The sequence below is a fragment of the Sturnira hondurensis genome, unplaced genomic scaffold (assembly GCF_014824575.4).
Source record: "Sturnira hondurensis isolate 20B ecotype Veracruz unplaced genomic scaffold, ASM1482457v3 Scaffold0010173, whole genome shotgun sequence".
In the NCBI taxonomy this organism is placed as follows: domain Eukaryota; kingdom Metazoa; phylum Chordata; class Mammalia; order Chiroptera; family Phyllostomidae; genus Sturnira; species Sturnira hondurensis.
Genome location: NW_028082804.1, coordinates 310,874 through 455,052, shown reverse-complemented (window position 1 = coordinate 455,052; position 144,179 = coordinate 310,874). Strand labels below are relative to the sequence as shown.

Below are 144,179 nucleotides of genomic sequence, written 5' to 3'. Positions count from 1 at the left end.
TCCCCTTTGTCACTATTCCGTTGGACGTCTTCCACTTCTGTCCCCTGGGATACCTTTCCAAAATAAACTGCCCGGGCCTCAGCCCTGGTCTGTCGTTCAGTTGATTCCAGCTAGGACAAGGCATAAGACAAACTCTCCACCCCGACAGGTGGGAGGGGCATATAAGCACTACAGTGGCCCAGCTCCTCCCGTACCTAATGCCTCATATGAGGCTCCACACACAATCAATGTTTTAAAACTACCAGTTAAATGGGTAAAAGGAAATAAAATAATGACAAATCATGGAAGACAGACTATAACTAACTGCTATGGTGTATGATGAAGCCCCTAAGGAACAGTGGGAGCCTCAGAGGAAAGGATGAAGTCTGAAGCAGAAAGGGAAAGATGAGGTAGAACCCCAAGAGATGGTCAAGAAAAGGAAGATGGTCCAGGAAAAGGAAAGGACTCGCTCACACTGAACACCCACAGACCAGGCTGCCTGGAGCTGGCAACCTGGAAACTGAAGGGAGGTGAAACTAAGTACAGTGTGATGAATGAGGGCTGGACAATACTAGGGGATGGGAGCAGACTTTGCATAGTGGTCGTTGAAGACTTGTGAGCAGAAGTGCAAACCAATTTCTCCACTAACCACACCAAACTTCACACATAAGCCCTGACAACCAAACACTGAGGCTTACAACCATGATTGACTCCATTCCTTTCTTTTCTGGCTACATGAGTATCAACTGGCCAGGCACACTTAGCACGTTGATTTATTCAATCCACAATACAACTCCATGAGGAAGCTTCTATTATTAGCCCCATTTTACAGATGGAGAAACTGAGGCACACGGCAGTTACACAGTTGGGTGACAGAGCAAAGTTATTCTGCCTATCTGGCTCTCTTCCATATCTGTCCCCCACAATGAATGAAGTCACCATTCTACATAATCCCACATGGTTCCTTTCCCAGAGTTTCCCGTATGTTGTGTCCTTACCAATTTCCCAACCTGAAACCTCATGTAATTCATACATTTCCTAGACATTCATTGAGTTCCTGTCATATGTACCAGATGCTGGGGAGACTGCTGAGGACACAACGATGCACAGTCTCCACTCTCCGGGAAGGTCACGTTCCAGACCTTGCAAGATGAACCAAGTCACGGAGAGGAGAACCTACAGGTGAAGGTGGCAAACTGGGCCTGGGGTGAAAGCAGATTGGCAGGTGAAACAACAAATCCTCACTTATCCCAGAAGAAATGTTACTAAGTCCCTGCCAAGCACTAAGCCCTAGAAAGTAAGGAGGAGGGAAGGACAGGAACACTGAAATGAGCACGCTGCCACCCCACTCACTACTCACACCCACAAAGGTGCTCACAACATGTCTATGAGAGCCACATGGTAAGAACTGATCAGTTCGGTCTTGCTCTAACACCACTTCAAATCACATGACTTACAGTAGCTTTCTAGGACTGCCCACAAACGTATAAAATCCAGATCCTGTTCCAGGTATTCGGGGACCCCACCTTGTACTCCCTACCTGGCTCTGACTCCTTTCTTGTTAAAGCAATCTTTTCTTTCCAAATACAACCCATGCAAGTTAAGAAAATAACATTCACACTTTATGTGTTCACACATGTGACTAACCTTGCTTAGAAAGTCAGTCTCCTTTATTTCTATCTTCATCTATGACCTTTTTCAAAAGTATCCAAAGCAAGGATGACTATTTTTGTCACTCAAACAGTTTTGGCCTTTTCTCTACAATAGTCCTATGGCCATAATGGATTAAAGTTTCCAGTATGTTTGGAACCGATGAATTTTGTTCTGTAAGGTTCTTTCAGCCATGCCTATGTGAGCTGGCACACGGTAGGTGCAAAAGAAATCTTGTTGGATTCATGATGAAGTGTTAAGTACCATACAGAAAGATCTCACATTATCACGCACTGTGCTTTAATAAAATTTGTTACAAAACCTTCCTTCTCTTCTTCCCCGGAACACATAATGAAATATACTGATTCACCAGCCTTGTAAATAAGCCCAGTCTTCCCCCAAGGAACTACTATGACATGAATGAGATCATCACTTTGCACTGGACAAGATGCTGCTAGAATACTGTTTGGCACACAGGAGGCTCCCAATGACTATTTGCAGAAGTGAATTAAAATCATCAACTTTTCCACACCTGCTACACAGTACATAACGAGGTAAAGATTTCTAATAAAAATTTTAAAAAATATATTTGAAGGGCAACCCAGACCTAACACAGAATAAGTGGCTTTACCCACTTGACATACTGTGCTCTCCACTGGACTTGGCCCCTTTTTCCTTCCTGGCATTCACAATCTGTTCCTTGTTTAAGTGAGGCCAGGACAATCATCCCTCACCCTAAGGAGCTATTAGCAGGAACCTGGCGACACTGGACCCAAAAATCAGAAAATGGCATTTGGAAATACTTTCTAGATAACAGAATTTGATGCCGCCATTGCTGATAGTCATTGTAAATAGTGTGTTCACAGTATGCTAAGTAAATACAACCATTTCATTCCACTCAACATAAACCTTTTCAAAAGAACAAATATGTAATGAACAAATAAGTGAGATTTTTATCCCCCAAATGATCTGGAATTAGCATAAAACAAACACTAAATGTAACAGGGAGGGCACTAATTCTGGCGCTCCCGTGTATGCCAAATAATGCGCTTTGAAGTAGCTAAATAACCCACAAGACAAAGACAGATCACTCTGGAAAATTTACTACTCATTGGGTTGGGTTTTTCCCTCCAACAGTACTCGGCATGATACGAATAAAATATATCAGACTACTGTGAACCCTGCCTCAGCCCCTGCAATCCGTGCACCTCCCGGTTGTACTGAGATCTGCGGGTGACACATGAGACGTAAAGTGGGTGGATAAAAATAACCTGGTCCTCAGAAAGACATGATAAATGCCAGACAGCTGAGTCACTTTGAAGCCCATTTTGACTCCTGAAAGGGACATTCATCCTCCTTTTCCTTCTCATACATACACACACAACCTGGTGAAAACCACCTTCAGCGTCCTGGGTGGAAGGCAGGGATCCGTCTTAACTTCGCCCTCCGGTCTCTGAGGTCACTACTCGAAATTGAACTTTCAATATTTATTTCAGTCCAAGTGCATTTCAGTCCAAGTGACTCACTTAAATGGGGTAAGGAGAGAGGTTTAAGGAAACCATAATAATCCAGGAGACCCCCATTTCTGTTGTCCGAGTAGATGTGCCAAAGGTTTCTTCTGACATTCTTACGGAGGGAGAGAAAAGAAGTGGGGAGAAATGGAAAGTGAAGGAAGCAAAGCTCAAAGAGGAAATTAAGGTTGTCCTGGAGTGGGAATCCCTAAGCAAAGCAAATGGTCCAAGAGAAGGGCCGTGGGCGTCGGCAGGGATCAATCCCACGCCCCTCCGCTCTCGCCCCAGGGAGGAGGCAAACCCCCTGCAACACGCAGTTCCGATCAGGGGACTCTTCCGCTCGGTCTTCCAAACGGCCGCGGAGCTGTGGGCAGGCGGGAGGTAACGGAGGCCCCGTCAGCCTAGGAAGCTGGCGGAACAAACCCCCCTGGCGACCCAGCCTCTGGCTGCAGGCAGCGCCGAGCGTCCGCCGAGCTGCGCTACCCCTGAGCCAACTCCGCCGCCCGGCGGAGGAGGTCCCGGCTGCCGCGGCGCATCTCTCCTCCCGCTTCACGTGCCGCCGAGTTCCCGGCTCGCAGCCGCCCCAGGCCGCCGCGCCGGGACCCTCCCCCGAGGCGCCGGGAGCGCCGCCGAGCCCCACTTACCGGCGAGTCGTAGGAGAAGGCGCACTCGTTCTTGTAGACCCTGTCCCCGGACCTGGGCACGCGGATGGTGGGCATGTGGGGCACCAGCAGCTCGCCGAGGTCTCCTGCAGCCATCTTCCTGCTGCCGCTGCCGCCCGGCACGCCGAGCAGGGCGCCCCGGCGCTGCATGGCCGCGCCGAGCGGAGCGGAGCCGAGCTGGGGTGCCGGGTCTGCCCGCGGCGGCGGCGGGCTGCGCGGGCGACCGGAGCGGAGCCGGGGCGGGCAGGGAGAGAGGGCCGCGGGGCGGGGGCGGGCGCGGGCTCCGGGGGCCTGGGGCCGGCGGGCGGGGCGGGGGGTGGGGGACGCTGCTATTTTTAATCCAATGGCGAATCGCGGGCCCAGCTGCAGCGTCAGGCGGGGCTCTGGGGAGGGCCAGCCGCAGCGCGCCGGGGAGGGGGCGCTGGAGAGGGGCCCTGGGCCGAGCTGGGCCGCGGCGGCCGCGCGGGGGGTGGAAAGCGAGCCCGGGGGCGTCGGCTTGGGAACCCGGTGTGGGCGAGGGACGCTTCTTGTTCACGCGGGCGGCCAGCGGTGGGGCACCGCCACGGAGTTTTTTTACCCTAAATCGTTAGGTTGCGAGGGAGTGACTCCGAGGCACCAGCACAAAGAGCGGAATGGGGCTTTAAAAACCGCTTGCTTTTAAAATAACTGAAGATAGAACGGGGACTTTCCCTGATTGGGTAGGGGTGGAACTCCGCGAGCAAATCTGGACCCTAACGTCGGGCCCAAATCTAAATTTGCTCTGTGCACTTTGGTGTTAACCTCACTCACGCTTGTTTCTCACTTAACATCTAAAGCTCATCAAAAGAGAATAGGATCCAGTGAAGATAAACTGTATTTGTGCAATAATACAGATTTTTCTTACATATGGGGGAGCCAAGAATTTACTGGGCCGGGGGGGGGGGGGGACGGGCACTATATTTTTCAATGTATTTATTCCGTCTCCTGCTTAATACAGGTCTCCCTGTCCAACATTCAATTGCCTGATTTGGGGGTCTTACGCGCAAGCATATATATTCCTGTCATGCACGTCCAGTCCCCCCAAATAAATAATGAATAGGGTGGGGGGGCTTGCGAATAGAGCATGCCTCACAGCATACATACTCCATTTTCTCAACAACAACAACAAAAAAAACCCTAAAACACGGGGTCCGTTCCATTGATGTTCCCTTACTACACTGAATGTAATGCCCTGTGATTCCTGCCAGATCGCGAAACGCAGGAATAGCAAGAAATAGTGAATCAAAACGCCTCTCCCACATCAAATTGTCCTTAAGTTCTTTTTTTCCCTCCATTATTTCTTTATTACTCTCCCTGATTCTGCAGATATGCTACCTCTGCTAGGGAGAAAGGAGGGGTACCTGGAATTTGAGAAGTGGACAGACAAGCCCTCTCTCGTCTTGCTTTTTCTAAATTTCCAGCAAGGCTCAAGCACACTGACACATTCGGGTAACTCACAGCTTCCTACTAATGGAAAGGGAAAAGGGGAAAAGACAGAAAGAAATTACACACTGTTCCCATCTCCATCATTGGCCAGGAGTTTTTGCTTTTTATTTATTCTCACCAGCTCACTACACCCTCTAGTAGTAGCTGTGTCTGTTTCACATCCATGGATGAAGCTTGCTTGTCCAATTACAGAGAAAGACTTGATTCAAAAGCATCCAAACTTAAAATGTTAAATATATTTAGATCCAATGCAAATTAAATTGAGACACCATTTTTTTACCCATCAAACTGATACATTGAGTTGGCCTGGGTTTGGAAAATAGACCATCACAAACATTGCTGGAGGGAATAAAAATGGTAAACCACTTTGGAAGGAAATTAACAACATCGATCATACTTTATATGCATATTCTGTACTGTTTTTCCCAGCAATTCCTCGTCTAGACATTTATGCTATGGATACATCCACACTGTGAGGATCATTGTTGGATCATTGTTTATAGTACAGAAGATCAAGAACAGCTGAAAGACCCATCCATAGGAATTGGATAAAATACAGTACCATTGAAAAGAAAGAAGAGCACTGTGGGTGCTGATGTGGAACAATCTCTAAATAATATTATAGGACGAAAAATGCCAAGTGCAAATCACTGTATGAAAGCAGGGAATTGCAGTAGGCACTCGGGCACATCCTGTGTGCCACAGCCCTTTCTTCCAGCTGATTGTAATTGTGGGAAACATTTTAATGCTGCACATATATACATACACACACAGCCTCCCGAGGACCCAAGAGATCTTATCACACCTGAGTTATCATCTCTGCACACCAGAATGCCAATGACACTCCACGGTGAGAGGTCTAATCAAAATGGGGAAAATGGAAACAATCTAAACATGCAGAAATGATTAAATTGTGTCTATGTATTCAAAGATGTTTCAACAAATCTTTGAAACGATTGCTTTAATACACCGTAGTATCATAGCTTAACAGATTTACAATGCTCATACAACATTCTTGTAACTGGGTAAAAATAAATGCATTTGACCAGACTAGAAAGATGTAAAAGTTAAACAGTTATATTTCTATTTGATTATAGGAGCTTTTCTGCTTTCAAAAATCTCTTCAACAATGTTGTATTTGTTTCATAATATAAAAATGTATTGAGACAAAAAGGTTAATAAGAGAAACTTCACTGAACTCAGACAATGTCTTAATCATGCTTTTTCAGGAAAGAAAATTCTAGTTCAATCACTAGAACTATTTAAGTTAATTTTACAAATTCCACACATGAATTTATAACTGGACTTGTACTATAGGGCTGGTTTCTACATGTGGATCTTCCTCAAAGAGCGAGAATAAAGTGATGCTGCTCAAACAATTTAACTTCCAACATAAATTAAAAGTCTTACGGAAGAAATTTCAGAGGACATAAGAGTAAGAACTGACTTTTGTCACAGCAAGGTGTTCAGGCCACTGTCACGTTACTTCTAAAAAGCCCCCTCCTGTGATGTCGGGGAGCTGTGGGTGGAGTCCGAACTCCCTAGCCTAACATTCAAGGACCTCTCCCTGTAGCAATCCTTTCAGACTTGACTTCCTCTCCTACACTTCCGGGGAGCTCCCTTTACTGTTCCCCAAGGCTAAACATACATCTCCTAGCCTTAGCTGAAAGCTCTCCCCTCTAACTTCCATGCTCTGAAGGGTTAGTGTTTTGTCCAGGGAGCCTTTTCTGAGTGTTCCAACCCAGAGGGGCTGATGGTTTTTAAATGACAGCCCCTATTGCCTTTACCCATCATTCAACACTGCCTTATGACATCTTTTGTACTGTTATTTAATTACTCTTGATTCCATATCTTATCCCTCTATATAGAAAGCAAATCATTTGAAAAAAGTTATATTTTTCTACCGTCCTTGCTGATTGTGGAAGCTCCACGTCTACGGAATATTGTTTGCCCAGAAAGGTCCTGCTCTGTTTGTTTCAGGTACTCAGTAAGTACCTTCCAAATGAATGACTCACATTTGTGACATTGTAATATGTTTTGTAGTCGGCTTTGTGCCTTTTAAATAAAAATTACTGCTGCGCAAATGGTGTTCCCAGAACTGACAGGGGTTACATTAAAACATGACATGCATTTTAGTTACTATGACAAATGTCATAAAAAAGAGATTTGGGAAAATCTACCAAGAACAGAGATACCTTCATTATTTCAGTTAATGGAATAGCTCTTGACCTCAGATGTACTCCAAAAATGCACAGTGATCTGGTAAAGCCATATATGGTGACAGGTTGTTGTGGAGACATAGTCATAAAAATCATAAAATTTTCTATACTGGCAGATAGCCTCTGCAAGAGACATGGATTCTTAAATGTAAAACAGCAGTCACTAGCTAAGATAGTTAAGGCATTTTCTATGTTTAAGGAGATTGTATGTAATCATTCAAAGTCATGTTCTATAAGAATATTTACTGATGTGGAAAAATGATCACCATACTGCAAACTTCAAGCCCAGGTTATAAGTGAGCATATGTACCATTATTCTGTTAAATACACACACACACACACACACACACACACACAGAGTCATAGCATAGAAAAAAGATTAGAATGCAACAGGCCATATGTTATGGTGGTCATCTCTTGGTGGAAAAAAATTGTGTTTTTTTCTTTGTGCTTTTCTGTGTTATCTAAATCTTTGCATTGAGTATCCATTTCTTTTTGTAAGGAGAAATGTTAACTTTTACACTCCCACTGATCATATCAGTTTTTCTTTTACCTACTCTCTTTCTTCCTCGCTTGTCCCATTCACCACGCCTTTAAAAGGAAGCAGGTTTCTGCCCTGGCCAGTGTGGCTCTGCAGGTCGGAGCCTTGCCCTGTAAACCAAAAGGTGCGNTTGTGCTTTTCTGTGTTATCTAAATCTTTGCATTGAGTATCCATTTCTTTTTGTAAGGAGAAATGTTAACTTTTACACTCCCACTGATCATATCAGTTTTTCTTTTACCTACTCTCTTTCTTCCTCGCTTGTCCCATTCACCACGCCTTTAAAAGGAAGCAGGTTTCCGCCCTGGCCAATGTGGCTCTGCAGGTCGGAGCCTTGCCCTGTAAACCAAAAGGTGCGGGATTCTGTTCCCTGTCAGGATGCACATGGGAGGCAACCAGTCGATGTTTCTCTCACTGATGTTTCTCTCTTTCTCTCTCTCTAAAATCAATAAACATATTTTTAAAAATTAGAAGTGAGCAGGTTTCTGCTGCTAGGTTTATAGATGACCTGCTAAACTAGAAGGTAGGTTCACATTGGAATGAGCAAACTCCTTGAACAGCTCTGAACGTCAGGATGAGGTAAGCTGTTACTCAGCTTAAGAGGAAATCTGAGATCTCTGCTTACCCTTCTGAGTTTCATGATGTGTAACACTCAGCACAGTCCTTGCAGGAGCCTGACTCACAAGTTACGCACAGAGGTAGGGAGGGAGGCAGTCTGACAGTCCCCACTCAGGCCCACCAACATTTCCATGCACATGCAGGAAGCCATGTCCTCTGCTCACATGCAGAAAAGCCTGGTGTCAACACAGGTTTATTTTAAAAACTAACCATGGGGCCATGAGCTGCTTCTCAGCTTTCCTAGTAAATGGGCAAAGCAAGGTAGCTAAGTACGATACATATTGGCTCCACAATCCAAAGAGTTGTGCCTCATTCTTAAGGATAGGGAAGTCAAGATGAAGAATTTGACGTTCGCTTTTCTCCATTACTGAGCTCTGCCCTGGATTTTCGCTGGAGTGGCAAGCCCCCGTGCTTCCTCAGACTCCATCTCCCGCCTTCTGTCACAGGGCACCTGCCAATTCCTGCTTCCCAGGTCCAGTCTGCACATTGTCACCACCATAAGGCCTAGCACGTCTTACAGGTATTGATGGTCAAGATCAGGAGTTGGAAAACTGCGGCCCACAGACCAGATCCAGCCCTCAGCCTGCTTTGGTAAACACAGTGGGGTTGGAACCCAGCCACGCTCATCCATTTGCATACTGTCTGTGGCTGCTTTCGCACTAAACAGCAAAGTGAAGTAGTCGCAACAGACACCATATGGGCTAGAGCCCAAGATGCTTACTGTCTCGCCTTTTACAGAAAATGTTTGCCAACTGCTAGTCAAGATCCCTACAGTCTGTGTGCTCTGATCCAGAATCAGAGAACTGACATGACCTTAGACTTGGGCCACTTTTCCTCCAGTTGATGGCAAACCTGTTGATCTGAATGAAGAAAATGCTTTCACCGCATCAGTGGCTGCAAACCCAATGCTGGGAGATGTACTAATTTGCTTTAGTAAGGAGATCATCTCTGGAACATCAACCAAATTGAGATCACCACCTTGTTAACTTTATCACAGTCCACCACCATGCTCCATTCCAATGGGAGGGATGATGGGAAAAGAATGAAAGTATGGTAGGAACCACCAAGCCCATGTCCTCCTGGTCTGCGATGCGGGCACAGATGGTGGCAGTCCCAGTCCCAGTGCAGCCCGATTTCATACGTTCGCTTTCATTAATGAGAGGGACACCAGTGACATCCTCTTGGTCCTTTCTACCACACACCAAGGAGCCAATGTGGCAATTCTAAAGTTTGCTAAGGTTATGTATTCCAATAACACTTTCAGGAACTGGAGTACTATCTACAGGATGAGCTTGCGGTCTCCCTGGGCCCACCGTGAGGTGAATAAGGGTCAGGAGCCCATATGTCATCTGCTCCCAATAAGCCTCCACTGCAGCGGACAGGAGTGGCATTCCAACATGCTGTAGGTTTGATGAGAGCCAGCTTCTATAGTGTCTAAAAAGTTGCACCATTTCCCATTCTCCAGGGCACAGGTACTTAGGCAGTGGCTGCAGGGAAGGCCAGGAGGAAGGTTCACAGAGTCCATACCTAATAATACTGTAACATCTTTCCTAATCAAGACTCGACTCTAATCAAAGAGCTCTAGGACTACCAAGTAACTCCCATCTCTAACTGTGACTGTCTAGTGGGGTAGCTTGATTCACTCCCCTGCCCACTGAACTTGGAGCTGGGGAGGGCAGGGTAGGGGATCTTAGTGGAATGTGCATTGCTTACACTCCTGAGAACTCGGTGGTAAACTGCAGCCGGAGGTATCTGTCAATCGCGTTGGCCCTGCGGCCTCACATCATATCCCTGCTAGCTTTGCTTCGGCAGTGAACTGCTACCACCCAAGGTGTCCACCCGGGACTCCTCCCGGCCCACAGAGATCAGAAAGCCCACTTCATGGGCAACTCATGTCAGCAGCATTCAGGGCTGGTTGGAATGATTAGTAAACCGCCTTTGAAAAATTCTGGGCCCCCTCGGAGACATATTTGATAAGTCAAATTCAGCATTTCTGTCTCTCAAGTTCCTTCCTCTCTGCCATACCCAGGGATTTCTAGCCCTTTGTCATCATTTAGTGGGAGCCAACCTCTCGTCCAGGTTTGTGCTGGACAACCCAAGTTTGTGTTAGGGTCCCACCCATGCTGATAAAGGATGTCTAGTGAGTAAATTTCTATGGAACAATTTGACCTGATCCAAATTCATGTGTTGTCATCCTGGGTCAATCCTCAAACATCCCAATCCCATAGATATTGCCCCAGTTTTTAGAATTTGCTAAGTTCTGTGACAATGCTGAGTGGAATTGCCAGATTCCACTGATTCTGCAGTTTACTCTTAGAGTCCACACAGAATTATCCATGAAAATGATTATCAGCAGAAAACCCTGAAGGGTGAGAGAGTGGGTGAAATGCTCATTCCCTTCTGAAAGGGACTGTGGCTTCCATAGAGGGTGAAAGAGCGAGAGGAAATTCAGAGCGGTTTCAAAGTCTGGGGTTCTCCAGGTGCCCTCGGTGCACCTAGACTTCTCCAGTTCGATTATGCAGATCCTACTCTTTTCCCATTGATGCCAGAGTTGAACGTAAAACTAAGTGAGGTGGCATTTACATGGATGGAACTGGAGAGCACTGTGCTCAGTGAAATTAGCCAGGTGGTGAAAGGCAAACATCATATCATCTCACCTGTAAGTGGAACCTAATCAACAAAACAAACAAGCGAGCAAAATATAATCAGAGACTTTGGAATTAAGTAAAATCTGACAGTGACCAGAGGGGAGGTAGGAGGGGAGAATGGGGGGTTGGGGGGAAGGGTTTTCCGGAACAACTATAAAGGACACATGGACAAAACCAAGGCGGGGTGGGATCAGGGAAGGGAGGTGGGGATGGCTGGGGTCAGGGAAGAATGGTGGGGGGGAAAGGCAGACAACTGTACTTGAACAACAACAAAATTAATTTTTTTAAAAAGAAGTCACACAAAAAATAGAATTTGCTTTTCAATAATCTCATTCTATGGCCCTGGCTGAAGTGGCTCAGTGGGTTGAGCATCGCTCCACAGGCTGAAAGCGTGTCGGTTCAGTTCCCTGTCAGGGCGCATGCCTGGGCAGTGAGCCAGGTCCTCGCTTGGTGGCTGCAAGAGGCAACCCACTGACATTTTTCTCACACATCGATGTTTCTCTCCCTATCTTTCTTCCCTCTTCCCCTCTCACTGAAAGTACACAAATAAAATCTTTCTAAAAATCTATTCTACAGCTGCAAGCAGTAAGCAATTATATTATCTTGGTCACAAAAATACTTTGAGATTCATTCTGTTCCTATTCCTTTAAGGCTTTAAAGATTTGAGCATGTCTATCCCTTGCATCAACTCATCCAATGTCTTTTCAAACACAGTCCTGACGTGTCCCACTCCCTGGGGTCTAGGGCAGCCACCTTTCCCCAATTTTATGGCTCTGGAAACACAATCTCAAACAACACAAGTGCTACCGTGATTGATCTATTTCACCACTGAGTACCAGAGTCCGCTGTTTCCTGTCTTGGAATCTGAACAGAGGTCTAACTGTCCAATTTTAACTGAAAAGTGGTTCCCAATTACCCACCCTCCCATATCCCTGAGGGTCTTCTGCCTGCAGCATGTTCTCTGACACTGGAAGGTTGGAGTTTTTCTGTTGTCAGCAATGGAAACTACCTCTGACCAACATTAGCAGTAAGAAGGTGTGACTTGGAAGAGCAGCAGGTGACTCCGAGCACTAAAGAACAGGCTGAACTCCCATAAACGGAAGCTCCAAGGATCGCGACCGCCCATAGACCTTCCCTCCAGATGCTGCCACCAATTGTGCCACAATTTCGTCCCAACCATGTGCGTCTCTGCTCGGGATCGAGATAGCTGGGGGTTTGGATGAGTCTCTGAACGTGTCCTCATCCGTGATTGGGAAGGGACCCCTCTGCAGAGAAGGAATGATGACTACACCAAAACTAACTAACTAAATACTATACTCGCCTAGCAGAATTGTTCAAAGGGTATGAAATGTTTGTATAGCACTTCATATGAAGTTACAGAGTTCCTGGGCATACACTGACATCCTTAATATTTCTGTCATTACTTACAAATCTGATCCCTTCCTTACTCTCTAGGGGAGTGACCGGAGGTTCCTGTAGAGAATTGCTTTCCTCCTCCATGCATGACTCTAACCAAACCGGTCTACTCGATATTCACCGGTCAGACACTTCATGAGAATTCAGGCTCTTACACTTGCCCTCATAACAAACTCCAGGGGAATAGTCTCCCTTATTCACTCAGCTGTTCTCAATCCTACTCACCCCACATCTTTCAGAAGGTGTACCACATGCACTTACTACCTAGAGCCCTCACTGGATACTAACGGGTATTTTTAAAATCCCTTTCTATACATTCTCTTCCTAATCAGATTGCAAGTCACTTAAGTGTAGAGACCATCATAATACATCTTTGTATTCCCAGACTTAAGCTGTGCTTTAACATACAAAAGCTGCTCTCCAAAATGGTTTTAAGAGTGTTACTGTGAAGAGAATGCTGATGGAGTTTCCATAGCCAGCTCCCTTTCTCTCTTAGAAAAAGAACTGGGTAATGTGCTCAGGTGGAAACCCGAACTCTGCACCTCTGAATCGATATGCAACTACTACATCCTAGACCTCGAGATGGGAGGAGAAGGTGCTGTGCCTGGCATGTGTAATGCCTGGAGCTGCAGCAGCCTCCGGGTCACCACGAAGTGACCCTGAGGATGGAATGCAGGAATGGCAGAGCAAAAGATGGAAAGATACCGGTATCTGATGATTCCTTAAAGCTGTATACTAGTCAGCCCTGGTCTGCCTGCTTCTGGATGGTCTTCCTAAAAGAAAAATAAAGTTCTATTGTTTAGGTCACCTTCTGAAAAGTGGTGGTCAGTGGGGGAATGTTCTGTTACAAATAGGTCAACACAATTCTAAATAACACAACTGTTATAAAATACAGACAAAAATTTTTAGTACTAAGTAATTAAGTACTCTATTTTTAATATTCTTATGTAAAACTTTCTTTAAAGTATTTATGATCCCATGATTTGTATAGTAGGCTGAATAATACCCTCCAAAGATATTCATATCTTAATCCCTGGAATCTATGAATATTATATGATGAAAAATAAAAAGGACATATGTGATTAAATTAAGGGTCTTGAGATGGGAACACAGTCCTGGGAAACCCGTGATACTGACTTTGTCCTTGGGACCCAAAGTTTTAAAAGAATAAATTCCTGTTATTGTAAGCCACCAAGTTTGTGAAAATTTGTTATAACAGCCACAGGAAACTGAGGAATACAACTCGAATTACCTTTCTACTTCTTTTCCGTTGAAGAACTGTACTTTCTTCTACAAATCAAAATTTTCTTAATTCCTATCTCCCAACACCTCATGCCTGACACATCATAGATGCCCAAATCCATACATTTTCCCTTTGCCTATGTAAGGTGTGATATTCCACAAACAATATACACAGGATCCATGATCAACTCCATGGTACAGATAATGGCTAGCCTACTGGGAGAATGCACAAAACAAATGTAAAGGCCAGACTGGTTTGGCAAGAACCAGGAATCCAGAAAGTTCATCACTGAAAAGAATGTGATGACGAGCAGGAAAGCGATGTACAGGAGAGCAACCTTTGAGGAAGACGAGGCCGGCAGCAACATGTGTCATAGGTCACAGGGGGGTGGCTGCTGGCCGAGAGCGCCTGCAGGGAGAAATTGCAAGAATGCATGCAGCAAGAAATGACCAAACCGTTTCCGGGCAGAAGCCACTGGAAATCATGTTTTGTGAGGATGCTTGCAAAATACAAATGGGCAGGACGCTGATTTAGGAGATAGAAGGCCAGTGTTCTATTCCCAGCTATAGCTATCCAGCCCCACTTCCTAATTTTATCACCTGAACAGTTGCACCAACTGCTTTACACTCTGATCTCTTTATTTGTAAAATGCACTTTTCCTCCCTTTCTTCTCATTCTCTCCTTTATTTTTTTAAAACTCAGATATCTCCTAAACCTTCCTAAAAGGATGACATCACAAGAGACCACCCTAAGGAGAAAGCTTTAAAGTATATAAGGAAGCTGAGATGTGCTAATGAAACTTCTGACAGAGATGCACGGTGTCAATCATTAAAAACCGTGCTATTTCCAGTGACACTGATAACCCATTGAGTACTTTGCAAGAACACTTAGGATACGCATATACTTGTCCAGAAAAATTTGTCCTATGAAACAATTATAATAAGAGAAAAAGAATGTATAGGACAATAAAAGGAAGACGAGGAGGAGGGAAAAGAGAAGGCAGGAAAATAGGACAAGAGTGAAAACTTAGCTTCTACTGTCCCAGGAGCGACATAGGTATTATCTCATTTACTCCTCACATCAAACCTAAACGTAGGCCTATTATCCCCATTTAACAGATGAGGAACTTGAGATCACACAAAGCCAAAGCACATGCTCAAGGTAACCCGCTAGAAGACAAAAGAACTTGGAATCCAAAGCCCTAATATCTGCCTTCAAGAAGCTTGTAGTTTGATAAAAGGGCAAAATGTAACTCTGAGGACACAAGACAAGACAATATGGGATCAAGCTTTCTTCCTGCCCTGCCCCTTCCATGCTTAGCTGTGGGCAGAGTGTTGTCATCAAAAGCTGTTCCTTGCTCAGTTCTTGGAAGGAGAAGACACCTGATACCAGCAGAGCCCAGCAGAGCCCAGCAGACCCAGAGCTGACCTTTAGTCCTTAAAACGGAGAAACAGTTGTTCATTATTATAAGACTCAGCAATGTTGTGGCTGTCTGCTACTCTAGCAGAGTGACCAGAGTACAGACTGAAATATGTAATCATGCTACAGGCATCTGGACTTCTGCTAAACTCTGCTCCTTTTCCTGTTACTGCCCAGATGATAAGCGATATCCCCTTCCTCCAGTTTTTGAAGAATATAGACAAAAATGGTTCTGTGAACTGAACATTAGTTCCCTCAAATAGAAATGAGTCTGAAATTTGTCCACCATAGTAATCCTAACAAACAATATAAGAACTTTGAAACAAATCACAAGGAAATCATCCAAAATTCTTTGCCTCAAAATTACCATTATTTTATTTATTTCTTTGTCAAGTATGCTGTTACAGATGTCCCACTCTTCCCCCTTTTTCTCCTCTGTCAAGGATCCCCAAGCCCTCCAGCAACCCCTCCTGCTTCGTTCACGTCCATGGGTCATGCACATAAGTTCTTTGGCAACTCCACTTCCTCCCTACACTTGCTCTTAACATCCTTCTGCCTATTCTGCATCTACAAATTTATACTTCTTAACCTCTTCATCTTTTCTTCCATGCCCTCAGACACCCCTACCCACTGGTCACCAACCCAATGTTCTCCATATCTATGGTTCTGGTTCTGTTCTGCTTGCTCGCTTGTTTGTTAATAGTTATGTAGTTCCTATATTTGATCTTCTTTTTCTTAAATAAGTCCCTTTCACATTTTGTATGATAACGGTTTGCTGGTGATGAACTCCCTTAGCTTTACCATGTGTGGGTAGCACTTTATCTGCCTTTCCATTCTAAATGAAAGCTTTGCTGAATAGAGTAATCTTAGTTGTAGGTCCTTGCTTTTCACTACTTTGAATACTTCTTGCCAGTCCCTTCTTGCCTGCAAAGTTTCTTTTGAGAAATAAGCTGACTGTCTTCTAGGAACTTATTTGGTAATTATCTAGGTAATTATTTGCTTTTTTCTTGNTTAACATTTCGTATAATAATGGTCTGGTGATGATGAACTCCCCTAGCTTTACCATGTCTGCATAGCACTTTATCTGCCCTTCCATTCTAAATGAAAGCTTTGCTGGAGAGAGTAATCTTGATTGTAGGTCCTTGCTTTTCATCACTTTGAATACTTCTTGCCTGCAAAGTTTCTTTTCAGAAATCAGCTAACAGTCTTCTGGGAACTTCTTTGTAGATAATTATTTGCTTTTTTTTCTTGCTGCTTTTGAGATTCTCCCTTTATCTTTAATCTTTGGCATTTCAGTTATGATGTGCCTTGGCGTGGTCCTCCTTGTGTCCATCTTGTTTGGGACTCTGTGCTTCCTGGACTTCCTGGAAGTCTATTTCCTTCGCCAAATTAGGGAAGTTTTCTTTTGTCATTTTCTCAAATAGGTTTCCTCCTTCTTGCTCTTTCTCTTCTCCTTCTGCCACACCTATCATGAGGATGTTGGAATGTTTGAAAATGTCCTAGAGGCCCCTTTGCCTATCCTCGATTTTTTTGATTCTTTTTATTTCTTGCTGTACTGATTGGATATGTTCTGCTTCCTTATGTTCCAGCTCATTGGTTTGGATCTCAGCTTCATTGACTCCACTGTCGATTCCCTGTAAATTGCTCTTTATTTCAAGCAGTGTTTACTTCATTCTGATTGGGTGTTTTTATGCTGTTGAAGTACCCACTGAGCTTCTTGAGCATCCTTATAACCAGAGTTTTGAACTCTGCAGCTGATAGATTGCTTATCTCCATTTTGTTTAGTTCTTTGTCTGGAGCCTTGTTCTGTTCTCTCATTTGGGCCATGTTTTCTTGTCTCCTCATTTTGACAACCTCCTTGTTTGTTCCTATGCATTAGGTAGAGCTGCTTTGTCTTCCTGTCTTGGTAGTGTGGCCTAATGCAGGAGGTGTCCTATAGGGTCCTGTGGCATAGCTTCCCCTATCCTCCAATCTGTGTACTTGAGGTGTTCCCTCTGTGTGGGCTGAGTACTCCCTCCTCTTGTAGCTGAGTCTCCATTGCTGTCAGCAGGTCGATGGGAGGGATTTACCCACTCCAGGCAGCTGGTGGGACTGGCTGTGACCCCTGGCCAGCAACCACCTCCCTCTGTGGCTTGTCAAGGTGGTTGGTTGGTGGTGCTGCAACATGGTCTATAACTGCATGCTGGGTGCACGGGCCCTGGTGTTTCCTGGGTTGTGCAGGCCAAGGTCAGCCTCCACCTGTGTTCTGTCTGGGGCCCCTTGGTATAAGCTGTCAAGTGATCAGCAGATGGATGCCACTATGCTGGGCATGGGGCCACTCACCAAGAGGTGTGTGGGCTGGGCTCAGCTATTGGTTATTGGAGCAGACTTAGGAAGGTCTGAAGCCTATGCCTAGCCCAGCCATTCATATGGAAAAGCCACTGTTATCAATTTGAGTGGGCCCCTAATTTGAATGAAGCAGAGCCTTAGGTAATCACTGGGGCTAACTATGTGAACCAGGTTGATGGGGTCTCCCATACGGTGCTTCTACACCATGGCTCTGTGTCTGGGAGGGCCCAGAAAAGGTACAATGGCTACTCTCTGCAGTTCTCTCCAGGAGGAAGTTGTCCCCCAGCTCTCACCCTGATGGCAGACACTTCGGTTTCTCCCTGTATTCCACTGGTGCCCTTCAAGCTGCTGCTCTAGTGCTGGAGCCCAAAGGAAGTGAGTCTGACTAAGTCTGTGTGCAATGCAAGGCCCTTTAAGAGAAGAAACCTGAGAATCTTCCACCAACCCAACCCCACTGGTTTGTACAGCCAGCAGTTATGGGGACTTATATTTCTCACTCTGGACTCCTGGGCTGGGTGGCTTGTTGGGGGGGGAGGTGGGATCCCTCACTCTGGAGATATCCCTCCGCATTATATACACTACACATCAATTTGGGACCAGACAGTTCCACACCTCTGCGTCTCCACCCCTGCGTCCCCCCCTACTCCTCTGGATGAGTGTGGTTTTGTCAATTCCTTGGTTGTCAGACTTTCCATACAGCTTGGTTTTCTGAAGGTTCTGAGTGATGGTTTTTTCTATATTTTAGTTGTACTTTTGCTGTGGTTGTGAGAGGAGGCAAGCCACATTTACCTACTCCTCCATCTTAACTGGAAGTCTCAAAATTATCATTATTAATAATAAGTGAACTTCATTCCAGACATACATAATCTATATATATCTATAGATTAAAAGATGGATGGATAGATGGCTAGTCACAAACAATTTTCCAAGAGGGGGAACTGTGATACCTGAACCAAGCTTTATTTTTCTACCTTATACATAATCTGCTTTTTCTATGTGGAAATTTCCTCTACCCTTATTTTAATTTTTATTTATTTTTTTAATACAGTACTGTGTTATCAACTACAGTCAGCACATTTTACATTAGATGTTATTAGAGTCATTTCAAAGCTGAAAGTTTGTACCATATTACCGATCTCTTCCTATTTCCTCCATTTTAAAGATCTAAAATGCAATTGCTTAACCAGGATAAGTCTTAGTGTCTATTGTTTCATTATTTCCTTGTACATAACATGAACTTTTAATCTTCAGATTCAGTTCTTCCTTTATTTCTGGGACATTTCCCTTTGTACCTCTCAGCCTCAGGGATATCGATGTTTGCTCCTTCTTCACATTGGACAAATGCCACTCTGGGCCAAAGGTGGGCTTCCCAAGAGGCTCTGTGCCCTCCCCAGGGCAGTGGGCTACTGTGCAGTGCCCTTCAGTTCTTCAGTGCCTGTCTGTGCATTTTACTACTGCATGCTCCCCCTCCCCCAAACATACTTCTCCTTAGTCTCTCTTTCTTTCCCTTCATCCTTTCAAGAATCTGAGGTCTTTCCTTTTCCCACTTGTTTGCTCAGAACTTCCTTTACCTTCAAGGTAGCATTAATTCTCCTCTGTCTCCAGAGTCTTAATGATGATATGGTTCCAGAAGCACAAAATTTATAATGGGGCACTTTGGGGGAAAAATCTAATTCCTTTCCCCAGGCATTCTTGTGAGCATGGCATCATCTTAAGATTTCATATCATCTTTAGGTCAATGCTGGTATGCTAACATTTTATCCAGAGAAAACAGAGAAGCCTGGAATCTACCTTCTCCATAAAAATCACCCAGTTTGGGGAAGATTATCCAAAATACTATACCCTGGGAGCAGAAAATGTGGTCTCCAAGCAATGCAGCAGGCACATTCTTCCCTCTACATCTAGTGGAAGGGCTGGTGCCAATGGGCAAGAACACCGTGGCATGCACAGCCATGGACAGGCACCTGGAAAACAACCCAGCTCTGGACAAGCTGTGGCCTAGTACCCGGTGTAGAGTGGGCTGCATGATTTCCAAGGAGCACCCATTGAGATTAGAGACATGCTGCTCACCAAACAGGTGCCAGCCACTGCTTGCACTGATGCCATAGCTCTGTGTGAAGAAACACAGTTCACCCAGAACACTGATCTGGACATGGGAAGATGTCCTTCTTTCAGCCTTGGACATCATGCTTATTTAGGAGCACCACTGAAAGCCTGAGAGATGTACCCCTGATTAAAACTGAAGACAGAGGACTTCCGGCCAAGATGGAGGCATAGGTAGAAACACTGTACCTCCTCATGCAACCAAATTTCAGGACAACAAAGATTTAGAAACAAAAACACAACCAAAACAGACAGAAAATTGAACTGTACTGAAGTCTGACAACAACAAACATTCATGCAGACCAATAAGAGAGGCAGAGTTGGCAGCCAGCAGAGAGGGGTCATGGCAGGAAAACATGGCTGGACTGACCCAGGTGCGCAGGCAGAGGTTGGCAGATCCCAGGTGTGGGTGGCAACGGGTGGACCCAGTGAGGGCGCAAGGCAGCTGGCTGACCACTGTCCCACACTTGCACGCAGATAAACCAGGTGAAAAAAATTAGCAGTGAGAAAGACCACACAATGCAGGGCCCCAGCGCCAGGAAATAAAGCCTAAAAGCACTGATTGAAAAAATGTTTTGAGGGTTGAGGTGCTGGGAGAGACTCCCAGCCTCACAGGGGAGATCGTTGGAGAGACCCACAGGGTCCTAGAATGTACACAAATCCACCCACCCGGGAACCAGAACCAGAAGGGCCCAATTTGCTTGTGGGAAGTGGCAGAAGGGACAGAAATCCAAGAGAGAGTGAAACAAATGCCATAGCTCCTTCTGTGACCCTGCCCCCAGTCACAACCCAGCAACTGGATTGACCCATCCCGGTGAACACCTAAGCTTTCGCCCCTCACACATAACAGGCGTGAACAGACCAAAATATTATGGCTCAAACAGAAGAACAGCTCAAAGCCCCAGAGCCAATACTTCTAAGTGACAAAGAGATAGCCAACCTATCACATGCACAGTTCAAAACACTGGTGATCAGGATGTTTACAGAACTGGTTGATCTTAGCCGCAAATTAGATGAAAAAATGAAGGCTACACTAAGTTAAACAAAGCAAAATGCACAGTGAACCAATAGTGATAGAAAGGAAACTGGGACTCAAATCAATGGAGTGGACCAGAAGGAAGAAAGAAACAGCCAAACAGAAAAAAAGGAAGAAACAAGAATTCAAAAAAATAAGGAAAGGCTTAGGAAACTCCAGGACATCTTTAAATGTTCCAACATCTGAATTATAGGGGTACAGAAGGGGCAGAGGAAGAGCAACAAGTGGAAAACTTATTTGAACAAATAATATAGGAGAACTTCCCCAGTCTGGCAAAGGAAATAGACTTCCAGGAAGTCCAGAAAGCTCAGAGAGTCCCAAAGAAGGTGGACTGAGGGAGGAACACACCAAGGCACATCATAATTACATTAGCCAAGATTAAAATGAAGGAGAAAATTCTAGAAGCAGCAAGAGGTAAGGGAACAGTCACCTACAAAGGAGTTCCCATCAGACTGTCAGCTTATTTTTCAAAAGAGACCTTACAGGCAAGAAGGGGCTGGAAAGAAGTATTCCAAGTGATGAAAGGCAAGGACCTACATCCAAGATTGCTCTATCCAGCAAAGCTTTCATTTAGAATAGGACAGATAAAGCACTTCTCAGATAAGGTCAAGTTCAAGGAGTTCATCATCACCAAGTCTTTACTATATGAAATGTTAAAAAGACTTATCTAAGAAAAAGAAGATAAAAATATGCACTGTGAAATGACAGCAAACTCACAGTTATTAACAACTACATCTAAAACAAAAGCAAACTAAGAGGACACCTAAAACAGGAGCGGAGCCACAGAAATGGAGATCACATGGAGGGTCAGCAACAGGGGAGTGGGAGGAGGAGAGGAGGGAAGAAGGTACAGAGAATAAGTAGCATAGACAGTGGGGAAAATATAGGAGGAGGGCAAGAATAGTATGGGAAATGTAGAAGCGAAAGAACTTAGGACATGTGAACATGAACTAAAGAGGGGGAATGTGGGTGAGAGGGGGTGTGCAGGGTGGAGGGGAATGAAAGGGGGAAATGGGACAACTGTAACGCCATAATCAATAAAACACATTTTTTTAAAAACTGGAGAGAGAGTGGAGTACAGCAAAGGCATATTGCTGAACGCATTGAGTATCTCCACTTTTGTCACATGCCCAGCAGGTGTGTGACAAAGGCAGCATCTACAACCCCCAAATGCTTGACATTCTTGCTTGCTATAGGAAATCCAAGGTGCTGTCAGTGTTTGCCTGTGGATTGGTCAGCCCAAATGTTGCCTCAGTACCCTGCCCTATCATCAGTGCGTACAAGTGGGATCTGACTGTGCTGTGGAGATCAATTTCATCTTTAAAATGCTTTTGAACTGGCAGCACTTTTAAGAAACAAACGCAAGGGAAATCAAAAGCTCACAGTAGAAAAATAATTAAGCATATAAGAAAGCAAGACACAATGAGTGAGAACAGCTGAAGCAACCAACACACAAAAAACGTATCTGCAAGATTTTGGGAATTTGAATTCTCAGACACAGAATACAAAACTACTATGATTATCATGTTCAAAGAAATGAAAGACTAATTTAAAAACGCCTGCAAGGAACAGAAGACTACTTTCTGAAGAAATTTGTTTTGTTGGCATTAATCATCTTTTATTGCAATTCAATTTAGTATACACAGTCAAATTGCCAAGATATGGAATGCTTTAGCACAGGTATAAGGTCTGTGCCAACTGTGAAATAATATGTTGAAAATCATACTTTCACAAGCCCTTGGGGCTGTTGAAAGAAACTGTCACAAAAGGGCTGACAAGAGACTTAAAGACTTTGAAACTGAAGGGTTGGAGGAAATTGTTACCCTCTTATGCTGTGTGTAGGAGTGTGAATCAGTACAGCATATCAGGAGGGCAACTTTGAAACACGTATCAGAGGCTGAAAGCACATTCTTTGGCCAGAATCTCCCCGGCAGGAGTTTACCTTAAAGAACACATGAAGAATACATGGAAAGATTTGGATCAGAATCAATACGAATGTCCCCAAATAGGGGATTGTTAGACAAATTATGCATATCCACGGGAAAGAGATGAGTCAAATAAAGTCACTTCTTAGTGACTTGGGGCCAAGACCTGTCACTTCCTCCCTAAGACCGGTGTACTTTTATTTGTTTGTTTTAAATTCCTTTTGAAAGTTTGGCATAACTTTTATTAGCTGTAACCTTTGGCTCCCTACTTTATTTACTCTTTCTGATCTTCCATTTTGTATTTAAGTAAAGATAGTAAAATCTACCCTGGAACATTATTGTAAGAAATAAATAGAATAACATACAAAGTGTTTAATTAGTGTTTGCTACATATTGGACTCAATAAATAATAGTTACTTCTAATTTATTAAAGAATTCATGTAAAACACAAGAAAATAACACCACAGAAAGTTGGATATTTGAGGAGGGGGATAATTCCTCCACCTTAAGTCAATAATTTTATCTTTTTTGTTTCACTTTTAGATTTTGTTTATGTTTGCAATTATGGTTTACATGCACTTACTTTATATTTATAAATTTATAAATTTTAAATATACTTTATATTATAAATTTTAAACTTGAAAGTAATTCTAAGTTGCAAAATAAAAATAACACAACACCCACCTACCCTTTATCAGATTATCTATAAACCATTTATTTCATTTGCTTGTATGTGTATGTGTTTACTTTACATACATAGATGTATATATACTGTAATAGTCTAGTAGGGCTCCCATAACAAATTACAGAGACTGGTGACCTCAACAAGAGAAATGTATTTTCTCACAATTCTGGAGGCTAGAGACCCAAGATTGAGGTGTCAGTGGGGTAGTTACTTCAGAGGTCTCTTTTCTTAGCTTGTGGGTAGCCATCTTCTCCCTGTATCTTCACAAGGTTTTTCCCCTGTACTTGTCTGTGTGCTGATCTCCTCTTCTTAAAAGATCACTCATATCGAATGAGAACCCTCCCCTAGGCCACTTCAATTACTTTAAGGGCTTTCTCTCCACATACGATCATATTCTAAGGTACCTGGGTTAGGACCTGAACATAAAAATTTTGGAATTATACAATTCAGCCAATAACACAGATATAGACATACATATAGGCATATATATGTACCTGTATATATGTACACATACACATATATGTACATATATATACATATATATGTATTGGGTTGGCCAAAATTACATTTAGTTTTTTCCATAAAATAAAAGACACATTTTTCACTTTTACCAATAACTTTATTGATTTGGATATTTTGAGTATGTCAGCTATCTCCCACTATTGGCTTCCAGTGGGTAGAGGCCTGGGGTGCTGCTAGACATCTTCTGATGCATAAGGCAGCCCTATAGCAAAGAATTGTTTGGCCTAAGTGTCAGCAGTACCAAGAAACTTTGCAAACCACGTTTGACACATTTGATCTGTCACAATAGCACCTTCTCCACATACTGCCCAAATCTTTTTTTTTCGCATTTCAGTTGTGTTTTTACCTTTCTTGAAATAATAAAACATAATATGCTAAAATGTTGCATATATTCTTCCAACTTCCATATTAAAATGGCTGCACAAAAATTCACCAATTTTGATAACTTTTTTTAAATGCATGCTGATATGAGAGCTGTCACAAAACAATGTAACCATATTGTTTCGAATGAAGTTAAAGACAACTAAGTGCCACTAGAGCCACCGTATGGAAAAAACTAAATGAACTTTTTGGTCAACCCAATATATATAAAGATATGTGTGTATAAGTATACACACATATATACATATAAGTATTTTTTCTGAACCATTTGTAGGTAAGTCACATACAGCACATTACACCACCTTTACCCCTAAATGTCTATCTCCTACCCTTAAATACGTCTGTTCCCTAAGAACAGGGATATTCCCTTACACAACCACAGGGGGTTACTGACTTCGTCCCTGCCTTCTGATAGAATACTTCATGATGTCCTTTGACACCCCCCACACGCACACACACACAGTACAATGTACTGTCAGGTATTGCATTTAGTTGCAGGTCTCTTCATCCTCTTTTTATTTGGAAGATTTCCACAACCTTTCTTGTCTTTTATGATATTCACATTTTAAATAAATAGAGTCCAGCTGTTTTTTTAGTGGAACTTTTACTATTATTTGCCTGATGTTTCCTTGTCATTGGATTAAATTAGACTCAGATTATACGTTTTTAGCTGGCATACTGCATAGGTTGTATTTTACCCAGGATATATCCATAAATCTCTCATGTGTAAGGTTAATTCTTCTTTGCATGGTGTTAATTTTGATCACCAGGTCAAGGTGTTGCCTGACTCCTCCACTGTACAATTACTGTTTAGTGTACAGTTACGTTTGTATCCTGATACTTGCACTGAACAGTGTAAAAGAATAGCAGAGACAGATAGTTTTCCCTCGGTATCTGTTCTCCAAAAGTTTCAGCTGGACACTTCTTGAAGCTGGGTATGGTCACGTGACTAAGTCCTGCCTGGTGATATGGAAGAAGTGACACTGACGTCGGGGAAAGAGCATGTCTCCTTTTTCTATTCTCCGCTTTTCATTGCCTGGGATTTGTTGGGGTAGCCAATCTAGATGAGGCATCTTGGAGCAACGGAAGCTGCATGCAGAGAATGGCAGGACAGGACAGAAGGAGCCGAGGATCCTGAGAATTTCACAGAGAGCCACCGTACTAGCTGAGAGATTTACAAAGTTAGAAAAGTACATTTCCATCTCATTTGTGATATATTCTGGATTTCTGTAATAGCTTCTTACCTTTACCTTAACATAGGTGTTTCCCCTCAATAATTATTTTGATAATTACTATATAATAGTGCATCAGGTGATATAGTATTAATAATGAACATTCTCCTATTGTTAAGTACATATAGCTTATGTTTTTTCATTACTATATTGATGCTATGCTTAGGAGTTTAATGTATATTGCTTTTTTTATTTTTGTGAGTTTTTTCTTAAGATAAATCCCTGGATATTTGGTTATTAGATTAGAAATAGAAACAAAATCATGACTCTAGTCACCCCCTGCTTAAATGTTTTCCATAAAGAAACACTGTGGCTGAATTCTGATGGGAAATGCTTAATAACTTACGTTCCATGTTAAATGATATGATTTAGCAATTAACATATAATTTAGGAAACAAAAATGTAAATTATGTAGGTAAAAACTATAATTGATACTTTAAAGGATATTTATTTTATTTCCATATTTTCTCATGTTAAAGGTATTGTCACCTTAATGAAATATACAAAAATTTCCCATAATGTGAAGAACAGGTGTCTGGAGTATATAATTCATCAAGAATGGCCAAGTTATTGTCTCTTCAATTCTCCATTTGAGTACATGAAGAAAAGTATCCATTCGGTACTCATCCGTTTCAACACCACTAACTCCTATTAAAATTCTGCCTTTTTAACGAGAGAGATCCGGCATTAGGCTCAGAGCTTTAGGAAGTCAACAGAATCTAGGCAGAACATAATACCTAGTTATATTTGTGATTGCCTTTTAATTATGACGAGGGTCAGATTTTCTACTTTTTAAAAATTTTTATTGATTATGCTATTGCAGTTGTCTCTATTTTTCTCCCTTTGCCACCCTCCACCGAGCACACCCCCACTCACTCCAGCAACCTGCCTTCTTTGTTCATGGCCTTGGGTCATGCATATAAGTTCTTTGGCAACTCCATTTCCTATACGTGTTCTTAACATCCTCTTGTCTATTCTATAACCATCAATTTGTACTTAATCTCTTTACTTTATCCCCCATTCCCCAGGCTCCAATCCCAAATGGCAAACATCCCAATGTTCTCCATATCCGTGATTCTGTTTCTGTTCTTCTTCTTTGCTTAGTTAGTTGATCTTTAGATTCAACTGTTGATAATTTATATATTTATTGCCATTTTAATGTTCATAGACTTGATCTTCTTCTTTTTCTTAAACAAATCCCTTTAACATTTCATATAATAATGGTCTGGTGATGATGAACTCCCCTAGCTTTACCATGTCTGCATAGCACTTTATCTGCCCTTCCATTCTAAATGAAAGCTTTGCTGGAGAGAGTAATCTTGATTGTAGGTCCTTGCTTTTCATCACTTTGAATACTTCTTGCCTGCAAAGTTTATTTTCAGAAATCAGCTAACAGTCTTCTGGGAACTTCTTTGTAGATAATTATTTGCTTTTTTTCTTGCTGCTTTTGAGATTCTCCCTTTATCTTTAATCTTTGGCATTTCAGTTATGATGTGCCTTGGTGTGGTCCTCCTTGTGTCCATCTTGTTTGGGACTCTCTGTGCTTCCTGGACTTCCTGGAAGTCTATTTCCTTTGCCAAATTAGGGAAGTTTTCTTTTGTCATTTTCTCAAATAGGTTTCCTCCTTCTTGCTCTTTCTCTTCTCCTTCTGCCACACCTATCATGAGGATGTTGGAATGTTTGAAAATGTCCTAGAGGCCCCTTTGCCTATCCTCGATTTTTTTGATTCTTTTTATTTCTTGCTGTACTGATTGGATATGTTCTGCTTCCTTATGTTCCAGCTCATTGGTTTGGATCTCAGCTTCATTGACTCCACTGTCGATTCCCTGTAAATTGCTCTTTATTTCAAGCAGTGTTTACTTCATTCTGATTGGGTGTTTTTATGCTGTTGAAGTACCCACTGAGCTTCTTGAGCATCCTTATAACCAGAGTTTTGAACTCTGCAGCTGATAGATTGCTTATCTCCATTTTGTTTAGTTCTTTGTCTGGAGCCTTGTTCTGTTCTCTCATTTGGGCCATGTTTTCTTGTCTCCTCATTTTGACAACCTCCTTGTTTGTTCCTATGCATTAGGTAGAGCTGCTTTGTCTTCCTGTCTTGGTAGTGTGGCCTAATGCAGGAGGTGTCCTATAGGGTCCCGTGGCATAGCTTCCCCTATCCTCCAATCTGTGTACTTGAGGTGTTCCCTCTGTGTGGGCTGAGTACTCTCTCCTCTTGTAGCTGAGTCTCCATTGCTGTCAGCAGGTCGATGGGAGGGATTTACCCAGTCCAGGCAGCTGGTGGGCACTGGCTGTGACCCCTGGCCAGCAACCACCTCCCTCTGTGGCTTGTCAAGGTGGTTGGTTGGTGGTGCTGCAACATGGTCTATAACTGCATGCTGGGTGCACGGGCCCTGGTGTTTCCTGGGTTGTGCAGGCCAAGGTCAGCCTCCACCTGTGTTCTGTCTGGGGCCCCTTGGTATAAGCTGTCAAGTGATCAGCAGATGGATGCCACTATGCTGGGCATGGGGCCACTCACCAAGAGGTGTGTGGGCTGGGCTCAGCTATTGGTTGTTGGAGCAGACTTAGGAAGGTCTGAAGCCTATGTCTAGTCTAGTGACTTACAGGGAAAAGCCACTGTTATCAACTTGAGTGGGCCCGTAATTTGGATGAGGCAGAGCCCTGGGTAATTGTCAGGGGAGAGCTAACTGTATAAGCCATGTTTATGGAGACTCACCTGTGGTGCCGCCACACTGTTGATCTGTGTCAGGGAGGTCTCAGAAAAGGGCCAATGGCTGCTGTCTGCCCTTCTATCCAAGAGGAAGCTGTTCACTAGCTGTCACTCTGATGCTAGCTAGACCCTTACGTTCCTCCTCATATGGCACTGGTGCCCTTTAAGCTGCTGCCCCTGTGCTGGAGTCCAGATGGAGTAACTCTGTGTGTCTGTGTGCAGGGCCTTCCAAGAGGAGAGGCCTGAGAATGTCAGTTTTCTCTGCTGACCCAACCACAGCCCAGTTATGGGGATTTATGTTCCTGCCACTGAAACACTGGGTTTGTTGGGCTGGTGTGGAGCTGGGACCCCTTTTCCTGAGATATCCCTCTGATCTATACCCACCACACATGGGACTGGGACCTGCCCATTCCCCATCTCTGCCCTTCTACCCATCTGGATGAATGTGATCTATTTCCTTAGTTCTCAGACATCCACACAGCCTGATTTTTCTGACAATTCTGAGCAATAGTTGTTCTATAGTTTAGTTGTAATTTTGCTGTGGTCGTGCTAGGAGACGAGCTGTGTTTACCGATGCCTCCATCTTAGATTTTCTACTTATAGTCTTAAAATCACATTTCTTTTTAAAAATCTGCATTCAAAACAATTTAAAGAAAATATTAATTATGTGTCATATATGAAGGCAAAAATAGAGATGGTTGAAACTGGGGGCTGAAGTTTGTACAAGTGATGTAAGGAGAGAGATCAAGCCCACGGAGTTTGCCTCCACTCCAGTGGAGTGTACTTGTTTCCAACGAGAACGGTATGGTTAACTCACGTTGTAGTACAATTTGGTACACTTGATGTTTCCAAGATTTCAGTGCTTTTGAAAACATCACCCATTGGCTATGGTCTACCTGTAACTCCATTACTCTTTGAAGTCAGTAAGCCTGAAGCAGAGATAGTACAAAATAGGTAATTTTCTTGAAAAAGAATTGGACCGTTTCAACTTTAGTTGACAGAAAGCAGTCTCCCTTTACCACCTATTACCAGTGTCGTACACACTTTATACTTTGCTCTGGTGCCCTTCACACAAGTGCCATACGATGAAGGGCACATCCTTTTAGAGACAGGGTTTGAAACAATGAAGGAACTTTGGTGTCTGGCACAAACAGCAGGTACGAAATAGGTGGCAGTCATTATCATTGTCATTAGTAAACTCAGGATTTAGTCTGAAGTCTGCTCAATTCAGACCCATGCTTTTTTAAAAAGAGATTTTATGTATTTTTAGACCAGAAGGGAGTAAGAGAGGGAGAGACACATCAATGTTTGGTTGCCTCTCCCTCGCCTCCCACTGGGACCTGGCCTGCAACCCAGGCATGTGCCCTGACTGGGAATCAAACTGCCAATGCAACCCTTTGGTTTGCAGGCCCGCACTTAGCCCACTGAGCCACACCAGCCAGGGCCACGCCCCTGCTTTTGTATATCACCATGCTAGGCCTTTTACAATTGCAGAAAAAGAAAAGACAACTTAAAAATAACCCAAAACAAAGTTAAATCCGTATGTTATACACTATGTTCGAGATGTTATGAAACAATGTTACTCATTGCACAATGACTGAAGGGTGTGATCTTAGTCATTGCACTTTTAAGCTAATTTGAGACCTAACAGGCTGCTATGCTGCCCTGTTCTTCACCTGTCAAACCCATGCATAGTTTCTGATTCAGTTCTATCATGTGTTAAAAAATAAAACTCTTTAGAGGAAACATGTCTACTGTGATGATGACCACTCTATTCCCAGTGTGTATTATAGTGAGCAATATACAACAAACTTAAATTTTGAATGGAAAAAAGTTTGCATAAGGATCAGTATTTTATATGCACGCTTTATTGTTTTCCTCAAGAAGCACAAATCAAAAAACAAACAAAACTCCATTATACACATATAATCCCAGCTACATTCAAAAAGTAAAAGACTGAAGAAAATTTCTCAAATTTTTTTAAGTGGTGGGACAGTATTTCTTATGCTATTTTTCTTACATCTATGGAGGTAGAAAGAAAATAGGAGTACAACCTACTAATGCCAAAAAACAAAACAAGAAAACCCTAGTCTAAAAGGAATGAAAGTAAACATACAGATGTTTATGATTACCATCTACATGACCTATCTGCTTTCATTCTCCTTACCCCTCTTCTACAAACTTGAAGTTTGTGCAAGTAGACACTTAGGGAAGGTGTGCCCTTTTCCCAAATCTTTTCAGTTATGATGTGGTAGACTGCATGAGGAATCCTCAGAACCAAATATGGAGGTAGCTGGGAGAAGCAGCCCTCTGCTTGAGAAATAAGAAAAAGCAACCACCCCAAAAGGCATGCAGGACAAGAGGGCACTCAAAAGGTATTCACTGAAAATAATTTTTTTAAGCTAAAAGGTCGTTTTGAAGTTGGAAGTGTAAATGTTTATTTTGGTCTTGAGTATTTGTTTATCTCATCTGTAAAACACAGAAAGGTCACAAAATGACTTCATAAGGTCATTTTGAAAACAATGTGAAAAAATGCAGTTATTTAGAACAATGCTCAGCAGACAGTAAATGCTTAAGTAGTGACAGCCATCATTTTAGGTTTTATTCACATTTCATAACCTTTGCAGTAATTATTTTACCTTTTAGAATAACTTCTCCAGTGTTTGCAAAGGACTCTAAAGACCCCCAGAGATTGCATCTAAGAAAAACATGTATTTAAAAAGAATGATAGATGGCTAAAAACCATGAAAACAAACTTCAGATTTGTTCTGAAGTTTGAAAAATGAAAATGTTTATTTCAGGTGTTGATGTTTCATATAGTTCATTCAATATTTGTACAATTTAGAACTCTGAGCTGCCCCTGAATAATCCAGATGTCTGCCACAGAGACATGTGCAGAACTACACTCCTGATACTTAACATGCTCAGATTTCTCTCCCATTTATCAGACAAGCAAAACATTAAACCTTCAAAGTTACATCTTTAAGGAGTCCACAAACTCCTATTTCTCCAAGTTTTCTTAAATTTTTTTATTTTATTTATTTTTAGAGAGAGGAAAGGAGGGAGAAAGAGAGCAAAACATAGATGTGCAAGAGATACATCAATCCATCGCCTTTGCACACCCCCCGACTGGAGACCAGGCCTACTGTCCAAGCACGTGCACTGACTGGGAATCGAACCAGCAACCCTTCAGTTCGCAGGCCAATACTTAACCCACTGAGCCACACGAGCCAGGGCCAAGTTTTTTTTTGTTTTTTGTTTTTTTAATTTTAAACCTTCTTAAAAGAGGTAGCTGAAACTCCCAAGTCAAAAACCTTAATCTGCACTCACAATGTATACATATATGAAATCATCACAATGTTCACATTAGGTATCTTAAAAGTTTTGTCAATTATACCTCACAAAGCTGAAAAAATTAAAATCACACGCACGCGCACACACACACATAAACACACAGAGCCTTAGTCTGAACCAACAGACACATACAGCAATGGAAGAGGATCTTTTATTCATTACGCTGAGCAAAAATACAGACTATATTTATTACTTTATTTTCCCATAAAGAGAATATACCTTTATTTACTAGACATAAAAAATTAGTTGTCAGGATCTGCTTTTGGAGAATAATCAATAAGCTCCTTATCAACGGTTGGATATTGAAACCAGGGACCATCACCTCTCGCACGCATTAATCTTCGTACTTCCAGCTCCTGTAACCTATAACAAATGAAACAGCAATAATGTGATTCTAACATTTCTGATTACAAATTTAAATGAATTACCAAGTGTCTTTTGCTTTATGTAAACTATAATGTCCTTCTGTAGATCCATGTGTGCATAAAAAGGATATATACCTACAAGCAAAATTTAGGACTTTTTAAAAAAGTTTCTTCAAGAGATTTACACTTTAGGTATATGTGTGTAACGTACTCAGAAGAGCAAATTACTTCATTCATACACATGGGACATTGTGGGACTCATTTCATCCTGCTTTTGGCTGCCACATGTTAGAAAACAGAACATGGTTGGAGGGGCAGTTGAGGCAAGGAACACCCAGACAACTTTCCCCGGGGGCAGCTCCATGCTGCCTTTTGGACTGGCCTGGGAGCGTGGCCCTCACTTGCAAAAAGCTGTACGAGAAGAGGAGTATTTCATGGGCAAGGAATTTAGGGCTTATTTTTGACTTACATTATCTTGTTTATTAGTTAGCTAACAAATATTATTTTCTGCTTTTTTTCCATCCTCAAAGACATGCCTATTGATTTTAGAGAAAAGAGAAGGGAGGGAGACAGAGTGGGAGAGAAACATCGATTCAAGAGAGAAACAGACTTGCTGCCTTTTTTATGTGCCCTGATTGGGAACCGATCCAAAACCCAGACATGTGCCCTGACTGGGAATTGAACCCATAACCCTCTGGTTCACAGGACGACACTCCAACCAAGCCAGGCTCAAATATTGTTTTTAGTCACCAAAACATTACTTTGAATTGATAATCATCTGGGCAGATCACTTTCACTTGAATAGTGGTAATGCATTTCCTGTCTTTAATGCCTACTATTATAGACGAATGCTGTGTCGAGTGCTAGGAATTGAAAAATGAAGATGCCTTCTTGGAGGAGCTCATATCTCCTTATTTATACTGGCTGCCCATCATCATCAGGACAAAGGCCTCTCGAGAGCAGGAATGGTACCTTACTCAGCAGCTGCCAACATCACAATGAGCCTGGTCAACACCAGGAGGGTAATCAACATTTGCAAAGAAAAGAAGAATGAAACTTCAGAATTAAGAAAAACATTCTCCAACACTAAGATCTACTTACTTGTCCTCATCCTTCACAAACTGAATAATCTATACATTATAAAGATAATTTCCTCTTTTATGGCCAAGCCTTTGTACGAACTATCACATATTCCTGAAATAGTCCCTCTCCATCAAACGTTTTACATTTTGTAGACTACGTATCAGTTTTTTCATATGGCTAGAAATTGATCACATTTAAATAACTCACTTTAGTCATCTTAACCAGCTCACAAACCCCATCTAGGAAAGATTACATAACTTTGTGACTGTGGATCTAACAGAGCATATTTATCTTTTATTTTTATTTAAATACCATTCTTGGTCAGTCCCCTCGGCCTCCGCCGCCTCTCCTCTCCCAGCGCTCCGGGGCCACCTCGGCCCGCAGTCCTCCGCGGGAGGGAGCGAGGTGGCGGCGGGGCGCTCGCTGACGGGGCGCTCGCTGACGGGGCGCTCGGCGGTCCTGTCCGCTGGGCGGCTTCCGCGGCATCTCCATGGGGTTGGCTTGAGGCTCCTGCGCGCTGTGAGGACAGTGCCGCTGCTGCAGCCAGAGAAGGCCCATCTTCCGAGGGACTTGGAATTCCCGGAGAGCTGCCTTTGTGAAGAGCTGGCAATAATTCCTTTATAAATTCCATCTTAGTTTTCCTTTTTGTGGAGTCTCAGATGAACATCGAGAAACCATGAACAGCTTTACTGATGAAAAGTTTGGCTGCCATTTCCTTGATGAAGGCTTTATTGCCAAGGACATCCTGGACCAAAAAATTAATGAAGTTTCTTCCGATGATAAGGATGCCTTCTATGTTGTGGACCTGGGAGACATCCTGAAGAAACATCTGCGGTGGCTGAAAGCTCTACCTTGGGTCACCCCTTTTTATGCGGTCAAGTGCAATGACAGCAGAACCATAGTGAAGACCCTCGCTGCCATCGGGACGGGGTTTGACTGTGCCAGCAAGATAGAAATACAATTGGTGCAGAGCCTTGGGGTGCCTCCAGAGAGGATCATCTATGCAAATCCTTGTAAACAAGTGTCTCAGATTAAATATGCTGCCAACAATGGAGTCCAGATGATGACCTTCGATAGTGAAGTCGAGTTGATGAAAGTGGCCAGGCACATTCAAAGGCCAAGTTGGTTTTGCGGATCGCCACTGATGATTCCAAAGCAGTGTGTTGTCTCAGTGTTAAGTTTGGTGCCACTCTCAAGACCAGCAGGCTGCTCTTGGAGCGGGCAAAAGAGCTCCGCGTTGACGTCATCGGTGTCAGCTTCCACCTGGGCAGCGGCTGCAACAACCCTGAGACCTTCGTGCAGGCCATCTCCGATGCCCGCTGTGTCTTCGACATGGGGGCTGAGGTCGGTTTCAACATGTATCTGCTGGATATTGGTGGTGGCTTTCCTGGATCTGAGGATGTAATGCTTAAATTCAAAGAGATCACCAGTGTCATCAACCCAGCACTGGACAAGTATTTCCCACCCGACTCAAGAGTGACACTCATAGCGGAGCCCGGCAGATACTATGTTGCATCAGCCTTCACGCTTGCAGTTAATATCATCGCCAAAAAAACTGGTGTTAAAGGAACAAACAGGCTCCGACGATGAAGATGAGTCGAGTGAGAAGACCTTTATGTATTATGTGAATGACGGAGTGTATGGATCGTTTAATTGCATCCTCTATGATCACGCACAGGTGAAGCCCCTTCTGCAAAAGAGGCCCAAACCCGATGAGAAGCATTACTCATCCAGCCTATGGGGGCCAATGTGCAATGGCCTTGACCACATCGTAGAGCGCTGCGCCCTGCCCGAGATGCACGTGGGGGACTGGATGCTCTTTGAAAACATGGGTGCTTACACGGTTGCTGCTGCTTCCACTTTCAATGGGTTCCAGAGGCCGACCGTCTACTACGTGATGCCAGGGCTGGCATGGTTAGTGGCAGCGCGAGTGTACGGGCCTGATAATAGATACCTTCTCAGCGGCCTCCCTGCCTGGAGCACACCCTCGCCATTCCCTGCACTCTCTTCCCCCTTGGGTGTGTCTCTTCCCTCTCAGGCTTGCAACCCAGGGAGTGGTGGGAGGCAGCAGCTCGTCCTCTGCTAACCTCTGAACCTGTCTCTAATGCATCTGTGACTTCTCTGTGAGCCGGAGGGGCTCTCATCCCTGCCACTGTCCTTAGCCTACCCGGTTTCACTGTTCCCAGCTCTCATAAACATACTCTGAAATTTAGTTAAAAAATCGGTGTTTTGGATTTATGCTTGTTCTTATTTTACTCTAAATGAAAGAAATTGTCTGGTTTAGAGTTAAACACAGGGGTTTTTTTGTAAATTATACTCCCCATATTAGGAATATGTGCTCTAGAAAATTTGGAAAATACAAATGAGTGGAAAAATCTCTCCAATAATAGCGATTAGTATTTTGAGATCTTTCAAGGTGGAGGGAGGTGTTCCTGTGCATTGAGACGACGCACGTGCCCCGAGGTTCCCTTACAACCGGAAAGACGGCTCCAAAGCCGCGCTTGCTTGGAAGTACTACTGCGTTGCTTCCTCGGGGCCCAGCAGCCAGGGGACGGGCTCGGGCAGAGGTTCCCGGAGACTGTCCAGTGTGGGTGGCTCACTCGGGGTTCTGCATGTGCCACTTCTCTCTCTCAGGCAACTGATGCAACAAGTCCAGAACCGCGACGTCCTGGCCGCCGTGGAGAAGCAGGATGTGAGCGCCCTGCGGGTGTCCTGCGCCTGGGAGAGTGGGATGGAGCACCACCAGCAGCCTGCGCTTCGGCTCATATTAATGTGTAGATGCCCTACATGTAGCTGTTACTGCGAGGGTAGCTTGAATTACGGGGTTGGAGGGACCACGTAAGTTAATTATTGCTAGTTCTGAAATGTCTTTGTAAGTAGGGTGGCACCGAGATGGAGCATGACGAAAGGCTAGGAGTTGGGGTCACACTTATCTGTGTTCCTATGGAAACTACCTGATTACTTGTTTTATACAGATTTTTACTCAGTTTTCAAACGCTACTAAAGAGTGCCCCTCAGCTGCCAAGCAAGCATTTGTAGCTTGTTCATTGGTGTTAATGGGCCAGAAGCTCAGTGCTGTGACCTGTTTTAAAAATAAAGTACCTTAAAAATTAGGCACTGGGGTATTTTTAGTGTGACCATTCGACGTGGCTCGCCTTGCATGTGTTTTTACAAGTGGGAATTAATATTTTTATTTCCCCAAAGGCTGAGGGAATTGTCCCAGAGGACTGAGGAATCAATGGTGTTTGTTACTTTGAAACTCCGTGGGTGTGCCCTTCTCCCCATCAGCTTTTTTGTTTCCAGTGCGTGACTCCTGTATAGAGTTGGCTGGGGGCTCTCACAAGTAATAGATCTGGGTCTGTGCAGGCAGAAGGAAAAGGATGGATGAGAAGCCCATGTCCCCTGCTGCTGACAGGGGCCAGTGTCTGCCACAGTGGCTCAACTCTACCCCAGTGTCCACAGAGGTGGCTGGGACGTGGCCCAGAGCCCCTGTTAACCCACTGGCCTGCCCCCATCACAGCCAGTGCCCAGGGAAGGCAGGCCAGGCCCTCGGAGGCCTGTCATAGGGACCAGGGCCACTGCCTTCCCGCCCAGACCTCACTCCCAGGATGAGTTGCATAGTTCCAAGTTGGGAATGTAGTACAGCGTTTGGCAGTCACTTTAATACATTCAGTAACAAATAAAAACAAAAATACCATTCTTTTCCTTTTCCTCTTTAGAATATAATTATTCAAAACCCAAGTAATTAAAATGTTCATAAAAGAGAACTGGTTAAATAAATTTTAACCAGTTACCATTTAAACTATATGGCTAACCTAACCCATATGATAGACTACTATGCACCTGAGGGAAATCAATGCATAGTAACATGGAAAGAGATGACAGATATGCTGTGAGGTTAAAAAAGCGAGGCAAGAAACGACTACACAGCATCTTCCCATTTCATTAAAAAAAAAGAATATATGTACACACGCGTAAGGTATTAAAAAATCTGGAGGATCAAATATAATAGTTATCTCTGGGGGAGGTAACCATGGGAGACAGTTCCTTTCTGTTTTATATCTTCCTTTATGCTTTAGTTTTTCAAATACCTAAACATACACTTTTAAAAAACTGCAGGTATTCCATCTTGCAGGCTCACAATAGCACCTTTCCTTTGGGGATACAAGTCAGGGTTTTGTTTTTACTTTGTTTTATTTTGAAACTGTTTAGGATCTCTATACTTCTAAGAAAATCTGGGATTTGGTCTTTTAATTGGAACTCAAAGGTATAACATGTCTGAAGTCAAAACAGTCCAGTGTTACTAAGTATGAGCCACATTGTTGTTCTGTGCTCTTAAATAGTTAATTCCAGTTCTATGGGGCAACTATATATGCATGTGATCGCATGTCTAGAAAATAAGCCAATCATGTTCTTTTAATTATTTAAATATGCTTAAATACTAGCACAATATTTATGACCTACTAAGATTAAAAGAGGATGAACAGAAAGCAGATCAATGGTAGTCTGGGGCCAAGAGCACGGCAGTGGGATTGACTAGAAGGAACAGGGAAGAGGCTCACTTGGTGATCAAAGTGACCTTGACAGTGGCGGTTACACAGCTGTATGCTTCTGTCAAAAATTCAGTGACCTTACCACATAAACAAATGAAAGATAAAAACCACTTGAGCATTATCACTAGATGCAGATAAATCATTTGATAAAACCCAGCATCCACTTATGATAAAACTTCTCAGCAAAGTGAGAATGGAGAGAACATACTTCAATGTAATAAAGGCCACATATAACAAGCCTACAGCCAGCATCACACTCAATGGGCAGAAACTACAATTGTTACCCTTAGACTGGGAACAAGACAGGGATATCCACTTTCACCACTATTATTCAACATAGTACTGGAAGTTCTAGCCACAGCAATCAGACAAGAAGAAATAAAAGGCATCCAAATTGGAAAGGAAGAAATAAAATGGTCATTATTTGTGGATGACATGTTACTGTACAAAAAGAATCCTAGAGATTCCACCAAAAAAAACCCCCCAAACAAACAAAAACTACTAGAACTGATAAATGAATTCAGTAAAGTAGCAGGATACAAAATAAACATCCAGAAATCAGCTGTATTTTTACATGTCAATAATGAACTAACAGAAGGGAAAATTAAGGAAACAGTCCCATTTGCACTTGCTTTAAAAAGAAGAAAATACCTAGGAGTAAATTTAACCAAGAATGTAAAAGACCTGTACTTGGAAAATTCTAAGACACCAAAGAAAGAAACTGAAGAAGATACAAATAAGGTGGAAGATTTTCTGTGTTCATGGATAGCAAGAATTAACATCATTAAAATGTCCATACTACCCAAAGCAATCTACATACTCAATACAATTCCTATCAAGATACCAATGACTTATAGAACTAGAACAAATATTCCAAAAACTTATATGGAACCACAAAAGACCATGAATAGCAACAGTGATCTTGAGAAAGAACAAAGTTGGAGGAATCACATTACCTAGTATCAAACTATACTATAAGGTCATACTAATCAAAAGAGCATGGTTCTGGCATAAAAACAGACACATAGATTAATGAAACAGAATAGAGAGCCCAGAAATAAAACCATGTCTTTATAGTCGATTAATATTTGACAAAGAAGGCAAAAGCATACACTGAGCTAGACAGTTTATTCAATAAATGGTGTTGGGAAAACTAGACAGATATGTGCAAAAAAAATGAAACTACACCACCTTCTTATGCCACATACAAGAATAAATTCAAAATGGATTAAAGACTTAAATGTTAGACTCAAAACCATAAACATCCTAGAAGAAAACATTGTCAATAAAATCTCACATATTTCTCACAGTAATATTTTTTCTGATATATGTCCTTGAGCAAAGGAAACAAACTAAGGACTACATCAAACTAAAAGTTTTTGTACGGCAAAGGAGACCATCAACAAAATGAAAGACAACTTAACTGAATGGAAGAACATATTCTAATAAAGGGTAAATATCCAAAGACACTTTTAAAACTGAATAGCAAAAAAACAAATAATCCAATTAATAAATGGGCAAGGGACCTGAATAGACAATTCTCCAAAAGGAATGTACAGATGGCCAATACACATATGAAAAGATGCTCAATGTCACTAATCACCACAGAAATGCAAATTAAAACCACAATGAAGTATCATTTCACAACTGTCAGAATGGCTATCATCAATAAATCAACAAACGAGTGCTGGTGAGGATGTGGGAAAAGGGAAGCCTCGTGCCCTGCTCCTGGGAACACAAACCGGTGCAGTCACTATGGAAGCAGTATGGAGTTACCTCAGAAAATTAAAAATGGAGATGCCTTATGACCCAGAGATTTCACTTTTGTGAATTTACCTGAAGAAACCCAAAACACTAATTCAAAAGAATATGTGCACCCCTATGTTCATTGTAGCGTTATTTACAATTGCCAAAATTTAGAAGCAGCCCAAGTGTCCATTAGTAGATGGGTGGATAAAATAACTATGGGACATTCACACAATAGAGTACTACTCAGCTGTTAAAAAAAAAAAGAAAATTTTACCCTTTGTGACAGCATGGATGGCCCTGGAGGACATTATGCTAAGTGAAATAAGCCAGGCAGAGAATGACAAGTACCATATGATTTCATTTAGATGTGGAACCTAATGAACGGACTGAACTAACAAACCAAACAGAGACAGACTCATCAATGGAGAGCAGACGACAGCTCTAGAGGAGGTTGGGGGAGCTGAGGGACTTAGCAAAATGGGAAAAAAGAGCTCATGGGGCAAGGACAACAGTGTGGTGACGCAGGAGGCTGCGTGGGGGTACAAGTGGGCATAAGGGAGAAAATTGGTAATGGAAAAAATACAATTAAAAAATAAATATATAAAACTCACTAAACTCAATGTATACATTTGACTGTATGTAAACCTCATTCCAAACACCAAAATAAATCTCAGACAGAATCAAATTTAAAAGCAGCAAAAGGAAACATAGTAACCATTAAAAACATAATTTTGAACTTACTTAGTTAGCAACTATCAGAGACCTATGCCTAACACAAAACCCTAGAAGCTAGAGAAAAAGACTGACAAAACTGATAATAATTAAATGAGTAAATACATATAAAGTAATTCAAGCAATGTTACATAGCAGTGTTCAAAACATATGAGCTGCTACTAACATTTGTTATCTGATACATAAACACTTCTACGTTGCAAAATGTTCTATAAAGACAAGTAACAAGCCACCAATACATATCTCCAAGAAAAATAAAAATTAACTTAATACACAAGTTAACTTGTGTATTAAGTTAATAACTTAATCTACAATGAGTAGGAAAATGGGCATTATATAGGAAAAGAAATACAAACAACCAATAGATATGTGAAAAAATACTTAACTCTACAAACTGAAATGATAATATTTTTCAACTATTTCATCAAAAAAAAAAATGTTTAAGTTTGATAAATTCCATTACTTAGAAATGTATGGGAAACAGAAATTATGATGTCCTGGTGACAAAAAGATAACTGGTACAACTTTTTGAAAGAGTTTAGCAATACACATCTAAAATGTAAAACATGTAATATTTGGCTTATCAATACCAACGCTAGAAATTCATATCCCAGATAAATTGAATACCTATGCAAAAATATACATAGGAGATATTCAACACAGCACTTTCTAGTATATAAAAAAATTCTAAAAAAGCCCTGGCTGGTGTGGCTCAGTGGATGAAGTGGCCGCCTGTGAACCAAAGGGTCTGGGTGGCAGGCCAGGTCAGCAACAGGGGGGCGTGCAAGAGGTAACCACACACTGAGGTTTCTCTCCTACTCTTTCTCTTTCCCTTCCCCTCTCTCTACAAATAAATAAATAAAAATCCTTAAAAAAAATTTGGAAAAGGACCTAAGTACTGACAATAAGAGACTGTTTAAAAGTAAGGGACACCCACCCAGTGAAATAAATGATGCAGCAATTAAAAAGAATGAGGTATATACTGTTACAGAAACAGTACCAAGATAGATGTAAGTGAAATAAGACAAGGTGCAGAACAGTGTTTATAAGAGGATTCTATTATGTTAATTTTTTAATATGTAAAATATATTTTAATGTAGAAAATTTTTTCTAGGAACCCATATAAGAAATTAAACGGTGGTCACCTTGGACAGACTGGGTACAGGAGGAAAAGACTGGGCAGGAGAGGTGGGAGGAGAAGACTGCCTTGCACTTAAGAGAATTAAAAAAATACTTTTAATATGACAAATACGATCTCCTACTTGTTGCCTGGCCTCCAGCTCATAGTCTCCACTCTAAACAGGGTAATTCGCACCCATCGCCATTCCTTTTCATATACATGTAGTGTTGAAACAGTTTTACTGACCACAGTAAAGGGTTTCCTTCCCTCACCCACTGCCCCTCCCCAGCCCCGGCTTCACTTTTACCGTAAGTCAGCCTTCTCAGCTTCAATTTGAAGGATGGCCATTGTTCGTTCATAATTCTTCTCAGGACTATCATAGAATGTTCGGGCAATCCATCTTGATATAGGATGCTACAAGAGAAAATTTGTGTGAAATTAGTTTCTGACAAGTATTTTGTTTTTCCATCTTTTTTAAATCTTATTTTATTTTTTCCCAATTTTTTATTTAATTATTTTTCAAGTACAGTTTTCTGTCTATTACTCCCATCCCATCCCACCCCCAAGCTCCCCCCTCCCTCCCATTTCCACCCTTCTCAGTTGTTGTCCATGTATCCTTTATATATGTTCCTCTAAATCCCTCCCCTATTTCCCCTGAAATTCCCTCCCCTCTGGTCACTGTCAGCCTGTTCTCTATTTCAGTGTCTTTGGTCATATTCTGCTTGCTAGTTTGTTTTGTTGTTTAGCTTCCTGTTAAAGGTGAGATCATATGGTATTTGTCCTTCAACACCTGGCTTATTTCACTCAGCATAATGCTTTCCAGTTTCATCCATGATGTTGCAAATGGGAGGAGCTCCTTCTTCCTTTCTGCAGCATAGAGTTCCATTGTATAAATGTACCATAGTTTTTTGATCCATTCATTTACTGACGGGCACCTAGGTTGCTTCCAACTCTTGGCTATTGTAAATTGTGCTGCTATGAACATTGGGGTGCATAGGTTCTTTGGGATTGGTGTTTTGGGGTTCTTAGGATACAATCCTAGCAGTGGAATTGCTGGGTCAAAAGGCAAGTCCAATTTTAGTTTTCTGAGAAAATTTCATACTGTTTTCCATAATGGTTGTACCAGTCTGCAATCCCACCAACAGTGGACCAGAGTCCCCTTTTCCCCACACCCTCTCCAACATTTGTTGTTTATTGTTTTTCCATCTTATTATTCTTTAAAATGACAAGCTCAGGTAAACCATAACACTTACAATGTGCCAACTATTTTACACCTATTTTAAATAACTTTAACTCATTAGGTAGATACTACTTTTGTCCCTATTTTATAGATGAGCAAATTGCACAAAAGTATAAAGTTACTGATACATCTAGACTCAAACCAGTCTGTCTGACTCCAAAACCTGGAGCTCTTCCTACCATTTAGGAAAAGATAAACCAAATGTATGGCTTATTTTAAGATTTAATAATGAAGTACTTCTTCCCTAAATATAATTCATTCAGGTAATAAAACAGGATATAAGAGGTCTGACCAGAAAGTATCCAGCCATGTGTTATGAAAGAGAGAGACATTTATTGGAGAAGATACAAGTTATAAGAAACATTGTACTTAGTTACCTTCAAAGTAGGCACCTTGGGACCTCACACAGTTCTCCCAATTACCATCAGCTCCCTCATTATCTTTTCCGGAATCTCATCGGTGGTCTGACATCTCTTCCTTTTCAAAGGTGATTTTAGTTTTGGGAAAAGCTAGAAGTCACAGGGTCCAAGATCTGGGCTTTAGTGGGGCTGAGTCACCTGGGTGATTTGATGTTTCACCAAAAACTCAGCATGAGACATGATGCATGAGCAGGTATGTTTTTGTGATGAACCTGCCAATCATCAGTTGCCCATAGCTGCGTCCTTCTGAATCACCCCAATAGTTCGGTGGAGGAATGCTCAAGTTTAATGCAAAATTTGATGTAGATTCAAAGCTCAGTCATACTGAATGCGAGGGCCACACAGTACACATGCTCACTTAACAGTGTCTACTGCCCCCAATGACTAGTACAGTGAAGTCGTCATTGTTCACACATGTACCTTCCAGTCCTCTTTCCTTGGCTACCAAGTTATATCCACGTCACACAAACCATTCTTGTTATATTAACAATGGCTGGGCTTTTTCTGGACAAAACTCACACTCTAATAAGGCCACTCATTATAACACTTGTGAAGACAAGTAATAGAATTAATTTTGGGTTTTAGTAGTAGTGACAGTATGATAAAATAACTAATTAACAGTGTAGGCTCTGGAACCAAGACTACCTGGGTTCAAAAAGTGGTTCTATCTCTCGAACAAGTTACTTACTCTCTTTTAAGCTTCAAGTTTCTTCATCTCTAAAGTGGGAATGATAATAGTACCTTTTACATGGAATGAGATATTTGCAAAACACCATAGCACCTGGTGCTTCACAACAGGTGCTCAATAAATGACAGCTAGTACTAGTATTGCTAAAAATTTTTCCTGTGGCATCAAATTTGGGATAAGATGTGACTGTTATTCTGCTAGTTTGAGACACACTGCAGTTGTCATTTAAAAAAATGATAAAGTGCCCTGGCTAGTGTGGCTCAGTGGGTTGAGCACCAACCTGCCAACTGAAAGGCTGCTAGTTCGATTCTGGGCCAGGTCCCCAGTTTGGGGCATGCGAGAGGCAACAGATTGATGTTTCTCTCCCTTCCTTCCTTCCTTTCTTCCTTCCTCGCTCCCTTTGTTCCTTCCTCTCTCTCTAAAAAATAATTAAAACCTAAAAAAAACCCCATAAAGCTTAAAATAATAAACTGCAGAAAATTACCAAAAGAAGCTACTTATAAAAAATGAGTACAAAGTGTATTCATCTAATTGATATCAAAACTGAAAATAAAATTGTATCTTAATTGCTGAATTAAGACATTAAATGTACAGCGATACGACACCTAACAGAAAGTAACATCTGGTGAGTTATGCCAACCTTGTAATACTCCCAGTGTTCTGGTACATAGCCTTCTGGGATTTCTGCTAACTCAGCTTCACCTGATAAGAGAAAACAGTGATGTTCAACTTCAGCATCAATAGTGTATAATGTTAAATCTTCACTATTTAAGAAAGAAATCAACTTCTTGTGGTTTTAAGGTGACCTTTTATTTGTATTGACAAAGATATCTAATATTTTAAATTCACTTCAATCTGGTTGACAATTTCATTGATTAGATATATTTTAGACATCTTCTACATGTAAGACACTGTTTGTAGAATTATATGAGTTTCTCACTGTTTTTATATAGTATAACAAGATACAATAAAAGATATATTATTCCATCCGGTTCTCTTTATACTAACTAGACAAAACATTTTGGGATTCAAGATGTTAGAAGTATCTTGAAAAAAAACAAATAGCCCTTTAAGTAGAATTTCCCATAAAAATCTAATTACTGTCATTCACAATTCCTTTTCTAAAGATTATAATTTTATGTGTTCTAAGATGGATAAAAACTGATGGATTTTCATCCCTTAGCCTCCCTTCCACTTATCTCTTTCTATTTTCCTCATTGTCTTGTCAAAGCTGGGTGACTTGTCAAAGTCACCCTGTGACTTCTTGCAAAATGAAAACAAAGCTTTTGGAAATCTTTCATGTGACTGCTAGAGAATTGATGACTTAAAGCTTTTGGAAGAAAACCAAAATGCTTAAAAAATATATCATTGTATACTATTATGGGTTAAGATTTGATTATTTTAAAATAAATGCTCATGCTTATGTATATTTTATTATTTAAAAGCTTTTCCTAATCCATAATTTCTTTTTTTATTAATGTAAACAGTTTTTAAAATTTACCTATATGGTCAGGAGGGAGAGACTTACCAATGAATACATTCACCAGAGTTATGCCAATTACCACTGGAACCCCAGTCAACAAAATGTAGAATTTCTGTTAAGGTTAAAAAAAAAGTTTTCACATAACCATTTCCAAACTCTCTTTCCCCACCCTAAAATTATCCTTATTACATGATTTCCTTATAGTTCTTGTAAAATAAACTTGCCAAACTGGACACGCAGCATCAAGTGACTTACTTCTGTGATTTTACTTTGCTCTAGTTTTTAGATGCCTACATTTAACACCAAAATTAAAGAAGGATTAATTGTGTAAGTATAATACAATATAGCTAAGTGATTTTTTCATTTTTTGGTTAAAGCAATGTAATGAAAGTTAGAAAATTTTTTATTAAGAAGAAAAATGTATACAGAATTGTATACCTGAAACCTATATAATTTTATTAACCAATGCCACCCCAACAAAATCAATAAAAAAGAAAGAAGTGTAAAAACATCAGGGTGATTTTAACCACTATATAAAGTCTGCGTAGGTCCTGACAAGAAAAGTGAGAGTTCAACCAAGGGGATGTAAAGGGGACCCCTTGAGCAGGAGAGGGCCTGGGGGCAGCCCATGCTCAATGTTTAGGAACACTGGCAGAGTCCAAGTAATCTTCCATCCTCTAAGCCCCGACTTTTTGTTACAGAACTTTGAATTAATAACGTACAGTCAGTATCCTGCTCCACTCTCTGAATGTTCCTGAACAACATAGAAATAAAAATACCCTCTCTCATAACAGAGCTCCTCATTTAAAGAAATACTTCCATTAGTCCTTGGGTAACTTAAAGAATATTTTAGTAATACAAATAATTATCACCTAGTAAATGTTTCCAAAATTTGGGGAACACAGATTATTTTTCAAAAACCCATAATCTAAGATGAAAGGAATGGCTCAATTTTTACCTCCAATAAGCATAAATCATTTTTTGAAGGAAAAAAAGTTAACTTAAAAAGAAATCCAGTAACAAATCAGACTTTATTGCCCATCTCAACACATTTAATTCACAAGTGTGAATTTACAAAATGAAAGATGTTTTTAAAATAGGCAAGAATGTTCTTCCTATTTATATTAAAAGTTCAGTTCAACAAAAATTTTAACTCACCAATAAATTCAAAAACCGCTTGTCATAGAATCCAGAAGGTTTGATAACAAACAGTCTTTTCCCATGGTCTCCACTGTGTCTCACAGGAGCTGGAAATATACAAGTTTTAAATCGGCATACAAGTTTTATACAAGTTTCATATAGGTATACTGTTATTCTCGGAGATAAAGTCAGATTATAAGAAAACATATATGCATAATGTTTAATATAAATTAAGATAAAAAATGTATGCTTTGTTAAGTATTAAAGGCATGGCAAATAGGGTATCTTTAAACAGAAATTGATGCACTGTTCTAAACTACACCTTTCCTCATGTTCATTCAATGTTAAAGAAATATCTAAATAATTGTTTGAATTTGTTTCAATGACAAGAAGGTCAGAAACTCTTGGTGGCTGCTTTGTTTACCCTCTGCAATAAATATTTGCTAATGCTGCAAAAGAAATACATTTAAATTATGCCATTCGATATGAGGCAATAAACACTAGAACTTGCTACAAAATAGATAGGTGGTATGAGTGTACGGGGCTAGTGGTGGGATTGTGGTGCTGGGGCGGGGTTTGTAAGGAAGGGCATATTATAAGCTGAGACAAGTAGCAAGTTAAGTGAATTCAAAATGGGTAATTGAGTGAGTACACCCAAAGAGTACCTATTACTTAATCAGTAACCTGCAAGAGTCAACTCCATAGCCCTGTGGCATCAAGGGTTCTTGAATGGCCTGCAAGATGGTACTCCTGGCAAGACACGGTTACTGCTACAAGAGAAGCTACTACACTGATGATGAAACGGGGTCCCCCAAAAGTTTTCATACACATTTACAAAAGGCTGAATCTAGAATGGTTAAATATAAGTGGAAAGTTCTGCCTGGATGCCTCACCCCAAAGGTTTAGTGGCTCACAAACTTAAAGAATGAGCCACTGATATACTGTGGTTACCAAAAAAAAAAAAAAAGAAAGAAAGCCAGGTAATTTGATCTTAATCTGATGTATTAGAAGTGTAAGGTCAAAACAGGAGGAGCCCCTCCCCACCCCTGAATCTCCAGAAGTATGTCTGTTCCAGAGTACAAAGTTTTAGAGGGAGAACCTGGGGACTGCCCCTACTTATGCAACCAGGATGGAAAACCACATGGAAACTGACATACTGAAAGGAAAGAACTGAAGCTGACTGGTCTACAAAACAGAAGTCTGGTCAGAGACCAGATGAGAGTCTTTAAGGAGCTGGGGAGCTGTCCCAGGACAAAGGGCATACACTATTCTGTGTTGAGCTGAAGGGAAGAACTGTGTGTGAAAGAGTAATTTATAATTTAGAGCTTAATACAAGGAAGAAGTTTCTAACAATTTCAGTGGCTGAAAATAAAACTGGACCAACCCCCCAAGTCTTCATTACGTAGTATCATAATTGTATTCAAATATCAACAAGGGGATGTTAACAAGCATTAGCATACCACGGGGATTGGCCTAGAGGATTTCTAACATCTTCTTCCTCAAAGAATCTGAATACACGGCCTATCTTGCAATAAGAAGGCACAGCATACCAACTCAGCAATCTCAATGGCTTCCTTCCAATTCCAAGAACTCTTTTTGGACTTATTTTCCCCTCTGCCTGGAAGCTTTTCCCCAGAATCTTTGAATGGCTGCCTCCACGTACCTTTTAAGGCCAAGTTAAATGTCACCCACTCAAAGGGGGCTTCTCTGCCTACATTATCCAAAGCTGGTCTGCCACTTACTCTCCTTAATACCACCTGGTTATAGGCATTCCTCATTTCACTATGCTTTTGCACTCACAGATCCTCCTACGACTTGCTTTATTGAGATACTCACTTCATTGCAGTGGTCTGGAATTGAACCCACAGTGTCTGTGAGGTACACCTGTATTTCTTTTATAACAATGAGCACTAAGCATAATTATTAAAGTCTATCAGGTCAGTACCTGTCATTCAGTGTTGTATCTCTGGTACCCTTTAGTGTCTGCTACATGGTAGGCACTCTGTAAATACTGTTGAATTTACATTTCCTAAGTAAATTAAATGTTGGGAAGGTATCTTCCCCTAGTCCCTGAAAGTAAATCTACTCAGAAGAGAAAGTATACTTCCAAGTTTCCCTTTCAACGGATACCTATGTGCATGTATGCCACACACAGAGAAAGACAAAAATTACACTTGATGTGGATTTAGAATAAACTGATTAGGAATGACACTAAAAATGTACATGGAGAATGAAACAAACTATGGAAGACTAATCTGGCTGCATTCTGGCAATATCAATGCAGTTATTAATGTGAGCTGCTTGCTTTTTTACATATAATTATCCTATTAAACAACAATCATTCATGACATTGAATGTGCCAGAAAACTCATTACCATTTACTCTTCTAAAGTACTTTGCATAGCACTAAACTATTTCTAAATATTCTGAACCTTCGTGATTTTTTTATGTATTGGGGCCATGTGCTTACAATAAAAAAAAAAAATTAGCCCTGGCTGGTGTAGCTCAGTGGATTGAGCATGGGCCTGGGAAGCAAAGGGTTGCTGGTTTGATTCCCAGTCAGGGCACATGTCTGGGTTGCAGGCAGGTCCCCAGTGGGGGGACACATGAGAAGCAACCACTCATTGATGTTTCTCTCCCTCTCTTTCCCCCTTCCCCTCTCTCTAAAAATAAATAAATAAAATCTTACAAAATAAAATTAAGGTGAGCACTGCTTGCACACAGGTGACTGCCAGGACCTGTGCAACCCAGACCCCCTGCCATGAAAACAGGCATCTTCCACCACTTTACAAAGTAGGGAATTTTTCAAATATTCATTAATTATGTGCAACTAGGTTTCAATAACAAATTTTTAAAATGCAAATAACCTTGGGAAAGTACATGTTTTTGACAACTGTGGTCTTTGTGAGGATCAGATAAGACACTGTAGGATTTTTTCATGCTTCTAAGACAATAAACAAAAATAGGTCATTTCCTTTCCCTCATTCTCGTCAGACTATTCCCAGTTAGTGGCACCACCAAGTCAATTAGCCAGATTAAAAATCTCATTCCTCTTCCTTGCAGCTATCTCTCATTCATGAGCTGTCAAGGCCTCTAATTTTAAGACTCTGACTTCCATTTCTGTACGTGCTGTCTTTACTGCAATGGCTTAAGTAAAGAACATCTCGTAGAAGCCATCCACTATTTAGAAGCATCTTCCTAAAATGCACTACTGATGTTGCTCTTTTGCTAAGATACTCTCTGCTGACAAAATAATTTAGGTACTTTTGCTTTATATTCAATTCCCTCCCCTCACCAATTTAGTCCTAACTTCCCTTGTAAAAATTACTTTATTTTTTCAATTATAGTCTATATTCAATACCATTAGTTTCAGAGGTAGAGCACAGTGGCCAGAAAATCGTGTACTTTACAGAGTGGTCCCCCGATGCTTCCAGCACCACCTGGGCTCATACATAGTTAGTATATTACTGACTATATTCCTTATGCTCTAATCCACATCTCTGTGACTATTTTCCAACTTGCTTTTTTTAGCCGGAAATGTAGCCTGAACAACTACATTTCCCAAGAGACCCATATTCAGACATATCAGAAAACACATGTGTTACTTTTCTGTTTGTATCTGTTAAAACTCCCCCAGAATCCAGTTAAAATGCCCTATCTTCCATGTCTGAATTAACTCCACACCACTTGATTACATAATAATTTTAATACTGTTCTGCTTTTCAAAACCAAAATATGCACACTTAAAAGAAAAAAATATGTGCATGTCAGTCTTTAACATTAAAGTTCACTACAGCTAAGGGAAAAATTTAAGCTCATTTCTTGAATCTGTTGCTATTTGACTTTTAATACATAATCTAATTAAATAGAGAAAATTCTTTAATCTGCTTGTTTTCTGAGAAAGGTTTCACTGATACATAAAGATAACAAAATAATTTACAGATAACAAAGATAACAAAATGAGTCTTAAACACAACAGTACTACAGATTTAAGAAAGATGTAGTAACAGGACCATGTAAAAGGCTAACTAGTCACTACAAAACTACCTCGTAAGGTAGGTTAAAATTATCCCCCCTCCTTTTATTTTACAGTTCTTATGAAACACAATCATTTCACAATGAAATTTCTTCTAGAAATACACAAAATTATGCAGAGATATATTTCAGGGTTCTAAATAAGAAAAAGATTTGTTTTATTGTATTTGCCTGTCAATGGACCAAGCACACTTGTAATAAACACCCTTTTTTAAGAGGTGGGAGAAAAAAAACCCAGGTTTCAAGCAACTAAGTGCCTTCCACGATTTGATGACCCAAGGCTATACACAGCTATTAAACTGTGGAGCAGGATTTGAACCTAGACAATCTAACTCCAGAGGACACAAAACAAGATAAGGTTCTCTACTCTGCTGGAACTCACATTCTAGTAGGGGCAGAAATAAACAATAATATTATAGATTAAAACCTTTCATTGGATAAGGGTTCACATGTAAAATACCTCTGAAAGCAGGTACTCGGCTGAAACACAGTAACACCCAGTACACAAAGGTTTTTTTTTTTAAATCAAGGAATGTTAGCAAAGTAGTTTCGTAACAAGTTCAAATTCCAGAAATTTGCTAAATTACTTTCCATCATTTCCAGCAAGTTTCTATAATGAGCCCCTCCGCCTGTCTACAAATTACTGAGCATCAGTGGGCCCCTTAAAAACATAACTTCTCGAGTTGCGGGATTAAAACCTGGTTCAGGGGTAAAGTACAAAAAACCTGGTACCCGGAGACATGGGTCTCAGTTCAGTGCCTTTCCAACCTCAGCTTCATCCGCAAATTAGCACCAATTAGGATGGCAGAATAGTTGAGTGCTTCACAAAAGCCAATAATTTAAACGCAATCGACCTGATTACTCCAGGAAAACCCTCAGTCTCCTCACATTGCACGCCCTTCACTCCTCATCTCAAGCTCAAGCCCAAGATTTCTCCCAGCTCCCTCCGAATCTCACCAAGGTCACCCGGGAAGAGTCCTCTATCTCACCCCGCTTCCCCTGAGAGCGCCTTCTCCCAAAGCTAGCACCCACCAATAGTCTTCGGAAAGCCACGGGTGAGGAAGCCCCCGAACGCAAGTGGAGTGCCAAGGCGGCGGCGAAATAGAGCGGCCACCGCAGTGACCGAAGCCCGCCGCAGCAAGCTCATAGCCGCCATGGCTACTACGGGCAATAGGAAGATGTGGGAGGAGTAACGGGAGCCTAGAAGGCCTATTTATCAGCGAGGGCAAAGGCGTAAGGAGGCCATGTTGAGTAAGGGCAAAGGCAGTTTCGGTTCTCTTTTTCCGGTCGGAGCGAGGCACCGGAAGTGATGCCATTAGTGGCGGAAACATGGTTTGCTTACGCGAAAAAAATGGCTGCAGCCAGTTTAGGTATTCTTTGCAGAAAAGCGTTAGACGTCCTAAAAACTTCCAGGTCGTTAATAAGTTCTCAGGCCCCGGCGGGCACAAGGTAAGTGATGTGAGCAGAAGGTTTGTTCACCTCTCCAACCTTGGATCTTGTTTGGTTGCAGAGATGGTGAGAAGAAATCAAGGATGGAAAGACTCCCGGGTTGGCTTGAGCACGAACCCAACTCTATGAGGAATGAGTGACTTTATATAAAGTCGCCCACCAGCGACATTTCCGTCCCAGCGTCATTTTGTTGCCACCTACTGTGACCAGTCAGTAGTTGAAGTTTGTAGGTGCCCAGAATTTGTTAAATTCCAGCTAGAGTTACGGAAGTATCCCGTTTGGCTGGGTGAGTTGGGAAAAACTTAACTGAAGAGCGTTTGGCTTTGGAGCTGAAGGCTATGACGGGCTTGGATGCATGAAAAAGAGGGGACCTTTCTGGAAGGCCCTTGTGCACAAGGAGATTGTGCGGTAAATGCTGAGTGAATAAATTAAATTAGCCAAATAAATGAAAAGTTGCCCTTGCAGGTGGGGGAAAGGAACATATTACACATGGTGTTCATTATTTCTGGAAAGTCAGCTTATCATTTTTGATTTTAGGTGTGTGGTTTCCTCCCTTTTATTGGCTTTTGTCTATGAAGATGTGAATTGTATAAACATTTGAGTATGTCTGATTTTTTTTTAACCCTTAAAAGGGAGTAATGTTTGTGCTCTTAAATCTAGCACCGTTATTGAGCTTCTATTATGTTACAATATTATTACATACACTAACTTAAGAGGTAAGCAATATTTTTTTTCATTTTGCAGAGGCTTAGAGGTGGTAACTTGATCACAAGGTGGCAGACTTGAATCAGTTGTTACCTAGTTATCCTTTTTCCTTAAAAATTAACTGTGGATTTTATTATTATAATAAAATATGTTTACTTACAGACACTTTGGAAAATAGGGTAAAGTATTTTGAAGAAGAAAGTAAAAATCAGCACCTGGCTGGTGTGACTCAGTGGATTGAGTGCTTGTCTGCAAACTGAAGAGTCGCCCATTCAGTTCCCAGTCAGGGCACTTGCCTGGGTTGGAGGTGGGGGGGGGGGGTGCATGAGAGGCAACCACACATTGATGTTTCTCTCTCCCTCTTTCTCCCTCCTTTCTCCACTCTAAAAATAAATAAATAAAATACTTTTTCAAAAAGTAAAAAATAAATCAACTTAAAAATAAAAATCATTAAAAGACAGAAAACTGTACTTGAACAACAATTAAAATAAACTAAAAAAGGGGGGGAAATGTAAAAATCAACTATAATTCCAATAAGAGATAAACAGATTTCCCTTCCTTTTTAACTTTGCATGTACACGCATCTCTAATTTTATTGATTGATTGGTTTTTAGAGAGAGGAAGGGAGAGAGAGAGGGAGAAACATTGATGTGTTGTTCTGTGAATTTATGCATTCATTGGTTGATTCTTGTATGTGCCCTGACCAAGGCTCAAACCTGCCCAGAACCATGGCAAATCTGGTTGACGTTCTAGACAACTGAGCTACCTGACCAAAGTCCACATAAATGTGACTTTGAAATAAAATCAGGACTGTATTTACATATATGCATTCTCATGCTACCCGTTTCCCCAACTTTTTGTTTTTAAAAATTTCAGACCAACAGAAAAGTTGTAAGAGTAGTACCAAGAATAACCATATACTCTTTATATTAATCAATTCTTAGCATTTTGTTACACTTTTCTTTATCTGCTTATATCCACGTGTTTTGTTTTCTGAACTGTTTTTTAATATCCCCACCTGAGGATATGTATATTGATTTTAGAGAGGAAAGGAGGAGGGGAGAGAGAGAGGGACAGAAACATCAGTATGCAAGAGAAACGTCAGTTGGTTGCTTCCAGGGTGCACCCTGGCTGGGAATCGAACCACAGTCGAGGTGGGTGCCATAACAGAGACTTGAACCCATGACCTTTTAGTGTACCAGACAATGCTCCAACAACTGAGCCACCCAGCCAGGGCTTTTTCTGAACTCTTTGAGGCATGTCAGAATTGCAAACATCATAACACGTCAGCATATATCTGCTAAGAACAAGAACAACATCTTAGCCACAATACCACAGTGATCACACTGGGGAATTTAACACTGATACACTACCAGTATTACCATGCTGTTTTCTAGCATATAGCCCAAATTCAGATGTCCTCAATTGTCCTAGTCATTTTGTTTTCTTTTTATTCAGGGTCCATACAGTGATTTTTTGCATTTGTTGTCTGGTCTGTTTAGTCTTTTAAAATCCAGGATGGTTCCTTTATTTCTTTCATGACCGTGACGTTTGTTATAAGATCAATCTTTGTAGGATATCCCTCCATTCGGATTTGTCTGAGTGTTTCTTCATGATTAGTTTTAGGTTAAATTATTTTGGTAGGAATACATCAACACTTGTGACACACTTCCTTATTGTATTTTAAATTGTTTATCTAGGTCATTAAATATTCTTTAAGAACACGATTGTAAAATTACTTAATAACATATTATCATACAGAGACAATAATTTTTTAAACTATGGTTGCACATTTACATTATCAACTTATATGTGGGCATAATTATAATACTGAATAGATGTTTAAATTTATCAGTTTTCATCTATAACTTACTTGGTTGAAATTTCTATATGTGGACTTATTGGGTAAAGGGAAGAAGCATTGTGGCCTCTCATACATGTTGCAAAATTAACCTTCAGAATATTTTTATTTATTTATTTATCTTTAGAGGGGAAGGAGAGGGAGAGAAACATCAATGTATAGTTGCCTTTCGTGCGTCCCCTGCTGGGAGTTGGCCTGAAGGGAACCGGCCTGCAACCCAGGCATGTGCCCTGACTGGGAATTGAACCGCGATCCTCTGGTTCGCAGACCCACGCTCAATCCACTGAGCTACACCAGCCAGGGACCTTCAGAATATTTGATCTATTCATATACCCACTAGCAGTTTATGAAGGAACTACAAATGTTACCTTAAAATATAATTATATAAATATATTACCTCTGAGATTATAAGGTAGCAATATCTATAATGCAGTATTTTAAATAATTTCTAAAGTATTTTATAAGTTTATTGTTTCTTGTACCAAAACCATGAGTAAGTTTTTTAACATTGTAGGTGAGGAAATGATTCCATTTATTGCTTATAAAATTCAAATGTAAAACTTGAACTTGTTTATGTACTGTTGCAGGTTTTGTCTTAATTTGTTGCTTAAGAATACACCGAATGTCACACATTTACACCATTGTAGAATACTTCATACCACGTTGTCAAGGAAAGGATTAGAAGAATTTTTTGATGACCCAAAGAACTGGGGGGAAGAAAAAGTAAAGTCTGGTGAGATATTGGGTTGATTGGTATTAAATATATTTATTGAACCATCCATTGTCTTGGGATTATTTATCCAATTTAGGAATTACTTGGGTGTTTCCATTTTCAATTTCCTTTGGGAATGTCTATTAGTGAAAATTAAAAGGACAATATAACAGACTTAATTGTTCCTTGGCAGCTTGGCAAAAGGTTTAAAATAGGAGTAGGGCTACTAATTTTTTAGTAAGTTGATGTTTGGGGTTTATTTTAGATTTTATTTTTTTGAGATGGTTGAAAATTAATGTATAATGATTTAAAGTATTTTGACATTAGATTGTGAAAATACATTCTGTAGTTATTCTAACATTTTTTAATGCTGTTGCCAGTCTCATTACTTATATTTTCATGTGTATTATCTAATTTAATCCCAGTTGTATTTTATACTGTAATATAATAAAGCTATTAAATATTTTACAGATAAGAAAACTGGTTTAGAGAGGTAAGTAATTTGGCAAAAGGCACATAGATGGAAAACTATTTCATGCTATGAATTTATCATTTTAATAGGAGCTGCATGGACCTGTCAGCAATTAAGAAACAAAAGTAATGAAGATTTGCATAAACTTTGGTAAGTATACTGAGTACGTGAATATCTAGGTTTTTGGAGCAGTTACAGTATAACAATGAGATATAAACTGTATGTGATGTAAGAAATTGAGTAAAGTGATTTGTCTCATAGTACTGTGGATGTTATATAAAGCCATTACAGATTTTATAAATATGACAGGTTAAATTATATGAAGAAAAATGTACCAGAGTTCTCAAGTATAGTTGGGGGTTTAGAAGTTTTACTATAATTGCTACCAGTCATACTACACCTATGTACTAACAGTTTCAGAAAATTAATGAAATGGAGGAGAGTTGATCATATTTAGGCCTTCTTCCTTTTTATTACATTTTGCATGGTATGAAATCTTTAGCTTATTTGCTTTGGGGAAGTGTGTTGGAGGATGCATTTAATTGGGAGTTTAAGTAGATTATCTGACAGTTTCTCCTGATGAATTAGAGTTGAAAAGATTTGAGACAGGGCTTTATTTTTAATTGACTACATATGTATATTTTTTATTGAGACAGAATTAATGTACTATTATATGAGTTTCAGGTATACAATGTACTGATTCAATATTTGTATAATTGCAAAATGATCATCATAGTATAAGCTCAGATAACATCCACCACCATACATAGTTAGAATTTTTTTTTCCCCCTGTGATGAGAACTTTTGGTATCCGCTCTCCTAGCTACTTTCACATACACAGTACGGGATAATTAACTGTAGTCCCTGTGCTGTACATTACATCCCTGTGACTTGCTGATTTAAAACTGGAAATGTATGCATTTTCACCTCCCTCACACATTTTGCTCCCCACTCCCAACATTAACCGACACTATTTAGCCAAAGGTACATCTTGTTTGGACTCTACTATGGTTTTTAAATTGGGTCTTTCACACAGAAACAAATATCCCTGGCTCCTCTTTAGTAATCAGGCCTCTGATCAGGCAGCACTGGACTCACGTTCCTGTGGCCGGCCGGTCTGGGTAGCCGCTGCCCGATTTGGATGGATCGGTGCACACCACTCCTTGCCCATCCCGTTGTCTTATACCAAGCCCACCTTACTCATACTTGTGATTCTTTAAATTATTTTTACATTAAATAACCACTGATGATACAGGTTTATTGTGTGATACAATAAGAAATACTTGGTTTTTGTCTCCATTCGTGGACACACAGTTCCTAAATCTCGTGGTATTTCCTGAGTGATAGGAGTATCTTTTGTTCAAATTAGGCAACTGTTGGTAGGGGGCACCTCAGAATGGAGCTTGGTCACCAGAAAGACCAAGCTTCATTAGAGGGTGGAACTTTCAGGCTTCACCACCACCCTGCCTCTGGGGAGGGGTGCAGGTGTAGGAGGTTGAGTTCAGGCACCGGTGGTCAGTGATTTGATCAACCGGTCCTACGTAGTGAGACCTCCAAGGCCATGAACACGTGGAGGTGCTGGGAGGGCGGCATACCCGAGGAAGCACGACAGCTCTGCATCCCTTTGTGTATGCTTTGCCCTGTGCATCTTTTCCATTTGACTGTTTCTGAATTGTTTCCTTTGTAATAAACCAGTAATAGTAATGTGCTTCCCTGAGTTCTGTGAGCCACTCTAAGGAGAGGATCATTGGAACTCCCACCTTGTAGCTGGTCAGTCAGATGTGCGGTAGCCCTGGAACTTGCTATCGGTGTCTCAACTGGGGGATAGTGTGGGACTGACCTCACATCTGTGGCATCTGGTGCTCACTCCAGGTGGTGAGTGTCGAGGGGTTGGAGAAGTGGTGTTGGAAGAGACGACACATCTGGTGTCGGGAAGAGGGAGAGCCTCTCATTTGATGTCAGCAGGGTTATGTTTAAAACAGCACAGATTTACTGTAGAAAAATAAGTTGTATTCAAAATAAGATTTGTAAGTTTTGCCCAAAGCACTGTTGCTGTGAGTTGTTAGTAAAGGATAGTTAGCGCTCTTCCAATATTTATCATGTCAAAAACTAAACAATGTATCTCCTGCCACTGCTTCCCCCCATTGCCTCCTTCCATAGCATAAAGTACCTCAGTTCCTTTGTTTCCTGTTTAGCACTCTCCACATTGATTTCCTTTCCTTCCTTTCAGCTCTACTTCTTAGTAGAATCAGTTATTCACGAAATCTACCCTCACTTCAGCTTTGCCACTCAGTACCTTTTGTTTTCATTTGCTTTCCATCCAGTCTAGCCAACCTCATCTCTGTGAAGCTTTTCTTGATCATCTCAGCTAGACGAAACGTCTCCTCTCTCCCACTCAGTTCTTCTGGTACTTGTTGCTGCTGCCACTCAATACACCACATCATGTTGCGGCTTTGGAGGCAGCCGAGGAGAGTAAAAATAGAGTAGGTTTTGTACTCAGAGAGTCCAGGATTTGAATCTTGAGTTAGCTGTGTGCTCCAGAATACCCTACTCCTCTCAGCCTAGTTTCTTTACTTAGAAAGTGGAAATAATGTTAATCTCAAAGGGTTATTATAAATTAAATGAAACTTAGGTAAAGTATTTCGCACATTGCCTGGCATATAACAGGTATCTCTCTCCACTTTGAGAGGGGGACTATATTTTATGCTTTTTTGTAATTGGCACATAATACAACATATGGCACCTGGAAAATTTAACACATGAATAAGAATAGATAATAGCTTTGTTTAAAGAATTATTCTTTGTAATGATACTCTGTATATCAAGATTTCTACAAGGCTTTTGAAAACAGATTAATTTTTATGTCAAAAATCACTTTATTAATGTTATCACACAATAGCATCATAAGCTTTGTGTTCTTTGATGTAGGTATGTTCTGCTGAAAGAAAGAAACATGCTTCTGACTCTGCAGCAGGAAGCCAAACGGCAGATATTACCAATGCCAAGTCCAGAGCGGTTAGAAAAGGTAAGGCCATGGGAAGCTGACTGGTTTGGGGGTACAGTTAATAGGAGTAAGCATGTGGTTCCTGTATTTCCTGTCAAGTACATTTTTTTCTACTTCTGATTTTTAATAAATTTACAGAGTTGTATAGCCATCACTACAACCTCAAAAACAAATTTCATGCCCATCTGCAGTCACTTTCCATTTCTACCTGCAGCCCCCAACGTATGTGTGCACATGTGTTTTTACTGCTCTTGGATAGACATCTATGAGTGAAATTGCCAAACTGTATGGGAAATATGTTTAATATTTTAGGAACTAGCAAAACTGTTTTCTAAAGTAGCTGCACTATTTTACATCTCTGGTTCTAGCTTAGCCACTTCCTTGCCCACTATGTCAAATTTTATTTATGCATTTTTTTATTGTGGTAAAAACATAACATAAAATTTACTATCTTAATCATTTTTAAGTGTATAGTGTAGTAGTTAAGTATATTTACATTGTTGTGAAAAGGTCACCTATTTTTTAAATTGGGGTTTTTTTTATCATTTTAAAAAATCCCTTGGATTCCTTATTTCCTTTCCTAGAGGTAATCAGTCATGTGTGTATATTGTTTACCTACTGGAAGTTTTCTCTTCATGTAGAAAATCTGAGCTAAATGGGTTTTCATTTAAATGAAATGAAACTTTAAAAAAAAATACAGAAAGTGATATTACAGATACTTATATATACCTGTGCCAACAAAGATTTTCGGGAGGTTTTTGACAGAATGATTCTTTGACAAAAATACTCATATAGGTTTTCTGTAGCATAATCTTTATCTGTCCTCTTCCTTTGGAATTCTGTTTTAGGCGATTGTTGAAATTATGTCTTTCTCTTCTCAGGTTGTAGAATCCATGGATGCATTGGATAAAGTTGTTCAAGAACGAGAAGATGCTCTAAGACTTCTTCAGACGGGTCAAGAAAAAGCTAGACCTGGTGCTTGGAGAAAAGACATCTTTGGGAGAATCATCTGGTACGTAGCTTATGTTGTGGCTTTTCTGAGACTAGAGTGGAAGTCCCATGCCTCTTCCCCTGTCCAATGTCTTTTAAGAAAATCCTCATTGTATAAAGTATATCAGATAGACAAAATATATATCTAATATAAACAGAGGTCCCAAAACCTTTTGGAACTCCAGGATGTGAACAAAGGTAGATTTAACTAGCAGTACAGGCATCTCATTCTCATGATTCAGTTATCTGTAGGCACCTTACAACAGTGCTTCTTAACCTACTGTGAATCATACGGTCCTCTGAGGATTTGAGGAAAGTTACAGAGCCTTTCCCCAGAAAAAAATGTATCTGTGTACATGTAATTCAGAGGTTGTAAATAACATGAAGTCAGTTTTAGGACACATACCTGTCCTCTGCCCATTAAGAGCCTGGGACTGTTAAAAAAGGTTTTCAAGGCATAAGGCCACATGAGCCAGGGAAGCCCTAGTTCATGCTGTGAAACAGTTTAATCCTGCCTCTTGAGTCCAGTTCCCAAAGTCCTACCAGACATTTGGAAAAGATCTGTTGATGAACTTTATAATGCAATATAAGTAATTGAGAAGACCCAGTGTGTTCTGTCTCTGCCAGGAGTTTATTTACATTTAGGTTGAGATGCTGGAAGGAAACATCATTAATGGAATTGTAAACATTGGTCAGCAAAATGGAGAAGGCATTTTGGGTGGTTGGAGACCTTCCCTGTACTTTTGAAATCACATATTACGTACTTTTTACATCAATAATAGCACTTATCTGTAGACTTTAATGGAATTTGGGGTAGTAGGGCTGCTTAGAGCCACATTTAGGGGGGTAGCCATGCTGTTATTAACCTTGTAATCCAATACAGAAAAGAGATAAGTTGCTAAAACATCTGACTAAAATCTCTGACTTGTTTTATACTCTACTAATTATTTGTAGTAGTCTAGTTGAGGTCAGTTAGGAAAGGTGATGTTAAGGAGAGAATGTGTCAATTTTAGAATCTCTCTAAGAATACTGTTCTCTTCCAGAGTTTTTTATTTTGCTTTTTATTTGTTGACAGCATATTTAGTCCAAAGGCTAAAACTCTATCTGTTTGAAAATGTATTTAATATTCTCTGAAAGGTGATACCTTTGCTTTCTTGGCAGGCACAAGTTCAAGCAGTGGCCTATACCTTGGCACCTAAATAAGAGATACAACAGGAAACGATTCTTTGCAATGCCTTATGTGGAGCATTTTGACAGGTGAGCACAAGCACCCTTACTAATTAAACAGCTTTACATCAGATGGCATGCATTGAGCTTTTACATGAACAAATATGTGTTCACTGTAGGGAAAAAAAAACAGGTAAAAAAGAAATTAAAGTCTTGAATAACCTCACCATCCAGAAATAGTCTTCTGTTAACTTTCTAGTATATATCCTTTCAGAAGTTTGACTGCCTTTCTATTCATCAATCTGGTCCAGATACTTCAGTGGCATAAAATGTAAGCTAATGTTATTGCAAGGTTGATGACATTAATCCCCAAAACTTTCATTGGAAAGGAAAAGAATTGCAAGTTTGTGGTTTCCAGGGGAAGGGTGTCACTTACCTCCATGGCTGTGACTACCAAAAAGCACCAGGGTGGGGAATCTGCGGGGTTACTAGCTAGAGGTTCTAGAGATCAGAATTCAAGGCAGGAAAACAGCTGGAAATTTAAAGGAGAAATCCTAGCAGCACAAGTACCAGTTTTTAACAACTGCCTTAGATAAAATGTTCCTCTTTTATCAAGAGTTCTTTAAAGATTGACTCTCCCCCCCAAAGGCTTGTTTCCATACCAAAAAATTAAAAGCTTATAAAAATAATTTACAAGAATGAAATATATCTTTAAATTATTTTTAAGGTACTTTAGTATACTATAGAATCACAGTTTAAGTTTTTTATTTACCCCACCAAACTAGCCACTTCTCATTTCTAGTTTTATCTATGGTGGTGTTAATGTGATTTGTAATAGAAAATTTATGTTTACTTTGTACCTGTTTCATTCATAGAGCTCTTAAAACCTTTCTTAAGTGTTGCTACAAAAAAATTTAAAAATGTCTTTTATGTTAATGAATGACTTTTGGAAAGCACCTAGGGTTGGGGGCTGGTTGCCAGGGGAACCAACCTTGATCAGGTGATTGAAATGTTCCTTCCCATCCTGATTTCTGGGGAGGGGAAAGGGGCTGGAGGTTGAATCAGTTGTCAGTGGTCAATAGTTTAACCAGTCGTGCTTATATGGTGGAGCCTCCGTAGAAAGAAAACCCTAAAAGCACAGGGCTCGGAGAGCTGGTTTGGTGAACACTGGAGATTTGGGGAGAGTGGTGTGCCTCAACAGGGCATGGAAACCACCCTTTCCCCAGACCTTGCCCTGTGCTTGTCATTTGTCTGGCTGTTCCTGAGTTACATCCTTTTATAACAACTTGGAAATCTAGTGTGTAGACAGGTTTCCAGAATTACGTTATCTGCTCTACTAAGTAACCGAATCCCAGGAGAAGATTGTGGTAACCTTTGATTTACAGCCAGTCGGTCAGAAGTAGTTAACACCCGGGACTTGCGACTGGTGCTTGACGTCCAAGGAGGGAGTCAGTCAGAAGCTCAGGTGACAGCCTCTGACACTGTCTCTGGGTAGGTAGTGTTAGAATTGAGTTGAATTCTCCACACCCACTGGAACTGGGTCCAGAACCCCTTTATTTGCAGTATATCCATTATTAGATGATATTAAGTATTATTCATTCTCTTCAACACCAGTGCTCTAGATTCAGGCATTCTTTAATTTCATTCTGCCTGCAAAATGTCTCCAGGGTCTGTCTTTCTACTCCACTCACGCTGCCTGGCAACACTCCCTCATCACACTGAATTGTTGAAACATCTTCCTTATGTGAGTCCATTCAGACATTGCTTCCTGGCTGATTTTCCTCAGTCCTTTTTTTAAAAAAGATTTTAGAATTTATTTATTTTTAGAGCGGGAGAAGGCAGGAAGAAAGAGAGAAACATCAGTTGATTGCCCGTGGCCCACCCACAAGTGGGAACCAGGCCACAACCCAGGCATGTGCCCTGACTGGGAGTCAAACCAGGAACCTTTCTTTTGTGCAGGANCTAGATTCAGGCATTCTTTAATTTCATTCTGCCTGCAAAATGTCTCCAGGGTCTGTCTTTCTACTCCACTCACGCTGCCTGGCAACACTCCGTCATCACACTGAATTGTTGAAACATCTTCCTTATGTGAGTCCATTCAGACATTGCTTCCTGGCTGATTTTCCTCAGTCCTTTTTTTAAAAAAAGATTTTAGAATTTATTTATTTTTAGAGCGGGAGAAGGCAGGAAGAAAGAGAGAAACATCAGTTGATTGCCTGTGGCCCACCCACAAGTGGGAACCAGGCCCCAACCCAGGCATGTGCCCTGACTGGGAGTCAAACCAGGAACCTTTCTTTTGTGCAGGACAGTGCCCAACCGATTGAGCCACACCAGCCAGGGCTTCCTTAAATCTTTTTACCACATCAGGGCTGTTCAAAACATTAAAACAATAGCTTCTTGTCTACAAGATAAAATCCAAACCTCTTCCTACCCAGTGTTCCCACAATTCAGTCTTAGCCTCTTATTCATCAATCTCACACCTTTCTCCGTGTTTTCTAAACATAAGTTGTTCATTTTCTCCTCTTTACTGTTCCTACAGCTTTGAAATCTCTCCACCTGTGCCTATTTTAAGACCCAGTTCAGGTGCTAAGTGATTGAAGAAACCTAACTGCACTGGCTCTTTTTTTCTCCAAGCCTAATGTACCATTTGACCCTTCTGCGTTTTAGTCATGTAAGATGAAGCTGGAAAGAGCATGATTTTAAAAACAATTTGAAAAATTATGAATCTGGTGTTACTTTTATAGGCTTTATACATATTCTAGTTACTCTGTTTTTGAAACTACTTTTTAGCTTTACCGTCAGTGCATGCAGCATAATCTTCTGAATAGTCTTAAGAATAGCAAACCTTTATTCTTTCAGGTGTTTATTTCTTATAAATGGCCAAGATATAGTTGGAGTAAAGATTAATGAGTAGAATGGGTTATCTGATACCAGCTTTGATTCTTCTTACATTATACTTAATTTTCAAAGTACTGTAGCTTATATCATGTTTTTTTGTATATACATTGTTTTTACCCAAACATAACCCTTATCTCCAGTTTCTGTGACCACCATAGCACTGGCATATTTCAGTTATTCAGTCCATGTCTTTGGTATTAAATTTTGTATGTTTATGCCTACTGATTAATAAAATATCCTTCAGAATATCAGCTTCAGTACTGTAGAGGCTTGGCATCCATGAATTCATCATTTACAATTTTGCTAATTTCTACATCACCAGAGGTCAACATAATTTAGCTGGGACACAAATGCCTCTTGCCCTGGATTGCCATGTGTACAAGCAAACTCACTTAGGAGTGCTGAGTCAGTCCTGGCCAGTTGGCTCAGTTGGTTGGCGTCTTGTCCCATACACTAAAGGGCAGTGGGTTTGACTCCTAGTCAGGGCACATACCTGGGTTACAGTTTCAATCGTTGGTCCAGGCATATATAGGAGGCAACCAGTCATTGTTTCTCTCATGTTGATGTTTCTCTCTCTTACTAAAATCAATCAAAACGTATCCTTGAGTGAGGATTAAAAAAAAAAAAAAGTGATGAGTCTAACTAGCACCCAAGCATCATCTCTAAACATGGCTTTATTCTCCCTGTAGGGGAAAGGATATGCTGGTCTGAATGCCATTTGAAATTAGGGAATTCCCAAAAGTGTCAGGATATATTTCAGGATGTAAAAAATCTAATGTATTCAATAAAATTAGTGTTTTTAAACAAGGTAGAAAGATAGACTATTCTTTTACAGGCTCAGAAGATCTGTTCATTCATCTCAGACAGGAAATAAGGAGAATTGCTACAGGGTTACAGATGCTCTTGATTTCACATACACCTTTGATTTGCGTAGGTTTACAGTGATTACTCAAGTTTTAATAAAATACGTGACACAACTATTATAGAGACTGGCATGATTCAGGCCTTAAATAAATCACTATAAATTACTGTTATGCTTTTCTTATTCTAGACTGAGACGTGAGAAACAAGCCCGTATCCAAGCAAGGAAGAAACATTTAGAGAAAAAGAAAGCAGAACAACTTCAGGAAAAGTTTCCGCATCTTTCTGAAGCCCGGAAGTCAAGTCTTGTTTAAGATGTCTGAACTCTTAATTTACCATTTTGTTTTTCTTAGATAACAATCTGTATAGAAAAGTAACTATATGTTAAGTGGTTTATAAAGAAATTGTAGTTTTAGTCAAACAGCTCTGTTGAGTGTTAATATGGCATGCTAACTCTGGAAGTAGTCATGCTTTTAAAAATTATGTATAAAATTCAGATTAAGTTTTCATTTTACAAATTATGACATTTGACTGCAATATCACATATCTTTGGGAAAGTAATGTCAATATATACAGCAAAGGCAATTGGTTACATTTTAACTACCATTATTCATAGGATATAAAGTTGTGGATACTGCTGTTAATAAACTGAGTACTTTCACTGAAAATACTGATAAATACAGTTAGTACCTAAAGTAGCAAATCAACACAACAGTCCACAAGTGTACTTCTGGAATGAACTTCTAATGATGTTTATTTAAATTGCAAGCCTAAGGTAAAGAGAGCATAGGCAATAAATTTTATTCATCAATAAAAAGCAGTTCTACCAATCCACTGGTAATTAATATACTAAGCAGTTTGAAAGCCTTTGACTGAAAGCAAAATATTTAGAGAAAATAGACATTTATACAAAATTATAAAATGCTTGTAATAAGAATAAGTACATTTCAAGGACAGCACAACCTAATTTTATACAGCCAGTTAAAGTCTTAAAAAATTTTAAGTGGAAATTGAAAAATGCAAAAATATATAAACATTCTACAAAAGATGGTAATTTCTTTCCTGAGTGTACTAAAGCTATGAAACGTAAGGAGACAGGAAGGTGGAGCAGTGGGAATACTTTTCAAGGGCATTTCCTTTCTACACACTGCTTCCCTCCTTCTTCGTATTCTTGTTTGGAAATCCACATCTGTTGAAAGGTGCCCTGTAAAATGGAAAGAAAAATTGCATATCTTTATTTTTACAATTCCTAATCTTTGAAGAACTCTTAAACCTCCTCCCCATAATCATTTCTCTTCTTATTTCTGCCCTCCTCCAGAACACCCACGACACTATTGAGGGTTACAAGGATCAGGATGTCTTTGGCCAGTGGCATTTGCTTATGTGGATGTGAGAAGCAGTGGCTGGTGGGTCTTGGCAGCGGGTTACTCTTGTGCAGTGTGAACGCACCTGCATTTACCAACCCCGGGGAGATGGCATTTGTTGTGTTCACTGTGTGGCCACTGTGCAGTGCCCTGCTCTGATGTCTTGCAGCGTGATTTAGGGCACGCAGGACATTTCCGTGGGTTCTCAGGTAGGAGCGGAATTGTTTCTTGTGGTGGATGTTCTTGGTGGTGCTGCCTGTGAATCTCTCCAAAGGACCTAAACCAGCCTCATCAGTCACTTAATGTGAATTGTATTAAGTCCATAAATGTTTTAGGGGGCAGTTGACATCTTTATACACTAGTGAGCTTTTCATTCTAAGTGTATCATTTCCTACATTTGGTTCTTTACAGAGTCTTCATGAAGTGTTATTTCAATCATTAAGGTCTTAGGTACGTATTTGTATAGATTTATTTCTAGTAGTTTATTATTGCCTGACATTTTGGATGGTACTTTAAAATTTGCCCTGTTTATAGGATTCAATTGACATACTGTATTATTATAAGTTGATTCTATTATTTTGAGCCTGGGACCTGGCTCAAATTGTTAAAATTCTAGTAACTTTTCTGGACATTGTTTGGGCTTGCTAATTTGAAGATTAATAAAGTTAATGGTTATCATGTTTTAAAAAAGGGCTTATCAGAACTAGGATAAAGTTTTGCAAGTACAGAAGCAATAGTAACAAGTACTTTACCAAATAAATATAGAAAGTGAAAGGAGAAAGTAACCAAAGGAAGAAGGAACCTGTGCTACATTAATAATAAACCCATTCCCTATGATTAACTCTATTCAAGTGATTTCATAACGTGGTATGTAGTTTTATCTATGATTTGGTAAAAGACTGGAAATAGAAATACAAGCAGTTCCAAACATTTAATTGCTTAAAGATGCATAATCTAAGTACTTGGTGACATTTACCTCAGTTTCTCTGAGGAGAAGGGAACATTCTCCAATATAGGGAATGGATTAAGTACAAGGGCTTTTATTCCTGGCTCTGCCATTTCCCCCAAGAACCAATTCCTGACTTCCACCTCACCAACAGGCCAGGGAGCAACCACAACCTGAGAAGGAATGTTTCATTTTAAATATGCTGCTCCTAAGGCCTGACCAGTGCCAATGAGGGTATCATTGGAAGAGGCGTGAATAAGTTAACAGATTCCCACCTGTCTGAGAGTGGAAACTCGAACTTAGGCTGACAAATACCGACTAATAAGGCAACAAAAGCATTTTGTTAGATTAGAACATGTAGAACTGGTTCTATTAGGTTCTCCACTCACTGGACAGTTATAAAATACAAAGGTACATGGTGTACTAGCATCATTTTTAGTCTCTGTACTAAAGTTAGTATTTTCAGTGGTGTATTTAGGGTAAATCGTTCAGTAAGAATTGTTATTTTTTTAAGTACTTTCTCTACTCACCAGAGAAGCTAGAATGGAGCCACCAATCCATGAACTGAACCTCCGTTCCACTGTTGTATTATTTGCAATCAATTTCAACCGCATGCTCTAAAATCGAGAGGGAACAGTAAGTGTTGTTAGTTACAACAGGTAACTAACATTACAACAGGTGATTCACATTAGGAAATTCAGCTCGGAGAACTTCTGAATGACTGGTTGAAACACTGATTATATGTGATTTTTTTGTAAAAGCTAGGCTTATGGCCCTGGCTGGTGTAGCTCAGTGGATTGAGCTCGGGCCTGCGAACCAGCCGATCACGGTTCGATTCCCAGACAGGGCACATGCCTGGGTTGCAGGCCAGTTCCCAGCAGGGGACATATGAGAGGCAACCATACATTGATATTCTCTCCCTCTCTCCTTCCCTTCCCCTCTAAAGATGAATCAATAAAACATTTTTTTAAAGCCAGGCTTATATTGGCATAGATGAAAGTAATGCACAGAAAGATTTTTATAAAGTGCTTTAACTATGACTTTTAATGTATAATATTTAATAAGAAAATAAGTTATATAAACCTTGGACAACTGCATAGTAAAGAGTATGGCATTTACCTTTGATATCCTATAACCAATGGCAAACATAATTAGCACTACTCATAAATCAGGTACAGTGCTAAGTGCATCACATATTACTTCATTTCTTCCACCAATTATTATCCCAGCCTGCAGCCCCCTTCAGTATTCCTCCTCAACTTTCTCTCTACTGCCTTTTTTAGGCTTCATGCTGTCCTATCCCTCCCTTTCATAGTTTACTCCTCCACACCCCACATATTCTACTGTCTCCCACTTAGAAAACAAAGTGCAGACATCAGATCTCAGGTAAGTTTATTCATACTGCTTTTCTTCCTCATTAGAATTCCTGTTTTGTGCTCATACTGTCTCAATTAACATTGTTTTTGGCCTCAGTGCTATCCCTCTCACTTCCTGAACTAAGAGGTTTCTTCCCTTGACCTAGGAATTTGTTTCTGGCGATAGTTCTCAAATTGTTGATACACTACTTTAATTATTCCAAACATGAACACATCCTGTGGGTCATTTTTCACAGAGAAATAAACATGTGGCAGGGTGGACTATGTCCTATGATTGGATTATGGCTTCTGGGAACAGAAGGGATAAACACGGGTTTTCATAGGTGAGGTATTGGTTGATACCTATTTACAATGGGATTTTTCCCAATTATTTAATTTTTAATTGCCTCCTAATAAATAAGGATAATATCTAACTAGTATTGATAACCTATAACTATATTCACTATTCTGCGACTTTCTAAGATCTAATGATTAGTACTATAATTAAAGTATATTCCAGATCACACTGTATCTCCAAGAATGTAAATGTAAGGCAAGAGTCAATCTTGTGCATACATCAATATTTAAATATGACAATTACAAAAATACGGCATATGAAAAATATTCCATTATATGAGAAACCAAAAAACAAATATACAAATACAGTAAGGGTCTATGCAACCACTAGAAAGTTTTGTTTTATTTTTAAAAATATTTATTTTATTTTTAGCAAGGGGAAGGGAGAGAGAATGAGAGGGAGAGAAATATCAATGTGCGGTTGCCTCTCCCACGCCCCACACTGGGGACCTGGCCCACAGCTTAGATATGTGCCCTGACTGGGAATCGAACTAGTGACCCTTTGGTTCACAGGCTGGCACTCAATTCACAACAGCTAAGACGCACTAGCAAGTTTTTTTAAATCACATTAGAGCACCTTGCAAGAAACTACATGATAAACATTTAAAATCTAAAGGTTATGACTGCTACTCTGTTATCAATGTACCATGTAAACTACCCTCTCCCCAAACCAGGTTCTTTTTAAAAGTTTTCCCAATGCTCACATGATCTTTTTACAACAAACCTTGAAGCTCTTTGGTCCTCTGCCAAACTCGATCCCTTAAATTTGCTCTTAATAAGTGGCAGGGCATGGTTACATACTGTGTGAAGGGTACTGTGTCAACCAAAGGGATACACTGGAGTTATAATCCTTGGTACCTGTGAATGTAATCTAATTTAGAAATAGGGTCTATGCAAATGCAATTAAGAAATATTAGAGGAAGTCATACTGGAGGAGAGTGCACCTTTAATCCAATATGACTAGTGTTCTTTTAAGAAAAGGACAGACCCACGAGGGGATACTCCTATATGGCGTCCGAGATGGAGACTGAAGTGTGGCTGCCATCCAAGAAGCAACAAAGATCGGTGGCAAACCCTTGATGCTGGGGAGATGGCAGGGAGGGTTCTCTTCTGTAGGTTTCAGAGAAAGCGTGGCTCTGCTAATACGAAGTACCAGACTTCCAGCTTCCAGAACCGAGAGAGAACACATTACTGTTGTTTCAAGCCACTGACTCTGGTATTTCAATACAGCAGACCTAGGAACTAATATACCGTCCATCTAACGAGTCATATCACTCTCCCCGCTTCTGCATGGATGACAAGCTGACTACTTGAGATGCTGCAATAGATCATCTTCCCTTCTTACTGTGCACATGGGGTTTCCCTCCACCTACAAATTCCTTCATAAATTACCAACCACTTAACTCCTACCCAAACAGCTTCTTCCCCAATGCTTGCTCCTCAGTGTTGCCAAGAGCGCCTGGTTCATGACATACTGAACCACTTAGCACATTACAGCCATTATTTTTACCATGTCTATTCATTCCTGCAGACTGAGCACTTAGTGGGCAGGGATTATGTTTAAATCTCCAGGGCCTAGCACACTATAGGTACTGAAGTACAGAATCAATGAATAAAATGAGTTTCAAATGGTAACAAGAGTGACTAATACACGCCATCTAGGAAAATTTGATTAACGGTGGATATTAACTTTATTGAAATAATACTGTTCCAGGCACATAAAATATCATCAACTCACTGAAAAACAAACCTTATCTATAAAATTACAACAATGGCAAGGATACCTGTGACTGGAGAATACCACCCAAACTTACCGGGGGCGTTTTCTGAGAGAGCTCCCTGTTCAGCCTGTCAGTGAAGCTCTGTATTAGCGTGTTTCCTCCTGCCACTATCACACTGCCATAGAGACCCTAGGACGCAAACAAAAGCAAGGCAGTTCCAAGCGTTTCTAAGTTTTCAAACTCAACTACAAGTAAGGCCATGTCTGCCACTACAACATCCCTTTCTTTTTAAGTTGTTACACTTCTACACAGACCTAGTACTTAATCCGGTGGTCCCCGGTACTGGCTGCACATTCCACCCGCTTAGTCAGGGTTTAAAACACCAGTGACACCAGTTCAGTAAAACCTCCGGGGACGGGGTTTTGAGTTAGTTGTCTACAACTCTCTGGGTGATGGTAATATGCATTAAGGTATAAGGACAACTAACTTAAAGCAATAATTCTAAAATTCATCATACTTTTTGGCAGATAGCTGCCAATTTTTAACTGGAGATACATTTTATAATGCCTTCATCTTAAAATGCTCCCCTGGAAGTTCTGATATTTAAAATTAGACAGTGTGATTCTTTAATGATTGTGATGGGCAACACACACTCTGACAATAATCCCTGAAAATCACTGCCATCGTTCTCTTCTATGGGTGTGCACCAGAACCACATGGCGAACTTCTACAACATCCGCGTGCTGAGGTCTCTCCAAACAAAAATAAATTCCTAGTTACAGGGGTACATTTACCTCTAATCTGCAAGACTGTATCAGAAAGTTAAATGTCAGCCTGCTTTTTTGTGGGTAAACTCATATCCCCAAAATTTATTCCAAATGCCTAAATCATCTCACTTTTGAAAGAAACTGGAAGACAAAAGAGTCTCCTCTGTAATTGACATTAGTTAAAAGAACTTTCAATAAAAGATAAAGCTGAGGACTTCGGGTCAAGATGGAGCTGTAGGTAGACACAGGATGCCTCATCACACAACCAAAATAAGTACAAAAACAAATTTAAAAACAACCACCAAAACTGACAGAAAATCAAACTGTATGAAAGTCCAGCAACCAAGCAGTTAAAGAAGAAACATTCATCCAGGCTGGTAGGAGGTACAGACAGGCAGCCAGACAGAGAGAACTTGCATTGCAGCAAGGTGGTGACTGGTGGGCAAGGTGGCGGCTGGCAGACCCAGTGAGGCAGCAGATTGTGGACAGGGTGGTCCCACATTCATGTGCAGATAAACCACGAAGAACAACTGGGGAGCGAGACAGACCTCGAAACTCGGGGTCCCAGCATGGGGAAAGAAGCCTCAAACCACTGACTGAAAACACCTGTGGGGGTTGAGGCGGCAGCAGGAGAAACTCCCAGCCTCACAGGAGACTTTGTTGAAGAGACCCACAGGGTCCTAGAACAGACACAAACTCACCCACTCAGGAATCAGCACCAGAAGGGTTTGATTTAATTGTGGGTAGTGGGAGAAGTGACTGAAAACCAGAGGAGAGTGGAGTAAGCGACATTGTTCCCTCTAGGATCCCTCCCCTACATACAGCATCACGACGCAGTGATGCGGGTCACCCCACCGTGGTGAACACCTAAGGCTCCACCCCTCACTGCAAAACAGGTGCACCAAGACAAAAAAAGTGGCCCAAATGAAAGAACAGATTACAGCTCCAGGAAAAATACAACTAAGCAGTGAAGAGATAGCCAACCTATCAGATGCAGTTCAAAACACTGGTAATCAGGATGCTCACATAATTGGTTGAATATAGTCGCAAATTAGAGGAAAAAATGAAGGCTATGATAAATGAAATAAAGGAAAATGTACAGGGAACCAACAGTGAAGGGAAGGTAACTGGGACTCTAATCAATGGTGTGGACCAGAAGGAAGAAACAAACATTTAACCAGAACAGAATGAAGAAACAAGAATTCAAAAAAACGAGGAGAGGCTTAGGAATGTCCAGGACATCTTTAAACATTCCAACATTCAAATCATGGGGGTGCCAGAAGAAGAGGAAGAGCAAGAAATTAAAAACTTATCTGAACAAATAATGAAGGAAAACTTCCCCAATGTGGCAAAGAAAATAGACTTCCAGAAAGTCCAGGAAGCTCAGAGTCCCAAAGAAGTTGGACCCAAGGAAGTACACACCAAGACACATCATAATCACATTACCTAAGATGAAAGATAAGGAGAGAATCTTGAAAGCAGAGAGAGGAAAGACAGTTACCTACAAAGGGATGCCCATAAGACTCTGATTCCTCAAAAGAAACCTTGCAGGCAAGAAGGGGCTGGACAGAAGTATTTAAAGTCATGAAAGGCAAGGACCTACATCCAAGATTACTCTATTCAGTGAAGCTATCATTTAGAATACAAGGGCTTCCCAGATAAGGTCAAGTTTAAGGAGTTCATCATCACCAAGCCCTTATTATATGAAATGTTAAAGAAAAAGAAGATATAAAATATGAACAGTAAAATGACAACAAACTCATAGTTACTAACAACCACACCTAAAATGAAAACTAAGCAAGCAACTAGAACAGGAATAGAATCACAGAAATGGAGATGACATGGAGGGTTATCAGTAGGGGAGTGAGAGGGGGAGAGAGGGGGGAAGGTACAGAGAATAAGTATAAATGGTAGGTAGAAAATAGACAGGGGGGAGGTTAAGAATAGCATGGGAAATGTAGAAGCCAAAGAACTTATATGTATGACCCATGAACATGAATTAAAGAGGGGGAATGTGGATGGGAGGGGGAGTACAGGGTGGAGGGGAACAGTAACCGGGGGGCGGGGGGATGGGCAACTGTGATAGCATAATCAATAAAACATATTACCTCAAAAAAGAAAAAAAAGAGAAAGCTATTACTATCTCACAGTAAATGTACTTCAACTGCCTTTCCCCAAAAGTGACCTTGACTTTGCACTACAGATTCCACACTTTTACCCCTANGGAGGTTAAGAATAGCATGGGAAATGTAGAAGCCAAAGAACTTATATGTATGACCCATGAACATGAATTAAAGAGGGGGAATGTGGATGGGAGGGGGAGTACAGGGTGGAGGGGAACAGTAACCGGGGGGCGGGGGGATGGGCAACTGTCATAGCATAATCAATAAAACATATTACCTCAAAAAAGAAAAAAAAGAGAAAGCTATTACTATCTTACAGTAAATGTACTTCAACTGCCTCTCCCCAAAAGTGACCTTGACTTTGCACTACAGATTCCACACTTTTACCCCTATTGTCCTAGAAACAGCACATGCCTGCTAGGTGACTAGCTGAAATAAAGAACGTTTTTTTTTTATGGCACCCAAAGTCTTTTTGAACAACATGGTTTGTAAACCCACCCTTGGCATTTACTGTAAGCAACACAATTAACTCAAAGAAAAGCGAGGCAATATATTGGCTACAAACCAAAACCAGTATTTTAATTTGAAATAATCAATCTAATGATCAGTATGGTGTTATAACATGGAGTTAATGTTTAAAACTTGAAAAAGCAGATAATTATCAAGTTAAGGAAAATTTTTAAAATATGTTCCTTATAAAAGTGACATAATTTAAACCTTATTAAAAAACTAAAGGATAGCTGTACAACAAAGAAGAAGATTCACCAGTAATAGATATTTTGGTGTGTCACATTTTAGGAAATGTCTAGAACAGCACTGTCCAAAAGAGCTGCGTGATGATGGAAATGCTGTATTTCTGCACTGTCCTACAGTGGCTACCAGCTCCACCTATAATGTGGCTAGTACAAATACAGAACTGACCTTGAAATTGTTACTTTTTTTTTCATTTAAATTGCCACACAGGGCTAGTAGACACCACATTGGACACCACAGCTCTAGAGTTTTACATTTTTTCTTTCCTAGCACGTCATACTTTTCTATTTTCTCTTGTAAAACGGACTTCAAAATCCATGGCCAAGATGCCAACTTAAATAATGATCTGGGGTTATTTCAGTGCCCTGAAATATACCTTCACACAATAAACAGGACACTGGACTTACGGGTCTGATATCAATATCACACATTCCAACACTTGTAGTGACAACGTGACTGACTCCCAGCATTGTATTTCCTGACAATCCCTGCAACAAAGCACAGTGAGTGGTGACAAAGAGACCGTCAAACCATAGACCACATCTAAAAAAATTTAGTATTATTTATGTTTTATAATTATATAAGATCTCCAGATATACTGAAAAAGCCAGGCTAATTATGAAATAAACTTTCACACCTTTACATTGGAAGGGTCAAACAATCCTTCTGGAATCTTTAACCGTTCTGCTCCAAAATCACAGTTGTAGCCATTGGGGAATTCATAATGTACAGTTGGCATCTGTGCAGCTACTCTGAAAACATTAAACTTTATTTAAGAAAAAATAAAAACATTAAAGACAAATACCGTTATGATCTCAACTGTAAGTGGAACCTAATCAACAAAACAAACAAAAAAGCAAAATAGAACCACAGATGTGGAAATAAAGAACAAAGTGAATTCTGCCTAGTGTGGCCCAGTACATTTAGCATCAGCCTGCTAACCAAAGGGTTGCCAGTTGGATACCCAGTCAGGAAACATGCCTAGGTTGCAGACCAGGTTCCCAGTAGGGGGCATGCGAGAGGCAACCACACACTGATGTGTCTCTCTCTCCCTCTCTCTCTTCTCCCTCCAACTCTATCTAAAAGTAAAAAAATAAAATCTTTTTTAAAAATTCTAAACAGAAAAAAAACTGACAGTGATGGGAGGGGGAGAGGGATAATGGGGAAAGAAAGAGAAGGGTCAAGTTGAAAAATAAGTATAAAGGACCCATGGACAAAGACAAAAAGGGAGGCGGAGAGGGAGTATTGAATGTGGGAGAGGGGTGGTGGGCAGGGCAGGGGAAAGTAATGAGGGAAAAATGGGGACAACTGTAATTGAAAAACAATAAAACATTTTAAAAAGACAAAAACAATGCTCTTCAAAAATTACAAACTACTAAGGAATCAACTTACATGAAAGCAGAGTGAAAATAACTATATTCTTTTCAAATGTTATTCCATACTGCTTAATATAACTTTTTACCTTTTGACCAGTTAAGCATATTCTAATTCTTTTTTTACCTAAATCAATTCCTTTCCTTATTTAGGAAGTATATGGTTTTCTAAAAGATTAGTAAGAAGGTTTTCATGACCTATTAAATTATGTCTTGTAGACAAAATAAGAAAACATACTGTTCATCATAAGTTGAATCTGATACTTGCAGTACTGAAGCTTGAAAATCCTGGATAACACACTGTGGATAAAAACAAGAAAGCTTAAGAAACAAGGTTATTGAGATTTACGCTTGCAATCTATACCTCTGTACCATTATCTCCAAAATACTTTTCTTGAGTACTCATCCTGGGTGGGTAAGTACTTTCAAGTGCATAAATCTATCCAGCAAGGACTCTTGAGTATCAAAGAAACCCAATTATATGCATCTGAATTAGAAGCTAAAATGCAGAACAGTTAAATCAAAACACTAATGGAATGGTGATGAGATAAAAACTGGGAACCCTTATACCACAGTCCTGCATAACAAAACCAGTTTCAAAACACTGTTTTTACTGTAAAAATATGCTCAGAAGCAAGATTGCTCAGAAGCAAGATTTCATTAGCTAAATACATTAAAAACATGCATATATATTGCATTTGAAGTAATTTTTAATGACTGCATTAGTGTAAAACAATTTAAAAATTTGCTCTGAAATACATTTGACCTCTGGTCTGTTAAGCATAAATTTTGTCTAATATTTAGTGAAACTTGCTAATCAGTTTCACAATTTTTCCTTGTATCAAACACCCACAAAGAACCTTTATCTTTAGGTACAAAATATGTCAGATGGGATATATCCCTGCTACAGTGATGTAGGACTTTCATATCCTTTTATTGTGAGAAATTAGTGTATATCAGTGCTATGACAGACTATTTTACTACTTTTCTTCCTGTTCAGAAATGAATTTTTTAAAAAGAGAATCTCTTGTTGGCTTTCTTCTGTGAACAATACATATTTTTTAACATGGATGACTGATGTTAAGAAAGAGAACATAACTGAACCATATCAGGAGTTTGCTTTGGACAAAAACCATTNTTGCTCTGAAATACATTTGACCTCTGGTCTGTTAAGCATAAATTTTGTCTAATATTTAGTGAAACTTGCTAATCAGTTTCACAATTTTTCCTTGTATCAAACACCCACAAAGAACCTTTATCTTTAGGTACAAAATATGTCAGATGGGATATATCCCTGCTACAGTGATGTAGGACTTTCATATCCTTTTATTGTGAGAAATTAGTGTATATCAGTGCTATGACAGACTATTTTACTAACTTTTCTTCCTGTTCAGAAATGAATTTTTTAAAAAGAGAATCTCCTGTTGGCTTTCTTCTGTGAACAATACATATTTTTTAACATGGATGACTGATGTTAAGAAAGAGAACATAACTGAGCCATATCAGGAGTTTGCTTTGGACAAAAACCATTCTAACAATAAAAAAAAATGTTCATTATAACACAACGCTTGTTTTTATCTGCAAGCAAGTTACTCCCAAGTGTAACCATAGTAATCCAAATGAATATATGATAGTTTGTTGACATATTTGTTTGGCAAGTATATAAAGCAACACCATCCAAAAAAAGCTATTAATTCTGTTAAGAGATTTAAAATGTAAAGATTGAAAATAGTGCTCATATTGTATTAAAAAATACATCTATAACTCTTTCACAAAGTGGATGCTTACGGGTGCCCTGCCCAGGTAGCTCAGCTGGTTAGAGCATCATCCCACACACCAAAAGATTACAGGTGTGTTCACCAGTCAGGGCCTTACCCACGGTAACTGATTGGTGTTTCTCTCTTATATGGATGTTTTTGTTTCTCTCTTTCTCTTCCTCTTTTTCTAAAAACAATAAACATATACTTGGATTTTTTTTAAAAAGGATAATGGTTACTTACATTACACATATAATTGTGCCAAGATCTTGTAACCTGTGGTAACTTCTCTTTTTTTTTCCAGTTTGCTGGAGATCCTTCACGCACAGCTTCCTGAGTACCAAGAGCATGGGCTAGGTTAGCAGAGCTTACAACATGAGGTGAACATAAATTTAAAAAGAAAATTCAGGAAAATAATGCAATAAAATTTTAAAATAATTTTATGTAAGTACAAATAGGAAGTCACAGAATAGCCATGGGAAGTATAAAGTACAGTATAGGAAATGGAGTAGCCAAAGAACTTATACACATGACCCATGGAAATGAACAATGGTGGCAGGATTGCCTGTGGGACTGGGGTGTGGTGGGTGGAGGGGGGCAAAAGGGGATATAGCATGACAACAGTAATAGCATAACTGAAAAAATATAATTTAAAAAAATAACAAAAAAATTCAGTAGCCATCACTTACTTTTGATGCAATCATATATGGAGGAATGAGTTCTATATTCATCTCCTGGAAGAGTTCTCTGCATTGCATAGTAATAAAGTCTCCAGCAAGGGGGGATTTCACAATACCTATGAAAGAGAGTAAGTAAACAAGGCTAAGACAGCATTAAGTTCAAACTCCTTGGGACTTTGTCCCTCTGTGGATTTATGTCAATAATTCTTCTCAAGGAGAATGGACAGAGCTATCCCTCAAAGCATGCATGAAGCTATGCATCAGTTTTAAATCCACATTATACACAACATTTTTAAAAAATCTCTTTAAAAAAGACATTATTTGGAACTTGGTATGTTTTGACAGCCTAGTTTCACTGTCTGTGTCTTCTTGACAGCTAACATGGTCTCAGAGCCTGCTGCTCAATACACGTACCTTGCTGAAGGACGTAGCCGTCATGGACTGGAATTGCAGTGGTATGAGTGGCTCCACTGTCCAAAATAAGCCCAGTAGAGCGCCCATTAGCAAATCTAGTTTAAAGCATTAAGGACAAGTAAGAATCAAGACTCCTAAAAATAATGTTTATTATAAAGGGAAGGTTTTATTAGGGTACTTGTAAACAGAGGCATTATGGCTTGAAATGTGTGAAAGTAAACCTAGGGCTTAAAATTGCAATCAACTAATGACTCTGGACTAAAAACAAATGACAACAGGCAGGACTGACTTCCAGACCGGTGGTGTGAAGAACTTGGGGAACCCTCTTTCCCACAGACAGTCCCGTTAAGTTGGTCAAAATGAACACAACCACACACTGAGAGTCTCTGGAGATATGTCTAAGGGTTTCTAACAAACTGAGAGGCATTTACTTAACGAAATCCACAGAAACCTGGTAAGCACAGAGGGATGCTGTGGACTTTGAGCTAGGAACTAAGGGCATGTCACAAAGAATCAAAGTAGTCAGCAGCATGGCAGCTGAGTGGTAGTCCCCATCCAGGTTGACTCAACACCATGAATGTGGGCAGTTCCCACTTGGCACGGCTTTGCCTGGAACATCTTGAATCACTGTTTAGCAATGGGGCCATTTACCTGGTCACCAGACGTTTACTCTGCATCTACTGTGTGCCTAGTGATGAGTCTCATGGTCAACAGAGGAGGGAAGGAAAGAGGTCAGTCTGGTACCAGCATTTCTTCAGCACAGAAGACACACAAAGGTGGACCTATTGCCTCTGCCCTGAGGTATATCTTGTCCAGTGAAGTAGAGATCAGTAGGTAAAGCTGTAAAAAGAACAGCTCAGGATGATGTCCTAGGGGGTATTAAAGAAAAGACCACCTGACCAACCCCAGAAATCCTAGTGTAAACTAGGGAGGGGACATTGGGAAGAGCAGGAACGTGAGAAAAGGCTGGGAGCCAAGAGAGCAGGTGAGGTCAGGGAAATAAATGTAAGTAGTTCAGTAGTATAGCCTGGAAGAAATGAAGGAAAGAATGAGGAAGATGATTCTGGCTTAAAGCTGACTAGCAATTAACAAAGATTATTAAGAGGAAGGGTTGCAGTAATCCCAGAAACAGCTTGTACCTAATGTAGTGGACAGACAAATAAATGGGATTGAGAGATGGTTGGGGGAAAAATACATAGGTCTTGACGACTACTAACAAAGATTAAAGAGAAAGATTCCTGGTCTGGGCAAGTGGGAATATGATGATACACAGGAGATGAGGAGAGAAGATAAAGTCAATTTTGGACAAAGTGAGTTTAAAGCGCTTATACAGAAAACTAACAGAAAATGTTCTTGTGGGCAGCTGAGCTTGGAGCTCACATGAAAAGTCAGTTACAGATATGAAATGGAATTTTTCACTAACTGGTATCTGAACTCAAGGAAATGGCTAAATTAAGCCAGAAAGGGCACATGGAGAGAGATTAAGGCCTTAAAGGGCAGATAACCAAGGAATGGGAAGGGATAACCAGAGGGAAGAAGTCTGAGAAAAAATGGCCAGAAAGACAGGAGAGGGATTTATGTTTGCCACTATGGGTACCCTGTTGACTTCCGCTCAACTATATACATAAATGCTAATTTTATCGATATTAGGACTGACTGATACAGTAACACCATCTACAAAGTAGAATAAAGGTTTATGGACCCTCCTATAGATGGCAATTATAAAAGCTGGACATATTATTTTATTTATTTCATTTATTATACTGTTAAATTCTCACCCAAGGATATGTTTATTGATTTTAGAAAGGGAGCAAGAAAGAGAAACACTGATGTGAGAGAGAACATTGATCAGTGCCTTCTATATGCACCTCGACAAGGAACAGAACCCACATCCAAGCTATTTGCTGTGACTAGGGATCAAACCCACAACCTTCTGGTGTATAGGGCAACACTCCAACCAACTGAGCCAACCAGTCAGGGCTGGACAAATTAATTAATTAATTAGTTTTAGTGGAAGGGGAACGTGGAGAGAAACAATCATGTGGGAAAGATCGATTGGCTGATTTTAATATGCACCCTGACTGAGTGTGGAACCTGCAACCCAAGCATGTACTCTGACTGGGAATTGAACTTGAGACCCTTAACTTTATGGGATACACCCCAACCAACTAAGCCTCACCAGTCAGGGCTGGACAAATTATTTTAAGATGCTTCAAAAGCAGTCAAATTCCAGCCAATATTTATTTTCATAAAGCTGTAACTCAAAGAATCTCAAGTGTACAACTCCCTTGCCTAAAAGTGCTCCCCAGTTCCATGGCTGTGGCCTAGCAAAAAAGTGGTAGGAAAATAGCTAAACACTTAAGGCAGAATGTTGGAATCTTGAGAACTACAGAAAAAGGAGAAACCCAAAATCTGAGTATAAAATCTACCCAAATATTTCTGGCTATTATTAAACTATGCAACCATAGGACTTAAGGGGAATCAACAAAAATGGGAACAGAGAACAGAGATTAATCCACTTTTGAAAAACAGAGCTGTACCCATGACTTCTGTGATTCTGCTACATTTTAAGCTAAATGCATTCTCCAACAGTATATAGCATGGGAAGCAGAAAATAAGCCTTCCTTACTAGCTTAAGGTGTCAAGAGGACAGAGCCTGTGGCTGGCAAATAAGAAAACCCAGGTATCAATTAAGATGAAACAATGTTACTCTTCTCATTAATACTTTAGTTTTAGAAAATACAATTATTGTCACAGGTGCATGGAGTTGGTTCCTGCGACGCAAAAGCTGACCACTTCTTCGGGCACAGAGGACTGCACCTGGCAGCCGTAATCATGCCACAAAACAAGTATATTGAGTTACACCATAAGCGCTGTGGATATCGTTTGGATTACCATAAGAAAAAGAGAAAAGAGGAAGGTCGAGAGGCTCATGAACATTCAAAGAAGGCAAAAAAAGATGACTGGTCTGAAGGCTAAGCTCTACCATAAACAGCGCCATGCAGAGAAAATACAAATGAAGATGATTATCAAGATGCATGAAAAGAGAAACACCAAACAAAAGAATGATGAAAAGACTTCTCTAGGAGCAGTACCTGCCTATCTACTGGACAGAGAGGGACAGTCCCAAGCTGAAGTACTTTCCAATGTGATTAAACAAAAATGAAAAGAGAAAGCAGGAAAAGGGAAGTCTCTCTGCCCAAAGTTCGTGCCTAGGGAGAAACAAGTATTAAAAGTTATTCAAACAGAAAAGAGAAAGAAAAAAGCATGAAAGAGGATGGTTACTAAAGTCTGCTTTGTCAGAGATGGCTTTACTCGAAAACCACCTAGATATGAGATTCATCAGGCCAATGGGCTTACGTTTCAAGAAGACCCATGTAACACATCCTGAACTGAAAGCCACCTTTTGCCTGCCAATACTTGATGTAAAGAAGAATCCTTCAGCCCTGGCCGGTGTAGCTCAGTGGACTGAGCTCAGGCCTGCAAACCACATGATCACGGTTCGATTCCCAGTCAGGGCACATGCCTGGGTTGCAGGCCAGTTCCCAGCAGGGGACTCACGAGAGGCAACCATACATTGATATTTCTCTCCTTCTCTCCTTCCCTTCCTCTCTAAAGATAATAATTTAAAAAAAAAAAGAAGAATCCTTCATCCCCACTTTATACAACACCCACTTTATACAACATTGGGTGTTATTACCAAAGGTACTGTCATCAAGGTGAACGTAAGTGAGTTGGGCCTTGTGACCCAAAGAGGCAATTTGGGGAGAATATGCCCAGGTTACCAATAATCCTGATGGATGTATAAATGCAGTATTACTGGTGTGACAGCAGTCTCATACAAGAACTCCTGTGATTATTGAAGACTATGCACCAATCAGGAAAACCTGACTGTGATATTTCTACATACTACAATTACTACAAGGGCTTAAAAGTCTGCAGCCATCAAGAAAACTATTTTATTTTATTGTAAAGAACATTAAAATGGCCCAGGTTTACAAAAAAGATGAAAATATAATTATTATTTTCTTTTTTTTTTAAGATTTGATTTACTTTTAGAGAGAGAGATAGGGAGAAAAACAGAAGAGAAACATCAAGGTACATCAGTGTGTGAGAGATACAGTGATAGGTTGCCTCTCACAAACCTGCAACTGGGGACCTGGCCTGCCACCCAGGCATGTGCCCTGACTGGGAATCAAACCAATAACCTTTCAGTTTGCAGGCCAGCACTCAATCTATTGAGCCACACCAACCAGGGCTAGAAAATATAATTATTATTTTCATAAAAATGTTACTTATGTTAACAAGGGGTCTAGTTTGTTATTTTAAAATAAACCAATAAATGTTAAATTCTTAGTTTTGTCAAACAAAATAATATTGATAGATAAAACACATACAAACAAACTAAAGTTCCCACTCAGTAAATTTAAATGTAAAGGAAGCCTGAGGCCATAATATTTGAAATGTCAAAACAGTTTTAGAATAACACTAAGATGTTATGTTATGTTATGTCTTTTTCACTCATTCTCTCATAAGTGTATAGAGGAGTTTTCTAGAGAGTATGTCATGTGTGATACACAACTGACTGAATGCAAAAGTCAGACAGGAGACTCCAACTTCTGCTATTAAGTCCAACATTAAGGAAATTTGAAATGTAAATTTAAAAAAAAATGCAATACTCTACTCATTATTTCTTTTGGTTTAAAAAACAGTACTTTTCATTGAAATATTTTATTTACATTAAAATATAATATTTATATTAATTTACTTAAAATGCAAAACAAATACAATTTTAAAGTTTCTGTTTCAATTTCCAATATGGTAAATACTGCTAGACCATATATGTATATATGTATGTTCTGGGTATAAAAACTTCAAGAATTGCTGGGCTAGGAATGATGCTAGTCAGGAAAATTCACAAATGTGGAAAATTCTGCAGAACAATCTACTTCCCTGAATAAAGAAACTTCAAAAGGAAAAAAAAGAGGATGGGAGGAGCAGAAAGACCTAAACCCTGGCTGGTGTGGCTCTGTTGGTTGGGCATCGTCCCTCAAACAGAAAGGTTGAAGGCTGGATTCCAGCTCAGGACACATGCCCCAGTTGCAAGTTCAGTCCCCAATAAGGGCGCATGCAAGAGGCAACCAATGATATTTCTCTCTCACCTAGTATGTTTTTTTCCCTTTGTCCCTCCTTCTCCCTTTGTCCCTCCCTCCCTTCCTCTGTCTTTGGAGTCAATAAAAGAAAATACGTTTTTTTAATAAAGAAACCTAAGAGACACTGAACAAATACAATGTATGAACCTTGTTGTCTGGGTCCTGATTCAAATACACTAAACTTTTTAAAAATAAGAAAACAGCCCCGACTGGTGTGGCTCAATTGGTTACCTATGGACCCCAAAGCAAAAAAGGTCACCAGTTCCATTCCAGTCAGGCACATGCCTGGGCTGCAGGTCTGGTCCCAGCCGGGGTGCACAAGGGACAACTGATCAGTCTCTCTCTCCCTTATGTCAATGTCTCTCTCCCTCTTTTTCTCCCTGCCATCCCCTCTCTCTCAAAATAAATAAATAAATAGAAAGCTTTTTAAAAATTGTGGTTACATCTTTTTAAAATCATTTTTTAGAGAACACTGTAAAATTCTATACAGATATATACATCCTGAAATTTCTATGGGTAAAAATTTAATAATGTCTGGGATTAACTACAAAATCATGGTGGGAGGGAGAAAGGTAGGGTTATTGCTAGTGTAATTTAGCTATGTGTTGAAAATTATAGAACCTGGGTGATGAACTTACTATGGCGGTTCAACATTCTACTTTCTTCCATTTTTGTTAGAAATTTTCTAAAATAAAAGATTAAAAAATAAGCCCTGGCGGGTGTAGCTCAGTGGATTGAGCGCGGGCCTGTGAACCAGATGATCACGGTTCGATTCCCAGTCAGGGCACATGCCTGGGTTGCAGGATAATTCCCGGCAGGGGCCAGTTCCCAGCAGGGGATGCACAAGAAGCAACCATACATTGATGTCTCTCTTCCTCTCTCCTTCCCTTCCCCTCTAAAAATAAATAAATAAAATATTTTAAAAAAAAAGATTAAAAAATAAAACAATGCCAATTCTGTTGACACTTTCTTTGTAAGTAAGCAGCCAGAGACTTATGTTCAAATTGGGAATAGCCATCTAAATTATGGACTCGAACTAATTTGTTTATGTTGACTTCACTTTCTAATATGGTGACATAAAAATTAAGTGAAATAATGCACACACAGAGCCTGCCAGTACTCTTTCTTGTCCTCTACTCAAAAACCTTCTGGTTCTCTAGACTTCATATTTTTTTATATCTAACATTTTTATACCTACATTCAGACTTAAGCATATTTTACAACTCCTTCAAAGTATAGCATAAATCTTCAACTATAAACTAAGTCACAACATAAATGCTTTACTATTCACTTCAACACTTTTGCTAAAGTCATCTCTAAGACACAGAACTACTGACAAATATTAGATTAGTTACCAGAGTGATTCTCATGTTCACGTAAAATTTACATGTATATTATAGCAACCCAGGAAGACATGCAGGGTGAGTAAAGTTCAGATTTTAAATACCTAATTCAAGACACAAAAATGTAAGCACTGCAACTTGAACTCTAAATAAAGGGCTCTTTCTCCCATATAACTTTTTTTTAAATAAATAAAGGAGGTCAGGCTACTATATTACACTGCAGAACTACCATAATTACTACACAGAAATTTCAAATTAATCATGCATTTCTTTACGACTTTTGCCAATGATTATTTTGAAGTAATATTAAAAGCTATTATTTAGCTTCTAATAAGAATATTACAATATTCTTTGAGGTGAGGGCATACTTATCTGTCCCTTTATATGCTTACAAAAACTATCTGGTGATTTAGTATTAAGGGAAGTTACAGCCAATTTTGCTTTTCTATGGTATTGGAGGAGAGGGAGGAAATGGCAGTCTTTGAACTATATTTTAGCCAACTGGATACAACACTGCCTCCTATGCACATTCTCCTTCAAAAAACAAACTCCTTAGCAACTTTGTTAACAAGCAGGATTTCAGTGCATCTGTCCCCTACCCTCTCACATTTTCTGGTACATCACTTCCAATAAGAAATACTAAGAGATGGGTAGCTAACAAGCAAGACAGAAAGACCCCAAAGTTCTGAACAAGAAGAATTAGCTCCTGTCTTCCTGCTGGGGCATCCCCTTCGGGAACACCACACCTACTTTTACAGAAAAGCTAAGCGTTAGTCTTTCAAGGATACGCAGTCAAAACTGCAGTTTTGCAAAGAAAGAATGCGGGGATGTTGTAGTGCTCAAACATCAACTCTGTCAGCTTCTCTCTCTTGGCTCTAGTGTTCCACTGGACAAGAAGAAAAGAGAAAAGCACGTCATTTGTTGTTTAAAAACTAAAACGTTGATTTATCTCAAGAGTCATCACGGCACTATATTAACAAATACATAAAATGATAAAAATAGAATAAGACACCATGGCAAATAATCTTCATAATAACAACCTTATTATATTTAATACATTTCTATTTATTTATAGATTTAATAAATTAATTAAATACAAATTAAAATTTGGTTATTATTTAGTATGTAAAATTGTTTGCTGCTATGAATTCTAGAAAATTAAGGAAAATTAAGGAAAATTAAGATTCTTATGAAGAATTATTAAATCTTAAGAGCATCATGGAATAAACAGACTGACAGCTGTGAGAGGGGAGGTAGGGACTGATTGAAAGAAGGTGAAAGGATTAGACAAAGAACATACATGAAGGACCCACTGACATAGACAAGGGTGTGGGGACTGACTACGGAAGGGGGGATGGGGGGAGCAGTGCAAAAAGGGAAAAATGTGACAACTATAACAGCGTAAGTAATAAAACATTAAAAAAAGTAGGAGATATGTCAAAAAATGCTAACTACAGCTGAACTTCCCAAGTTCCATGAAAGAACGCCAAATTAAATCCTATAAAAAAATCTTAAAGGCACTGGCTGGTGTAGCTCAGTGGATTGAGCGTGGGCCTGTGAACCAAAGGATCATGTTTCTATTCCCAGTCAGGGCACATGCCTGGGTTGCAGTCCAGTTTCCAGCGAGGGACTCATGAGAGGCAACCATACAATGATATTTCTCTCCTTCTCTCCTTCCCTTCCCCTCTAAAAATAAATAAATAAAATCTTTAAAAAAATCTTAAAAGTGAATCTAGTCAGCATAATCCTAAGTAGGAATTTTATACCACCAATTTCTCCCATTTATACCTGCTACTCATAAAAGAAACCAGAAGTTAACTACACTAACAGCAGATTCATAACTTATTATTTTGCAAGAGGCTCCAGTCTAGCAATTTGCAGCCCTCGTTCCAACATCTCCCCCGGACTTCTCACCTGAGTATAAAAGCAGCTACATACTGCACTTCTGGCACAAGGGACAATTCCCTAACCAAAATGGAAAGCAGCCCAAGGATTCTAGTGTTAAGTAAATCCCTGGAAAAAATAGATGAATAACTACCAGAACTCATTTGGGTGCTTTGATATTATTCTGTGAATATTTTATTTATTGAAATAAAAGTGCTAGTATTATTTAAAAATTAATCCCTCTCCCCCTAATTTTCAAACATCAGAATATAAATTTCTAAGCCTCCTTAAAGAAAAAAACATTTTTCTAATGAATGGGTGGGGGGGGGGGGGAAGAAACATTAGAAAGGCAAGTCTTGTCCTTACCGGTGCTTCTGACATGAGGACAGGATGCAGGCTGGGCTCTGATTTCACGTGCATCTTGTAGGTGTGATCCAAAATAGCCTGGAAACTATCCCAGTCCTCAACTAGAATATAAAATCAATACCTTGAAAACATTGCTTAGTTGGAGATCAATGCAGCATCTTCAGAGAGATTTTTTCTAAGATTTACCATTAAATACTTTAATACACAGAACCTACTTATTCTACAGCTGTACTTCTTAACACAGTACTTTAAATAGATATCATCTTTGCTTCTAGATATAGAACCTTTTCTTGGTTCCTGCATCCCCAATAGAGTCACAACCCCAAGACCTGTGCCAAATGTAAATAATGTGCATAGCAGACTTACAGTACCACATAAACATTACTCAACAAGTACTTATTAGAGGCCCAGGATGCCTTATTGGAATGGTAAAAAGAAAGAACTGTATGATGTAGGCCTGACATTCAAAAACTTAAAATATGAGACTTCCAGTCAAGATGAAGACATGCGTAGAAGACATGCTTTGCCTCCTCCAGCAACCACAGAAAGAATTACAACTAAACCTCAAAAACAAATAACACCCAGAACTGTCAGAAAATTGAACTGTATGGAAGTCCAACAACCAAGGATTTAAGGAAGCCACATTTATCCAGATAGGTAGAAGGGGCAAACATGTGGACACATGCAGAGAGTCAAGGAAACACAGTGTGGCGTGGAGAGGTAGCAACGGCAGCGGAACAGGTGGTCCAATATTCAAGTGTGGTTGATAAAAATCATGAGGGATACCTTGGGAGTAAGCTTTCCCAGCCCCAGTCCAGACCATACAGCCCAGGGTTCCAGTGCCAGGAAGATAAGTCACCATAACTTCTGGCTGTAAAAACCAGGAGGGATTGGAGTGGCAGAAGAAACTACCAAATTTTCAGGAAACCCCACTTAAAGGGCCCACACAGTCTTAAAACATACGCACACCCACCCACTCTAGGATTCAGCACCAGGGCAACAGCTGGAAGGGCATTAGTCATATACAGGGAGTGGGTGAAGTGACTGGAAACAGGGAATGCTGGGCAAACCTCCAGAAGGCAGGCAGCAGCACTGTCCCCTCTCTGAGCCCTCCCCACACAGAACCACAAAGTGGTGAAGTGGATTGCCCACCCCGGTGATCACCTAAGGCTTGGCCCCACATAATTTACAGCCACCTTTTCTACAACAGGCCATTCTACTGAAACAAGAGAATCAAAGCAGTTCTAAGTAATACACAGAAACAAACCCAAGAGGATGCCGAATAGAGGAGACAAAGAAATATGGCCAAAGTGAAAGAACAGAACAAAACCCAGCAAAGAGAACAAAATGAAATATAGATAGCCCACCTACCAGATGCAGAGTTCAAAACACTGGTGATCAAGATACTCAAAGAACTCATTGAGTACAGCAATAATATAAAGGAAGAAATGAAGGTTACAATAAATAAAATAAAGACAAATCTACAGGGAACCAACAGTGAGGGGGAAGAAGCTGGGATTCAAATCAATGATTTACAGCATAAAGAAGAAAAAAAAAACATTCAGCCAGAACACAAAGAAGAAACATATTTTCAGAAAAAATGAGGATACTATAAGAACCATCTGGGACATTTCCAAGCACATCAACACCCAAATCACAGGGATGCCTAAAGGACAAGAGGAAGACCAAGAAATTGAAAACTTATATGGAAAAATAATGATAGAAAACTTCCCTAACTTGGCAAAGGAAATAGACATACAAGTCCAGGAATGTACAGAGAGCCCCAAACAAGATAGACACAAAGAGGACTACACCAAAACACATCATAATTAAAATGTCAAAGTTTAAAGATAAAGAGAGAATCTTAAAAGCAGCAAGAGAAAAAGAGAGAATTACCTACAAAGAAGTTACCATAAGACTATCAACTGATTTCTCAAAAGAAACTTTGGAGGCAAGAAAGGACCAAGCAATATGTATTCAAAGTGATGAAAAGCAAGAACCTACAACCTAGATTACTCTACCCAGCAAAGCTAACACTTAAAATGGAAGGGCATATAAAGTGCTTCCCAGATCAGGAAAAGCTAAAGGAGTTCATCACCACCATACCATTATTACATGAAATGTTAAAGGGACCTATTTAAGAAGAATATCAAAACTACGAACATTAAAAAGGCGACGAATTCTCAACTATCAACAATTGAGTCTAAAAAAACAAACTAACAGAAAGTAACAGAATCATAGATATAGAGATCATTTGGAAGGTTACCAGCTCAGAAGGGGGAGGAGGAGAATGTGGGAAAAGATGCAGGCATTAAGAAGCATAAATGGTAGGTACAAAATAGACAGGACGATGTTAAGAATAGTGTAGAAAATGGAGAAGCTAAAAAACGTACATGCATCACCCACAGACATAAACTAGGGGAATTGCTAGAGGGAGTAGGAGTACTGGGCAAAGGGGGGTGAAGGGGGAAAAAACGGGGACATCTGTAACAGCATAATCAATAAAATATTTTTTTAAAAACCTCAGTCTATTTGAATAAATAAAATTAAGGACATAAAAAATTCAAATAATACAGTATGTCTCCAGTTTTACTTCCACTTAAACATTACATTAAAACTGTTAGCCTAAATTACTTCTGACCTTTTAATATGTAAATCTAGTGAATGCTTCACATTTTCCATTTTGACCTCTCTAAATTGACTACTCAAGAGTTTACAAACTTTTTCTGCCACAGTGCAAAGAAGGAAAGTCATTACTTATACAACATACAGCCACAGGCCTGGCAGGATGTATTTTTCAGTCAATAGATTTTGTTAGTTGTTCTAATTTCTTCCTCCCCTTCGTAGTGTACATCTGAATGTCACGGCTGTGAACAATGAGAATCGCTGGACTTCTAAGTTGTCCAGTTTTCTTGTCCTCCTGAATTTTTCTCCTATATCCCTAAGTTCCCTCACATTCACCTTCATGGGCACCTCTCCTCTACTCATTAAACACAGAACAAGTTTTCACAAGGAATCCCATCTTCAACCTTGTTCTCCTATTTCAAACTCTTCCTGAGTAATATAATGCAGTTTCATGTCTTAAAATCTTCCTCACCTGCTTACAACATACAATAGTACCTTTGCTCAAACACTTTGAACTCCTAACAAATTCATTTACTTGCTGTGCAGAAAGAATTAACACAGCAGTCCTGAGAAAGACCTGCTACAAGGCTGACCCTTGGTAGGCATCTGGGGACTTTGACTGGTGAACAGTTCCCTGCACTGACATAAAACATTCCCTAAATGATGAGAGTAGCTCACTGTGCCTAAATAGTTTGTACAAAGAATGTGGCTTATGATGAGCACCTTCTTTCCTTTTGGGAGTCTTGGATTTTGTAAGGCATGGGTTACCTACATAACCAACCTATAGTAAAAACCTTGGGTACTGAATGTCTAATGAGCTACCCTAGTGAACAACACACATGTGGTTACAACTTGGTGCTGGAGGAATTAAGCACATCTTGTATGACTGCACTGTGTGAAAACTCCTGGAAGTCTGTACTGCTTTCCTCTGGACTACACTCCTTGTCCCCTTTCTCCCCTTACTGATTTTGTTTGCATCATTTCAGTGCAATAATCTTAGCCTTCAGTACAACTATACATTGAGTCCTGTAGTCCTTCTAGTCAATGACTGAATTTCAGAGTAATCTTGGATTTTAGCAATACTTGCCTTTTACACCATAAAACTTATTTTATGTGTTCTATTCCTACCTCAATGCATGGAACCCTTAACTCAGTCACCCCCACCAAAAAACTAGAAAACTTTCTTGATCCAGTCAATCACTTATATACCTATTGTCTCCTGGATTATCTCTAAAGGCATCTCATGATCCTGACATCAGCATTACAATTCAATCCTCTTCATTTCTCCACTGGTCTCTCACCATAACTGACCTTCCAGTCTCTAGTATCTCTTTAGTCCACATATTGCTGGCAAACATGAACACTTCACATCTGTTTAAATTCCTTTCGGTTACCCTTATTACCAGCTTAATACACACCTGGCATGGGTGATGAGTCCTTTTATGATTGTTCTTGGTCTACCTTCCTTGCACCTGGCCACAAGGTACTCAGTGTTACAGCCATATATGTACAACCATTGATGACATTTCTAAACATGTAAGTTCCTTCCACAACTCCATCTCTCACACATGCTGGTTGCTCTGATTTATCTGTTCTTGTCAGTCAGGCTAAATCTTATTCATCCATCAAGGTTCAGAACAAAACTTGCCTCCTTTGTGAAAACCATCACTGACCCCCAATGACAGAATTAATGCCATTCCTCCCTAATCCTACTGATGATCAGACACAGCTACATTATGGCACTTATCCCACATTTTTGTATATATACATCTATGCCTCCTACCTATGAGTTTCTTCAGGAAAAGAAACGTGTTTTATGCATCTTTGTATTCTCAGTATCGGGTGTACCAGTTTGTAGAATGAAAAAAATTACTGATGTTCAACTCATAGGAAGCTGTTACTTTACATCTAACATGCGCACCCAGTACACTCTGTGTTTATAATCAATTATGTAGGAAAACAAAATCATACCCATCCCGTTTTTCAGCGGTGAAATGGCCTCCATATTCTCCCTGGGGACACGCAGGGCATTAGTATCTATGTAATAGGTGGGACCGCCTTGTTTGCCTTTATCACCATCTATTTCCATCAACGTGCTTCCATCATCTCTTTCTAACACCATGCCAATAGCGGTGGGGAAATCCACCTGTAAGAGTCAAAAACATAACACACTAGTTTTACCTGCTTTTATCAGAGACTCATTTTTCTCCCCAAACCAATGCCTTCTATCATATTTGAGCCAGTATTTCTGCATGAATTTAATTCTACATGAACAGCCCTCATACAGCCAATTAACTCTAATGTTACACTTACCTTGGGACAGTCCTCACCAGCATAACCAGCTCTCACAGTATAGGATCCAATGTCAAAAACAAGGGCTCCAACTTCATCTGATGAAATGAGAAAATAATTAACATTAAAAATTTACAAATATCAAGCCCTGGCTGGTGTGGCTCAGTGAATTGAGCGTGGGCCTGCGAACCACACAATCGCGGTTCGATTCCCAGTCAGGGCACATGCCTGGGTTGCAGACCAGTTTCCAGCAGGGGACTCATGAGAGGCAACCATACATTGATATTTCTCTCCTTCTCTCCTTCCCTTCCCCTCTAAGATAAATAAATAAAATCTTTAAAAAAAGAAAAAAAACTTACAAGTATCATATGGCAATTTAAAAAGTACTTAATATGCTCAAAATGAGAATGTATATGAAAGCTCTACAAATATTAAACCAGGCATTACAGTCATACTACCTTGAACCTAGCTTTATTTTTAAATACACCTTCAGCTAAAGATTCATTTAATTAAAATATAATGTCAGCCCTGGCTGGTGTGGTTCAGTGGACTGAGCTCCAGCCTGGGAACCGAAGGATCACTGGTTCTACTCCCAGTCAGGGCACATACTTGGGTTTTGAGCCAGATCCCTGGTTGGGGGAGCATGAGAGGCAACCTCACATTAATGTTTCTCTCCCTCTTCCTCCCTCCCTTCACCTCTCTCTAAAAAACTAAATAAATAAAATATTTAAAAAAAATAAAATATAATGTCATAACACGGCATATCAGAAGTTCAATCAGGAAACAGATGCTAAACTAAAATTGGGTAATTTGAGGAGACTTTACTTAAAGGACTATTTACAAAGATATAGGGCACAATACAGGATAATAAGAAAAACAGTATGGTACCCTCGGCCTTATAATATCAGAGATCTGTCAGTACCTTTTAAACTGAAGAAATGGAGAAAAAACTTATTCCAGAACCTAGAGAGTTGTGAGTCTGGAGGGCTACCTGACAGAAGCTGTGACCTTCACTCAAGGGGTGGCTGGCTCCTAGAGAAAGGAACCAGGCTAATAAATATGCCAACCTCTCTATCTCCCCTCCCCTTGGGCTAGGGTGTTCTTATAATTTCTCGTCCAAACTGGGCTACTTCCAAATCTGAAAGGGGTTCATACTAATAATTGTACCAGGACAAGAGTCACAAATCAGGAATTATGGGTACCCTACCATTAGCCACGCCAGAGGTCACGGGAGCCCACTGATTTAATCTACACAAATCAGTGTTCAAGGGCACAGAGAGGGTAGAAATGTGTGGTGGGTGGATCTAGAGAAGCAAAGGGAAGACATCTAGTATACCTTGGTATGATTTTTTTCATACATTAGGGAAATAATAGTCTATCCAATTAGAGAATAAACTCAGCAAAATCCTAAGCAGGGTACCTGAAGAATAAGAATTTATGGTATAGTAATACAAGCCAAGGAAAAATCATTAAAAAGAAGGTATCAACGTTTACACATTTTAAAAATTTTTTAGGAAAAAAAAGTTTTTTATGAAAGAACATTTAATACTGAGGGAAAAAGCTAGTCAAATTCAAAGAATAGCCTCTAATTATAGTTTAAAAGTACTTCAGCCCAAACATTATGGTCCCTAAAACAAAGCATTTGGATTTTCCAGGCAGATATTTTTAAAGAAGGATTTTTTCAATCATTAAAAATAATAAAGAAATACTATTTACCCCAATAAATCTGCAAAAATTAAGTCTGATAAGACCACGTGTTGTCAAAAATGTAGGGAAAGAAGAACTTTTATACATCTGCTAGTAAAAACTGTAAACTGGAATAACCACTATGGGCAATTTACTCACTACTAAAATTGAAAACATCCATACACAGAAATTACAAATCATCTTCTAGAAAGCAGCTCTAGAAGCAGCATAGATTATAAAAGTATACTGACCATAATGTTACTAGGTATGTGACTGTGGGTGACTTACTAACCTCTCTGCCTCAGGTTCCCACCTCACAGGATGGTACCATGATTAAATGGGTTAAACGTTTTAATGTATGTAAGCACTTAGAACAGTATCTGCACATAACAAGTACTGTCAGTGGTAGCTACTAAGATAATTAGTATTGTCACACTGCTTGCCATGGGAAAAGACAGAAATTATCTAGTGGTCTCTCAGCAGGGAAACAGATAAACTACAGCGTATTCATATATTGACACACTACATACCAGTTAAAGGAGTGATCTAGACCTACATGTGTCAACATGGAAAAATCTCAAAAGAGTAATTTTAAAAAGTTAGTATATATATGTATACACACACACATACACAGTATACTATTTAATTCACTATGGATATGTCCACACTTAGTAAAAGTATAAAAACATGATGCACGGCGTCTGCAAATGTTACCATAGTTCTAGGGGAAAGAGATGAGGATCTATACCAATAACATTTTATTTCTTAAAATATCTGAGGCAAATGTGGCAAAAATTACATCTATTTAATCTAAGTAAAAGTACATAAGTATCACAAACTTACATATATTTTATTTTTTAGTATGTTGAGCTATTTCAATTTTTTTTATTTTTTATTGTCATCCAAGTATCAAAACATTTTAAAATAAAATTTAGAATGAAGAAAATCAATTAGTATACTTCACATTCTCACTGTTTATTTTTTTTAATTTTTTTTTTAGATTTTACTTAGTTTTAGAGAGAGAGGAAGGGAGGGAGAAAAGAAGAGAAACATCAATGTGAGAGAAATACATTGATTGGTTGCCTCTCACAGGCTCCCAGCTGGGGACCTGACCCACAACCCATGCATGTGACCCAACTGGGAATTCAACCCGCAACCTTTTGGTTCCCAGACCAGCATTCAATCCGCTGAACCACACCAGTCAGGGCAAAATAGTCACTGTTCAGGGATGGTACCTTTACAGAATGACGATCTCATTTTCATTTAAAAATACTGAACTACTTTTATTTAATTTGAAAGGAAATTGCTATATTTCCCAATGTAATTAACCTTCTCTATATAATTCTCTGGTCACAACAATTTTTGTCTGAAAGTAGGAGCCTACAAAAGCAGAACACTGCACTTGTTTTCACCATAGCATGGAAAGTCAAGTAAAAATAGTAATTATAGTATACCAACAAACATGTATTAGTAAACTTTAGCACTCTGACTTACCAGAATGCCTGGTAAAGAAATATCCCAAATATACTAATTAATAGCCTGTTTAACCAAAACTTTACACTCCTTTTCTCAAGGATCAATCTTTTGCTCTGCAACAGGTCTCTTTACATTTTGCGTCATGGACCCCTTCGACAATGTTCTAGACTGATTTGTTCCCCCTAAAATTCATATGATGAAGTCTTAACCCCGGTACATCAGAATGTGACTATTATTGGATATGAGGTCTTTAAAGGTGTGATTAAGTTAAAATGAGATCATTAGGGTGGGCTCTAATCCTTATGACTGGTGTCCATCCTTATATGAAGAGGATATTAGGACACAGAAATTACAGAGAAAAGGTCATTTGCCACAGGAAAGAGACAACCATTTAAGTCAAGGAGAAAGACCTCCAAACTGTAATCCTGCAGACAGCTTGATCTTAGATTCCTAGCCTCCAGAACTGTAAGAAAATTACTTCTGTTGTTTAAGTCGTTCAGTCTTTGGCACTTTGTTATGGCATCCCTAGCAAACCAATAAAGACAATTTAGGAAACTTATAAATCCTTCTTAGACTGTTTCAAAATGGATTATAAAATAAACCAATTACAATGAAATTTAATTCTACGCATGGAATCCTAGGGAATGCCAGGGACCTGGGTTAGGAGCCCTTTCCTTAATTTACCCTTTCTTAGGCAATCTGCTCCACTTCTACAGACTCAACTTCTACCTAAACACTAATCATTCCGAGATCAGATCTCTCTTTCAAGCCTTCACCTTCATCTAAATGCATGTCTTGAGCTTCTTACTGTGCATCGACATCAGTTCCACCCGATGTCCCATGGATACCTCAAATTCAACATATCTGAAGCACTGTCTTCTCCATCCTCGCCTAATAGAAATATTGCTTATCACAAAAACCTCTGAATTTTTGCAGAATCATGAACACTTTCCTATTTCTCACCCTTTGTCAATTTCTGCCAAATATCTGTTAAATACTTCCCAAATCCCTTCCTTGTTAATACCACTGCCCCTGCTTTGAGTCAAGCTCTTACTGCAGCAGGAAGCTACTCCAGTTCGGAACAGGTATTATGCTCCATCTCTTTACCTTCTCAATCTTCCTTTTAAACTGCTACACTGTGACCTTTCAAAATTGTAACTCTTATTAACAAAAATCCTTCAATGAAAAGGGGAAACTCATTCAGTAGTTTCTCATCATCTACAGGATAAAATTCAAATCAGTCTACTGAGTTGATATTCAAGGCCTAGTATAATCTGGCAGCAGGCTCACCTCCCACCTCACAAACTAGCATAACTGCTAATATGTAGTCCCTAAAGATACCACGTAATCTCACTCAGCTAACCTTCTCATATGCTGTCCCTCTCCACTCCTCTTCCATCATCCACATAACCTTTCTTGTAAAGTTCCCTGACTACCCAACACTGAGTTGATAAGTTTGTCTGTTACCTTTGTACCTTCTATATATCATCATTAGTGAACACAGTTCACTGAATAAGTTACCTTTTCTTACCACTTTAAGATGCTAGAAACTATAAGATGCACCATTATTTCATGCACCACTATGAAAAAAACATGCTGCCAATTAAACTCTGCCACACCACTAATATTAGAAATATTCTGTTCTTCAAGTACGGTGAAAAAATGTTTTAAAAAATAAATGCAGTACGGTGTCTATTTACTTGACCAATTCACCTACAAGACTGACAGCTTTTTAAAAAAGATTTTATTTATTTATTTTTAGAGAGAGAGGAAGGAAGGGAGAAAGAGGAGAGAAACATCAATGCGTGGTTGCCTCTGGCATGCCCTCAACTGGAAACCTGGCCTGCAACCCAGGCACATGCCCTGAGTAGGAATCAAACCAGTGACCCTTTTCACAAGCTGGGACTCAATTCACTGAGCCACACCAGCCAGGGAAGACACTGACAGCTTCTTAAAGTCAGAGGCACATAGCAAGCGCTCATTTTTTTCTTGTTAAAACAAAAAATCTAACACATCAGTTTTTTATCATGTTTTAATAAATATGGTATCCTGAACATGGTTGAATTTTGAGTAAGACGCTTGATTCTTTGAATTTTGCATCTGCTTAGTTTCCCATTTTTCCTGTACCTTGTTTTGTAAACATCAGGCACCAAGGAACCTGAAATAGGAGGGTGGCAAAGGGAAGGAGAGGGCTTAAAAAACAAAACCTTGGAAGTCTGGATATTTAAGAACTAGAATGGATTCTACTGGTTAAAAACCCTCACGGGCTTGATCCCTTTTCCACTATAAATGCTTTCGTTACCATGTTTTTGAAGATTTTTATGTTTTTCCTCACAGTAAATGGCTTCCAAGTTTAAGAGAGATGATTTCTCTGGCAAAGCACAAAGCAATGATGGCAATCTTCTGGTCTTAAAACATTCCAATAGGATACAGAATGACTTTAACTGGAGGTAGAGAGGCGTGTCTGTGTATGGACAACGGTGACCCAACTCATGGGGAAGATGATTTTGAGAAAATTTAAAGGACTGAGACATAGGGGTGCAAAAGTGATAAAACTAACAATTTGGGCTGGTAGTATACTGTTTATTTTTATTATGCTAAGGAATTTTAAGTAGAGCAAGTACCATTAAAGATGACTGCAAGAATAAGGAGTAAGCCCAGAAACCAGTTAAAGTATAGAAATCTGAATAAATTATGCATTGTGCCTAAAGCTAAAGATCAGTGTCTAATGTGGTCAGAAGTTAAAATTTAAGTCACAAAGATTTTTTTATAAGTACATGAGTTAAAAATACATTCTACTAAGTTAATTACAAAAAAAATTAGGTGGGAGGTTTGGCTGCTTTTCATAGCAGATCCTTTGGAAAATGTGACCCACTATATAGCTCAAGCACAAAATCATATATACTTAATTTTGTGAGTTTTTAAAATACTTTTTATGTGAAATAGCATTATTTCACATAAAAAGTGAAATGAAAACATAGCAAATAAAAAATAAGATGTTTATTCTGAATATCTAAACCATACATGAATATGTAGTTATATGTTTGAAAAATGATTTATGAAAAACAATCAAAACCTCTTTTTTGAATAGTAAAGGTTTTTACTGAAATGCCTTTTCTTCATCCCAGAGATTCTTGCTCCCCATTTTCTAGAAAGTTATGTAATTCTGGACTTGTTACTTAACCTTTTTTGTACCTCATTTTCTTCAGTAAAATGGGGATAGCAGTACCAACTCCTATGGCTCTTACGGATTAACTGAGTTAATGAAGGTATTAAATGCAACAAATGAGAAGAATCTGGAGTAGGTCTTGGTACACAGTATACACTCGATAAATGTTAGCTGCTGACATTACTGTATCCATTTCTACCTAACTCTATTAATTGATTCTTTGTAAGGAAATACTCAGTCTAGGTCCTTGAATCAGTGACCCTGAAGGGCAAAAGAGTCAACAGCCTCCAGGTCACAAAGGCACACAGATCCAGTTGTTCTGTCAGGATCACATCTTCACACAGGGCAGAGGTAAATCATGAAGATCCGCTTGGCTTTCTCCAAAGTGAAATGGGAGATGGGAGACGACTCATGTTCACATTTGAGAGATCAAGACTGAGGATAGAATAGGGAAGGAGGCGGTGAAGGTCAGCCTATCAAGCTACTCTCAAAACACTAAGAACTTTGAAAACAGCATTTTTATCCCCTGCCAATAAAATGCCATCCTCTTCAGGGACAGCAACCTTACCAGACACAATAAAAAGAGCAACTTTGGTGCTGGCTCCTCATTCTCCAACTCACCAAACAGAAGCACAAAACAAGAATCATACACACCTGTGTTCCCTGTAGGTCTCTCACAAAAACCAAGGCTCTGACTCGGTAGAGTTACAACGGGGCCTGGCAGTCTGCAATCCTAAAAAGATGGCAGGTGATGCTGAACTGCTGCTCCGCGAACCACACTCTGAGAGCTGGTGCAGCATTATCTCCTTCAACCCTCACAACCACCCCAGTGGCCAGTGTGGGGAGGGACAAACTTTCCCTCCCCCTAACAGTTCTTTTGGCTGGTCTAACAATCAAGTAGACAGGACACAGATTAGGAGAACAGTTAATAGTTTAATACATACATATGTACGGGATCCCTGCAGACACGAGAGTCAGAGACCCCACATGCACTAGGGGTTCAGAGACAGAAAGGTGTACCCAGATCTGTAAGACATTCTAAGCTAGGGCTGAGCTAATGACATTCTAAGCCCCCTGAGATAACTTCGGGGGCTTCGAAGGGTCCTTGCAGGATGATAACAAGACAGCAGTTGTTTAGTATGAGGGGGAACCCTAAAAACTGAGAATTTCTTTAAAATGGATATTTATTCTTACACGTTTAAACTTCAGTCACCTTCCAAGTACCCTCCATTTGATGGGATACACCTAATGGTGACTTTTTTCCACTGCTGAACACAATTTTGAACTCATTGATTTTGATGCCTTGAAGTGCTTGTGCCGTTTTTCATTTCACCTCTTCCACACGAGCAAAACGTTTCCCTTTGGGGACTTGTTTCAGGGGGGGGAAGAAACAAAAAGTCTTTTGAGGCCAGATGCGGTGAATAGGGAGGGTGGGACACAGGGGTCATGCTGTTTTGGGTCAAAAACGGAACACTCAGTGTGGTGTGGGCAGCTGTGCTCCCAAATCACCCATCATAAAATGAGCAAATGAGGTGAGTTAAAAAAACCCTCACTGAAGCCAAATGCAGCCTCTCACAACACCACCAGCTGGTATACTGATAATGATGGGAGGGAACCTACAGTACAACGGCCCGCCCTCCAGAAGGTAACTCTGGGTTTCCTTGGGTCACCCCTCCTGAATACAAGTCTGCTGTGTCAAAAAAGGTGGGTCAAAAAGAGATTATTGCTGACAGTCTCGTGTTATGGCCAAGGTCCCTAATTCTTCTGGGTAGTTAAAGGGAGGGGAAGAAGTTGCTCTTGAGCCTGAAGCTAAAACTGACATTAGCTCGAAATAAGCCGCATACTACTGAGCCACGTCTTGGGGTGCCTGCTTCTGAACCCCCACACTAGGAACTATCCTCTCATAACCCAGGAGCCTGAGTTAGTTAAAGTGAAGTCACCTGCCCAAGGCCAAAGCGCCCCGGGAATGGCGAGGCTGGTGTTACGCTCAGGTCCCTCCAACTCCCTGGCTCCGGTCTCTTTCTTCCACACCACAGCCTACCCAAGCAAAGCGTCCGTGAATTACTGGCGTTCGTTCCTAAATCAATCCCGAGCACTGCCGCGCAGGAGTAACTTGCAGAACCCACGGTCAACCAACAGGCAGGAGCTGCTGAAGGGTGCGCGGCAGCGCTCGCGCTGAGCGCGGTCGGGGGTGTCCGTCCTGAGCGGCCGCCACGCAGGCCATCCCACCATCTCCCGCGCTCGCTGAGCCATCTACGGGGCGATGCGGAAACCCCGCGTCCAGGCTCGCAAACTGCAGGGAACTCCCAAGTTTAAACTCGCGCGCACACCCGATCAGCCAAGGTATGGAGACTCTGGAGTGGCGACCCTGCGGCTGCTCACTGCGGCGGGGACGGACGGAGCTTCACTCCCCGCCGCGGGACCGGCGCGCTTTCTCCAAAGGCGCTCTTCTAGGGCCGAGGCTGGAAGGAGCCACAAGCGGCGGCGACTCCGGGAGCCAGAGGCACTAAGCACGCCCGGTGGGCGCCAGCGGTCTACAGAGCGCTGGGCGGGGATGGGCCAGGAGGAGGGAGGCCAGTGACGGGGAGACCGGAAGGGGCCGCCGCCGAGATGGGTGAGGAGGGTAGGGGGCGGCGGGTACAAACCCCACACAGAAACGGCGCGCTCACTCACCTCCCCCGTACACGCCGCCGCTCATGGCTGCTTGTGGGCGTGGCTTCCAAGCTGAAGGCTACGGGACGACGTGAAGGCAACAACGGTGACCGGGGGCCCTGACAAGCGGCAGTCTCTTACCCTCCGAACTTCCACTGTTAGCCCCCCTTAGGCAACAAAGCGGTGCCCCCACACCCGGTGCGCAGTCACACTTGCTGCTCTCTCTTTTCAGCCAATCACGAGAGGTCCGGCTATTCTTTAGCCAATCATAACTGGGTTCTGGGGCATCCTGCGGCGGTACTGTCATATTAGCCAATCAAAGACAGCTATAGGAGCGGGGCTAGTGATAGGGACAAAAGGAGGGAAGGAATTGGACCTTGGAGCTGAAGGGGGCGGAGCTATTCAGAGTAGGCGGGGGATTGCGGCGGTGGTAGCGTGACTTGGAGGAGGGGAGGTGTTGGCGGAGGTTTTAGGGGGCTGCTGGTGAGCCCAGAGAAACCGTGGGAAGTCGCTAGAGCCAGGTGAACTTCTGGAAACGTCTGGCGATTAGGAGAAGATGTTTCCAAGCTTGATTCCGGCTTTGGTGTGTGGGGAATGCAGATTATTTTCCCCCCTCAGAAAAAGCATTTTCAACTCACCTTTATACGTTGGGCTAAGGGAATCAGTAAATCAAGTATTATCCCAATCAAATTTAGGTAGCACTTTAAAAATTATTTTTCAAAGTGTTATCAATCTCTTCTCTCATGTGAGATAGATACAGAACAATGTAATCAGTCCTCATCCAGGCAAGTACCTGAATCTAAATACATTCCAACTGTCTATCTATTCTTTGTAGTCCCCTCGTTTTGCCAGCCCAGGCGACAACGCCGTTGTCTCTTCCCTGGATCACTGCAACTAGTTTTACAGCTTGGCCGCGTCGCCAAGGCAGCTTGATCTCTGAAAATCCAGTTCTGTCCCACAAGTCCAACTCAAGCCCTAGAAGCAAACAACGACAAAAAGGAAAAAAATAAATAACCTTTAAGATCTGTTGAAATCCTTGTAGTAGATATCAGTTCTTAACGTAGTTTGTGTAGAGTCTAGACATATAGGGACTTGAGGAACATTTGAACAAAGCTCCTATTTAGTATCAGTGCCAGCGGTGTAGAAGTGATTGATAGCAGGGTGGGGGACGAGTGAAAACCTCTCCCACTCACTTGACAGTATAACCACCAAATATCTGATCATTTAGATGGAAACCACCACTAACCCAATGAGATAATACAGAAGACAGCCCAGGGTGAAATTCAACAAGCTTTCTGTTTTTCTATGGCCTGAAAGCTAAGAATGACTTCCATTTCTCTTATGGTTTTTAAAAATACTTTTAATAATATTTTGTGTTAGGTAAAAAGTATATGAAATTCATATTTCAGTGACCAAAAACTAAGTTTCGTTGAACGCACCAAGTTTATTTGCTTTTGAGGGGGGACCCTAAAAAAACAATTTATTTATTAAAAATTATGTATTTAGCCCTGGCTGGTGTAGCTCAGTGGATTGAACACGGACCTGTGAAGCAAAGGGTCGCCGGTTGGGTTCCCAGTGAGGGCACATGCCTGGGTTGCAGGCCAGGTCCCCAGTGGGGGCCACTTGAGAGGCAACCACACATTGATGTTTCTCTCCCACTCTTTCTCCTTCCCTTCCCCTCTCTCTAAAAATAAACAAAATAAAATTTTTTAAATTATGTATTTATTTTTACGTGTTTAAACTTCAGTCACCTTCCAAGTATTCTCCATTAGATGGAACACACCTATTGAGACTTTTCCCACTGTTCAGAACAATTTTTGAGCTCATCAATTTTGATACTTTTTAGTGCTTCTACTGTTTTTTGTTTCACCTCTTCCACGTTGCCAAAACTTTTCCTTTTAAGGACTTTTTTCATATAGGGACACAACAAAAAAGTCCTTTGGTGGCAGATCAGGTAAGTAGGGAGGGTGAGACACAAGGGTTATGCCCTTTTTGGTCAAAAACTGCTGAACACTCAGTGTGGTGTGGGTAAGTCACCCATCATGAAATGACAAATGTATTGAAAGAGTCTTCAAAAGAAAAAAAATTCTCCGACGCTAAATGCACCCTCTCACAATAACACCAGCTGGTACACTGATACAGATGGGTTCCTAGAACACTCACCTAGCAGGGGAGTTCTGTACTACAAGGGCCTGACCTCTAGAAGATCATTCTGGTTTTTGAGGGTTCCTCCTCCTATGGCTGCTTTCGCTCTGTAAGGGCAGAGTTGAGTAATTAAGAGAGAGACTCTGTGGACAACTAAACTGGGAAACATATTTACTGAGACCCATTTATACAAAGAGCATACTGACCCCTGAGATAATAATGCGTGTAACATATCTAGCACAGTTCCCCTAAGTATTTTAAAATGTTAGCTTATGCCACCTTAATACAGCTGTCTTGTGGATACTGTTAAAGCAAGTCAATCAATGAAATATGAAGATCTAATTAACTTTATTAAATGATTTATGAATCAATCTCCAAGGAGTTGTACAAAATGGAAGGATTATACACAAGGGTAGGGCAAGGTTACTATTGAGAAAAGAAAACAAAGGGTTATTTTTTTAGCTGGGACATCTTTTCTTTGGGAGAAAAGAAGGGAAAGGGATTTTGTTATGCAAAATTTCTCTTTCTATAGAGGATGTAGAGGGCCTATGTGATAGATTACCTTGTAGAGCTTGACCAGAAAATTCCATACTAGGTAATAAAGATTATGTTTCTGGGAGAGGTTGAAGCTACAATTAGATCAGGTATTAGGTCTAGGTTTTGTATTTTGGACTTTTAGCAGGTAAAAAAATTAACATATTACTGTCACTTTTACCTACCAGTCTGTAGCCATATTGATCCTTGGTGTGGCATGACATCTTTGCATAATCTTTGGCATTCACAGGTCATAGTTCCAGGTTTCATAATCCTTAAATTGGTTATTTTTGTTAATGTAAAATCATAATTCATGAATTGATCATTCTTGTTGATATTAAGAAACACCCAAACCTGTAGAGACTTTATAAGTCTTTATAAAGTTTTACAAAGACTTTATTTTAGCCAAACTGTTGGCATTGCTAGGAAGCAAGATCTTAAATTCTCTGGAGAATGAATTTTGTGGTTTCTTTTTTGCATTTGGAATAAAGGAGGAAAGGTAAGAAAGATTACCTGAAGGTGAGAGGAAGCAAGGCAACAATTGGATTATAGGATAGTTAAGATTGTGTGCTCTCCTGAAGGTTGGTTATACTACTTAGGAGCCTGAAGAAAAGACACTTCAAAGGTGTATTATTAACCTAGATGCACAGAAGCAATGGACAGGGGGTGCTAAAGGCAAAGACAAACCTTTTACAAAAGAAGTTGTATGCCAGCCCTGGCAGGTGCTCGGTAGGACAGAGCATCATCCTCTTGTGCCGTGTTGTGGTTCAATCTCTCTGGTCCAGGCACATACAATAAGGAACCAATGGATGCATGAATAACTGGAACCACAAACTGGTGTTTCTCTCTCTCTCTCTAATTCAATAAATAAAATAAAATAAGAACAGATGTTTTTACTACTTCCAAGAATTGGGTGGCCTCTTAAACATCGAACGTTGATCCATTCATCTAAATCCTGTTTTTGAAGCATTGAAAGACCAATTTAATTGCTGTCTCTTCATTCTAATTTAAACATTTTTTAATTGTTGATTTTAGAGTGAGAGAAGAGGGAGAGAGAGAAACACTGATTTTTGCTGTTCAGCTTATTTTTGCATTCATCGGTAGAGTCTTGTATAGGCCCTGACTGGGGATCAAACCCACAGTCTTGGCATATTGGGATGATGCTCTGACCAACTCAGTTATCTGCCCAGGGCTCATTCTGCCTAATTTTATAACTGACTTTTTCTAACTGTGCACACAAAAATAAAAATTGTTTGGGATATTTGTGGCTATTTTGGTTCCACATAAATTTTAGGATTACTTGTCCTAGTTGGGAGAAGAATGACACTGGTATTTTGATGGGTTTATATTGAATCTATAGATTGCTTTGGCAGTATGGTCATTTGAATGATATAGTCTTTCCAAAGCAAGAGCGCAATATATCCTTCCATTTATTTGTGTCCTCTTCACTTTTTTCTTCAATGTCTGACAGTGTTCAAAGTATAGATGTTTCAACCGCTTGGTTAAATTTATCCCTAGGTATTTTGTTCTTTTTAAAATTTTTTAATTTATTTTTAGAGAGAGGAGTAGAGAGGGAGAGAGGGAAAAAACATCAATGTGTGAGAGAAATATTGATCAGTTCAGTCTGGTTGGTTACTTCTCGCACACCCCCAAGCTGGAAACTTCCCTGCAACCCAAGCATGTGCCCTGACCAGGAATCATACCAGCGACCTTTCAGTTTGCTGCACAGTGCCCAACCCGTTGAGCCACACCAGTCAGGGTGGTATTTTATTCTTTTTAATGCCATTGCAGATGACATTGTTTTCTTAATTCCCCCTTCTGATTGTTCATTATTAATGTATAGGAATGCAGTGGGTTTTTGTATATTAGTTTTATATCCTGCTACTTTACTAAATTTTTATTAACTCTATTAACTTTTGGTGGATTCTTTAGGGTTTTTCTGTGGATACTATGTCTTCTGCAAATACTGAGTTTTACTTCTTGGTTTCTGATTTGAGTGCCTTTTATTCTTTTTATTGATTGTTAAGCTATGACTTCCATTACTATATTAAAAAGTAATAGTCAAAGTGAGCATCTTTGTCTTGTTCTTGATCTTAGAGGAAAAACTTTTAGCTTTTCACCATGGAGTATGATGTAGCTGTGGGCTTGTCACTTATAGTCTTTATCAAGCTGAGGTGAGTTCCTTCTATACCCACTGTAAGAGTTTTTATCATAAATGGATTATTGATTTTCTCTAATGCTTTTTTTGCATCTATTGAGATAATCATATGGTTTTTACCCTTGGTATTACTGATATGATGAATCACATTGTTTTGTGAATGTGGAATATGGTAAATATTAAAGGCACAGGGGTTATGCCCTTTGCCCATTTAATATGGTAAATATTAAAGGCACTCACTATGGTAAATTTTTAATGCTCACTGGAGGACATTTACTAATTCTGTTTATTGATTTGAGAGATATAGATTGGTTGTCTCCCATTCACACCCTGACCAGGATCTAACTCTCAACCCAAGTATGTGCCCTGACCAGGAACCGAACCTGCAACCACTGGGTGCACAGAATCGGGTTCCAATCAACTGAACCACATGGCTAGGGCTAAATGATAGCTTTGCTGGGTGGAGTAATCTTGGCTGTAGGTCCTTGCATTTCATCACTTTGAATATTTCTTGCCAATCCATTCTGGCCTGCAAAACTTCTCTTGAAAAATCAAATGACAGTCTTATGTGAGCCCCCTCTTAGGTAACTAACTGCTCTTCTCTTACTACTTTTAAACTTTTGCATTTTAGTTATGATGTGTCTTGGGGTGGGCCTCTTTGGGTTTATCTTGTTTGGGACTCTTGGTGCTTCCTGACTTGCATGTGTACTTCCTTCTTCAAGTTGGGGAAGTTTTGCCATTATTTTTTTCAAATAGGTTTTCAATTTCTTGCTCTCTCTCTTCCCCTTCCTGCACCCCTATAGTGTTAATATTAGTACTCTTGAAGTTGTCCCAGAGACTTCTTATGCTATCCTCATTTTTAAAAATTCCTTTCTTTTTTACTGTCTGATTTGGTGTTTTTTGCTTCCTAACATTCCAAATCACTAATTTGACTTTTGGCTTCATCTACTCTACTGTTGACTTTCTGTAAATTATTCATTTTTGTTTGTATAGCCTTCGTTTCTGACTGGTGCTTTTTATGCTGTTGATGTCTTCACTAAGTGCCTTCAGCATCCTTATAATCAGTGTTTTGAATTCTACATCTAGTAGATTGCTTGTCTCCCTTTGGTTTTGTTCTTATTCTGGAGTTTTGTTCTGTTCTTTCATCGGGGATGTTTTGTCTCATTTTAGCAGCCTCCTGGTATTTCTATGTATTAGATAGAGCTGCTACATCTCCCAGGCTTCGGGTAATAGGTATTACGTAGGGCAGTGGCACAGCCTCCCCTTTCACTCAAGATGGGCCATTGAGGTGTTCCCTTTGTGTGGGCTGTGTATACCCTCCTCTTGTAGTTGAGCCTTGATTGGTGTTGGCAGGACAATGGGAGGGATTTAACCAGGCCAATGGGCTGCAAGGTCTGGCTATGACCACTGACCGCTGATCAGCTGTGCCAATGCCCTCCCTACAGAGTAGGACTTACTTCAGTGGGGCTTTGATGCTGAGTCCTCCCCTCAAGTGTGTTGCATGTGGAAGTGGTTGTGTGGTGGTGCTTCCAAGTGGTCTGAAGCTGTCCACTGGGTGTGCTGGTCCTGGGGCCTGCTGGGATATGCAGGCCAACTCAGCCACTGACTGTTTTGTCCAGGGTTACCTGACATAAGCTACAGAATGATGTGCTGGGGTTGGAGGTGCTCAGCCCAGACTGAACTGTGAACAAAAGCCATCTGCTACTAGTTCCAGGGCTGGAACCACATAGCAAGAGGTACAGGGCATGCCAAGGCCAGATGCTAGTTTGATTTTAGGAAAATCTAAAGCATGAGCCAAGACAGGCCATTCCTATGGAAAAGCCATAGGAAGCAGCTTGGGTAGGCCAGAAAGTTGGGTGGGGCAGGGCCACTGGAAATACTAGGGCTAGGTGAACAGTGTGAGCCAGGTTGATGGGAGTCTCAGATATGGCGACCTGCTGGCTCTGTGGTGGGAGGGGACTCATCAAAGGAACAATAGCCTCTGAAAGCACTTCTGTCTGGTATATAAAGGTAGATAGATCATTCTTTTACAGGCTCACAAGATCTGTTCCATCTTTTCATTCAGGGAGTATGAAGAATTGGTGCATGGTGACAGATACTTTTGATTTCAGATTTATCTTTGAGTTATAGGACAGTGATTATTTAAGTTTAATAATATACATGACACACCTAATACAGAGCCTGGCATGACTGAGACCTTTAAGTCATTGATTTAAAACATATTTTGATAGTATTGCATGACAGATAAATAGATTTGTGTACAAACTGCAGTTACGATTTTATTATTCTAGACTAAGATGTGAGAAACGAGCCTATATCCAAGCAAGGGAGAAGCAAATCTTCAGAAAAAGTTTCTAATATTTCTGAAGCTGAGAAGTCAAGTTTAGTTTAAGATGTTAGAAGTCTTTTTTTTTAACTTTTAAAAAATAGATTTACTTATTTGAGAGGGGAGAGGGAGAAAAGATGAGAACCACAGATGTGTGAGTGAAACATTCATTAGTTGGCTCCCCTTTGCATCTTGACCAGGGACTGAACCTGCAACCCAACCATGTCCCCCAACCTGGAATCCTTCGCTTTGCTAGGGGGCCCCCAACCGAGCCACACAGTCAGGGTTATTATTTATTGGTAAGTTTAAATCCTGGAGGGGTACAGCATTATATGAATTCTGTGTCCAATGGCCTTAGCGGGAACGTTGCTTTGGAATTTAGCACGAACCATGCCACTGTTTCCATGAGCACAAGTTACCTTTCCCCAGATGACTCTGGTTTTGTTTGGTTTACCACCAGGAGTCACTGTGTTGTTCTTTGCTTTGTACACATAAGCACATCTCTTTCCTAGAGAGAATTCAGTTTCATCTCGAGCATAAACACCTTCGATTTTAAGAAGAGCTGTGTGCTCCCTCTGGTTCCGGAGACCCTGGTTACAGCCAGCAAAAATGGCCTCGGACCACAGCCTTCCAGATGTATTTGTCGTTGCAGAAGTTCTGTTCCTGGCAGGCACCACAGGGTTCAAGATGGTGAAAAAGCAGATGTTGAAAGTCTGAATTTACCATTTTGCTTTTAAGTAAAAAGTCTGTATATGAAAGTACCTATAGAGTAAGTACTTTATAAGAAAATTGTGTTTCGACTCAACTACCAACCCTTTTAAGTGTTAATATGGCATGCTGATTTGGAAGTGGTCATGCTTGTAACAAATTTTAAAAAATCAGGTATATAAAGTTTAGGTTAAATTCACATTTTATAAATGATGACATATCTGAGCAGCCTTCAACATCACCTGTATCTCTGAGTGCGAAAGTAACATTAACTGCTATAGGAAAGGCCACCTAGTAATATTCTTACTACTACTGATAATAGGATATGAGGTGGTGTGGATACTGCTGTTAATAAATAGCGAGTACTTTCACTGAAAATACAGATAAATACATTTAGTATTTAAAATAGCAAGTCACGAGACAACAACAGTCCAAAGACGAATTTCTTAATGGCTAGCAATTTTAATTTAAATTAGCAAGCCTGAGGTAAAAAGCATAGGTAAATTTTATTTGTCAATAAAAGTCAGTTCTACCAATCCAATGGTAATTAATATACTAAGCAGAGTTGGAAAGCATTTGACTGGAAGCAAAATATTTAGAAAAAATAGACATTTATACAAAATTATAAAATGCTTATAATAAGAGTAAGTGCATTCCAAGGAAAGCACAACTTATTTTAATTTTTAGAGCCAGTTAAAACCTTGAAAAATTTAAGTGGAAGTTGAAATATGCAAAATGTATAAATATTCTACAAAAGATGGTCATTTCTTTCCTGAGTGTACTAAAGCTATGAAACGTAAGGAGACAGGAAGGTGGAGCAGTGGGAATACTTTTCAAGGGCATTTCCTTTCTACACACTGCTTCCCTCCTTCTTCGTATTCTTGTTTGGAAATCCACATCTGTTGAAAGGTGCCCTGTAAAATGGAAAGAAAAATTACGTATCTTTATTTTTACAATTCCTAATCTTTGAAGAACTCTTAAACCTCCTCCCCATAAATAGTATTCCATTACTCTCTTCTTATTTCTGCCCTCCTCTGGCACACACGGCATTATTGAGAGTTAGAAAGGATATTAAATCCTTCTATACCTGTTACACCATCATGAGGCTAGGAAAAAGTTGTGAAAGAAAGATGGAGGGTTTAGCTATGATGGGGCTTGGTGCCAATCTAAGGCCGCAATATAAACTGTTGGAAGGCTTGAACTTAGTACAGAACTGAAAAGATGTTCTAGGACTTGATTAATACTAACATGTAGAACTGAAAAGTGCTCATCAGAATGAGAATAAAATTTTGTAAGTACATATACAATACTACTCTAGCACTTTACCAAATAAACATAGAAAAGAAAGGAGGAAAGTGGTTGGAGGAGGAAGGAACCTGAGATACATTAATAATACAACATGTAAGTAGGAGAAATCCATTCCCTATGATTAACTCAACTCAAGTAAATTCATACATAGTATCTTGTTTTGATCAAAGATCTGCTAAGCACTGACACGTGTGGCTCAGTTGGTTGGGCTTCGTCCCACAAAGCTAAAGGTCACCATGGGGCACCTGTCTGGACTGCCTGCTCCCCAGGTGGGGTGTGTGCAAGAGGCAATCAATTGATGTTTCTCTCCCTCCCTCATAAATAAATAACATAAATAAATAAAATCTTTTTTAAAAAAAGATCTGCTAAAACATTAGAAATAGATAAGAAATACATACATGGTCAGTTCCAAATATTTAATTGCTTAAGATGTATAGTGTAAGCACTTGGTGACATTTACTTCGGTTGCTCTGAGAAGGGAACATTCTCCAATATGGGGTGCAGAGGAGTACAGGGATTTTTTCTTCTGATTCAAGGCAGGAGCCAGTCTGAGCAACATGAAAACCAAGCACCATGACTCTACCATTTCCCCCAGGAACCAATTCCTGACTTCCTCCACCTCACCAACAGGCCAGGGAGCAACCACAACCTGAGAAGGAATGTTTCATTTTAAATATGCTGCACCTAAGGCCTGACCAGTGCCAATGAGGGTATCATTGGAAGAGGTGTGAATAAGTTTAACAGATTCCACCTGTCTGAGAGTGGAAATTCGAACTTAGGCTGACAAATACCCACTAATAAGGCAACAAAGCATTTTGTTAGATTAGAACATGTAGAACTGGTTCTATTAGGTTCTCCACTCACTGAACAGTTATAAAATGCAAAGGTACATGGTGTACTAGCATTTTTAGTCTTTGTAGTAAAGTTAGTATTTTCAGTGATGTATTTAGGTTAAATCATTCAGTAAGAATTGTTATTTTTCTTTTTTTAAAGATTATTTATTTATTTATCTTTAGAGGGGAAGGGAAGGAGAGAAATATCAATGTATGGTTGCCTCTCGTGAGTCTCCTGCTGGGAACTGGCCTGAAACCCAGGCATGTGCCCTGACTGGGAATCGAACTGTGATCGTGTGGTTCGCAGGCCCGTGCTCAATCCACTGAGCTACACCAGCCAGGGCAGAATTGTTATTTTTCAAAGTACTTTATCTACTCACCAGAGAAGCTAGAATGGAGCCACCAATCCATGAACTGAACCTCCGTTCCACTGTTGTATTATTTGCAATCAATTTCAACCGCATGCTCTAAAATCGAGAGGGAACAGTAAGTATTGTTAGTTACAACAGGTAACTAACATTACAACAGGTGACTCACATTAGGAAATTACAACAAGTGACTCACATTAGGAAATTCAGCTCGGAGAACTTTTTTTTTTAATTTAATTCTTGTTCAAGTAGTTTTCTGTCTTATATTCCCAGCCCTCCCCCCCCCAGTGCTCCCCACCTCCCTCCCATTTCCACCCCCCACCTTAGTTATTGTCCATGTGTCCTTTATACTTGTTCATGTGAGTCCGTCCCCTTTTCCCCTGTGATTCTCTCCCCTCTGGTCCCTGTCAGCCTGTTCCGTATTTGAGTGTCTTTGGTCATATTTTGCTTGCTTGTTTGTTTTGTTGTTTGGATTCCTGTTAACGGTGATATCATATGGCATTTGTCTTTCACTGCCTGGCTTATTTCGCTCAGCATAATGCTTTCCAGTTCCATCGATGATGTTGCAAAAGGTAAAAGCTCCTTCTTCTTTTCTGCAGCATAGAATTCCATTGTGTAAATGTACCATAGTTTTTTCATCCAGTCATTTACCGATGGGCATCTAGGTTGCTTCCAACTCTTGGCTGTCGTAAATTGTGCTGCTATGAACATTGGGGTGTGTAGGTTTTTTTGGATTGGTGCTTCAGGGTTCTTAGGATATAGTCCTTTTTTTTTTTTTAGGATATAGTCCTAACAGTGGAACTGCTGGGTCAAAAGGCACGTTCATTTTTAGTTTTCTTAGAAAAGTCCATACTGTTTTCCATAGTGGTTGTACCAGTCTACAATCCCACCAACAGTGAACTAGGGTCCCCTTTCCCCCACAACCTCTCCAGCACTTGTTTGTTTCTTTGTTTATGATAGCTATTCTGACTGGTGTAAAGTGGTATCTCATTGTGGTTTTAATTTGCATCTCTCTGGTAGCTAGCGATATCGCAGCTCAGAGAACTTCTGAATGACTGGTTGAAACACTGATTACACATGATTTTTTTTTTTGGTAAAAGCTAGGCTTATATTGGTATAGATGAAAGTAATGCACAGAAAGATTTTTATAAAGTGCTTTAACTATGGCTTTTAATGTATAATATTTAATAAGAAAATAAGTTATATAAACCTTGGACAACTGCATAGTAAAGAGTATGGCATTTACCTTTGATATCCTATAACCAATGGCAAACATAATTAGCACTACTATAAATCAGGTACAGTGGTAAATGCATCACATATTACTTCATTTCTTCCAACAATTATTATCTCAACCTGCAGCCCCCTTCAGTATTCCTCCTCAACTTTCTCTCTACTGCCTTTTTAGGCTTCATGCTATCCTATCCCTTCCTATCATAGTTTACTCCTCCACACCCCACATATTCTACTGTCTCCCACTTAGAAAACAGTGCAGACATCAGATCTCAGGCAAGTTTTTTATTCATACTGCTTTTCTTCCTCATCAGAATTCCTGTTTTGCAGTCACAGTCTCTTGATAACCATTGTTTTTGACCTGAGTGCTATCCCTCTTGTTTCTTCCCTTGACCTAGGAAATTGCTCCCGAGGATAGTTCTCAAATTATTGACACTTTTGTTATTCTAAATATGGACACATAGTGTGAGTTTTTCTACAGTGAAATAAATGTGTGGCAGGGTGAACTACATTATATGGTGGAAGGACGCTGGGGACAGGAGGTTTTTGTGGTTGGGGAACAGGCTGATACCTATTACAATGGAATTTCCCCCTTTTATTTCATTAATCTTTAATTGTGTCCTGATGAATAAGAATATTACCTGATTGGTCTTGATAGCCCATGTTTACATTCATTATTCTGGGACTTTGTAAAAAATGATTATATCTATAAATGATTATATCTATAACCAGACTATTATATCTAAAAAATTATTATATCTAAAAATGATTATATCTATAACCAGACTATAGCTCCAAGAATGGTGTAAATAGGGCTGGGAGTCAATACTGTGCCCCCATCAATTTTAAATGTCACAATTACAAAAATTTGGCATATGAAAAATACTTCTTTAGGTAAGAAACCAAAAAACTATCAAATATACCAATACTGTTAGGGTCTATGCAATGCCTAATAAGTTTTTTAAAACAAAATTAGTTTAGAATAATTTACAAGAAACTATGTGATAGAAGTTCAAAACTCTAAAGGTTAGACTGCTACTGTTATCAATGAACCATGTAAACTACCTTCTCCCCAAACCAGGTTCTTCTATTCTTTTAAAAGTTATCCCAGTATGCACAATGATCAGTGAAAATATATACATTTTTTCCCCTGGCTACATGGCTCAGTTGGTTGGAGCACTGTCCCTTACACCAAAAAGTTGCATGTTCAATTCCTGCTTGGGCACCTGCCTAGACTGAGGGTTTGATCTCCAGTCTGGGAGCATTCAGGAACCAATGAATCAATGTTTCTCTTTCTCTCTCTCTAAAATCAATTAAGATTTTATTACATTGGACTTCTGGTCAAGATGGCAGCATAGGTAAACTTGGCTTGCCTCCTTGCAAAATTATAGCTAAACTATAGAAAAATTATCACTCAAAGCCATCAGAAATCGAGTTGAATGGAAGTTCAACAACTACCAAATTAAAGAAACTATATCCATCCAGACTGGTAGGAGCGGGTAAGATGTGGAATGGGCTTGTACCACATCCAGGTGTGGTAGACAAGAATTTAGAAAGGATACTTGGGAGTGGGGAGTCCCAGCCCCACACCAATCCCCCCACCTTACCAGGGTCCCAGCCCCGCACCAGGGTTCCAGTGCCAGGAAGATTAAGTCCCCGTAACTTCTGGCTGCAAAAACCAGTGGGAATTGAATTGGTGGAAGAAACTGCTAGAGTCTCAAGCAGTTCCTCTTAAAGAACTCACACACAGATTTATTCAGACTTGCTCCCCCTGAGCTCTACCACCAGCGTAGCAGCTTGAAAGGTACAGTACAGTACATGGGGAAGAACTGAAGCCATCAAGGCAAGAACCAGGGAACAGCTTTCTCCCAGACAGAAAGACAGGCAGGGACCATTGTCCTTCTTCTGTAGCTTCTCCACAGAGCCACAGAGCCTGCAGGTGGGTACCACATCTGAGACTCCATCAACCTGGCTAACACAGTTTGCCCTGCCCTAAAGATCCCTGAGGCTCCATCCACCCAACTTGCGGGCCAACCCAAGCTGTTAACACTGGTTTTTCCATATGAATGGCTGGTCTTAGCTCATGCTTCACAATTTCCTAAATCTTCTTAAACAAACAACAGCTGGACTCACTGAGTCCCAGTACCTCTTGCTAAATGGCCCTAGGCCTGACATTAGCAGCACCCAGCCTAGGTTCACAGCTTGGCTTCACCTGCAACTTCCAAGCCCAGAACAAATGGCAGCCACCTGCAGATTGCTTTGTAGCTCAGGAAGAATGGCCCTGAGCCAAACACAGGTGGGGACTGACCTTGGCCTATACCACCTGGGAAACTCCAGAGCCTATAGACTCAGTGGACATCTACAGACCATGTTGGAGTACCACCACCCCACCCCTGCACAGCTGATTCACCATGGAAGGCAGAGGTTAGTGTTCTCTGGTCACAGCCAGTCTTTGAAGCTGACTGGTCTAGGTAAATCCCTCCCACTGACTTGCCAACAGCAATCAAAGTCCAACTATAGGAGGAGGGTGTACTCAGCCCACATGAAGGGCTCACCTTGAGTACCTAACTTGGGTGATAGGGGAGCCTGTGCCAGTAGACCCCACAGGATAATTACTACATCAGGCTACACTACCAAGATAGGGAGTCACAGGAGCTCTACCTAATACATAGAAACAAACATAGGAAGGCTACCAAAATGAGAAGACAAAGAAAACTCCAGAAAAATAACTAAACAAAATGGAGATAAGCAATGTATTAGGTACAGAGTTCAAAACACTGGTTATACAGATACTCGATGAACTCAGGACCTATACAGTATAAAAAAGATATAGTCAGAAATGAAGGATACATTAATTGAAATAAAAAACAATTTACAGGGAACCAACAGTGGAACTGATGAAGCTGAGAATCAAATCAATGATTTGGAATGTAAGGAAGCAGAAAAAACCAATCAGAACAAGAACAAGAAAAAAGAATACAAAAACATGAGGATAGTATAAGGAGCCTCTGGGACCACTTCAAGCATTTCAACATTTGCATGATAGCAGTACAAGAAGGAGAAGAGAAAGAGCAAGAAATTATACCTATTTGAAAAAAAATAATGAAAGAAAACGTCTTCAAATTTGGTGAATAAAACAGACATGCAAGTCCAGGAAGCATAGAAAGTCCCAAACGAGATGGACACAAAGAGGCCCACTTCAAGACTCATTATAATTAAAATGTCAAAGGTTAAAGATAAAGAATCTTAAAAGCAGCAAGAGAAAAGCAGTTAGTTACCTACAGGGAAGTTCCCACAAGACTATGAGCTGATTTCTCCAAAGAAACTTTGCAGGCTAGAAGGAATTAGCAACAAATATTCAAAGTCATGAAAAGCAGGGACATAAAGCCAGATTTGCTCTACCCAGCAAAACTACCATTTAGATATGAAGGTCAGATACAGAGCTTTCCAGACAAGAAAAAACTAAAGGAGTTCATATTTCCAAACCATTATTATATGAAATGTTAAAGAGACTTATTTTTTAAAGTTGCCAGATGGGAGGGGGATATGGGGAAAAAGGTGAAGAGGTGAGGGGATTAAGAAGTACAAACAAGTAGCTACACAATAACTATGGGGATGTAAAGTATAGTATGAGGAATGGAGTAGCCAAAGAATATATAAGCATGACCCATGGACATGAATAAGGGGGTACGGATGGCCTGAAAGAGTTGGGAGTGCTGGGTAGAAGGCGGGTAGGGGGAAATTGGGACAACTGTAATAGTGTAATCAATAAAATAGCCCTGGCTGGTGTAGCTCAGTCGATTGAGCCCAGGCCTGTGAACCAGAGGGTCATGGTTTGATTCCCAGTCAGGGCACATGCCTGGGTTGCAGGCTGGTTCCTAGCAGGGGATGCACGAGAGGCAACCATACATGGATATTTCTCTCCTTCTCTCCTTTCCTTCCCCTCTAAAGATAAATTAATTAATTAATTTTAAAAAATCAACAAAATATAATTTAATAAAATAAATTAAAACAAATCCTCAGGTGACAATTAATTTCTCTTTCTCTTTTTTTTGACAGAAGGGAAGGGAGGGAGAAAGAGAGGAAGAAAAACATCAATGTGAGAGAAAAACTTCAATTGGTTGCCTTCCATATGTGCCCTAACAGTGATCAAGCCTGCAACCTAGGCATGCGCCCTACCAGGAATAGCACCAGTGACCTTTGGCTTTGCTGAAACAACTGAGCCACACCGTCAGGGTACGCAGTAATCTTTTTACAACAAACCTTGGAGCTCTTCAGTACTCTGCCAAACTCGATCCTTTAAGTTTGCTCTTAATAAGTGGCAGGGTGTGGTTACATATTGTGTGAAGGGTACTGTGTCAACCAAAGGGATATACTGGAGTTATAATCCTTGGTACCTGTGAATGTGATCTAATTTAGAAATAGGGTCTATGCAAATGCAATTAAGAAATATTAGAGGAAGTCATACTGGAGGAGAGTGCACCTTTAATCCAATATGACTAGTGTTCTTTTAAGAAAAGGACAGACCCACGAGGGGATACTCCTATATGGCGTCCGAGACGGAGACTGAAGTGTGGCTGCCGTCCAAGAAACAACAAAGATCGGTGGCAAACCCTTGATGCTGGCAGGGAGGGTTCTCTTCTGTAGGTTTCAGAGAAAGCGTGGCTCTGCTAATACGAAGTACCAGACTTCCAGCTTCCAGAACCGAGAGAGAACACATTACTGTTGTTTCAAGCCACTGACTCTGGTATTTCAATACAGCAGAACTAGGAACTAATATACCGTCCATCTAATGAGTCATATCACTCTCCCCGCTTCTGCATGGATGACAAGCTGACTACTTGAGATGCTGCAATAGATCATCTTCCCTTCTTACTGTGCACATGGGGTTTCCCTCCACCTACAAATTCCTTCATAAATTACCAACCACTTAACTCCTACCCAAACAGCTTCTTCCCCAATGCTTGCTCCTCAGTGTTGCCAAGACCGCCTGGTTCATGACATACTGAACCACTTAGCACATTACAGCCATTATTTTTACCATGTCTATTCATTCCTGCAGACTGAGCACTTAGTGGGCAGGGATTATGTTTAAATCTCCAGGGCCTAGCACACTATAGGTACTGAAGTACAGAATCAATGAATAAAATGAGTTTCAAATGGTAACAAGAGTGACTAATACATGCCATCTAGGAAAATTTGATTAACGGTGGATATTAACTTTATTGAAATAATACTGCTCCAGGCACATAAAATATCATCAACTCACTGAAAAACAAACCTTATCTATAAAATTACAACAATGGCAAGGATACCTGTGACTGGAGAATACCACCCAAACTTACCGGGGGCGTTTTCTGAGAGAGCTCCCTGTTCAGCCTGTCAGTGAAGCTCTGTATTAGCGTGTTTCCTCCTGCCACTATCACACTGCCATAGAGACCCTAGGACGCAAACAAAAGCAAGGCAGTTCCAAGCGTTTCTAAGTTTTCAAACTCAACTACAAGTAAGGCCATGTCTGCCACTACAACATCCCTTTCTTTTTAAGTTGTTACACTTCTACACAGACCTAGTACTTAATCCGGTGGTCCCCGGTACTGGCTGCACATTCCACCCGCTTAGTCAGGGTTTAAAACACCAGTGACACCAGTTCAGTAAAACCTCCGGGGACGGGGTTTTGAGTTAGTTGTCTACAACTCTCTGGGTGATGGTAATATGCATTAAGGTATAAGGACAACTAACTTAAAGCAATAATTCTAAAATTCATCATACTTTTTGGCAGATAGCTGCCAATTTTTAATTGGAGATACATTTTATAATGCCTTCATCTTAAAATGCTCCCCTGGAAGTTCTGATATTTAAAATTAGACAGTGTGATTCTTTAATGATTGTGATGGGCAACACACACTCTGACAATAATCCCTGAAAATCACTGCCATCGTTCTCTTCTATGGGTGTGCACCAGAACCACATGGCGAACTTCTACAACATCCGCGTGCTGAGGTCTCTCCAAACAAAAATAAATTCCTAGTTACAGGGGTACATTTACCTCTAATCTGCAAGACTGTATCAGAAAGTTAAATGTCAGCCTGCTTTTTTGTGGGTAAACTCATATCCCCAAAATTTATTCCAAATGCCTAAATCATCTCACTTTTGAAAGAAACTGGAAGACAAAAGCATCTCCTCTGCAACCGACATTAGTTAAAAGAAGTTTCACTAAAAAGAGAAAGCTATCACTCTCTTACAGTAAATGTACTTCAAGTGCCTTTCCCCAAAAGTGACCTTGACTTTGCACTACAGATTCCACACTTTTACCCCTATTGTCCTAGAACAGCACATGCCTGCTAGGTGACTAGCTGAAATAAAGAACTTTTTTTTTATAGCACCCAAAGGCTTTTTGAACAACATGGTTTCTACATCCACCCTTGGCATTTGCTGTAAGCAAGAGAATTAACTCAAAGAAAAGTGAGGCAATATATTGGCTACAAACTAAAACCAGTATTTTAATTTGAAATAATCAATCTAATGATCAGTATGGTGTTATAATATGGAGTTAGTGTTTAAAACTTGAAAATTATAACTTAATAAAGCAGAAAATTATCAAGTTAAGGAAATGATATAAGCTACATTCATTATAAAAGTGACGTAATTTAAACACCTTATTAAGAAAATAAAAGGATGACTGTACTGCAAACAAGAAAAAATCACCAATAATAGATATTTTGGTATAGGGGACCATTCTATGTGGCGTGGGGATGTAGCCCAGCCTCCAATAGGAAAGTCCAGTGGGAACGAGGTCTGGCACACAGGAGCCACACCCATGGATAGGTTCTCCCGTGGGGAATCAGGCCTGCATTGTGCCTAGGCTGCTATGATACTTGGCTTTTGCTAAAACTCCCTCATCCTGGATTGAAGCAGAAATGTTTACTGTGTATCTCTAAAGTAACTTTGTAACGTCTGTGCTAAACCTCCCACTTATGGAGTGTAACCAGTTCAATCACTTTTCACCTTGATCTGTAACAACCTTCTCTTTGAAGTAATTAGCAACATTCTTTCCTCTGTTATCTGTGACAGGTAATCACCTACAGTGAACCTGTGCATAGTAAATGAGGACCATTCTCCATGTACTGTGCCCAGAAAAGCAATAAAAGCCCTTCCAGGTGGAGGTCGGGGCTCTCTCTCGCACTTAGACAGTGGCATGCTGTCCCTTTTTCTCCACAGGACTTCTGTAGTCTGTGTAAACTTGTCTCTTGCAGCCATGACACACAGATCCTGCCAGCCAGGGTCCGCATCATTTTGGTTTGTCACATTTTAGGAAATGTCTAGAACAGTACTGTCCAAAAGAGCTGCGTGATGATGGAAATGCTGTATTTCTGCACTGTCCTACAGTGGCTACCAGCTATACCTATAATGTGGCTGGTACAAATATAGAACTGACCTTGAAATTGTTACTTTTTTTTCATTTAAATTGCCACACAGGGCTAGTAGACACCACATTGGACACCACAGCTCTAGAGTTTTACCTTTTTTCTTTCCTAGCACGTCATACTTTTCTATTTTCTCTTGTAAAACGGACTTCAAAATCCATGGCCAAGATGCCAACTTAAATAATGATCTGGGGTTATTTCAGTGCCCTGAAATATACCTTCACACAATAAACAGGACACTGGACTTACGGGTCTGATATCAATATCGCACATTCCAACACTTGTAGTGACAACGTGACTGACTCCCAGCATTGTATTTCCTGACAATCCCTGCAACAAAGCACAGTGAGTGGTGACACAGAGAACTTCAAACCATAAAGTGTATCTAAAAAAATTTAGTATTATTTATGTTTTATAATTATATAAGATCTGCAGATATACAGGAAAAGCCAGGCTAATTATGAAATAAACNAGCACGTCATACTTTTCTATTTTCTCTTGTAAAACGGACTTCAAAATCCATGGCCAAGATGCCAACTTAAATAATGATCTGGGGTTATTTCAGTGCCCTGAAATATACCTTCACACAATAAACAGGACACTGGACTTACGGGTCTGATATCAATATCACACATTCCAACACTTGTCGTGACAACGTGACTGACTCCCAGCATTGTATTTCCTGACAATCCCTGTAACAAAGCACAGTGAGTGGTGACACAGAGAACTTCAAACCATAAAGTGCATCTAAAAAAATTTAGTATTATTTATGTTTTATAATTATATAAGATCTCCAGATATACAGGAAAAGCCAGGCTAATTATGAAATAAACTTTCACACCTTTACATTGGAAGGGTCAAACAATCCTTCTGGAATCTTTAACCGTTCTGCTCCAAAATCACAGTTGTAGCCATTGGGGAATTCATAATGAACAGTTGGCATCTGTGCGGCTACTCTGAAAACATTAAACTTTATTAAACAAAGATAAAAATAGTACTCTTCAAAAATTATAAACTACTAAGGAATCAATGGACATAAAAGCAAATTGAGAATAACTGTTTTCTTTGAAAATGTTATTCCATATTGCTTAATATAACTTTTTACCTTTTGACCAGTTAAGCATATTCTAATTCTTTTTTTACCTAAATCAATTCCTTTCCTTATTTAGGAAGTATATGGTTTTCTAAAAGATTAGTAAGAAGGTTTTCATGACCTATTAAATTATGTCTTGTAGTCAAAATAAGAAAACATACTGTTCATCATAAGTTGAATCTGATACTTGCAGTACTGAAGCTTGAAAATCCTGGATAACACACTGTGGATAAAAACAAGAAAGCTTAAGAAACAAAGTTATTGAGATTTACGCTTGCAATCTATACCTCTGTACCATTATCTCCAAAATACTTTTCTTGAGTACTTACCCTGGGTGGGTAAGTACTTTCAAGTGCATAAATCTATCCAGCAAGGACTCTTGAGTATCAAAGAAACCCAATTATATGCATCTGAATTAGAAGCTAAAATGCAGAACAGTTAAATCAAAACACTAATGGAACGGTGATGAGATAAAAACTGGGAACCCTTATACCACAGTCTTGCATAACAAAACCAGTTTCAAAACACTGTTTTTACTGTAAAAATATGCTCAGACTTAGAAGATTTCATTAGCTAAATACATTAAAAACATGCATATATATTGCATATGAAGTAATTTTTAATGACTGCATTAGTGTAAAACACTTTAAAAATTTGCTCTGAAATACAAATGATGTCTTGGTTTTAAAGGATATATCTTGTCTAGTATCCTGGCAAGTTTACTAACCATCTTTACAAGTCTTCCTTGTACTGAACACCCAGAAAAATTCTCTATATTTAGGCACAAAAACATTTAGAGAGGATATATCCCTGCTTTTATATTCTTTTACTATGAGAAATAAATGTATATTTGTGCTGTGAGTGTTTGTTTTACCAACATCTCCTGGTTGGTCAGTAAGTCATATATTCAGAAATGTGCCCTGGCTGGAATAACTCAGTGAATTGAGCATCTGCCTGCAAACCAAAAGGTCCTGGTTTGATTCCCAGTCAGGACACACGCCCGGGTTATGGGCAAGGTCCCCAGCTGGAGGTGTACAAGAAGCAACTGATCGATGTTTCTCCCATAAATCAATGTTTCTCTCCCTCCTTCTCCTTCCCTCGCTCTAAAAATCATTTTAAAAATAAAAATAATGGAGTTTTACTACAAGGAATCTCTCATTGGCTCCTTGTTATCAACAATAACAATTTTTTTTCATACCTGGTTGAATGTAGGAAAGAGAATATAACTGAGCCGTACCAGCAGGTCACTACACATGAAAACCATTTTCTCCACCAAAAAATATCTAAAATAGCATAATGCTCATTTCCCCCCGCCAAACCAAAGTTCCTTCCAAGTCTCACCACAGTAATCCACATAAATATATAGTTTGTTCACATATTGCGTTAGGCAAAAAGCTGGTTCTGTTTTTTCCATACAATGGCTCTAGTAGTACTTAGTTATCTTTAACTTCATTCAAAACAATTTTGTTAGGCTGTATTGTGACAGCTGTCATATCAGTGTGCATTAAAAAATTTATCAAAATTGGTGAATGTTTGTGTAGTCATTTTAACAGTGAAGATGGAATAAAAATATACATCATTTTGACATATTATGCTTATTATTTCAAGAAAGGTAAAAATGCAATAGAAACACAAAAAGATTTGTGTCGTGTATGGAGAAGGTACTGTGACTGACTGAACCTGTCAAAAGTGGTTTGAGAAGTTTCATGCTGGAGATTTCTCTCTGGACGATGCTCCATGGTCAGATAAATGAGATGAAGTTGATAGCAATCCAATCGAGACACTGATTGAGAATAATGAATGTTATACCATGTGGGAGCTAGCCAACATACTCAAATATCCGTATCAATAGTTATTGGTGAAAACAAACTTTTTGGTCAACCTAATATTTGGGAAGTATGAAATACAACCTAACCCCCCCAAAACCTATTAATTCTGTTTGTAGAATATCATTAAAAAGGTAAAGTTTGAAAACTATGCTCATATTGTATTGTAAGACTTACAGGCTATAACTCTTTCATAAAGAGGCTAATGGTTACTTACGTTACACATATAATTGTGCCAAGATCTTGTAACCGGCGGCAACTTCTCTTTTTTTTTCCAGTTTGCTGGACATCCTTCACGCACAGGTTCCTGAGTACCAAGAGCATAAGCTAGGATAACAGACCTCATAACATGAGGTGAAGAGGTAGAGATAAATTCCAAAAAGAAAATTCAGGGAAAATATAAACAATTTTTTTATAGTAAAAATATAACAGGCCTGGCTGGTGTGGCTCCGTGGATTGAGGTCTGGCCTGTGAACCAAAGGGTCACCAGTGGATTCCCATTCAAGGCACATGCCTGGGTTGCAGGCCAGGTCCCCAGTAAGGGGCGTGTGAGAGGCAACCACACATTGATATTTCTCTCATTCTCCCTTCCTTCCCCTCCCTATAAATAAGTGAAAGCTTCATATATACATATAATTCAGTAGTCATCACTTACTTTTGATGCAATCATATATGGAGGAATGAGTTCTATATTCATCTCCTGGAAGAGTTCTCTGCATTGCATAGTAATAAAGTCTCCAGCAAGGGGGGATTTCACAATACCTGTGAAAGAGAGTAAGTAAACAAGGCTAAGACAGCATTAAGTTCAAACTCCTTGGGACAAATGTCCTCTGTGGATTTATATGTCAATAATTCTCTTCAATAAGGAGAATGGACAGAGCTATCCCTCAAAGCATGCATGAAGCTATGCATCAGTTTTAAATCCACATTACACACAACATTTAAAAAAAATCTCTTTAAAAAAGACATTATTTGGAAGTTGGTATGTTTTGACAGCCTAGTTTCACTGTCTGTGTCTTCTTGACAGCTAACATGGTCTCAGAGCCTGCTGCTCAATACACGTACCTTGCTGAAGGACGTAGCCGTCATGGACTGGAATTGCAGTGGTATGAGTGGCTCCACTGTCCAAAATAAGCCCAGTAGAGCGCCCATTAGCAAATCTAGTTTAAAGCATTAAGGACAAGTAAGAATCAAGACTCCTAAAAATAATGTTTATTATAAAGGGAAGGTTTTATTAGGGCACTTGTAAACAGAGGCATTATGGCTTGAAATGTGTGAAAGTAAACCTGGGGCTTAAAATTGCTATCAACTAATGACTCTGGACTAAAAACAAATGACAACAGGCAGGACTGACTTCCAGACCGGTGGTGTGAAGAACTTGGGGAACCCTCTTTCCCACAGACAGACCCGTTAAGTTGGTCAAAATGAACACAACCACACACTGAGAGTCTCTGGAGATATGTCTAAGGGTTTCTAACAAACTGAGAAGCATTTACTTAACGAAATCCACAGAAACCTGGTAAGCACAGAGGGACGCTGTGGACTTTGAGCTAGGAACTAAGGGCATGTCACAAAGAATCAAAGTAGTCAGCAGCATGGCAGCTGAGTGGTAGTCCCCATCCAGGTTGACTCAACACCATGAATGTGGGCAGTTCCCACTTGGCACGGCTTTGCCTGGAACATCTTGAACCACTGTTTAGCAATGGGGCCATTTACCTGGTCACCAGACGTTTACTCTGCATCTACTGTGTGCCTAGTGATGAGTCTCATGGTCAACAGAGGAGAGAAGAAAAGAGGTCAGTCTGGTAGCAGCATTTCTTCAGCACAGAAGACACACAAAGGTGAACCTATGGCCTCTGCCCTGAGGTATATCTTGTCCAGTGAAGTAGAGATCAGTAGGTAAAGCTGTAAAAAGAACAGCTCAGGATGATGTCCTAGGGGGTATTAAAGAAAAGACCACCTGACCAACCCCAGAAATCCTAGTGTAAACTAGGGAGGGGACATTGGGAAGAGCAGGAACGTGAGAAAAGGCTGGGAGCCAAGAGAGCAGGTGAGGTCAGGGAAATAAATGTAAGTAGTTCAGTAGTATAGCCTGGAAGAAATGAAGGAAAGAATGAGGAAGATGATTCTGGCTTAAAGCTGATTGGCAATTAACAAAGATTATTTTTAAATTAATTAATAAATTAATTAATCAATTAATTAATCTTTAGAGAGGAAGGGAAGGAGAGAAGGAGAGAAATATCAATGTATGGTTGCCTCTGGTGAGTCCCCTGCTGGGAACTGGCCTGCAACCCAGGCATGTGCACTGACTGGGAATCGAACTGCGATCGTGTGGTTTGAAGGCCCGAGCTCAATCCACTGAGCTACACTGGCCAGGCCCTTAAGAAAGATTATTAAGAGGAAGGGTTGCAGTAATCCCAGAAACAGCTTGCACCTAAGTAGTTCACAAGTACAGCCTGGAAGAATGAAGAAAAGAATGAAGATGATGATTCTGGCTTAAATTGGGCTGGCAATTACCAAAGATTATTGGAGCTTCAGTGTGAAGAACGGGCAAGATGAGAGGAAGAAGCATGGAGGGTGTTTGGAGGCTGGGAGGAGGGTATAGGGCTGATAAATGGTGAAGGACGGAGACCTGACTTGAGCTGGTGAACACACAATATGGAGATGCTGTGTTGCAGCACTGTGCACCTGAAACCTACCTGTATAATTTTGTTAACTAGTGTCACCCCAACAAATTCAACAAAAAGGGGAAGAAAAATCTTAAAAGAAAAAGTTGCAGTAATCCTGAAAACAGTTTGCACCTAAGGCAAGGGTAGTGAATATAGAAAAAATAAATGGATTTGGCAGATGTTTGGTGAAAAATACATAGGTCTTGATGACTGATACATTTGAAGGGTTAAAGAGAAAGATTTCAGGTCTGGGCAACTGCAGGAAGGAATAAATTTGAAGGGAGAGAGATAAAGTCAGTTTTGGACAAAATGAGCTTAAAGTGCTTACACAGATAACTAATAGAACATGTTCTTCTGGACAGCTAAGCCTGGAGCTCACAAGAAAGATCTGGAATACAGATATGGAATGGAATTTTTCACCATGTAACTGGTGTCTGAAGTCAAGGAAATGTGTAAGTTAAGCCAGAAAGAGCATGGCAAGAGACACGAAGGACTATGGGCAAGACAACAACGAGGAATGGGCAGAGATCATCAGAGAAAAGGAGTCTGAGAATAAAATGGCTAGAAAGAGGGTTAGTTATTTATCTTTGCTTTTTACTGGTACTCTATTGACCTCTTGCTACCTTTTTAACTAAATTCGTTCTCCAACAGTATGCAGCTTGGACAGCAGAAAACTGAAGCCTTCCTTCTAGCTTAAGGTGTCAGCAGGACAGAGCCTGCGGCTGGTGGACAGGAGAACTCAGCTATCATCAATCAAGCGAGATACAACAATGCTACTGTTCTCCTCAATACTTTTGTGTTAGCCCTGACCAGTGTGCATCAGTTGGCTGGGCATCATCTCGCTAACTGAAAGGTTGCTGGTTCGATTTCTGATCAGGATGCAGGTTGACAAGAGGCAACCAATTAATGTTTCTCACCTCAGTGTTTCTCTCCCTCTCTTTCCCCTCCCTTCCCCTCTCTCTAAAAACAAATAAAATCTTTAAAAGATATTTTTGTTTTAGAAAATATAATTACTGTTTTCATAAAAATGTTGTGTTAACAGGTCTATTTTTCGCATTTTAAACGGAACTAATCAATAAAAATTAAATCCTTAGTTTTAATTTGTCACGCAATAACACTGATAGACATTACTCACATAAACAAAAGCTCTTAGAGATCTTCAGTAATTTTTAAAAGTGTAAAGCAGTCCTGATGCCATCATTTTGAGACATCAAAACAACTTTAGAATAACACTAAGATGTTGTCTTTTTCACCGTCATTCTCTCATGAGTATATAGGGAAGTTTGCCAGAGGGTATGTTGTGTGTGATACAAAACTTACTGAATGCAAAAGCATTACATGAGACTTCAATTTCCACTATTAAGTCCAACACTAAAGAGATGTTTTAAAATTTTTAATGATGCCACTCTTCTCATTATTTTTTTGGTTTTGGAAAATTGCAATTTTTCTTGAAAATATTTTATGTTTATTAACATATAATAAATTTATTACTAATTAAAATAACAGTAAGCAAATATAATTTTAACTTTCTGTTTTAATTTATAATATGGTATATACTGCCAGATGCAATCCACACAAATAAATGCTACGGATGTACAAAGTTTGAGAACTGTTGAGCTAGACGACAACCCATTTCCCTGGCTGGTGGTGTTACAGTAAAACACCACCAGCCAGGGACACCCAGAAATGTGGGAACTTCTACAGGACAACCTACTCCCTGAACAAAAAAGGGGGAGGGAGGAGAACCCATACATTAAAAGAGATCTAAGAGACAATGTCCAAATACAACATATGACCCTTGTTGTTTGGACCCTGATTCAAACATGCTAAACTTTCTAAAAAATAAGATCAACTGTGGTTACACCTTTTTGTTGTTGTTCTTAAAGAATATGGTAAAATCTTTTACAGATACATGCTCCAGTTTGTATGGATAAAGTTAAAGTTGTCTGGGATTGCCTTCAAAATCGTGGTGGGAGGGGGGGGATAGGCGAAGCTATAACTAATGTAACCTAGCTATGAGCTGAAAATTGTTGAACCGGGGTGATGAACTTATCGAGGGTCAATGTAATAGTCTATCTTATTTTGTGTCAGAAATTTTCTATAACAAAAGGTTAAAAAATAAAACAATGTCTGCTTATGTACTCCCTGTAAGAAAGCAGCCAAATAGACCTACATTCAAATTCAGAACTGCCATTTTCCAAATTGTGAACTTGGACCAATTTGCTTATTTTGATTCCATTTCCTGATGGGGTTAGTAAAAACACCAAGTGAGATAATACACACAATGGGTCTGCTAGCACTCTTCATCTTCAACTCAAAAACTTCCAGTGGTTCCCTAGAGTCTAAAGTTCACATTTTTCATAGCTGATAAGGCCCCTACTGTCAGAATTAAACCTATGTTTATAACTCCCGAAGCCAAACATAGATCTTTGAGTATAAACTAAATCACTGTAACAAACACACTGGTTTTGCTACATCATGTCCAAGACTTACAGATGTTAGATTAGTTACCACAGTGATCCTCAAGTTTACATAAAAATTACCTTAATATGACAGCCCTCCAGGGGAGTATAATACCTAATTCAAGATCACACCACTGCAAGCACTCCAACTTGAACTCTAAATAAAGGGCTCTTTCTCCCATATCACACAACTAGCTTTTTTTTTTTTTAATTAAAGGTTGTCAGGCTACTATACTACTCTGCAAATCTACCATAATTACTACACAGAAATTTCAAATTAATCATGCATTTCTTTACGACTTTTGCCAATGATTATTTTGAAGTAATATTAAAAGCTATTACTTAGCTTCTAATAAGAATATTACATTACAAATTCTTTGAGATGAGGGCATACTTATCTGTCCCTTTATATATGCTTACAAAAACTATCTGGTGATTTAGTAGTAAGGGAAGTGATAGCCAATTCTGCTTTTCTATGGTATTGGAGGAGAGGGAGGAAATGGCAGTCTTTGAACTATATTTTAGCCAATTGGATACAACACTGCCTCCTATGCACATTCTCCTTCAAAAGACAAAATCCTTAGTAACTTTGTTAACAAGCAGGATTTCAGTGCATCTGCCCCCTACCCTCTCACATTTTCTGGTACATCACTTCCAATAAGAAATACTAAGAGATGGGTAGCTAACAAGCAAGACAGAAAGACCCCAAAGTTCTGAACAAGAAGAATTAGCTCCTGTCTTCCTGCTGGGGCATCCCCTTCGGGAACACCACACCTACTTTTACAGAAAAGCTAAGCGTTAGTCTTTCAAGGATACGCAGTCAAAACTGCAGTTTTGCAAAGGAAGAATGCGGGGATGTTGTAGTGCTCAAACATCAACTCTGTCAGCTTCTCTCTCTTGGCTCTAGTGTTCCACTGGACAAGAAGAAAAGAGAAAAGCACGTCATTTGTTGTTTAAAAACTAAAACGTTGATTTATCTCAAGATTCATCACGGCACTATATTAACAAATACATAAAATGATAAAAATAGAATAAGACACCATGGCAAATAATCTTCATAATAACAATTTTACAAAATCTAATTCATTTCAATAGATATGAAATGAAATAGATTTAATAAATAAATATAAATTATAATTTGGTTATTATTTAATAAATTAAATTATCTGCTTCAATGAATTCCAGAAATTACCAAGTTTTCAATTAAGGAAATTATGCTTGTTATAAACACAAAGTATTACTAAATCTTAAGAGTGAATCTAGTCTTGGCCAGGTAGCTCAGCTGGTTTAAGCATCATCCTGAGATACCAAGGTTGCAGGTTCAATCCCCAGCCAGGGCACATACAATAATCAACCAATGAATGCATCAATAAGTGGAACCGCAAATCTATGTTTCTCTCTCTCTTCCTCTCTCCCAAAAATAAAATTAAAAATATATTTTTTAAAAGAGTGAATCTAGTCAGCATAATCCTAAGTATGAATTTTATACCACCAACTTCTCCCATTTATACCTGCTACTCATAAAAGAAACCAGAAGTTAACTACACTAACAGCAGATTCATAACTTACTATTTTGCAAGAGGCTCCAGTCTAGCAATTTGCAGCCCTCGTTCCAACATCTCCCCCGGACTTCTCACCTGAGTATAAAAGCAGCTACATACTGCACTTCTGGCACAAGGGACAATTCCCTAACCAAAATGGAAAGCAGCCCAAGGATTCTAGTGTTAAGTAAATCCCTGGAAAAAATAGATGAATAACTACCAGAACTCATTTGGGTGCTTTGATATTATTCTGTGAATATTTTATTTATTGAAATAAAAGTGCTAGTATTATTTAAAAATTAATCCCTCTCCCCCTAATTTTCAAACATCAGAATATAAATTTCTAAGCTTCCTTAAAGAAAAAAACATTTTTCTAATGAATGGTGGGGGGGGGGGGGAAGAAACATTAGAAAGGCAAGTCTTGTCCTTACCGGTGCTTCTGACATGAGGACAGGATGCAGGCTGGGCTCTGATTTCACGTGCATCTTGTAGGTGTGATCCAAAATAGCCTGGAAACTATCCCAGTCCTCAACTAGAATATAAAATCAATACCTTGAAAACACTGCTTAGTTGGAGATCAATGCAGCATCTTCAGAGAGATTTTTTCTAAGATTTACCATTAAATACTTTAATACACAGAACCTACTTATTCTACAGCTGTACTTCTTAACACAGTACTTTAAATAGATATCATCTTTGCTTTTACATTAGAAACTTTTTGCTTGGTTGAGATACACTGGCAAAAATACTGCTACATGGGATATCTGAAATTTAACTTCCTATGTTTTCTTCTAGGACTTTTATGGTATTAAAACTTATTTTTAGGCCTTTTATCCATTTTGAGTTTATTCTGGTGTATGGTGTACATTGGTGGTCTAGTTTCATTTTTTTTGCATGTACTTGTCTAGTTCTCCCAACACCATTTATTGAAGAGGTTATTTTTACTCCATTGTACGCCTATGCCTCATGTGTCAAATGTTAATTGACCATAGAGACACGGGTTTATTTCTGGACTCTCTATTCTGTCCCACTGATCTGTGTGTCTGTTCTTACGATAGCATCAGGCTGTTTCGATTACAGTGGCCTTGTAGTATAGATTGATATCAGGTATTGTAATCCTTCCTAATTTGTTCTTCTTTCTGAAGATTGCTGAGACTTTGGGGTCTTTTTTGAGTCATTACAAATTTTGGAAATACTTGTTCTAGATCTGTGAAATATGCTATTGGCATTTTAATAGGGATTGTACTGAATCTATAGATTGTTTTGGGTAGTTGGATATTTTAATGATGTTAATTCTACCAAATCATGAACACAGTACATTCTTCCATTTATTTGTACCTTCCTTTATCTCTTTCTTCAGTGTTCTATAGCTTTCCGAGTATAGGTCCTTTACCTTCTTGGTTAAATCTATTCCTAGATACTTCATTTTTCTTGTTGCTATAGCAAATGGGATGGATATTTTTCTAGATTCTCTTTCTAATAGTTCATTGTTGGTGTACAAAAATGCCTTAGATTTCTGAATGTTGACTTTGTATCCCACTACTTTGCCAAATTCACTTATTAGGTCAACTGGTATTTGGTGGAGAACTACAAGGTTTTCTATGTACACTAACATGACTGCCGATAACGACAGTTTTACTTCCTCATTCTCAGTTTGGATGTTATTTCTTTTTCTTGTGTGATTGCTGTGCCTACAACTTCTAATACTATGCCAAATAAGAGTGGTGAAAGCAGAGTCCTTTATCTTGTTCCTGATCTTAAGGGAAACACTTTTAGTTTTGCCCATTGAGTATGATGTTAGCAGTAGGTTTTTTATAAACACAAAACAAGTTTTTAGAAGGAACCCCCATCTTCAACCCTGTTCTCCTATTTCAAACTCTTCCTGGGTAATATAATGCAGTTCCATATCTTAAGATCTTTTCATTTGCTTACAACAAACATTAGCACCTTTGTTCAAACACTCTGAACTAACAAATTCATTTACTTGCTGTGCAGAAAGAATTAACACAGCAGGCCTGAGAAAGGCCTGCTACAAGGTTGACCCTTAGTAGACACCTGGGGATTTAACTGGTGAACAGTTCTCTGCACTGACATAAAACTCCTTACATGATTAAGAGTAGCTCACTGTGCCTAAATAGTTTGTACAAAGAATGTGGCTTATGATGAACACCTTCTTTCCTTCTGGGAGACTAGGATTTTGGTATTTGATAGGCACAGGATACCTACATGACCATCTCCCAATAAAAACACTAGTGGACAACACACATGTGGTTACAACTCAGTGCTGGAGGAATCAAGCACATCCTATATGACTGCACTGTGTGAAGACTCCTAGAAGTTTGTACTGCTTTCCTCTGGACTACACTCCATGTCCCCTTTCTCCCCTTACTGATTTGTTTGTATCATTTCAGTGCAATAATCTTAGCCTTCGGTACAACTATACACTGAGTCCTGTAGTCCTTCCAGCCAATAACTGAATTTCATGTATTAGCTACTTAGAGATTAGTAACTCACTGGCTTTTAAGACCATAAAACTTGCTTTATGCCTGTATTCCTACCTCAATGCATGGTACTCTTAACTCCATCACCCCAATAAAAAATCTAGGACACTTTCCCAATCCTTGTTTTCACCAATCCAATCAATCACTTAAAAACCTATTGCTTCTGGATTATCTCTGAAAGCCACCTCAGGATCATCACCATCAGTGTTACAATTTAAATATTCATTTCTCGCCCTGGCTGGTATAGCTCAGTGGATTGAGAGTGGGCCTGCGAACCACACGATCGCGGTTCGATTCCCAGTCAGGGCACATGCCTGGGTTGCAGGCCAGTTCCCAGCAGGGGACTCACGAGAGGCAACCATACATTGATATTTCTCTCCTTCCCTTTCCCTCTAAAGATAAATAAATAAAATCTTAAAAAATAAATACTCATTTCTCCACTGAACTCCTAACACATTTAACTAAACCTCTTGTCTATAGTACCTTCCTCCAGTCTAGCCTACATATTGCTCTTAGAATGATTTTTCCAGCTAGCAAATATGAACATTTCACACCTCTGTTTAAATTCCTTTTGGGTTACCTTTATTACCAGCTTAATACACACCTGGCATGGGTGATGAGTCCTTTTATGATTGTTCTTGGTCTACCTTCCTTGCACCTGGCCACAAGGTACTCAGTGTTACAGCCATATATGTACAACCATTGATGACATTTCTAAACATGTAAGTTCCTTCCACAACTCCATCTCTTCACACATGCTGGTTGCTCTGATTTATCTGTTCTTGTCAGTCAGGCTAAATCATATTCACCCATCAAGATTCAGAACAAAACTTGCCTCCTTTGTGAAAACCATCACTGACCCCCAATGACAGAGTTAATGCCATTCCTCCCTAATCCTACTGATGATCAGACACAGCTACATTATGGCACTTATCCCACATTTTTGTATATATACATCTATGCCTCCTACCTATGAGTTTCTTCAGGAAAAGAAACGTGTTTTATGCATCTTTGTATTCTCAGTATCGGGTGTACCAGTTTGTAGAATGAAAAAAATTACTGATGTTCAACTCATAGGAAGCTGTTACTTTACATCTAACATGCGCACCCAGTACACTCTGTGTTTATAATCAATTATGTAGGAAAACAAAATCATACCCATCCCGTTTTTCAGCGGTGAAATGGCCTCCATATTCTCCCTGGGGACACGCAGGGCATTAGTATCTATGTAATAGGTGGGACCGCCTTGTTTGCCTTTATCACCATCTATTTCCATCAACGTGCTTCCATCATCTCTTTCTAACACCATGCCAATAGCGGTGGGGAAATCCACCTGTAAGAGTCAAAAACATAACACACTAGTTTTACCTGCTTTTATCAGAGACTCATTTTTCTCCCCAAACCAATGCCTTCTATCATATTTGAGCCAGTATTTCTGCATGAATTTAATTCTACATGAACAGCCCTCATACAGCCAATTAACTCTAATGTTACACTTACCTTGGGACAGTCCTCACCAGCATAACCAGCTCTCACAGTATAGGATCCAATGTCAAAAACAAGGGCTCCAACTTCATCTGATGAAATGAGAAAATAATAATTAACATTAAAAACTTACAAGTATCATATGGAAATTTAAAAAGTACTTAATATGCTCAAAATGAACATGCTCAAAATGAGAATGTATATGAACGCTCTATAAATATTAAACCAGGCATTACATTCATACTATTACTACCTTGAACCTAGCTTTATTTTAAATACACCTTCAGCTAAAGATTCATTTAATTAAAATATAATGTCATACATGGTATATCAGTAGAAGTTCAATCAGGAAAGAGATGCTAAACTAAAACTGGATAATTTCAGGAGAGTTTATTTAAGGGACAATTTACAAAAATATAGGGCATAATACAGCATAATAAGAAAAACAGTATGGTACTCTAGGACTTATAATATCAGAGATCTATTGCCATCTTTAGAAATAAAGAAATGTAGAAGAAACTTATTCCAGAACCCAGAGTTGTGAGTTTGGAGGGCTACCTGACAGAAGCTGTGACCTTCACTTAAGGGGTAGCTGGCTCATAGAAAAAGGAACCAGGTTAATAAACACACCAACCTCTCTGCTTCCTCTCCCCATTGGCTAGTGTGTTCTTATAAGTTCTCAACCAAATTGGGCTATTTCCAAATGTGAAAGGGGTCCATATTAATAATTGTACCAGAACAAGAGTCACAAATCAGGAAGTATGGATACCCTACCATTAGCCACGCCAGAGGTCAAGGGAGCCCACTGATTTAATCTACATGGGTCAATGTTCAAGGGCACAGAGAGGGTGGAAATGTGTGGTCGGTGGATCTGGAGGAGCAAAGGGAAGACATCTAGTATACTTTAGAATGATTTTTTATACATTAGGGAAATAATATTCCATCCAATTAGAGAACAAACTCAGCAAAATTCCAAGTAGGACTCTGAAGAACGAAATAAGGTATATTAATATAGGCCAGCAGGAAAAATCATTAAAATGAACATATCATCAAAGTTTGCATGTTTAAAAAATTTTTAGGACATAAAGTTTAATGCTAAGAGAGAAGCCTAGTAGTCTTTTTTACATTCACATTATACTTTACAATTACTTTGGCTGAAACAGTAAGCCTCCTTAAACAAAGCACTTGGTTTTCCAGGCACCGATTTTTCAAACAAGGATTTTTTTCATTAAAAATAATAAAGAAGTACTATTTACTCCCAATAAATTGGCTAAAATTAAAAGTCTGATAAGACCAAGAGCAAGTGCTGACAAAGATGTAGAGAAAGAAGATACTCTGGTCTCTCTTCAGATCATATAAATTTTTTGCCTTTTACTAAAGATGTAGAGAAAGAGAAGTTTTTATACCTCTCCTAGTATAAGCTGTAAATTGGTATGAACACTATGGGCAATTTGCTCTTAACTACTAAAGCTGAAAATATGTATTCACAGAAATTACACATACCTTCTTTAGAGAAACTCTCACATATATTGTAGAAAGATACCTTCCAGAATGTTCACTAGGTGTGTGACCTTGGGTGGTATTTACTAACTTCTCTACTTTACTTTCCTACCTTATAGGATGGTATAATGATTAAATGTGTTAAATGTTTTAATGCAAGGGTGTCAAGCTCGTTTTCATTGGGGGCCACATCAGCCTCACAGTTGCCTTCGAAGAACCAAATGTAATTTTTGGACTGTATAAATGTAACTAATCCTTAGCTAGGGGCAAGGAGCTCTATATTTGGCCCTTTGAAGGAAACCACGAGGCTGATGTGGCCCCTGGTGAAAATGAGTTTGACACCTGTTTTAATATATGCTAGTACTCAGAACAGTTCCTACACATAACAAGCACTGTCAGTGGTAGCTGCTGAAATAATTAGAATTGTTACACTGCTTGCCATGGGAAAAGACAGAAATTATCTAGTGGTCTCTCAGCAGGGAAACAGATAAACTACAGTGTATTCATATATTGACATACTACATACCAGTTAAAGGAATGATCTAGACCTACATGTGTCAACATGGAAAAATCCAAAAGTATCAGGTTAAAAAGTTACTGTATACACACACACACACACATATACACACAAATAAATGTATAAATATACACTTGTATATGTATATATGCGCATATGGCATGTGTTTGTATACACATCTATATATATTATTATGATCCTACCTAACTCATTATGGATACATACATACTTATTAAAAGTATAAAATATGTGTAGGGTCTGAGAATGTTACATAACGACCCCAGTTTAGTGTTTACCTCTAAGAGGAAGAGAGGAGAGCTCTACATCAGTAATATTTTATGTCTTAAAATATCTGAGGCAAATATGGTAAAATATTGCATCTATTAAAACTAAGTAGTCAGTACAAAAGTATCACACATAAACCTACATATAAATTTTATTTTTTAGTATGTTTGAACTATTTCAAAAATTTTTAAAATGAAACTTAAAAATATAAAAAGGTCACAGACATAAACAACAGTGTGGTGATTGTGGGAGAGGAGGGTATAAAGGGGATAAATGGTAATGGAAAAATACAATAAAAATACATTTAAAAAGAAAAATCAATTATTACACTACAAATATTCAGAGTTGAGACATGACATGTTTACAGAATGATCTTATTTTTATTTAAATAAAATAAAGATCTACCTATCTTTATTTTTAACTTGAAAGAAAGTTTCTGTATTTGGTATATATCCCCAAAGAAATTAACCATTCTCTATAAAATATTCTGATCCAAATTACTTTGTCTGAAAGTAGGGGTCCTTAAAAGCAGAACAATGCATCTGATTTCACTATAGCATGTAAACTCAAGTACAAATCCTAAGTTTACCAGTAAACTTAAATTTGTAAACTTTATTACTGATTAGCCAGAATCAAATAAAGAAATATTCTAAGTAGCCCTGGCTGGTGTGGCTCAGCGGATTGAACCATAGGGTCACCAGCTCAATTCCCAGTCAGGGCACATTCCTGGTTTGAGGGCCAGGTCCCCAGCGTGTGAGGGGCAACCACACACTGAGGTTTCTCTCTCCCTCTTTCTCCCTTTCTTCCCCTCTCCAAAAATAAAAAATATATAAAATTAAAAAAAAAGAAATCTGAATTATGCATTCTTCCTAAAGCTAAAGATCGGTGTCCAAACTGGTCAAAAGTTATCTTGGGAATGAAACAGCTGTACATTTAAAAATTTAAACTACAAAAATTTTAAATTTAAATTAAAAAAAAAATTTTTAAATCTTCACCCAAGGCCACACTGATTTTACAAGAGAGGGGAAGGGAGGTAGAGAGGGAAGAAACGTCAATCAGTTGCAACCCAGGCCTGTGTCCTGACTGAGAAGTGAACTCGTGAACTTTCACTTTGCCAGACAGTGCCCAACAAACTGAGCCACACTGACCATGGCAAAAGATCTTAATAAGCATTTAAGTTAAAAATACAATCTACAGTTAATTACACAAAATTTAGGTGAGGGTTTTGGTTGCTTTTCACAGTAAACCCTTTGGAAAATGTGACCCACTATAAATACCGGCCATATAGTGATAGCTCAAACACAAAATCAATTACTTTCATGAATTTTAAATGCTTTTTATATGAAATAGGTTTAGACCTATTTACATAACAAATGAAAAACAAGATGATTATCCTGAATAACCAAACCATACATGAATATGCAGCTATATATTTGTAAAATGATTTATAGAAAAACCAAAAAATCTCTTTTAAATAGTAATGGTTTTTACTGAAATGCTTTTCTTCATCCAATAAAGTTTTGTTCCCCATTTACTAGGAACTTATGTCACTTTGGGCTGTTTCTTCAACAAGGTGAGGTCAGCAGTACCAACTCCTATGGCTGTTATGGATTAACTGAGTTAATGAAGGTATTAAATGCAACAAATGAGAAGAATCTGGAGCAGGTCTTGGTACACAGTATACACTTGATAAATGTTAGCTGCTGACATTACTGTATCCATTTCTACCTAACTCTATTAATTGATTCTTTGTAAGGAAATACTCAGTCTAGGTCCTTGAATCAGTGACCCTGAAGGGCAAAAGAGTCAACAGCCTCCAGGTCACAAAGGCACACAGATCCAGTTGTTCTGTCAGGATCACATCTTCACACAGGGCAGAGGTAAATCATGAAGATCCGCTTGGCTTTCTCCAAAGTGAAATGGGAGATGGGAGACGACTCATGTTCACATTTGAGAGATCAAGACTGAGGATAGAATAGGGAAGGAGGCGGTGAAGGTCAGCCTATCAAGCTACTCTCAAAACACTAAGAACTTTGAAAACAGCATTTTTATCCCCTGCCAATAAAATGCCATCCTCTTCAGGGACAGCAACCTTACCAGACACAATAAAAAGAGCAACTTTGGTGCTGGCTCCTCATTCTCCAACTCACCAAACAGAAGCACAAAACAAGAATCATACACACCTGTGTTCCCTGTAGGTCTCTCACAAAAACCAAGGCTCTGACTCGGTAGAGTTACAACGGGGCCTGGCAGTCTGCAATCCTAAAAAGATGGCAGGTGATGCTGAACTGCTGCTCCGCGAACCACACTCTGAGAGCCGATGCAGCATTATCTCCTTCAACCCTCACAACCACCCCAGTGGCCAGTGTGGGGAAAGACAAACTTTCCCTCCCCCTAACAGTTCTTTTGGCTGGTCTAACAATCAAGTAGACAGGACACAGATTAGGAGAAAAGTTAATAGTTTAATGAGTACATATGTACGGGATCCCTGCAGACACGAGAGTCAGAGACCCCACATGCACTAGGGGTTCAGAGACAGAAAGGTGTACCCAGATCTGTAAGACATTCTAAGCTAGGGCTGAGCTAATGACATTCTAAGCCCCCTGAGATAACTTCGGGGGCTTCGAAGGGTCCTTGCAGGATGATAACAAGACAGCAGTTGTTTAGTATGAGGGGGAACCCTAAAAACTGAGAATTTCTTTAAAATGGATATTTATTCTTACACGTTTAAACTTCAGTCACCTTCCAAGTACCCTCCATTTGATGGGATACACCTAATGGTGACTTTTTTCCACTGCTGAACACAATTTTGAACTCATTGATTTTGATGCCTTTAAGTGCTTGTGCCGTTTTTCATTTCACCTCTTCCACACGAGCAAAACGTTTCCCTTTGGGGACTTGTTTCAGGGGGGGAAAGAAACAAAGTCTTTTGAGGCCAGATCCGGTGAATAGGGAGGGTGGGACACAGGGGTCATGCTGCTTTGGGTCAAAAACGGAACACTCAGTGTGGTGTGGGCAGCTGTGCTCCCAAATCACCCATCATGAAATGAGCAAATGAGGTGAGTTAAAAAAACCCTCACTGAAGCCAAATGCAGCCTCTCACAACACCACCAGCTGGTATACTGATAATGATGGGAGGGAACCTACAGTACAACGGCCCGCCCTCCAGAAGGTAACTCTGGGTTTCCTTGGGTCACCCCTCCTGAATACAAGTCTGCTGTGTCAAAAAAGGTGGGTCAAAAAGAGATTATTGCTGACAGTCTCGTGTTATGGCCAAGGTCCCTAATTCTTCTAGGTAGTTAAAGGGAGGGGAAGAAGTTGCTCTTGAGCCTGAAGCTAAAACTGACATTAGCTCGAAATAAGCCGCATACTACTGAGCCACGTCTTGGGGTGCCTGCTTCTGAACCCCCACACTAGGAACTATCCTCTCATAACCCAGGAGCCTGAGTTAGTTAAAGTGAAGTCACCTGCCCAAGGCCAAAGCGCCCCGGGAATGGCGAGGCTGGTGTTACGCTCAGGTCCCTCCAACTCCCTGGCTCCGGTCTCTTTCTTCCACACCACAGCCTACCCAAGCAAAGCGTCCGTGAATTACTGGCGTTCGTTCCTAAATCAATCCCGAGCACTGCCGCGCAGGAGTAACTTGCAGAACCCACGGTCAACCAACAGGCAGGAGCTGCTGAAGGGTGCGCGGCAGCGCTCGCGCTGAGCGCGGACGGGGGTGTCCGTCCTGAGCGGCCGCCACGCAGGCCATCCCACCATCTCCCGCGCTCGCTGAGCCATCTACGGGACGATGCGGAAACCCCGCGTCCAGGCTCGCAAACCGCAAGGAGTTTAAACTCGAGCGCACACCCGGATCAGCCGAGGTCTGAAAACGCTGGAGAGAGGCGACCACTGGCTGGTCGTTACGGCCCGGGCTCGGCGTGCAGAGCCCTGGTGGGAGCTTCACTCCCTGCCTCGATGGATCCAGGTTCAGCCCCTGCCGCAAAACGGGCGCACCTCCCCGGCCCTCTCCTTAAAGAATGGAGGCTGGAAGGGGCCGCGACGAGGAGGACGAGGAGGACGAGGAGGACGAGGAGTCCGGGGAGTCCGGGGAGTCCGGGGACTCCGAGAGCCAGAGGCGCTGGGCGGGGACGGGGCGGGGAGTCGGGAGTCCAGACACTGGGAGACCGGAAGGGGCCGCCGCCGAGGGGAGGGGTGAGGAGGGCTGCGGCGGGGGTTCCAAACCCCGCACTGAATTGCGCGCTCACTCACCTCCTCCGTACACGCCGCCGCTCATGGCTGCTTGTGGGCGCAATTCCAACGCAGAAGGCTACCGGGAAACGTGACGGCGACTACGGGTCCAGACCAGCGGTAGCCTCTGACCCTTTTAACTTACCCCGCCACCCCCCTCAGGCAACAAAGCGGGACCCACACACCCGGTGCGCAGCCACACTTGCTGCCTTCCTTTTTCAGCCAATCGGGAAAGGCCCGGCTATTTTTTAGCCACTCATAACTGGGTTCTGGGGCATCCTGCTGCGGCCATGTAGTGCTAGCCAATCGAAGACAGCCATCGGGGCGGGGCGAGGGAAAAGCGACAAAATGAAGGAAGGAATTGGCCCGGGAAGGGGCAGTGGCGGACACAGTGGCAGAGCGAGCGGCGAAGGGAGGGGGAAAGTGTCGGGGCGGTTCCGAGAGGGTTGCTTGGCGAAGGTGGGCCCGGCCGTGGGATCAAATTAAATTTCTGGGAATTGGGAGAACGTGTCTTCACGTGGTGATTGCCGGTTTGGGAGTGTGGTGAAGACAGATGGATACTTTTTTTTTAATTACATGTATTTTCAACTAACTTTTATGTTCAAGTAATGAAAATGATGTGCTCCACTTTGGGGTAGGGGAATCAATATATCAGAGAAACCGATAGTAGTCTGTAATTTTTTAAATGGTTGAAAGTAATTAAATGAAGACTGACAAAGTTAGGTAGCACTTTAATACTTTATTATTATTATTATTTTATTGCCCTGACTAGGGATGGAACTGGCCACCTTTTGCTTTGTAGGATGACGCCCGACCAACTGAGCCACACAGGCAGGGTTACTTATGTTTTTAATTTTTTAATTACATAAAAATTATACTCTTAAATCGTCATCCATCCTTTTTATCCTGTGAGGCAGGCAAGAACAATGTAATCAGTCCTCATCAAAGTGAGTACCTGATCATAAATACATCTCAGATACGTCTTAGTCCCCTGTCCTGCCAGCACGGTTGAGATCTCGTAGTCCCTTCTCTGGATTCCTGCGACAACTTGTTGCTTTGCTTCTTGGTGACACTGCAGGCAGCTTGATCTTTGAGAACACCCAGTTCTGTGACACCACTCCAACTCGACCTTCAAGATCAGTAGTATATTCTTGTAGTTGGTAGCAGTTCTTAGGTTGGCTTGTCTGGAGCTTAGGCGCACAGGGGCTGCTCTGAACCTGAAGATCAATGGAACAAAGCCTCCTTCATCTCAGGGCCAGCAGTGTGGCAGAAAGTGATTGATAGTAGAGTCGGGGACAAGGCTAGTGAGTCAACCCCCACTGCTTGACAGCGTAATTACCATGTATCTGATTATTTAGGAAAACCCTACTAACCCAATGCGATTACGCAGAGGTGAGCAAACTATGGGCCACATCCAACCCACTTTCTGTTTTTGTATGGCCTGTTAGCTAAGAATGAGTATTTCATTTCTCAATCATTTTTTAAAAAAGACTTTGAAGAATAATAATTTGTGACATGAAAGTTATATGAAATTCACATTTCAGTCACCATAAACTAAGTTTCATTGGAACACAGTCATGCTTATTCATTTATGGCTACTTTTTTTTCTGTAAGGGCAGAGTTAGTTGAGTGGTTACAACAGAGACTGTGTGACCCACTAAGCTGAATACATCTACCATTAAACCCTTTTATAGAAAGAGCTCACTGACTCCTCTAAGACAGTGTTTGTAGCACACCCAGCTACTCTGTGCTGTTGTTCCCTCCATGTTTAAAGCTTTCACTGTAGATGTATATATCAAATATGAAAATATTTCCATTTGCATTGTATATTTTTGTTTGACTGATAAAGCTGATGAACTATGAAATATGTGCTACTGTTGTAATTAGATAGCAAAGGCATTTTTAACATTTAAAAGTGTAATATTTCTTATACAGCAAGTTAATTAGATAGATATTTCTCAGCAATACTATCTTTATCGTCTCCTATGCATGTAGAAATTAGATACTGTCTGGGCTGAAAAATAGCAAAGTATTTGTTCCACTAGTTCCAAGTTCATCAGAAAATGAAACAGTTTAGGAAGGTTAATGAGGGCCACCCCCCTAGCCTTCAGGAAGGCCTAAGATGCTGTGATTGTTTTCCTCCACAGAGAACACGCTGGAGTGCAGAGGAATCTTCAAGCTGATAGCCCAAAGAAAACAAAGTATTGAAGAAATACTAGAATGTCATGCTTAGATCTTTTTACTTAAAGTAACTTAGACAAATATTAGAAAACAAATCATTTCATAAATTCAGGTCAGCTTGTTCTCTTGATGTATCACTGGGCACACTGCTTTAATAAACCATTGAAATAAACATCAACTGAAAAGAACCTCACAGTACATCTTATGTATCAGGACTAATAACGTGTTAATGCAGATAAAAGTGTACACTTAAGCCCTTCATAAATTTTAATCAGCAAGAAATGTAACAGGGCACTAAGATCATTAGTCCTAAAGTATTGAATTGCTAGAAGGATGGACTTTTGAGAAAGGAAAGCTATTCAGCATCTTAAGAAAACAGAAAACGTGTCAGAGGACTGCCCCACTACAGTAACAAGAACGTTGTTTCCCTGGAGGTGATACTTGTACGTTGGAAGCTTGTTTTCTCCCATTCTTCATAATTAGGAAAACTGGTAGAACATACATTAAAAGAAAAATACTGACCCAGCGGAAACCATGAAATACAAAATATCTGAGGGTTTTTTTTGGCATTAATATTTCTCCTCTGTAGCCTAACATTTTCTCTAGAGTCTTTGCTCAGCCTACTTAATGTGATTGATAGCTAGTCAGATTAAAAAACAACAAAAGCACAACAACTCAAGGTTATTGTCTGTATGTCAATTATCAAGGGCATTTATAGGTAAAAATAATCCATGCTTGAAGTTCCCACCCCAACCCCCAGTCAGCATATTCCGTGTCAACCTAAAAGTGAAAGGTATTGAAATAACCTGTATGTAAACTTGTATAGCCTCCAGTAGATGCTCAGTGGTTGACTCTGAATCTAAATATAAAAATAAATGCCTTTCAGAAATCCATTTGTAGTTTCCAAGTGTCAAAAGAATTTCCTGTGTAGCCAAGTGCAATACTTGGTTTTGCCTCACAGGGTCGCTGTTCTTCCATTCCTTAGTGCTGTACCAGAAGTCTAGGCCTGCTGCAGCCTCACTCCTTTTTTCAACTCTATCAGGATTCAGGTTACGCAGCAGTCACTACAAAATGTTACTGATCTTGTCCTCTGTCTCCGGCTTTATCAAGTTCAGAGTTGAAAAAAAAAGTTACAACTGTCATAATGCAAGCTAGGAAACATTCAGGAGATTATCATCTGTTAAGAATGATACAAAGATGTATGTATTTAGAATTATGTTTTTGATGCTGCAAAACATGCCATTAGCAATTGTGAAAAGCAAATTTCAATACAAATTTTTTTTGGTGTGTATGTGTATATATAAGGAGTGTTAAATACCATACTCTGCCTATTAAAGTTCCAAAAAATATAATACTCATGCAAGTACCACTGAGATAAAGGATACATATTTGGAGTGAGGAGTTTTCTACCAATAGAAGTATGAGCACTCAGATTGACACATCTGTTTGCCATTTCAAATAATATGACCTAGATAAAGAAACGAATGAAATTATATTTGGTCATAGCTGGTGCCTTATAACATACCAATAGATTTGTAATAGGTTAGTATTAACAATGTTTGAAGACAAAAAAGATGAAGTGCTAAATGCCTTGGGGATTTTACAAGTCTTTATTGTTATTCATTATCACTTTTAGAATCTCTGTTCATTTGACAAAGCTCTTGTGAGAAATCACAAACCAACAACATTTTATCAGTTGGGGGTGTAAAGTAGCACCATGCCACCTGGGCTTATTTTGGAGCGAGTCATGGGCTTCCCGCTGATGCAGGTCGGTGAGGGCAGTGCCAATGCCATGTTATGGGGCTGCTACACAACCCGAGGAGCAACACTGAATCAAGTGCAAGCTTCTTGCTCTGTAATGCTTTAGAACCCTTGGAACTGTTTCGGAATTGGAAGGATTTCCTCTACCATGTGATAATAACGACTACAAATTACTGACCTCCTAATATGTTCTATGGAAGGAAATGTGCTTGATACCCAATATTTTACATGTAATCTGCATGTCCCATGTGGATTTTACAAAGATTCAGCAAATTTCCCGACATCACACCGCTATTGAAAGAGTCTGGATCTGAAATTAGGGCTGTCTGACCCTCCCAAGCATGCAGTTACCACTTCCTAAGATACCTTTTCCTCTCCGCTTCCTCTAACTTCAAGTAAACTTTAAAAGCAATCTTAATTTTATTATGTATATTGCGTATAATTAAATTATATATATAAATACTTTTTT

The 144,179-nt window shown here is 40.0% G+C and overlaps 7 protein-coding genes and 1 pseudogene across 9 annotated transcripts in view; 3 read left to right on the top strand and 5 right to left on the bottom strand.

Annotated features, from left to right (window-relative positions):
- Nucleotides 1–4,015, bottom strand: part of USP13 (ubiquitin specific peptidase 13) — a 102,069-nt gene extending 98,054 nt beyond the window's left edge. Inside the window, exon 1 of the mRNA XM_037058790.1 lies at nt 3,785–4,015. Within this exon, the coding sequence (XP_036914685.1) occupies nt 3,785–3,952 (168 nt within the window). The 5' untranslated portion in view covers nt 3,953–4,015. The remainder of the gene's footprint in view (nt 1–3,784) is intronic.
- Nucleotides 4,016–31,551: 27,536 nt separating this feature from the next.
- NDUFB5 (NADH:ubiquinone oxidoreductase subunit B5) lies at nt 31,552–51,437 on the bottom strand. Its single transcript, XM_037058789.1, has 6 exons — nt 51,280–51,437; nt 46,231–46,319; nt 45,118–45,184; nt 44,230–44,291; nt 41,550–41,656; nt 31,552–32,003 (listed from the first exon to the last, which is right to left on the bottom strand). Exons 1-6 carry the CDS (start codon nt 51,401–51,403, stop codon nt 31,883–31,885), a joined length of 570 nt encoding a protein of 189 aa, XP_036914684.1. The 5' UTR covers nt 51,404–51,437; the 3' UTR covers nt 31,552–31,882.
- On the top strand, nt 33,566–36,780 carry LOC118995669 (ornithine decarboxylase-like). Its single transcript, XM_037058784.1, is given in 5 exon segments — nt 33,566–34,191; nt 34,194–34,636; nt 34,638–35,002; nt 35,723–35,829; nt 35,832–36,780. Coding segments are annotated over 5 exon segments (1,377 nt in total). The 5' UTR covers nt 33,566–33,764; the 3' UTR covers nt 35,867–36,780.
- A 127-nt stretch (nt 51,438–51,564) lies between the features above and the next one.
- Nucleotides 51,565–66,411, top strand: MRPL47 (mitochondrial ribosomal protein L47). Of its 2 annotated transcripts, XM_037058786.1 has the most exons (7): nt 51,565–51,696; nt 54,850–54,995; nt 55,536–55,596; nt 58,375–58,471; nt 59,332–59,462; nt 60,602–60,697; nt 64,557–66,411. In XM_037058786.1, the coding sequence occupies exons 1-7, from the start codon at nt 51,599–51,601 to the stop codon at nt 64,678–64,680; spliced, it is 753 nt and encodes a 250-aa protein (XP_036914681.1). In that variant the 5' UTR covers nt 51,565–51,598; the 3' UTR covers nt 64,681–66,411. The 2 variants fall into 2 exon arrangements, with proteins under 2 accessions (XP_036914681.1, XP_036914683.1); XM_037058788.1 differs by lacking the exon at nt 54,850–54,995 and having other exon boundaries at nt 51,610–51,696.
- ACTL6A (actin like 6A) lies at nt 65,178–100,826 on the bottom strand. The gene is made up of 14 exons (XM_037058785.1): nt 100,644–100,826; nt 91,661–91,737; nt 91,319–91,493; nt 86,723–86,823; nt 85,261–85,358; nt 77,977–78,071; nt 77,572–77,678; nt 77,126–77,215; nt 75,364–75,425; nt 74,390–74,504; nt 74,160–74,240; nt 70,203–70,298; nt 67,207–67,293; nt 65,178–65,570 (listed from the first exon to the last, which is right to left on the bottom strand). The coding sequence occupies exons 1-14, from the start codon at nt 100,666–100,668 to the stop codon at nt 65,490–65,492; spliced, it is 1,290 nt and encodes a 429-aa protein (XP_036914680.1). The 5' UTR covers nt 100,669–100,826; the 3' UTR covers nt 65,178–65,489.
- On the top strand, nt 80,713–81,857 carry LOC118995673 (ribosome biogenesis protein NSA2 homolog; annotated as a pseudogene).
- A 7,091-nt stretch (nt 100,827–107,917) lies between the features above and the next one.
- On the bottom strand, nt 107,918–108,762 carry LOC118995658 (60S ribosomal protein L35a-like). Its single transcript, XM_037058771.1, has 2 exons — nt 108,736–108,762; nt 107,918–108,498 (listed from the first exon to the last, which is right to left on the bottom strand). Exons 1-2 carry the CDS (start codon nt 108,760–108,762, stop codon nt 108,091–108,093), a joined length of 435 nt encoding a protein of 144 aa, XP_036914666.1. The 3' UTR covers nt 107,918–108,090.
- A 508-nt stretch (nt 108,763–109,270) lies between these two features.
- On the bottom strand, nt 109,271–139,984 carry LOC118995667 (actin-like protein 6A). 2 transcript variants are annotated; one of them, XM_037058783.1, is made up of 14 exons: nt 139,790–139,984; nt 133,252–133,328; nt 132,910–133,084; nt 129,682–129,782; nt 128,526–128,623; nt 123,644–123,738; nt 123,234–123,340; nt 122,796–122,885; nt 120,914–120,975; nt 120,501–120,615; nt 120,271–120,351; nt 117,581–117,676; nt 111,015–111,101; nt 109,271–109,407 (listed from the first exon to the last, which is right to left on the bottom strand). In XM_037058783.1, the coding sequence occupies exons 1-14, from the start codon at nt 139,812–139,814 to the stop codon at nt 109,327–109,329; spliced, it is 1,290 nt and encodes a 429-aa protein (XP_036914678.1). In that variant the 5' UTR covers nt 139,815–139,984; the 3' UTR covers nt 109,271–109,326. The 2 variants fall into 2 exon arrangements, with proteins under 2 accessions (XP_036914678.1, XP_036914677.1); XM_037058782.1 differs by lacking the exon at nt 120,271–120,351 and adding an exon at nt 119,909–119,989 and having other exon boundaries at nt 139,790–139,983.
- Nucleotides 139,985–144,179: the final 4,195 nt, after the last annotated feature.

Bases quoted from the DNA above. Each gene is read 5' to 3' on its own strand.
- NDUFB5 (XM_037058789.1), bottom strand. From the start codon at position 51,403: ATGGCGGCTATGAGCTTGCTGCGGCGGGCTTCGGTCACTGCGGTGGCC. The intron at 45,185-46,230 runs GTGAGTTAAAAT...TAACCTTAACAG, and splicing joins AGCGGTTTTTGAATTTATTG to AAATTCTACATTTTGTTGAC. The intron at 44,292-45,117 runs GTAAGTCTCTCC...TTCTCTTATCAG, and splicing joins TCTGGTGAATGTATTCATTG to GTGAAGCTGAGTTAGCAGAA.
- MRPL47 (XM_037058786.1), top strand. From the start codon at position 51,599: ATGGCTGCAGCCAGTTTAGGTATTCTTTGCAGAAAAGCGTTAGACGTC. The intron at 51,697-54,849 runs GTAAGTGATGTG...GTACTGTTGCAG, and splicing joins CAGGCCCCGGCGGGCACAAG to GTTTTGTCTTAATTTGTTGC. The intron at 54,996-55,535 runs GTGAGATATTGG...TCATTTTAATAG, and splicing joins GGAAGAAAAAGTAAAGTCTG to GAGCTGCATGGACCTGTCAG.
- ACTL6A (XM_037058785.1), bottom strand. From the start codon at position 100,668: ATGAGCGGCGGCGTGTACGGGGGAG. The intron at 91,738-100,643 runs GTGAGTGAGCGC...TCATTTCATCAG, and splicing joins CGGCGGCGTGTACGGGGGAG to ATGAAGTTGGAGCCCTTGTT. The intron at 74,241-74,389 runs GTGTGAAAGTTT...GCTTTGTTGCAG, and splicing joins TTGACCCTTCCAATGTAAAG to GGATTGTCAGGAAATACAAT.
- LOC118995658 (XM_037058771.1), bottom strand. From the start codon at position 108,762: ATGTTACTTTCGCACTCAGAGATACAG. The intron at 108,499-108,735 runs GTGATGTTGAAG...TGGTAAATTCAG, and splicing joins TTTCGCACTCAGAGATACAG to ACTTTCAACATCTGCTTTTT.
- LOC118995667 (XM_037058783.1), bottom strand. From the start codon at position 139,814: ATGAGCGGCGGCGTGTACGGAGGAG. The intron at 123,341-123,643 runs GTACGTGTATTG...TCTCTTTCACAG, and splicing joins CGGCTACGTCCTTCAGCAAG to GTATTGTGAAATCCCCCCTT. The intron at 120,352-120,500 runs GTGTGAAAGTTT...GCTTTGTTACAG, and splicing joins TTGACCCTTCCAATGTAAAG to GGATTGTCAGGAAATACAAT.